At 42.2% G+C, this 144,179-nt stretch overlaps 1 protein-coding gene across 3 annotated transcripts; it reads right to left on the bottom strand.

Moving 5' to 3' along the window:
- Nucleotides 1-43,508: 43,508 nt before the first annotated feature.
- akap13 (A-kinase anchoring protein 13) lies at nt 43,509-137,310 on the bottom strand. Of its 3 annotated transcripts, none has more exons than XM_084013450.1 (38): nt 137,187-137,310; nt 126,021-126,064; nt 116,945-117,098; nt 114,059-114,222; nt 113,376-113,547; nt 108,570-108,753; nt 106,928-107,117; nt 104,531-106,655; nt 102,831-102,916; nt 92,909-92,963; nt 85,944-86,089; nt 82,554-82,906; nt 78,240-78,414; nt 77,705-77,807; nt 74,213-74,255; nt 73,901-74,012; nt 71,045-71,204; nt 68,265-68,332; nt 68,102-68,168; nt 67,177-67,324; nt 66,820-66,932; nt 66,342-66,488; nt 64,927-65,183; nt 64,138-64,263; nt 63,696-63,813; nt 60,019-60,267; nt 59,823-59,899; nt 58,229-58,410; nt 57,249-57,331; nt 56,953-57,141; nt 55,053-55,199; nt 54,330-54,403; nt 53,409-53,453; nt 51,382-51,429; nt 50,919-51,190; nt 49,397-49,580; nt 48,074-48,365; nt 43,509-46,393 (listed from the first exon to the last, which is right to left on the bottom strand). In XM_084013450.1, exons 2-38 carry the CDS (start codon nt 126,051-126,053, stop codon nt 46,341-46,343), a joined length of 7,194 nt encoding a protein of 2,397 aa, XP_083869576.1. In that variant the 5' UTR covers nt 126,054-126,064; nt 137,187-137,310; the 3' UTR covers nt 43,509-46,340. The 3 variants fall into 3 exon arrangements, with proteins under 3 accessions (XP_083869576.1, XP_083869575.1, XP_083869574.1); XM_084013449.1 differs by having other exon boundaries at nt 49,397-49,576; nt 50,918-51,190; nt 51,382-51,432; nt 137,187-137,309; XM_084013448.1 differs by having other exon boundaries at nt 51,382-51,432; nt 137,187-137,309.
- Between the last annotated feature and the right edge of the window lie 6,869 nt (nt 137,311-144,179).

Below are 144,179 nucleotides of genomic sequence, written 5' to 3'. Positions count from 1 at the left end.
GGAAATCGGACACTGTTGACGCAGCCGCTGTGATGCATTGGGTCTTTAAATTCAGCCTCCGACGGATGCGTCCTGTGAATTTGGACACAGCTATATTTCCCCTCCGGAATGATTCAATATTCATCTTAACCACTGGTAGTGCGACGCCGACCAGAGCTCCCGCCCGCTCAGCTTTTATGTTATCAATCTGACTGCCAGCCATATAAATGGATGCATTAAAGCTTGAATATTGCTACAAACCTACTCAAGTACTGTGTGACAGTTGAGTTTAGGTTTAGGCTGCTTTAAGTGTCCAGTACAGTCTACACTACAGTACGAGTCCATACTACAAATCTGTAGTAGACTCAGTGTTAGCCAGTATGACAGCTTTTAGTGCCTGTTCATTTCATAAACATACACAACATATCGTTGGCTTTTACTGTACAAATCTACACGCATCTTTCACAATAAGTAACCTGTGTGTGTGTGTGTGTGTGTGTGTGTGTGTGTGTGTGTGTGTGGAATACAACCCTTGAACGTCCTGTCAAGAAGCTCAGATTAAGTGTGTTTGATTGCTGATTGGCTGTAATTGTGTGATTGAGCTGTTGGTCGCTGGCTTTAAAGGCCAGCAGTCTGCATGGTGCCGGCCCGGCAGTGCCAGTCCAGGCTGCGGATGAATCATAGATGTTAGTTGACAGCCAGGACCATTTGTCATTTAACTGTCTAAGCAAAACAGGCTGGAGGGTGTCACCATAAGTCAATGTCCGAAGCTAGGAAGGAATCCAAACATTTCAATGCTATTTAAGCCCTCTGCGCATTGCACCATTGTGTCAGTCCGGACGGCTGCATGTTTGCATTGTCACTGCAGATACATCGTTCTGACAGCGAGGATTTGGAGAGCCGTGGTGAGCGCAGCCTCGGTGGGCAGACCCGCTGGCATCGCCACACTCATTTTACCGGAGCTGAAGCCCCGACTGTTTTAGGTGAAGCCAAGCATATGATTTTAAATGTAAGCCTGAGAGAAACAGAGAGACACATGAACCGTATGTGAAAGAAAAACCCTTGTAATATTTCAATGAACTAAACTAACATACAGTGATGGAAAAAGAGCCTACATAAGTAGTGATACTAGAGTGTAAAATACTTTGTCGTAAAAGTCCTGCATTCAAAATGTTACTCAAGTAAAAGTATTATCATGTAAATTCACTTAAATAACCAAAAGTAATAGTGCTCATTGTGCAGAATAATATATATAATATTACTGTACTATAAGTATTGATGCAGTAATGTGTTCATCATGTTAATGTTGCAGATGGTAAAAATAAAAATACATCACCAGTAATTAGTTCATTGTTTCGTTTTAATAATCTGAATCTGCAAAGTGTGATTTCACGCAGAGATTTAGTGCAGTACAAATTAGTGTTGTCACGATACCAACATTTTGGTACCGGTACCAACATGTGTTTCGGTACTTTTCGGTACTTTTCGATACTTTTTCAAATAAAAAGTGAACGCAAAAAATGTCATTACTGACTTTATTTTAATAGAAAATCTTAGAACAATAACATATTAATCAGCAAATAAAATAAAATACCACAAAGACAAGCTTTTCTAATGCACACAATTTTAAAAATGTTAAAATATAAATACAATAATATAAAATATAATAATATAAATAAACCAGCTCTATTTTTTTTCTTCCAGAGCTACTTTTGTTAAGAGTGAAGGGCGGTGGCGCTTGCTTTTAGCACTGAATGTGGCTTTTTTTCCTGAGTAAATGACCTGTCGTTCCCTGAGCTCAGTGTGCAGGTCTGGGGGCTGGTCCTTTAAGTGTTTGGCTAAGTCGGAGGTGTTTCCGCCGTTAGCCATGCATGTTTTAAACATCGTTTACACAGTGGTGCATCGGCGTTAACTGCCTCGCTTTGCGCATTTGTTTTAAGATAAAGTACTGCCATATCGCACTTCGCGGCGCTGGTTTGTCCGCAAGTTGCGGCGTGGTGACGGTTACAGCAGCCATTCTCCTCTCCGTGCTTCTCTCTCTCGCGCTCTCTCGCTCTCTCCAAGCTTTCCTCCTGCTCCGTTTGTTGTTCCAGTCCACGCTGCTCGCTAACTTGCTAGCGGTTTCCTCCGGCTTGCTTGCTTTTTCCTTTTATCTCCCCAAGCTGCGGCTCGCTCCTCGTCCTCTCAGCTGTAGTTACAACGCAGCGACGTCACGTGGCGAGTTCGCCGCACTGTTGCAGGCGCTGCCGGCGGCGCTGCAAGTACCGGTCCCGTCCAAATGCAATATAGTACCGTTTTAAATGCCTCAGTTCCCCGGTACCAAATTAGTACCGGTATACCGTGCAACCCTAGTAGAAATATAAAGTAGCATAAAATGAAAATACTCACGTACAAGTACTTCAACAATGTAGGTACTTAGTTACATTCCACCACTGTTAATATAAATATAAATTTGATTTTCTTTCTGTGCTGAAGAAATGAGACACAAAGGATATCTGACTGCTAAATTGTGATATTTTCCTTCGCTGCTACGCTGTTCCCTGTTCTCACCATCATCGTTTGGAATAATATCACTGTCAGTCTGTTATTACTCCCTGTAATCATCAACTGACTGATTTTAACAGTGTTTCGACCCTGTTTTCGAGCAGTTGCTTTCACGACACATATTTGCGACGGCAGTTTGAGCAGCCGCACTGTAAACCGTGATATTTTACTGCCGTGAAATGCACATGCACTCAAACTAAACGCCATAATGTTCAGTTCTCACCAAACCCGTACCTCTAATGAACAGCTGCACTGCCCGGAGGTGGTTTAGAGCCACGGTGAACGACAAATTGACCGTTAACAGTCAACTACAATAAAAAGCTTGCTTGTCTTATGATGAACTGTATTCCATAGGCATTGTTTTAAGAAATGGGAAAAAAAACTAATACCAGAGCCGAGCTGCGAGACGTCTCTAGGTGCTTCATCTATCCAGGCTGGGTGGCAGCATTGTTTTTGATGTTCTCCAGAGAATGATAGCTTCTTTTATTACCAGACAACAGCACGACAACATTCCTCATGTTGACAGGACTCCATATTCACCTCAGCGCTCTGGGGGCTCGGCTCGGCCATTTCTTCCAGATCTCAGCTCAAGGTCACCGTCGCCGCTCGCTCAAAAGCTTTTTCTCTCCCAGTTGTTTGTTGCGACTGCAAGCCAGATGTGTTAACTACATTTGGATTTTCCTCTCTCCCTCCCTACTCTCAGCGTGATTGCATGTTATTTCGTGTCGCTGTCATAAGAATAACTGTGACAAAATCCCCACGGGGAATAAAAAGAAAAAGCAACAAGACATCACGCCAAAGGCAGCCATGATGCAAACAGCTGAATCCCTGCGAGACAATCGGCCCTGCGGCCACACGAACCGCCGCATCACTCAAAGGCCTCCAACAGCTTAATCTAAGCACAGAAACCTCTCCCTCCCTACAAATATGAACTATATTATGTCTTTTCACAGACAGCTGCCAAAAAAGGACAGTGTAATAATAATAGAATTCAATTACGGAAAAGATTGGCTACAGAGATCCTGTTGTGTGCCATTAATAGGAGGCAGGCTCCGTCCAGAGGGCCAGCCGCAATGCGCCGTTACGAGGAGGAATTTATAGAGAATGTGGGGAGAACGACATCCACGGTTGGAACGTTGATCTGACACATAATTATCCAGGGTGACATGACAACGGATGGCAGAAAGAATGAGAGGGAGAAAGATGGGATGACAGAGGAAACCACAGTTAAAAAGAACTTTAATGAGAGCTCGGCAGCACATTACGGCGGGGGATTGGTTGCTTCCTCAGGCTTTCAGGCTGGAGGAAACGCTGGTTTCCAAAACCCCCCCAATTTTCTACATCAAATAAGTTCATTTTCCCACAACAAAAATTAATGTTGGACATCGGAAAAGGAGCTGATTAGTGTTGCCAATCTTCTCATCTAAATGTCAAAGCAAATTAGCACGTTTCCCTTCCTGTTTGTGATGCACTTGTCCCAGGTGTAACCGTCGTATGGTCTTGTCATGTACACATCAAATAAATTGTACTATCAGATCAGATATAGCTTTAATCGTTGCAACGGGGGGATTCAGACCTGCTGACTGAAGAGACAATAACAAGATAGTAAGATTTTAATTCTTATATTTTAGGAAATACTCCTTTTGATTTCTTGGCTAGAGTTGGTGATATTTGATATGAGCGATAACGGAAGTGACCATATTTGGACTACGAGGAGCGACAGGTGGATCTGATGAACATGAGCAGCAGGGCAGCACCCTTATTGAATCTGGATCCATGTGGGTTCTGGTGTGAAGCTGTTAGTTCACAGTTACCAATCACAGGGTGGCAACGCCCTAAAGCATATCCTGTTTTATCAACTATTTGAGTAGGACCATATCTTCTTGTTGAAGATTGAAAGCAGCGATTGACCATAAACTCATGTTTACTGGCACAATAAATCAAATGAGAAGTAGACTCATTTTCTCATAGACATAAATAAATGATGAATAAATGAATGAATGAATAAATAATCTGAATTATGTCGCCCCCTGATGGCCAGTCGAGAGAATGCAAGTTTAAGGTATTTCAGCATGAGCTTCACTTTTCAGAACCAGGGGTTGCTGCCTGGGAACAACCAACATTACACTCCACAAACTGACACTATGGCGTCAAACATTACAATTCATTTAGCTAAAGAAACGGAACATTGCAACGTTCACAGAAGGTAACAGGTATTGCATTGGACTGCACTTCATTACAAAGACATTCTTGTAAGTGTTTCCACCTCTTGTATATCTATGTCGTTTAATTGGAGATTGTATGTGGTCACGCTGGACTGGGTTACTTTCCATTAGCACCGGGCCTCTTTTCTTAGAGAGCATTTTTCCAAGTGGCCACTTTCTTTTAATATAGTTGCTCTTGATTAAGCAGATTCAATGTATATGAATCCTCTGAGCCTAATTTGGCATGCCAAATTGCTTTCACTCTTCGATTGGTGAATGTAATATTTTTTCTTTGCCCTATATAGTGCTCCATTTAATTTAATCAGTGTCCGGGCTGTGCATTGGGTTAATTATTATGTGTTGTAGCATTGACCGGCTCCTTTACTCTGCTGCTCTTCCTCTGTTAGTCCAGGTCATGTGGCCTCCTCTGAAACAAATTTAACTTTTCTGCCTACAGAGAAGCCGGGCACAGCACAGCATCTTTTACTGCCGCAGTCACTCCGTTCACCTTGCTTTGCCCTCATTGACTTTGTTGTGGGAAACGTTGTGAAAGTCTGAGAGATGCAGAATCTAAGTTCCCCAGGTGACTCGACTGTGAGGAGACAAAGCTGAGGGAGCCATTAAGGCAGAGGTCAGGATGGGAAACTGAAGCCATACCTATTTTGAGCTTCGTGCAACATATTAACAACTTATTTGATAAGAGCTCAGAGGCAGACGGCTTGTTTTGTGGAATTAAAGTCCCTGAAATGAAAAACGCATTGTCCCAGTTTGAATCCTCAGTTGCTGCGTTGATTGATCATTTATCTTGTTGTGTGTCATGTTCATTTTTCTTTCTAAAAAGGGTTTCAAACGTTTGATGCAATATGACATTTTGAAAATGTGATTATTTTGTTTAGATATGTGATCGGTAGGAAAAATGGTAGTTTTCTACTAAGTAGGCCTAATCAAAATCCTCCCTCGACGTAAAGCTGCTAGAATCCCTTTTATTTACTATGAGGATGACAAGGGAACGTCATCCCATTTTTGGTTCAGAAAAAGGCGGAGACATGTAGGGAGAAACTCAGGGTTTGTTGAAGAAAGCCTGCCATCGAGCAGGTTAGGAGTCAGTTACCATGGTAACCTGACCTAAAGGTTACAGTCACTCTCTTTCTGGAACGGAAAAGTCAGAGGGTGCAGTCGAATAGTCTTTTTTGCTTAGGAAGGTTCCTAACTGAAGAAGTGACCCGGAAGTAAACAAGTGGCTGCCATGATAAGAGCCGTTCGAATTCTCTAAATGCATAGGAAAGGAGCTCCAATGCTTCCTTTCAGAGCTCCTTTAGCATAGGATGCAACGGACCTTCCTATGCGATAGGAAAGGAGATTACGCCGACCCACAATTCTTTGCGAGAGCAACATTTAAAGTGCCGCACACCTTGGCCGTTCATGAAAACAAACGATATGTGCATTTACATATTTAACAGTTACTTTCAAGCAGACATATAGTAATTGGAATAGTGATAATAAATGTGTGTGGACAGTGATAATAATAGAATGATTTTATTTATTTCAATCATGTTACAAATGTTTGACAAAAACGAAACTAAAACCACAAATGAAAAGTAAATAAAGCAACCGGTCAAACAGAAAGGAGGAGATGCTGGACCTGAAGCTGGTCAGTGAACCAGCTGTTTATAAAACCAACATGTGGAGAAGTGGACGATGCGTTTTTTGTAGTCCATTATTGTAGTTTATCCAGCGCAGACGCACGTCAATCGCCGGTGCCGATCATCAGCTGTCAATCATCAGCGGCCGCGTTATAATGACGTAGCTTAGTGAAAGTCCGGTCGGATTCTCTGAGCACCGCGGCCGACTTTTCCTAAATCCTTTTGAGTTCTCCTATCGCCTTTCCTTAACCCCGTGACGTTTTCCCCAGAGGTCAAGGAATAGGAGATAGGAATAGGAGTTAGGACCTTATTTTTTGACTATTCGACTGCACCCAGAGTGTCCCTCTTCCCAGGGTCAACATACTGGAACACACCCCTGGTGGAGAGCTTTTGCTCCTGTTTCCAGAAGGTAGGCTCCCTATGATACATGACAACACATCCACACACAGTCACGTGTAGTATCCTCACTCACACAGCCTTCTTTCACACATCCTAATTACACAGGCAATATGATTTAATTCATGCTTTTTCCACTATTTAAAATGCATCTGAGTAAATCATGTAATTAGGATTTAATCACCTGTGGATTATAGTGGGTAACAAAAGGTGCATCATGCTGATAAACCACAGCTCATTTTGGCAGCAAAGTCTTCAGAAGAAAATCCTTTGTTAGTTTTAATCAAATTTTAGTAACTTTTATGCTTCATTTATTTATTCTAGCGTTAGTCACGGAAAGTAATTTTATTTTAGTCAACTAAAGTCAAAATGTTTTCTCTCAATTTTTGTCAGCAGTTTTTTTATTTAGTCTTTTCGTTTTCATTGGATTATATTGTAGCCAAAACAATGTTGTCATTTTAATCAAACTTATTTCAAACACGATTTGATCTTATTATCTGATAAAACCCATAATGATTAAGAATGCAGCTTTGTAGAGATCGGCACTCTAAGCAAAAATACTACTGAATAATCCCTACTGAATAATGACTTGTATTTTGTTTCTGTGGAGTTTGAATTAAGTGTGTTTTACGACGCTCCGCCGCCCAACCAGCTGACCCTTCGTGTTCAATAACGCCATCTCATCAGTCGAAGTCATGGAAAACATTTTGTTGACAAACTTTTGTCATAGTTTTAGTGAATAAAATCAGGTGGTGTTATGGGCTCAGCAACTTTCGACGATCTACAGTTCAATGTTGTCGCTCAAAGAGGAGCAGGATAGTTTCTAACATGAGGCTTAAGGCTTCTACACTCCCACAAACATTCAGCGAAGAAGAGACCTGGGTCAGAGCCAATCAGAGATGAAGGCGTGCCCCTACTCGGCCTCTGATTGGCTCAGTGGGAAAAAAACATTACGCTACACACATAAACAGACCAGCTAGATGTTAAGGCCCCTACACACCGCCCAGACGTCCAACTGCCTTATCCGACCACTCTCCGCCCACTCTGTTGCCTCTCGTCTGACCCGTTCGGCAGAAAAGTTGCGTTGTACACACCGCTTCGACGTGCTTCCGACACCACAGCAGCCTGTACGTTCTGCGCTTGCGCGAGATGCAATAAGCCTCCTTAAACAGCGGGTGGCGCTAGTCTCGTGCCAGTACTCCAAAACAGGAAAACAGGAAATGACAGAACGGAGTGCAGATAAAAACAATGCACACACGTCTTGGTTCAGTATTCGTTCGACTCGAGAAGACCTTTGTGGACTAAATACTTGGCATTTCTGGAAAGATTACTCTGGCTAGGGTGACACTCGCGTTGTGTGCTCTCGGGCTCATTATTTTACGAAGACGTCGTCTCAGTAGGGAACGAGTAATACGGAGTTTACCATCGTCACTTCCGCCCCGCCCACACACCGCCATTGGATACTCTGATTCGCTAGCGCACCGCCAATCAGAGTATCCAATTGCTCAGACGTCCAACAGCCCACCTCCTCAGACTTCGCATGCTCAGTCTGATCAGACAACGTCCGCGCGGCTCCGAAAGCTTCCGACGCAGCTGTACACACCAAACATATGTGTTCCCGACCTCGTCCGAGCCTCTCCAAACGCTTCAGACGTCCAACAGTTGGGCCGGTGTGTTCCTGCCTTTAGGCGCACCGCTGCAACCAAGGAAAATGTTTCGCACGTGCACCCAAAATGGTCGCACCTTGGAGCCCTGCCTGTGTTTGTTTCCGTGTGTGTGTGTGTGTGTGTGTGTGTGTGTGTGTGTGTGTGTGTGTGGTAAGTGCACGGGGACAAACGATGGATTTTTCCTTCCGACTGGCAGGAAACTAATGAAATATATGATGTCTTACAGATGCTTCCATTATGTGAGGCATCACCTTTTTTCTCAATTTCCCAGGCGTCAGTAAGTGGTTTGCAGGCCTATGGGAGCCGTGCACTGGGCTCATTAGAAACCCAGTTGTGACCCTGTCTTAGACATGTCATCTGGAACCGTGAATTACTTAAAGGGCTCATTGATTGCCAGCAGAATCACTAGGCCTCTGACAGTCCGCCAGTCTGAATCCAGAGGGCCCTGGACATCCAGCGACTCCCGCCAGCCTTAAGCTGTTCAATTCCCTCCACATCGGCGCACCAGTCAATACGGCTTTCCATCGATAGGACACGGAGGAGACATGAACGGTCTTTCATCACCTCGGCTACCTGCTGGTATACTGACAGTTGTCAGCGTCTTCAAAAATTATATCAAAATTACAACAAAACAACAACAACAACGGGAGCCTGCGCTGAGAACACACCGCAGCGACGTCACACAGCTGCGCGTCCCATTAGCCGGCGGTGTAATTACTCGCGGGCGATTGCCTGATGGCGTTGATCGAATCAGCAATTGATCATCAGCGATCGTGAGCAGACTAACAGCAGAGGAGTGTCTCACTTAACAAGATGAGCAACAGTTTACGTGCATTGAACTGACTGAACCAATTAGGGCTGAGCTGTCTTCGCCTCCTGCCAACAATCATCAGCACAACTCCTTTTTGAGGAATTTAAGAAAACACCATATATATATATTGCTTTCCTCTGTTGAAGAGGAGTGGCGTGATTGCTGTGTTGTGCCTCCATTTAAATTCGTCTGGGTTCTGAAGTGCATCTATTGAATAAAAAAAAGGTAAAGCCTCGCTGTGAGTGCTCTGTCCTGGTGTACACATACAGTGCAACTGATTGAAGGAGAACTCCGCCGAAATGTGCCAACCTCTGAAGAAGGAAAGCAGTAGATAAAAAGGGAGAGATGAATATCCCATCAGCCCCGGGCATGGGATTTAATTTTCCTCTATGAGCATCTCTACTACAGCGTTGGAAATTGATCATGTATATTCCCACGCCAGGTGGAAAAGTGGAAAGGTGTGCACAGTGTGGTGTGTGACAGGCAGGGATCATAACTAACCACGCCGGGGCAGAGAACAATGATTCAAAACGGCAATACAGTTGTTACTCGGTTAAATGATTCAGCAGTAACGGGATAAACAGAAAACAAAACAAATACGGAACTGACAGTCGGGGGGAAAAACCAACGGAAAACCGACAGGTAGATTAACGCCATCCCACGGGCTGTTTAGCTCCCAAAGAAGAGCGTGATCATATTAATCATGGCCCTTGATTGATCGCCACTCTGCTCGCTGACACCTCCATCATGTTTCACAAGCCGCATGGTACAGACACACACGCCATCCATCCGGCCGCGGCGCTTCACACTTTCATCACAGTCCATCTCGCCTCGGCTTGCTCATCACCTACTCTGTCTTCCTGCAGGAAACATAATGCCGCCTTTATGCACAATACTGCAGATAAACACACCGTGTTCAATCATGTCCCTGTCAGCTTGTTGCTCATGAATAGACATCAGGTCACGGTGGGCTCTGTGTGCGCCGCAGTAGGAAACAATGTCTTCGGCGGCGCACGGTGACATTAAAATCACTTGACAACAACACACAAACACTCCCATGAGGCAGAATACCGAAACATATTTGCATTGACTCGACAACTCGGTTGTATTATCTTTGAAAGCTTTAGGGCCCTGTTGGGAGGCAGAAGTGTTCAGTGTCGGTTTGAGATAATGACCTTGTTTATGCTACAGTTTAAAACAATTTTCCCTGCAATGGTTGGGGAAAAAAAAAATTCCCGTTTTGACAAACAAGGTGCCGTTTTGCTTGTTACTGCTCTGGAAAAAAAGCGTGTCAGTGCAACTTAAGTCGAAGACGTGTTTTGTTCACTCACTCCGAGTCGTTGGTGGTAAGAATACACAGCGCAGGTATTTTAAATATGAACAAGAATAGAGCTAGAATGAAAGGAACGGGGATGTCACAACACCAGCAATGTAATGCTCAATACCAGTAGCTGGGAAATTCCACCAGTCTCGATTCCCAGTTGGATGGTGTGCAGATCTCCGTCTGCTGTGGTGTGCAACAAGATGAATGCGACCCATTATTGGCTAACACACTACACACTAATCGCCACATTCAGGTGATGCGATCATAAATGAAATTAATGAAGAGAATCAGACATTTCTAGTATGCATATATATATATATATATAAATAAATGTGGATCACAGTCTGGCCGCCCACGTCATCAGAAAGCCTACAATCATTGTTACTGTGGTGCTTATGACTCATATGGAAGCAGGAAGAAAGAGGAAACAGCTATGGGTCAGTGAGGAGGATCACCACTGATCTGGGGTTTGGAAGGAAAAAAGGATTAGAAAAACATCTCCTTTTTATAAGCAGCATAATTGGTCTCTGCATCTTCTGATTCCGATTCAACTGATGCCCTCGGCGGTGGCTCCCATGAGAGAGGCTCCCGGGGAGCCGGGCTAATCAGATCGCTTCGTTCTAAATTAGACCTCCGGGGAATAAAATGCCCAAACAAACTGAAACATTAAGCGTGTTTCTCCCAACAAGCAGCGACGAGGAAGACTCCCCCTAAAGTGCCGCTGCGATTGCACTACCACTTCTCGAGCGCCGTTCCCTCTCATCTTGTCTTGGAAATGTTTTTTGGTACATTTCTGTCCTCCTGTAACCTGCTTCTTTATTTTTTACCACTTTAAAAACACACCCTTGCCTTGTCAGGCACAAACCGAGCAGCTCCAGATGTCCATGAACAGAGCAAGACTCTCCGATCAGGTGTCTGCTGATCGGTGGTCGATACTACCTGAGAAGCTACTCGCCACTGAGCGCTGAACCCCGCTCGGACAAAACGCGTGCGATTAAACACGAGATCCTGTTTCTAATTCTGCACGAGTAAACGTTTGCCCAACCCCAAAAAAGGCCTTCCATATTAAAGAGGGAACTTGCCGTTGCAATGCATATATTAATGATGTCCAAAAGTTACTTGTTAGAATTTAAGCAGAACTTTGCTCCGTTAATCACAGGGGGGTTTTGGACGACATGCAATTTGAATGAGCTGTACTAATGAGAGGGAGGTGGGCTTCTGTACTGCCATGGACCATCAAACACAGAGTAAATAACAAGACGAGCTCACGAGCGGCATCATCGAATGTCCATTCATTGTACATAACCAATGGAATTAAACTTCAGCCGTTGATCATTTATGGTTTTTACAAAACTGCAGTCATTCATTTGATGCATGCACAACTGCAATATTGTTCCCAAGTGAGAGATACACTTCAGTCCTCATTAGCAAATTAATTGATATTTTGGAGAATTTGTGTTATCGCCATTCATTTGCAGTACAAGCATGTAATCAAGCATATAATTGCAGCAGGGGACGCGGGGGTCACAAGGAAATGTTCCCTTTCAAATAATTATAATGACCAGTCATTTAATGCTTCCAATAGCTAAATGAAAGCTACTTTTCTCCCCCCCGATATTCAGTGTTAATCAGACTCAAAAAGACACTGGAGGGTCACTGGAACAAGTTAATGGCCAGTGGGTCCACCACACAGGTGAGACACACTGGTGTGTCGGTGGTGAACAGATCTGTGTCAAAGGCAGGAGGACGATCCCAGCTTCACTTGTCTTGTTAAAACCGGGTCGTGGTCATTATCTGTATCGACCAGGTGATCATTGTGTTGTTGGTCAAAAGGGACGCAAGCTTGTTGTGTGGCCATTCTGTCCACCACTGTTTGTGGGACATGGCTATTACTACTGTGTGTGTGTGTGTGTGTGTGTGTGTTTTGGGGATGCACAGATAAGGCTCTTCCAGTCCCATAGCGATACCTTTGCTTTGGGTGTCGGCCGATCTGATATCCATGTTTAATCAATAAGCCTGTGTACTGAGAGGCAGAGACGATTACATGTCACGATTATCCTGCCAAAATTATTTCAATTCACGATATTATCCCGAATAATACACTTTGACATAAACTTATATCACTTTACAAATATTTTTATTGTGGCACAGATAATCAAATCATCTTAAGTAAGATGATCATAAATCATAAAGTCTCCTTGCATAAATAAATCACACATGAACATAAATTCAGCCTTTTCAATTCATGACGATATTTAATGGAAATTCATGTTTGCTGTGCGTTTTACTGAAAATCCAACATGCAGCTGCTGTTTAAAGAGATCATACAGATCTGAGAAATACTTTTATAATGTGCTTATGATGGTTCATTTCCTTTAACTTACAGGCAGTATGAAATGTAAAATTAAATATAAAATGGCACGCCTATCCTGAACACAGAAAATCTCCTTATAGGTGAATGATAATCATAAATGTGAAATGGTACAGAGCTGATTTGGAACCAGCCTGATCGTTCATTGTATGTTAACTATGCCAAGAATGTATTGTAGAGAACTAATGATCCAATGAAATCTCTGCTGAGGGAGAGAGCTACTGAGCCTGTACTTCACAAACGTGATATTGGATTTAACGTGAATGCTTAGATCATCTTCAGTGACGAACGGACTCGTTTAAAATCATTTAGAGTGAGGTCTCCACATGTGAGGTCTCCACATGAACCACAAGATAACGGCGTCCGAGTGAATGACGTCCATCTCTTCACGCTGATAGAATGTGTTCTATCACTGTGTGCAATTTTCATCGAACACATTTCTCACTGCAACAAAGTGGATGGTCAGCGTCGAGGGAACGCTCGCCTTTGTTTTTGAGCACCTCTTGCGTTTCGACTTGTCTGTGTTATTTGGATGCAGAATGGGTGCCGTGCATCTACTGCAACATTGGCTTTTTAAGAAAAAATGAAAATATGTACACAAAAAAGCTGATTATATAAAGTGTTATTGCAATAAAATACACGTTATACATACACAATCATTCATTTTGCATCATAATCATATGTAACAATCTTTGTGTGAATCAATCCTGGTGAAGGAACAAAATGCGCAGACAAAACCGAGTTGCACCACAGGGGAGGGGGTGAAGAAGAAGATAGCTGCTACAAGGATTAAAAGGGGTGACCCCCCCTTTGTGCTGGCCTCTCCAACCGCTATGTATCCTTGCTGCCGCGTTGGCACACTTCCTGCAAACCTCCCAGCCCTGCAGATCTACAGACGCCAACCGCTGAGTTCCTGTGGAACAGAGGTCAGGACAATGCCTCGGAGGTTACGGGCCTAAACATTTGGGAAATTGGCCTTGCTGCTCCTTGCATAATTCATATCACGACCAGTGTGATGACAGACATAGGGAGATGAAAAGTTCTGGCTGCACTCAAAAAGACCCATAATCTCAAAGCAAACAGTGGTGGTCAGAGACTGCTCGAGCACCTTGATCTTCATAATACTGCCTTTTTTCCCCCCACAAGAATCAGTGGCTACGGTGCTCGCTCCCCCGAGTGTTCCAGGGAAACCAGGTTTGATATGATAATTCTGCAGCTCAGCTCTCCACTCTTCCATATGCCCGACCTCTCTGAGGGAAGAGGAATGCAGCTGGCTCTTCTCACTATTAATCAGCCTGATGGGGGAGGTGGAGGGAGTGTGGTGCAGTTGGGATGGGGAGGTGCTAGCTGCAGCCCGACGCTGGCCAACATTGCATTACACACACACACACACACACACACACACACACAAACACACACACACACCAACTTGTAGATGTGTGAAAACAGCTGGCTCAGCATTCTCCTCTTCTCCTTCCTCACATTCTTCCCTCCTTTGCCCCCTTTCCCTCATCTCCTCCACTGCTGCCCTTGCCGGGTCTGTCCTCATCCTCCTTCCTGCATCCATTTAAAAAAACAACCTCTCAGATCCATCACCCCTCAGCCCAAACACACTCAGCACGGAGAGAAGCGGTGACGGCCCAGCAGGGCGAGTCTACCAAGTGGACAAAATATGAGGATATCAGGAGTAGCTCGTGTCTCCATCCATCAGCCTGCTCAGGTGAATCCAGGTGAAAGCTCTGATCCCTGATTGATTTAACCGTTGGATCCACTTCAGGCATGAAGATGGAGATGGAGGAAAATAGAGGATCGAAATAGAGCGGCATAAACCTTGAGGAAGATGTGGATTGTGCAGAGATGACTTGCACATAATCTCAGGAAATAAGAACGGAAATATAGAGGAAAGGCACACATGAAACCAGCAGTGTTTTTCTCACTGCTCTCAGTGAGGGAAAAAAGGCAACACCACATAAGGTAATTGTTGCTTAAATCCCCGCTGATTTAAATATTGATGTATTCATATAGGGGTGGTATAAAAGGAGAAGCAGCCAATCAAGGGTTCACTGGTACCAATATCGGCAATCTATCTGCAAGCTAATAAGGTCCGACTGAGCTCCAGACTAGGACATAGAGTAATGAGTGCAGAGGAGCAGCGTGGAAGGCAGAGTCATGTTGAAATCCCAACCAGATCCTCAAGGAGCCGGTCTCCCCTTGTTGTTGCTCCAGCTAATAGGAGATTGCACTCTGAGAGCACAGTAATCATGGTAACGATTGCTTCCCTCTGCACCGATAGCCTTACAAACCCCCTCCTGTCCATACACAGCGCTGGCTCTGTAAATGGGCAACGTGGATGGGAGCGAGCCACTAGAGCCGTCACCAATGCTACAGTTTTAACATTAAAAGCTCCTGTTGAGTTTTATGAATGTCTGTTAAAACAAGCGTGAGCCTCCCTTTGTGTGTGAGGCTGCAAGTGGTAGAGCAAACCGTGTGTGGGCATAGTGAAAATTGTGTTGTGAAAAAAATGTTTAACGCCTGCAAATATGGATTGAAGCAGAAGATTTCATGAAATGTTGTTAAAGTTGTGTGTTTTTAAACAGTAAATAAAGCCTACAGAACATGCTTATATGATGCACGTTGGATAAAAAAAAGAAGAGACCCATTTGAATTCTCTTCAAATGATGTGCTGCCTCGCCGTAGACTGGACTCTGGACGTGGGATTTCCTGATCCTGCAAGCACCGCCTCCCCATGGTCACAGAGGTGGTCCCAGACACACTCCAAGGTCTCCAGTCCGTCAAAATGATGGACAGTCTTCAGATTTTATTTTGCTCTATGAAGGAAAATATTCGGTTAACGCGACCTCTGCTACACAGTGCATCAAAAATCAATAAGTTGGCTTCTCCAGAGCATTTTGTACCAACCAAACATTATTCCCCAAAAAGCTTTAGCCCACTGCCATCCTTGTAGCCACATCATTTAAATAGCCTGAAAAAGCTACTTCTGCAGGTAAAAGCAGTTTGTATAGTGAAACATGAGAACGCAGCCCCCTTTCAAATGAGTTTATATTAAGATGATTGTTGTTATCATTATTATTACGTTAAAGGAAGAGGTAGGACTATAAACGTGTTCATTTCTGCTTAATCCTTTTCAGGAATATAATATGAATTTAATTAGAATTATCTGTATTTACTGTTTATTTAAATGGTTATTATTGTATTTTCTTATTGTTTGTGAAAAATATGCAGAATATTGTCACTGATGACCCATATATGAATTTAAAGGCGGATCATGGTCTGAGTAATATGTGGTAATTATGGAATATTAAGTGAAAACTTCCCTGTTTCCCTGCTCCATTCAACCAACATAATGTGAATGCTTGTGTTGCTTTAACCTCTTTTTGGTACCAGGATTGTCTGGCTGTATGCTGGTGTATTAGCAGGTGCCTGTCTGTCATGTTCTCATCTTGTTACCTGTCCAGGTTGGTCCCAGTCAGACCATAAAAAGCTGGTTTAACATTGCAAAAGCACGATAGTGCGTTATGGACACGTTAAAGCTACTCTTGCATTATCGCCGTCGTCATTTGTCACAAGTCAGTCGCCTCATTTTGTCTGAATATCTGTACGCAGGCAATACTCCAGCGGCAAAAATGATTGAAATTTAAAAGAAATCGACATGTTTTTCCGTTTTGTTTCATCAAGATTCCCTGCAGCCACATGAAGCTTATGGCTTGTAGCTGAAAGCATCACAATGGAGCTTGTATTGTTCAGACAGACTAACAGACAGGACGGACAGAGATACAGTGCCTTTAGATGTGTTTCACAGGCTTTTAGAAGAGAGAAACTCCCCTATTACCATTGGAAATATTTGCTTTGGGGAGGTCTCTTTTTTTAACGGGAGGACGCAGCACCAGCCTCGGGGCAAAGTATGATGACAAGCAGATGGTCTGCTGTGATTTGTATCTGGGTTGTTGGTGTAGAGATACCATAGCTTTTGTTCTAGATAGCAGCACACAGTGGGGATGGTGGTATGCTGTGTTATTTATTTTCTTACAAATCTGTTTCTCATATATTTCTTTAAGTTGTTTTCCGTGACCTTTTTTCATTAATTTAACCAGTTTTTATTTAAAACATATTCAGCTCTCGTGAAAAACGACATCCTAGATCAATACCACGACTTGCCAACAGTTTATTATATTTCACACCTCATCTCGCAGGTCTGACCACCTTGGCACTGTTTCCATGGCAGGATTGGGTTTTTTTTTTTGCCATTTGATGCAAAACTTGCGTTACCATGGTTCCGTTTGCATCAGATTTTAAGAAACCTTCAGAAGCAAGCACTCTGTGTATTTGAAGCCAAATCACCTCCGCAAATGTCAAATCATAAAAAATTATAAAGAAAAAAAAAAAAAAAAAGAAGTGTGGCGGCCACTAAGGAATCCAAGAGAAGCGCACTTCCGAGTGTCCGGACATGGTTAGCATTCCTCTCAGGGAATGAGATATAAAATATTAACCTTGTTTTCCGGCCTAATTGGCTGAAGCTTCTGAGAAGGTGAGAGGTGAGGTAGAGAAAGCACTTTGAACACAGCGAGAGAGAGAATAGCAGGCGACATTGCTCATTAGCTCAGAGGGTGCGCTTACGCTAGGACGCTTCGTCTGTGAACGCGAGAGGTCACATTTAATGAAATTTTGTTTTCTTTCTAGCATCCCCTGCTCTTTATTCATTAGGCGGTTGCAGATGTGGCAGCGTCACTAGCCTCCTGTGTATGAGCATAAGCCTACTAACCTACGGTAATGTACTCCAAGTACACAATAACAAGGATGTAAAGCTGCTGAACTGGATGATGAGATGGTGCGACCGTCTATTTACTCCGCTGACGTTTAACAAAACTGTATATTCAACATTCAAGAACACGACCCAACCTGTCAACTCCATCTTTACTTCCTTTCAGTGAACACAAACCCACGCGCACACACTTCCAGAGTGAACACAAGGCCCACTCTCCTTATTTTTTGATACGTCATCTTCATTTTTATTTCATGTAGGGGGTTTCTATCTAACCGAGGGGTTTGAACATGGGAAAAATAAGAAGTATATTACAGTAGAGAAGGAACTTCTCGACTTTAAGAGACAATATAATTGACGTAGATGTAAGAACTTCAGGTAAATATAGGCTCAAAGCCTCACCTTTAATTGAATCCTTCCTCCTTCTCCAGACAAAAAAACCTCCGCCTCGGCAGCACCATTTATTTATTGTCCTTCATCGTGAATTATTACAGGGGGGAGAGAAGGGAGCCATTAATTAGACAGGGATGTAAGATGTCTCAATGCCAGCCATTTGTCTTGCAAGTGATTACTTAGAGAAAAGCTTTTTTCTTTGATATGTGGCTGAAAGCCATGGTATTCTCGGGGAGATGTACAGGGATGAAGATAAAGGGAGGGCATCATTCAAAAACACACAAACCCAAGGCCAAGATCAGTATAGCTGCCATGAGCACGGAACGGTTCATGAGGAAACCTGAGTTACAGTGACCACAGCGCTACGTTGGCACCGTGTATTGATTCAGGTAGTTAAAATAAATGAAGAGTTGCACTTCATGTCACAGCAATATCACTGATCGCGCCCAATTCTGAACAGAACGATTGTCTTTTACTAGACTCATAATCAAAATTGCCCACATTTTCGCTGAAGATCCACTAAGATGCCTCTCAATAGCCACGTGTCTCAGACTCTTCACATAAAAGACGCCCACGGACTGTATGTATGTTTGAGCTTTATAATGTGGAAATGCAACATAGGATTCCACAAATTTGTTAGCGTCATATTAAAATTAGTAAGATGAATTAGTGGCTTTTAACTTTGAGTCAGTACAACACTCGTTTTACATCATTAAGAAGAACAAATGGATTTTAACATAAGAACGATCAGCTAAAGTTTGAAAACTTTCGGACTTTGAGCAGTTTGGCATCCACTTGTTTTTCTGGGAACTCTGCCAGAGTGTACTATGATTACGCTACAAAGACAAAAAGAAAAAAAAACTTTTTTTAAAATAACCATTTTCTTTGAATTTGAATGAAGTTGCTAGGGATGCACAGGGTACCGATATCGGGCCGATACCGAATCCAATAGCTGGATTGGGGATGTTGCCAGTAACTTCCACACCGCCTGGCCTGCAGCTTATTAATCAAACACTGGGATAATCAAAGCCCAGGTATCAAGTGTGAAAAATTGGATCAATGCATCCGGAGAAGATGCAACTTCTGTCAGAGTGAATGTAAAGTTAAAAAACAGTCCTGAGCCTCCTGATTTCAGTGATTTAATTTGCAGTCTATACACAGAAAAAAAACTAAGTGTGTGGTAGAGTAAAATATATTAAAACTTTCATAATTTTTACATTGGAATATTATTATTCAGAGAATCCCAAATATTCTTTGTAATATATAATATAATAGATACACATATATGATAAATGAACTGTGTGGGAAGAGTATGTTTTATTATAGATTACTCATCGTATTTAAATGTTTTATAGTCGCTGCACATAAACTGGAAAATGCTAAATAACTTGGAATTGTAGCGTGTTTAAATCGATGCATGCGCCTTTGAACAAGAGAGGATCCTGTGAATTTAACCACTGAAGGAAGAAGACAGTTTGTGTCAGGCTGTTTGATACGGAGCTGCTGCGTGGCCGGCTAGCTCCGGTGAAACCGAACTGTCTTTCTGCTTTACATGTGTGATGATATGAGTCTGTGTGATAGTTTGACTCTCGTTATTCCAGTAGATAAGTTAGGTTATTTACCAAAATGAATATAAATCCTGATGGCTATGCTGACTAGGTTAACGTGTGTAAAAAGGAAGTTACTCTGCACTAACAGCAGTTCTAATGTAAACCACGACAGCCAGGGCTTGGTTTGTCTGCAGCTATAGAAACATGCAGGTGCAACATGGTGGCCTCCGTTTCTAAGGTCATGGAAATGCAATGGCTATTTCCAGGTGAAAATATACTGGAAAAAGGCAATGGTTTTGATGTGGTGGCCACAGACAGTTGCTCTCTCATTGCTCTGGATGAATGGGAGGCTGAAGCATGTAAGGAGAGAGGATGGACCCACCGGTCTCAGTGGGTTCGTGAAATTTTGTATCGAGGAAAAATCTTGGCTATTATTTCGTTCAAGAGCTGAAAACGTGACACGCTCAGTGTAGAATAGACGCTCAGCATCTCCGGCACTCCCATTGTAAGAATTGTTTCAGTTCAAAAGTGCTAAAAATATATATTTTTATAATTAATCACTGATTCATTAATAAATGACATTATTACTGCACCCTTTGTCCTGTCTGTCTTTACCGTGGTCCTGTCGTCCTGTTCCCAGTCACACTCTCTCTGCATGTCTCTCCCTCCGGCTGCTATATTGCTATCAGCACCAAGTCAAAAATGTTCCTGTTATTGATGCACACCAATGCACAGCCTCTGACAGGAGCAGACAGCATGAAAAGAGAAGCTGCTGAAATAAATACATATGTAATGAGGGGAAAAGGGGCCGCCAAATGGCTTGCCAATTTGTGTTTGTCAAAGGCTGAGCTGGGGTTGCATTGACTTATAGATCTATAATGAAGCCACTTCTTACGTCATTTAGAGGGGTCTACACAAGGCTTCACGCATTCCCACCAACGCTGTCTCTTTGGAGAGGTACTAGATTAAAGAGGTGACCAGCTTTCTTCATTATAGAAAATTGTTTGATCCAAAGTCACTCTGGCTGTCTTCATGGGGGAAATTGCATGTCATTTCTGCCAACGGCTTTCTGCAAAGATAAAAAAAAAAATACAAGCCGGAGCTGCCAAGCATGAGCATTTCAAGAGCAATTTCTGTCGCGCGGAAAAGTAAAGTAACTGCACTCACACAGCCATATGGTTATATCTTTATCTCATTAGGTCGTGTTTACAGTGTGTTAGCACCACGACGGGGGAAAGCACCATGGTATATGTGCTCCTGCCTCGTTTCATTCATCTTTCACGCCCTCAAATTAGTGAAAATACAGTCTCCACAGCGCTCCGTCACTACACTTTGGACACGTTATAATCTAGTTCAAAGCACCGTTTGAGACTTAAAGAATTAATCTCACCTTTGTGTCATTCGTCAAAGTTGCTTTAAGGAGTGGAACGGGCTCATCGTTGCCCCTTGTGGGGAAACCCACCCAGTGCAGCTGTGGTTATGACCCACCAGCAGCAGTGGGTGTTTTCTGCTCTTGCAGCTACACGGGGCTGAAATGAGCCCGCTGTAGTCTTGGAAAACAACACAAAGTTGAGCATTATGCTTCATGGGAAGCATTTTCAAACAGGTTTCACAAGCATGAAGACAAATTGGTTTGTCTGGCGTGTCTTCTCAACTCCCCCATGTCCAATAAAGACCAGCATATGGTCTCTTCCCTGCACTTTTCTATGAGACTCAAACAGGGCTAGTTCACTACCAGCATGTCGAACCTTCAAACAGTTCCTGAGCAGATGCTCATGCTCTGATGTCAAATTGTTGCACATTCAAGAGAGCTACAGTATACTGACTAAAAAAAGGTGCAATGTTGTTTCATCAGATGTATACAGGCGTGTAAAAGTGTGGTCTTGTTGAGAGTATAGTAGAGGACCGCTCTAGTAGACCGGCACTACATAACACCTGTGTATGTGACGACAATGTTTGACTTCAATACAATGTCTGAATATCTTGATACTGAAAGGATACCATGGCAAAAAGCTAAAATATCAAGACAATAAATGGAGTAACAGATGACAGTATGTGGTACGTAAACTCATTTTTTTTTTAATTAAAAATGTATTAATTAAAACAAATGTAAATTATAAGCAATAATCTGGCACCCCCTATATTCAGTCAATTTCATATCTGCAACCAAATAAGACATTAAACATTTAATAAGGCTTTTTTTGTCAAACAGAGCCGGGCTGACGCATCAGCAACAGTTCTAATTGGAGCCGTGTTATTTGCCTTGTTTTTTGAAGGGAGTCCTGCTGATAAAGACACCAGCTCAGAGAGGGATCGGCAACTGGCAAGCAGTTCCAACAAACTCCATTTGTAGACTCCATCCTTGTGATTGACACTAGCTAAATCCAGTTTACTTTGAATGCTGCATAGTTAAATCCGCCTGCTCCTGCAGGATCCCTATCCAGTCCTCTAAATTAGAGTGTTGCACATCAACACGATCGATAGGAAATAACCGTAGCCTCTTATTAAAACACTGTCATTCATAATCTAACAGTGCTAATACAATGGATTATTCCATTTTTAATGGGAAGGTATTATGATACCTTTCTTGTATTATGATACCATGAAAACTCCAGAGAAAGACATCATCTGCAGAAAACCATTCAACAGCTTTTCCATACTTGCATCGTTGGGATGAAACCACACACAGCAGTCTCTATGTTGTAGAAAGGAACAAAAGCAACAACAGTGGGCTTGTTACCACAGCTACATTAATGGATGTGTCAACACCGTTGGTCAGCTCAGACAGCGTACCTTTAAAGCCCATTGTACTGTATGTCTCACCTACGTTAACACACCAGGGTACTTCCTGGCTCAAAATGAGGTGGATGTGTACTGCTGCGGTGTGCCTTCAACTGGCTCAAGCTAAATAGTTAGATGACTGGATAAAATTACCATTACAGGGATAGTTAGCAGGGCCTATATTTATTTTCCCCTATTAAAGTTTGTTACGACTAATCCAACGTGAGCATCCAGGGACACAGGATGCCATATGTTGCACTGATCGTAAAGCCCTCTGAGGCACACTTATCCTATTAGGATATATTTTATTAAAATTGAATTGAATGTGAATTCCTGGATATAAAATTTCCATTTTTATGTTCCCCGTAACTCGATAAACAAAGTTACCATTATGCTATGTTGAGACTCATATAGATATACTAAACAGATTATAAAACAAACAGATTATTTATCCTGTTAGTGAACATTTAACTACTTTTTTAACTAAGTTAAATAATAAAATTATAGACACACAAGACACATTTATAAGACTATAATTTTTAATATAATTTTATCATTTTACTTCCTAATTAATTTGATTTGCTTTGACCATTAATATATGTGGCAGTCATGTTCTCATTAGTAGGCTACTGTAATGAACTACTATCACGTTTTACATACATGTTTGAACTTTCCTGCCATTCCATCGGTGTAAACAGACATGTTGTAGTTCAGGCTCACAGTTAGAGGCTCATGGAGGAGCGTTCACAAACGCAGACTGATGTTTGCAACAGCATGAAGCAAGCATGGAACTACAGTAAAACATCGAACGGCAGGAAAAACAGAGTTGGTTTGAAAAGACCAACGTTTTTTTTCGGCGTTACCATTGGAAACGGTGCGGCGTCCGCTCTGATGCGGTCCAGCTGTTCCAGGCAAAAACAGACAACTCTCCTCTTCCTCTTTGGCAGTTTCAGCAGCAACTATCCCGCTGCACTGGGCTGTTTATGATGCTGCGCCACCACATCAGAGTGATGCTGCCGTTTTTTAGAAATGATAGAAATTCACACAGTGTAACACTTCCATGAAGACACCCGTCAGAGTTTTTGGGACGACATTTCGCCGGAGGTGGCCGCCTCGTAATTCTCAATGCAGGAAAAAACCCTGCATGGTCTGACATGCAGGATATTGTGTTGTAACCCTGTCAGTACAAAGCAAAGATAGCAATAAACGACACCACATTGGGTTTTTTTCACAATACCTTCCATTAGTTTATCCATAGAAATAGACCTGTACATAGATCTTTTATACTGATCTGCTTGCATTCTACCCTGTTGGAGCGCTGAAGGCATTAGAGGCTTTACATTTGAAATTCCCACAGAACACGATTTACATCTGAGTGAAAAGACATGTTGCTGCACATGGGAGAACGCTGCTGCATGTTTACTGCCGAGCTGGATTCAGCTGTGGAAATTGTTGCGTGAATGTTACCTTCACACTGATTCCTCAGAGATTAATTTTGTGTTATCATGGAGCAGTAGAATGGCTACTGCTGTCTTTTGAGCCTTTATGTTCCAGGCAATTCCATACAATTATGTCTTGAATGTAACACAGTTCAATCTGAGTATTCAAAAACAACTAGTTGAGCTAGAAATATTGTTTTTTTGTTTTGTTTGTTTGTTCGTTTTCAACCCATTTCTATTGAGAATGAAGCTAAACAATACAGCTTTACAAAATGGCCTTCTAATTTTGACAATTGCTATATCTGTACGTCATCAAACACTCCAAATCACATACTTTTGTTGATGCATGCGTTTGTTGGAGTGGACAGTGATACACACACTGAGCCTCGAAACTGAAGATTTCCCATTAGTTTCCTCTACCACAATAATCACCAACATATTTCACAGTTAGTTTTTTTTCCCCTGAACGCATTCAGCAGCGGTGAGCCAAGACGAGTAAGCAAATTATCAACAGTGCCAGAGGAAAGAGGAAATTAACATAAAACTATAAGTCTGCCTAATTTCCCTCTAAAACTAAAATAACAGTTACTGAAATGCAGAAATATGTTGCTTTTATTATGATAAATTCTGCAAAGAAAAATTGGTTTGAGGATTTGTGCTACTGTGGTAATATGATCAAAACGAAGATGGAAGTAGAGTTAAATGACTTTTCCATAACCAAAATTAAAAGAGGTAAAGTGGACTGAAAAGAGTTAGCTGCTAACATTAACACACCAGCTAACAAGCTTACAGTGACGACAGTGATGAGCATTACAGGTGGCGTTTTTATTTTATAACACATTTTATTTCAGACAACTAACAATCAACTTCAAGGTCGAAATTGCAAAAATGCTGACTCATGCCCAGCTTGACTCCCCACCTCTCCTTTGAATTATTTTGCAACAGGAACCTAAATATTCTCTCTCAAAGCCTATTTTTGCTCAAGCTGTCAATATCCACAGCTGATGGAAAGTGCCTCTCAGAAACGCCTCTCACAGACTCGGTACAAATGAGCTGACGGTGGAGTTGCCAGGGAAACAAGCACCATGATCCCTGATTGACGAACCACAATCGCAAACCCATCAGGAAGTAAACGGTGCTGCATGAAGAATACGCACCGGCGAAGAAACCACGCTCCTCCACTTATCTGCCTACAGCTGCTGCTCATCCCAAGCATCCGACCTGCGTGTTGCTTTTTTCTGGAGCAAATGGAACAATTTCATACTAAATACAGTGAGGAACAGTGGGTATTTTTAGCTTGCAGATAATCAGTCAGTCAATGATACATTATACGGTTTTACACTGCAGCACAGTCTGTCTGGAGATTTGACTGTGCATGGTCTCCCCCGAAAAAAAAAAAAACAGCCTACACTTTGCTTCAGTGGAGAGCGAATCGGATCCCTGTGGACAGTGCAAAAGAAAAATCACAAGCTCATATTTTAGGCTGTGAAAGAGTACCTTACGTGAGTCCCCCCCCCCCCCCCCCCCCCCCCTCTCTTTGCGCTAGCTGGAAGGCAAGAAAAACCCCCAGCAACATTTCCTGCTGACGGCATCGCTACTTCTCTCTCTCCCTCTTCCTCTCTCCTCTCCCCCGTCTCCTCTGACATCAGAGAAGCGTTGCTGCTTCACCAGAAAAGCCAAGTGAAAATGTACACAGAGTGGATCTCACGCCAGCGCCCTCCTCCAATTGAAGACCTTGTCAACGTAACCACACTGTGATTGCATGCTTTGCACCTCTTCACTTTTACCCCATGCTATCCGTGCAGTAGAGAGGGGGAATGACAGGAGATCCGGGACCAAACTGTCTTCATTCATTCCCTCAGTCTGGCTGTAAAGCCCTGGACGCTGTTAGAGTCCCTGTCTTTCTCTCTGCATGTCTTTCTCCTCCTCCTCCTCCATCTATTTCCATCTCCTCTAGCTCCCATCCTGGCAAGCCGGTGCATTGCGTGAGCGACCTCGTAACGCCGCCGCAACACTAATGGCAGCAGAGGCCCTTATCTGGCAGGGGAGCGGGATCTCATCTCCCGAGCTGCCCCCGGCTGCTAGCCTACACACGGAGACATACATTTAGCATCGCCAATGCACTCAAAGAGGAAGAGAGATAGAATTCAATTTCAAAAGGGCTCGCACAGAGACAACAGGGAGGGTTTGTTTGTGCCTTTGTTTGCTTCTCCTCCTGCCTTGTTATGCAGCACCTTGAATATCAAAAATTAATAAGGAAACATGATTTGCATTAAGCTGGTCAGTCACTGAGAGAGAATAAAAAAAAAAGCCCAAAACAAACAAAATAAGTTTGTTGATGATGAGCAGAGACACAGCCCAGCGTCAGCATGTACAACACACTGCAACGTGACACAAGTTCCATTCAAATTTAGACATGCCGGGCTAAAATGATTGGCTCTTTAATTAATTGCATTATCATCAGCAAACACAGTGATTTTCTCCCAGCCGTGAAAGCTCCTGAGAGAAGACAGATATAATGTAGCTGAGGCCACTCCACTCAGCCACTGCAGGAGGAAATCAACAGGCGGCGCGGGGCAGCCACATAGTCACAGTGCCCCCTACTGGCCGACGCAGCATCCACACCCTCAAAGAGCATTCCCTTTGGCACTACATCCGGCAGCGAAAAAAGCCAAGGGCCGGGCATTTGTGCACACAGCCGTGGGACACTCATAGCATCCCTTCAGAAAAGGATTTTCTGCCAAGTGTTTGGCAGGCCGTGCAGCGCTCATACATACTCAATTTCAGGGTTGCATTTGATATAAACAGCTTTACATGATAGTGCAATGTGAATGTGTACCATTGAGATGGAAAATATGCAGCCTTCCCGAGTAAAGCATTTACAGGCTGCCAGGGGAGGGCTCAGAAATAGTGACTACGCAAAAAGGTTCAGAGGTTTAGTGCATAGACGTATTGTACAAGTGTCCAGCATCACAAGACTGAATCTACAGATTTATGTTTTCCTCTACTTGTCAAAAATGTGAAATTTCAACTTGAAAAGAGCCAAATTGTTGCGTTTTAGTGACGAAATCCACCCTTTAACAGGATTTAGGTGTTATTTTCAGTCCTTATGCTAGGAGGCAGAGAGACAGACTCTGCTGGCAGGCCTACTTGAGACAAATGGTGAGGCTGATCTGAAGACACTGAATAATGGAACAACTGCAAGGACACGTTGTGTTACCAGCTGTGAGATTTTAGGTGGATATCGGGACATTCTGTGACTCGTGGCTGTGGTCTACCATCTTAAAACTTAGCTGGAGTGGATGTTTCAGACTAAAACTGGGTGAGGCTGCAATTCTGAAAAAGTCCAGCTGAAATGGCATTTCAAGAGAGTGTTCATCGTCCATAAAGGGGGTGTATTTTAGAGTAAAAACAGGATAGACAGACAGGAATCTCCAGGGATTAAACCTCTATACTCGGAGCTCATGATTCGTTTGAAATCATTCGAAAAGAACAACGTCCATTTAGATTTAAAGTGATTTTCTTTATCCTCCTTTAACCTCACAGGCTCCGTTTCAAACACGGCCACTGTCCACATTAATACTCCTCCAAACGGTCATGCCAGACAGACTTGTTGTGCTAAAGCGGTGCAGTTTGTTGGGAAACAGCAGCGGCAGAATGAGCATATGGTTGAACTGGGCAGAGCGTATGTCCCCAGTATTCATGCTCGAGTCTATGTCCACAAACATGACAGACCCAGGCCAACACCCCCGGGCACAGAGTCTGCTCTTTGCTTCTTTCAAACAACACCCTAGTGTTAAGAGCCTGCGTGGCAATAACAGCCCTCGGAGTGACAACGCTGTACAGTAGAGATGCAAAGCTTTACTGTGAGTTACATGAACTAAAAATGAAATATTAACATACATTTGATCTCAGGTAAAGAGCTTTCTCTGGAAAGTGTCCACTATTGAAGGATTGGCTCATACCAACCATCTGTTAGAGCATAGAAGCATGTGTAACCCTATAAATATGCATTACAAGGGTGAGTTACACTATATTAGCTATAACACATACAGTAGAAACTTGTCTTGTGTTTATTAATGCCCTCATTACTGAGGCTGAAGGGAAAGCTGGGCCCATGATGGACTTTTCCTTTCTGCATTGACAACTTTTATTCACACGCAAGACGTCTTTTATCAATTATAATGGAACAAAAAAATGAAAGGAGGAAGATTTAAGCAGCTCGGTAATTTTAAATTTAAGAAAAAGGAACTGAAGAGCGATGCGATGTGATGAAAGTTGATTTAATGAGCTGCCAGAGGTCATTAGGGTGTTGTAGCAGCATTCGTCATAGGATACAGAGAAAGCCAAGTCATAATGTAAGAACATTACATCCTTCAGTGAGAGGTGCATACTCGCATGCATTATGAGGAAAGACAATTAAAAAATACATAAGAATGCCAACACTGGCGTGACAGAAACCTGCGTTTCGTACTAAATTAAACATGTAACCTGCAGCCCGTATTTACTCTGCTTTGTTGATGTCTGTTTTTTCCATGCTTGAAGACAGTAATCTCTCCAGAGGTGAGCGGTCCTTTTATGACGACCGTTGATTTATAAGTGTAATTATAAATCACAGAAAATAATACACATATTTAAAATGTAGCCCAAGAGGAGCAGCAGTGGCACTCCAGAGAGAACCAGGCGTCCACTCATCCTTTTGGTTGCATTGCTTTATTAGGATGAGTACAGTGCATATATCAACTGTATATTGCAGTGGTTGTATAATTTTCCAATTTGGTATTCATCAGTTTATTTTTTGATTATGCTCATGTTCATGATGCAATTACATGCTTCCTTTAATACTTTAAGTTGCAGATGAACATCTAATATATATTTATTTGTAAATGAATGGAAATATGACAGTATAGTAGTACCTTTTCTCCATTGTTGTGATTTTTCTTTTAAGAAAAGCAAACATCTTACACATCGTAACTACATAGAATTTACTTTATATGGGCTATTATATTATTATGGGCTAATATTGTACCTAGGAATGAACAGATCGTGATGAAATCATATTTCAGGATATAGCAATATATATATATATATATATATATATATATATATATATATATATATATATATATATATGTATGTATGTTTGACCAATTTTTAAGTCCTTAATGAACAGATAGAGAAGATTGCTTTGCTTTAAACTGGTTGTTTCCTGACACCGGTGCAGTTTCTGTGAAACCAACATAGCTGCCATGAACCAACACCTCCTCCTCCTCCTCCTCCTCCCCGACGGAAAGAGGAGCGCAGCTTCTCCTCTGTATGTTTGTTCCAGTCAGCAGGTTCACATGGATGCCATCCAACTTCCCTGCAGTCTGCAAAGGGAACAGAAGGTCTCTGTAGTGATCCGTTAGCGTTTCCTTTACAATCCAGCAATTAGCCTCACCCGGTGACAAAACAAAGATTTTTCTCAATGTGATCTAATTAGGAAGCGATTTTCGTAAAAAAAAACACACAAAAAAACACCCACACTGGCCCCCATGGAGATTCAAATGATATGTAATTGAAGTTTAATGGGTCTCGGTGACAATAACAAGCAGCAATGAATATTAATATTTTTTAACAGTAGCAGTCTGTATGGGTTTAAAACAAAGAGCTGCTACAGTGCAATGTACCAACGGCTGAAAGGAAGCATCTGCAAGCAGCAGTGTGACCTACTGAGTGGGAGCAGAAGCACACGAGTTTATTCAGGCTCAGTGTTACAGTTCAGCCAGACTCAATGCAAAAACAGATGGTGCACCGAGGAGGAGCGGCGACACGGGGAGACACAGATAAGACACTGCAGCAGCCTCGCGCTCACATTCTCTTGTAGAGCGGACTGCAATTATTCGGGGAGAGTCAGCTGAGCTCCGTGCTGTTCGTCAGCATCGCCTTGCTTCACGCTCACACACTTCTGCACATTCATGCTGGTAGACACCCATCGCAACCCCGGGCTGCTGCTGTCAGCCAAAATCGATAAAAAAAAGAGTGTTTTGAAGGTAACAGGTGGTGTTCATGAAGGGGGGGCTGTGGAGGTGCATCTGACAAACCTCTGCTCTAGGTTGCCATGTTCTGCCCAGAATGCACTCTGCGTTATGCCAGGATCACCTGAATACTTAACTGTGGCGGACAGAGTGTTAGGAAGTTTCAAAAGGGCCTTTTTTTTTTTAAAAAGTATTCTATTCGACATCCCCACCACCTCCTGCCAGGCAGCACCACCTTCCCATGCACTGAACTCAATTAAACTCTGCCACTGACCCACTTTATGAGCAATAAGCCCGGGGAAGTATCCGACAAATGCATGTCGGCGTGTGCCCAGAGGATCGCGGCTTCAAGGAACACTCGGAGGGAAGCGTAACGACATGCAAATGTCTTACTCCTCTCAAAGACACAGTGAGAAAGGAAAGAGAGTCACTGACCCTTTGTTTTTCTATAATAGATTACAGCAGCTTCTGTCAAAAACCACGAGCTAATCACTATTTAAATCAATCAGTTTAATCAGACGCTCCGCATGCATACTGATCACCAAGACAATAACTTGCACCAACAGAAAGTCTCCTCGTGGAGAGAGGAGCAAGGCTTCAAAGAGAATCTATTAGCGGATGAAGTGATAACGATTTTAGGACACAGGTCCATTAAAAGCCATTTTCCTTTAAAAAGCCGCGGAGAAAGCTTGTGGGCCTACGGAGTCCAGTGCGGCTCCCATCAGCTCCAGTGTGGAAAAAACAAGAGCACTGGGCCACTGGGACCCTCCTGCGAGCATCATCGGCCTCCTTAACTATTCTAAACTGACATCAATTGCTGTGCCGGCTTCGTCCCAGCGGACCTTGTTAGCTCTATTTAATGGCAAAACGAGCCAACTTCTAAGTCCTGCTCTGGCATCGCGCGCGGCGAGCGCTGCTGCACGGTTGTATGAGGTGGTGAATATAAAAAGATATCACACTAATTACTGAAGGGACACAGGTTTGGGAAGGCTAAACATTTGTACATTTGTTAGCGTGTGGAGCCACTTTGTCTTGGCAATCATGGAAGGGCATTTTCATAAACACGCCATAACTATTGCATTAAAAAATATGAGCGGCTTGTGATAATGTTTGAGCATGTATTATTTCTCTGATTATTTCTATGGCGTTTGTTTGCTGATGAAATTTCATAACCTCTGAGCTCTTCATTAACAGCTTGTATTGAGTGCTTTATGGAATTGGAGAATATTGTCCTGGTAGAAGTGAGCAGTATTTTAATTCAATGGCCCAATGAGATTATGATTCTGTAGCAAAATGTCTCACATGCAACAACTAGCAAGCTACAAAAGTATTATTGCAGGTGGTAAAAACACTAGAGAGAGAGAGAGAGAGAGAGAGAGAGAGAGAGAGAGAGAGAGAGAGAGAGAGAGAGTCTTCAGTAACTAAGCAGTTAATTTGCAAGCAAAAAAACAATAATTTGCACTTTCCTCACTCCATTTCCTAAATGAGCTTTGGTGCCACATTCCGAAGCGCTGTATCAACCCAGTTTAATGATTTGTGCTCTGAATGTTATTTTCTGTTGGCTTTGCTGATGTTTATTGCCACATTTTGTTCAGGTTGCAGGTGTCACGCACATCAGCGGATTGGTGGCCAATCAGCTGGCCTGAGCAGAGTGGCGGGTCAGCGTTTATTTTTTTCATTTTGTGCCTAAGCTTAATTATTACTTATCTAGAAAGCTGTAACCTGTTGGTAATTCAAAAGATATATTGGTAATGTTTTTGGAACGCCCTCTAGTGGACAGGAAGTAAAACAACCACATTGCCGATGAAGGTATTGCCGATGTAAAAGCGTCGTAGTGTAAGTATATATATAAAAATTGAGCTTTTACAATTTGAATATAATTTGAATATTGAAAAAAATATGGAATGAAATTCAAATAGCTTTATAAACAGAAAATTAACAGCTCTAATCCCTGGTGTGAATGAATCGCACCGTGTTACACACTTTCGGATGTGATAACAAAGCAATTATGTTGCTTTGGTGGACTAAACTGCAACTATATGCAAACCTGTTCCTCCCAACGGGGCTTTGCTGGCCCAACTGTAACAATGACGCTAGATTCGTGATATGAACACGCACAATAAACACATCACAAAAGACTGAAATGCGATGAATAATAACAAATATTTTCATTTAGGGCCAGGGAATGAAACGTGGAATGGGAGCTGTGGAGGAGCTATTTATCAATATGCTTGTTCAAAGAGCTGTGTACTCTCCACTCTTTTATTAGGACGGAGACGGAGATGGTTGAGAATATTATGAAGATAAGGAAGGGAACCCATCGCTTCCCTTTGAGAGGCTGGCTGACATTTCCTCCATCTTGCCAATCGGATTAGCACAAATGTTCTGGGGGTGGAGGCTTCTGCACTTTTGCCCGTTTTAGTTTGGGAGGATGCAACCCCCCCCCCACCAGATCAGGCAGTTTGTCTTCTCGGGGTAAAGGAGCTATTCATCCTGAAACTCTTATGGACTAGAATTCAGATCACACTCCCTTAATTCTCCTCATTTGGCAACTGTTGTTGTTGTGCCCTTGAGCAATAATCACCAGCTGCACCAGTGCAGCTTCGAGCAGCTTGTTATAACAGTGACTGTGCTGGACATCTCTTAGTTATGTAGGAGAAAAAATGTATTCTGCCATCTAATTTAAGAGATATAAAAGCACCTTGTGAAAGCATAGGGCCGGTTTGATTTCCTGCATCCATCCCTGGTTCTCTGCTGAAACCTGTGGGGAGTCGAGGTGGCGTTGATCACAGCTCAATAAGCAGCGCCGAGGTCATCAAGGCCACCTCTATATAGAGCTCAACGGTGAGAATGCTATTAATAGTCATATCCAGTGAAGACTTTCCACGAGAAATTAGATAGTGAAACGATATTTGCTCCCGAGGAAGCCACAAGTCTGTACGATATCAACCTGAAACACGTTTTATTCATGATGGAGTTTATCAGCGCCGTCTCCGATTGGTCGAACTAGCGGTTGCCATGGAAACGTTTACAGCAGCTGTGAACGGACGTGCTTGGACGTGCTGCTCCACGGTCTGTTCACCGGACTTAAAAAAAGGTACCAAAATGGAGGCTCAAATAGACGGTTATCATAATTTGCAATGATTTCGGGATGAGCAGTTCCTTCACTCTTAAAGTAATCATGTACACAGTCTTGTACCTTTGCATTTTTTTTTTCCTTTCTTTGCTGCAAAACAAATATGTTATGGTCACATTTTGTAGGTTGGTTTGGTTCCATGCTTGAATCTCTTTATATAAAGGATTGCATACAATTTAAGTAATATAAACTCTATATAAAGATTTGCTGTAACGTAAATGGAGTGAATTAATAGGAATTTCACTTCCAGCACCGGAGCCGCTCAACAGGCTGACCGTTTCCCTAGGCAACAGGCTACACGCGACAAGCAAACAGTAGATCCCCAGACGATCTGAATGTGTATACATCTGTCTGCACATCGTATGTGCATGTGTGCATCTGAGACGTTGTGTTTATTTTAGTTTACCCTGCTAAATGTCTGGAGGTGGAGGTGGTCCCCATGAGTCCCTCGCCGTGCTCTAGTTTACCATGTCAAACTCACAACGGCTGGATTTAATTTCCCCGTCCTTATTCCACAGTAGAAAGTGACAGCAGACATGGTGACAGAAAGAGGGAGATTAGTTTAGGTTCTTAGCTGGATATGAAAAACGACATGTAATCCACACTAAACCACACGGAGACACCAGGGAACACCAATTGCACATTAATTGAAAAGGCTCATCTGTATTAAACTGCACATTATCCAATGAAAAGTGACCAAATCAAAGTACCCGCTATTACTGACAATGGAGGTTTTTCCCATGTGATTTGCTGATGCCAGATGTCATATAAGTCAGAGGAGTTAGTAAATGTGCAGTTACAGACGCTGGTGGAGAGAGACTGGGGGCATATTTGACTAACGCTACATGGACACATAAAACACAGTTGTAATAACTGTGGAGATTATGTTTCCATCGTTTCTGGCTTGTCCGTGAAAACAACAGCAGGCAGATATTACCCAACGCACTTTGCAGTCCAGCCTGGATGACATTATTTCCATGTAAATTGGGCACGTACTAATTTCCGTTCTCATCTCTTTCCACTTAGTCTCTTTTTCAAGTGGCTCGCATTCTGTGAACATGCTGCTCCACCGATAACTGAAGAGACACTTTACAATAGAACCATAGATTTGAGCATCTTTTTTGCTGTAAATAATTAAATATCAAAACGTGGCTGATTTATAATTTAATGTTTTATCCATTCATTATATTGTACCAAACACACGGATGGGATCAGCAATTGGGGGTTCACTGTCTTGCCCAAGGATACTTCGGCATACTGGAGGAGCTGGGATTCGATCTTCCGATGGGAGGACTCGCTCTACCTCTGAGCCACAGCCGCCCCTGAATAGTTGAAACAAGTTGTATTGAAGAAGACTTGGAACTAGAGATTGAGACCATAAACTCATGTTTACAATGTTTACTGAGATGAGAAATCAAGAGTGACAAGTTGGGTCTTTTTCTCATCGACTGCCATGCAATTAGAGCAGTCGTCCCCTGATGGCCAGTAGAGAGAAATCCTAAAATGATGATAACATGGATTCGTCACTGTAATAGTATGCTGTTAAGATAATCAAACGTATGCTACGGGACAAGGGAAATTATTTACAATGCCAACCTTGTGGTGGCGAGGGCAGAAAAGTCATCTGATCAGTCTTCAAAATCCTCATGGTTATCCATCCGGCTATGTTTGAGATATTTCAGCATAATACAAAGTATCCATTACTGTAGCAATTTAACATCGGTTCAGGCACTTTATGACCACTAATTGTGGTTCTGTGTGGATAGTATTCAAGCCTCTTGTATTGAGTCCTTGAGTCTGGTTTGTGCAGGTACCTTGCCAGCTGTTCTTTGACGAGTGTGGTCTTTAAGTGTGGTGGTGGCTTCCTGAGCACTGCGTGAGCCCTCTAGGCACGGAGGTGTGTGTGTGTGTGTGTGTGTGTGTGTGTGTGTGTGGGTGTGGGTGTGTGTGTTTTAAGGCAGGGTCACAGAGGAGTAATAGGATTGCTCAGCCCCGCTACCTCTCTCGACACCGAGGCAAAGACAGGCCTCCTAAATCATCCTCACATCTCTGAGCAAGATGGAGGACCTGGCATCGTCTCCCCCTCCGCCCTCCATCCCCGCTGCAGCCGTAACCGCTCTCCCCTCCATGGTACAGATATGGCTCGCAGCCGTGATTTCCCTCAAAGCTCCAAGAGGATTGGAATAATATCTACTCAGCATTCTGTAAATATCCAGCGGGAGTCTGTACTCTAGTTCATCGCGGCCGTGCCACAGTTACTTCACACGGACTCGGTTGCTAATCCTCAACTTCGGCTCTTTGCTCTTGAACTTCTCGTCTCACCACTCCTAAAAAAAGGCAGCAATGTGCGAGGTGAGGGAGTCAGCTGATATTATTCATGATTCATGTCTTGTACACTCGTATTCAGGGTCATAAAGACACTGAAGCCTCTTACACCAGTGTACACATGGCCAGGGAAATGTTGAAACTTGAAGAAAATGACAAATTGAAAGTTACTCTTTCATCCGGGATATGAAGCTAGTCAAGAATAGTTCTGATACTTTGATTTAGGAAAAATGTCTGTATTTTTTATAGCCACTAATAGTAAAATACACTCTTCCGCCATTGTTCAAACACTTTTTGCTGCCACCAATAACGACAACAACAGAAATAGATTTCTCTTTTCTTTATATTTCTTTTTATGACACCTGCACAGTGTGTTAAAGTTTTTATATCTGTGTGTCCCAAACCGGAGCAGAGGAAGAACAGTGGAGTCACAGCCCAGAGCCCCCATCCCAGACGATAAAAATAATGGTCATTTTTATATGTGCTTTTGTCCTCGGATGAAAAGAAAGAAAGAAAAAAAAAGGTCCCTGGACACCAAAGTTTACCAGGAACAAGACAGTAACTTACAATAGGATATACTGTTTATTGTAACAGAACAAAAAAGATAAAATCAAGCACAGTGTGAGCAGGTGTACAAACAGAGAGGCCTCTGAACTGTCCCGAAACACAACCTAAGCATTCCTGAAATAACGCGGACCCTCCAGAACTTAAAATGGCCATTTTTCTACATTAACATTATTAAAATCATTGACCTTTAATCAATAAATCTTCAAAATAATGTTTGTTCATCAATATAAAATGTATTCCAAACATTTTTACACAACGCAATTTTTATCTGTTTGATATTTATAATTTGCATGTTTGCTATAATTTTAAAGTTTTATTTCACCTTTTTTATTATTTTTTCATTTAGCCTCTGCTCAGCTGGTGCATCTTAAAGTTGGAGGAGCTGCTGGACAAGATGCACTTTTCAGACGCAGCATGTTGCCATGGACAACATGCAGTGGACCGACCTCATTTCAGCTTTATTACCCATAGTGTGTTAATATGAGTAAGTCTACAAATAAGTGGCTAAGATTAGTAACACGATTGGAGATGGTGCAGAGTTTTGACTCATATATATATATTACATTTTACATTCTTTGACATCTTTGAAACTAAGAGCAGCTGGCATTCTAATTTTCTTCCAGGGCCCCCAAGAATGTCTGCCTATCTTATTATAAATTACCCACAGATTTGCACTTGGGTGGCTTCTGCCCACCCCATTTATAAGCAGGTGGGCGGAGGTGGCAGACCAACTTTTCTGAAAGACATTTCAAGGTGAGAAGGTTCTGTAAAAATATTACAATAAAAGGTAAATTTGATAACCATTGCCTTCCTCGGCTCTTGTCTCAAAATGTATACTGTCTGACATTGGAGCTTGACATCTGTTCAATATTTCTCAGCAAGTTGATGTTTAATTTATAACAATAATCAAAAAAGTTTGTCCAGGCAATAAAAAAATCCTTACCAACTTCATGTTTTATATATATTTATAGTTTATTTATACAGGGAGACCTTAGACCCCATCGTCATCCTTTTTAAGATTATTTGATTATTTCTTTTTCACTAACAAAAGGATGTTTACAAAAAAAACCCAAAGGGATTCAAGTATGTGCCAATGATAATATGATAATAATAATATCATTTTCAACCCAGCGTTTTGACGTCTTGGTTGTCTTTTGAGGAGACAAGAACCGTCTCCTCTTGAGGAACTTCCTGATGACTTTTTAATAGAGTATCTCACAGACAACATGATTTATGAAGAGCAGGCCTGCACTGTCCATAATGAAGCATTGATCTGTGACACACCAGCAAGGGCTTATCCGGAGCACATTCAGACTCATAATGCCCAGAAGAGTTGTGAAAGCTGCATCACCGAAGGTGCTTACGTCACATGAGGAATGGTATTCAATGAAGGGATGCCCCTTTGCGAACTGATAAGGCATTAGAACCATCAAACCGGTGCCAGCCTTCTTCAGTGCTGCAGGGATTTCTTCTGTCAAGCTCATTTCTCTTGCACTTTATGCACACAGCCAAATTGGGAGTGGTTCACCGGAAATAGGGAAATATGCCCAATGAAACTGCTCGACATTCTGCAGTTGTTGTTGTATAGACGACCAGTTGTACTAAAGAATGAGCTTCCTCCAGAAATACACAAGCATTCCCTTCTTTGTCCGTAGCTAATGTTGGTATGCTGGAGGCAGACGACAGCGCCCACGATATATGCATACCTGGAATGTGCCCATGACCTCAAGTCGCACACCGAGTGACCTTCATGAGGATATCGGCCATTTTAATCGATGGTTGAATTATATTTCTGGTTAACCTTTTGAACACAATCTCCAACAAGTCAAGGAAATATGTACGGAGTGGAAGAAAACAATACAGGACCAGCAACTGTCAGAGATGGAATAAGCAAACGCTAACCGATACAGACCGCACATCCTGCAATGTGCACATTGTGGTGCTGATGCTGAAGAAATATAACGTGCTGCTCTGATGTAAATGTTCCAAAGTAGTGCCCGTATTATCAGCTATTTTAAACAGCTGGTTCTGGTTTCCAACAGCCTCATGGTTGACAGCACAATTGATTGTCTATCAGCTGTCATCACGGCTTAAATAGATGGATCTCTCTGCACTGATTGAGCTTGACTGCTGAGCACAGCGGAGGCTGGAACTCCCCACTGGGGCTGCACGGAACTCATTAAATCACATTGGGCACGAAACTCGCTGCAAGAACTTTACCCAACGGTGAATGAAAGTACGTCTGTCATCTTATCAATCGTGATATTCTGCTGCCTGTAAATGAAAATAAGTATGTCTGTAATTGTGAAGTGCAAGTAGCTCTCTCACTCACTGTGTCTGCTGCACACTGTCCATAAGCAACACACAACGAGGGATTTGCTTGCTTTTATTTGTGGAAATAGTGACAGCCCTACCATCCACTCATGTCTGCATCACAACACGCTTTGGTTGGAGTAGAACAAGAGCATAATTTTCCCCTTATTGTCTCTATTAACTCCATAGAAAACAACTTCCCAAGACATGCCTCTCGCCTTAAACGCGTAATCCATCATTGTTAAGTATGCCAAAATGTTAATATTGAGTGTACTTCTAAAAAGTAACAGTGTATTCATCAAATTCCTTATTTTTAAGTATGGATTACAGCTCTGAAGTAAGAAGTATGTTTTTGCCAATTCGGTTAAGGAAGATAAACTGTTGTTAAATGCAGCAGATAAGAAATTTACAAAAGTTATTGATGCAAAAGTCTGTTTAGTTTTTATGTGATCTCATGCAGGCCATTCGCCAAAAGGGAAAATGATATCGGTGTCGCCCTTAAGTAATTACATCTAGTTAGACAGAATCTTACTTACTAAAAACATCAGCCATACAAGATTGTATTGCTGGCAGTACTGAAGAAATGCATCAAGGGAAATCAACTGTGATTGATCTGCGGTGGCACCAGAGCAGACATCCATAAAGAGAAGCTAAAATCAAGGTTGTGTCGCTGCCCTAGTGGTGGATTTCTTTCTCACTGCGGTACAGTCTGCCCCACCCAGAACTGTGATGTCAGAGCCAAGCACCCCTTTTTCTTTACATCTACAGAAGCACTCTGACTCCACTGATTGTAGAGTCTCACATGCAATATTTGGTGATACTATGCTGTATCGATGTTTTTCTCCCACCTCTGTTGAATATCCTGCATATTTTTTGGAATAAGGTCCCATGGAACATCAGAAGGGGCGGGACTTTGCCCCTTTATAGACTGGCTGGCTGGAAAGAGAGGACGAATATATGAACATGAAGTAAATCGGATGAAGTGAGCCTCCCAGGAGTTCAAGAGAGAAGAGTGATGGCTCAACAAAAGCAAACTTTTAAATCAATGCTATGATTTGCAAGACACAAACTCTGGAAGCGATGTAAAAGCATGCACCGTTTTATCTGTCAATACTATTCTGAGGTATGTCAGTGAAACTTGCATAGCCCAGTGATTATTTTACCCCGTCATTTAAAGGTGTTGCAACACAGTGTGGGGAGTGACGGACCTCCGGGACCGTGTCCACAAAAATCCTGACAGTTATTTTCAACACCATCTCCGTAGAATTTGTCAAACAGGCAACATTAGATTTCTTGTCCCAGTTTGCCAAACAGACAGGATGTGACATTAACATCCCTTGTGCTGTACGCCTTATTGCCTGGCCATGTCTTAAATCAGACACAAGATACCTGCGGAATAACAGGAAGAGCTCCACCAGCTTTCATTTTAAAAAAGGAGTTGATCACATCGCAACAAACACTGGATAAGGAGATTCAAGAGATCTAAATGCAAACATGCAGAACATGCAGCTCCACACAGAGGGAACCCGGACCCGACACGGGAATCGGACCCGGGACCCTCTCGCTGTGAGGCGTCAGTGCTACCCATTACACCACCATGCAGCCATCCTGCATACCAACACTTTATATACAGCCATAACCAAAAATCACATCTTACTGTTGCTGTTTTGTGATCAAAAGTTGTGTTCAAGGGTATATCAACGCTGCTAAGTGCTACTCCAATGTCCCTGGATGGTTTTTGAGTTGATTCCAGACTGTATTCACTGGCTTGGAAGAGCATTTGCACCCCACGCCTTCCTCCAGCATGGACCAGCCTATGCTTAGCCCAGTGAAAACACGTCTCCGCCTAGTGGAAAACTCATGATACTGCACGTATCCTCAAGGAATTGGCCATCGATACAGGTCAGTGTTGGTCAAATAGACCAATGGATTATAGTTTTGGTAGAATAGGAACAAATTAATTACTAGTGACACATAAATTAAATAAAATGTGCTACCCATCAGGCCAATTCCAGGATAATTTACATGCCTATAACAAAACAATAAAGCCTAGTTAATAATACATAACTATTGCATTGCTAACTCCAACCTCAACAGAAAAAAAATCACGCACCGTCTCCTCTACGTGGCAACACAAACATGTCAAAACACGTCATGAGCCAGAGTTTCACCATCACTGCCAACTCTTTCACACAGCCATTACGGGAAACCCAGCAGCGGTAACACAGCTGAACTCACCTCCGGAGAAGCTGCGTCTCGATGCGGACTCGTCCCGCTCCGAGACTCCCACGCTGCGTGCCTGGCGCGTATGCGCCGACGTCACAGAAAACTGGACGTGAATCGTCTCTCGTCGAGTCACAGCTACTAGCGGAGGTGCTAATGTTAGCTTCCCCCTATCTTTCGACCTCCTCCCAAATCTCGCGTTTGTTCCGCTTCCAGTATGGACGTTTCTTTACTTTTGAATCCAATTTTACATTTTGCTGATGAAAATGTGTTATGCGCCACGCTTCACCCTTGACCTCGCAGGTCATAATCTCGCGTATTTAATCTCGCGAGATTTGGTGGTTGGTTGCTAAAACAAATTAAAGCATGCCCCAAACTGTGTCAGGGCCACGGGACAAGCTTACCTAGCACTGGACCCTATTTGTAGTATAATCTTAAATGTAAACAAATTCAAAAAAACACATTTATATTTTCTTTTCTTTGTATTTAGTCTTTCATTTGTATGCTACTCACAAACCTCTACATAACTCAGTTACACTTATTTGATTATATTTGAGGTTATTTGAGGTAAAACATGGTTTGTTTACAGTAATGTGAGATTCTGAACTTGTTTATGGAGCGTGGGAAGTGAATCATTATATTAACTTAAGTACTCTACTGAAGTAGCACTTGCACTCTATTTTGGATGTTTTTCACTTTATGGAAATATGTTGAGGTTTCTCAGATAAGAAATTAACATAAAAATATATCCACAAGCTGTAAAATATGATGCATTCTGTAACTACCGAACAGTAGTCCCAGATACAGTAGCTGAAATAAAATATGTGATTTAATTAGAGAAGCCATTCTGCATAAATCTGCTATTATCATCATCTTCATATTAGTAATGGATCAAATTATTATGTGTCGTGTATATGGGACTATTTAGTGGCTAAAAAGACAAATATTTCCCTCTGGAGTTGGTGGAGACCAAAAGCAGAGCTAAAAGGAGAGTGAATATTTCCCTTACATTTATCAGGTGGCCAGATGGACAACTCCAATTGTTGCTCCTTGTCTGTTGGATGTCTAAATAGGACACTCTTTGCTAACACAGTAGCCACATTGATTTAAATGTTGATACCATGGCAGCCTTATGTTAGTAGCTTGTTTCCTGCTGCCGCCACCCAAAAAATAAAGTAGGTTTAGAAAAACGAAAAGTACGCATTTTAGTGAAAATTGAGTGATACTTACTTTTACTACAGCGAGGGCCCTTAGTAGTTCAGTAGTAGATGTCCTTGACCTGCTAGAGCCCTCATGAGTGGAACAAGCTACAGAAAATAAAGATAATAATGGAGCTGTGATGAACCAGTGTGTTGGAAAGTGTGGAGGCCTTGATGAAACGTTTGAGGATTGTGTTTCTGACTCTTATTGCCGTCCCAGTTCAATTCAAAGCTCGTTTAGAACTATCAATTAGTCTGATGTAGTCAGTTATGATACGGCATTAATTAGTTCAACAATGTCAAACGTGTCTTATCTTTGCCAGATAATTAATCAATGTGAGACTGCATGAACTGCTAATCAGCAGCCGTTCAAGCTGCACAGACTTTTTTTGCAAGTGTTTTCTTCTTCTAGGATTTGATGGGATTTTAAATTTGGAAAAATTGTATGCTCGTGATTTTATTCCCCCTCTTTGTCTCTCGGTCTTTACTTTTCGGTTTTCCAACAGCCAGACTTCACCATCCCTGTCACCATGACAACCAGAAGTCAATGAGACCATGCAGCTTTCTGTCAGTGTGTCTCAACAACGAAGTTGCTGCTGCTGCTGCTGCTGCACAACTTTGATTTGGTGGGAATAATCTAAAAAGGGATGGGAAAACTTGTGTAGCATTAAGCTCCATTAAACACAATTTAACACATCAAGACTTTCGGTTTGGTCTTATCAGCTGATGTTTTGTCTCTGGGGTTTATGTTGAATGAGCGGAATGGAGAAATATTTAGAGGGATCCCGTGGTTCAGTGGATAAGTTAGAGCTGAGGAGAAGCGGAGGGGGTATGGGGTGGGGACGGCACTGGCGTGACTTACAAGATTGCAAAGTTAAGAATAACATTTTTACAAAGTAGAGAAATCCTCACAGTCAAGGTTTCCAGAGGCTAAATGTCTGTGTGCAGCATGGAGAGATTAAAGCAGCTGGTTCTTTATTTATCAGGAGGGAGGGACACTGCTGAGCGCCTGCACCGCTGTCAATCCATCAGGACGGTTGTCAGCTTTCCCCCTCTGGCGCCGGTGCTCAAACAGCACTAACACAACCGCTGGAAACTGGAAATCAAACCATTAATGGCAATTAAAAACAATAATTGATGGCAATTTTAATTGCCTCTAAAACTAAAAAGTGGACTAACAAGAATAATTGTTATTGTTGTAATGAAAGTGCAAAACAAAACAAAGTATATTTAAGAAGAGAGGAGAAACAAAACTCTAATGTAATCTGAATTGCCAACGGGGCAAAAACTGCCTTGGGGCCCTCCACCCTCTCGGGGCCAATCTAAACCTGACTGAGCTGCATGTTGGTTGGTGGTAATCGTCATATTGAGGGACATCTCATGGATGCTGCTTTAGTTTTTTAACTATGCACTTATTTTATCGGATTTCTCCTGCACATATCTCCTTCTTTATCGTGTTTTTGTTATTTATAAATTGCACAACACATCTTGTTGTTCAATGACAATAAAGACATTCTATTATATTCTTTAAAACCTAATATTGAATAGAAGTTGTGTCTCTATTCAAGTTGGAATACCTTGTCGGAATGAGACATATTCCCTGCAAAAACATTATTTTCCTGTAGTGAAGTCTTCTGATTTCCTTTTAGAAGATATAATAACAAAAATGTAACAATTTTGTAAAAAAAACCTTAAATATAATATAATAATAATAATATAAATAAATATTAAACTACAAACAAATGTAAATAAAAGGATGAGGATCAAGCATGTTGCACTTTATATTTATGCGTTTTGTTAAGGAATGTGTTCGAGACAAACTGTAACAAACCAGCAACACTCAGAATGAGAATTATGATTTTTTTTTATTATGAGAGAAATGTGACTTTACATCACCCCCAAGGGCGAGAATAAAACATAAATAAAACATTCTTACAAAATGTTGCAATAGATCACAAATGGAACACTTTTTTTTACATTTGATTTGTTTTATACATAAATCATATTTACATATTTGTCTTGCCCTTTTTTTTTTTTTACATTGTTGGGAATGAAACGACTCTGCACCACATTTACAGTACAAACATTTCCTTCGTTTCAAAGCAGAGGTATTAAAAGCTCCCCTCTGTCTCTTGAGGAGATGCTCGGTTCTACTCTAGTGCATTTTATTATCGTTACGATTTAAGGCTACGCAGGGTTCACCTGATGGACGCGCTCGTCTCATGGACAGCCCTATCATCATCATCATCATCATCATCATCATCATGGCGGAGGGAGTTCATTCTCCTGACTGCTGATTGTCTTTTACAGGGAAAAGGTTGTGGTTCTGCCCAGTCGCTCCCTCCAACCGCTGCACCTTCCTCTCTCCCACATTAAAGCTGCTGCTGGCTGCTTTCACTGAATAACCAATTATGATCTCTGACAACTTATTTGTTTCTGCAGTCAATTACAAATGCCGTGGGGAAAATGTCACAGAGTGTGAGAGCCCACGCTCATCACATTATCTCTGCAACGGCAATGACCCGCTGAGAAAAATATGTCAATTTCTCACAGCAGGGAGAATATGTAAAAAAAGAAAAAAGAAATTAAAAAAAATAGTTTCGTACTTTCTAGTTGTTGTTGTTGTGTGAGAGAGGGATGGAACTAATTTAGTCATAGGTGCAGTGCTCCCTAGTGGTCAAAACACACCTAGAGCAACAGAGAAAAGAAAGAAGCCCATTCCTCTCTGTTTCTTTGACTGGATTACACCAAACCCATAAAACAAAAGACATGAAGCAACTAATTGGCTGGCCATGTAAGCCTCTTAGGAGACACACTATAATAAACCAGCCCGGACGTGAAGTCCAATCCTCAACACAGACGGCAAGTTAACAAACAAGCACTTAAAACACGAGACGAAAGAGGCAGCAGGAAAGCAGTTCTGGGGCGCTGCTCTGTCGTTCACTGGAAACGTCTTCTGTTTGCTTTTTTTTTTTTCTTCCTACCTGTCCAGCAGGTAGTGTGTGGCCCAAAATCAGGGCTTAGATGGGATAAAACACAGGCTTAAAAACCAACAGGTCACCTTGGAGAAGACTACATAAAAGCTATCGGCCCTGATTTTAATTACAATTGACGAAAGAGCTTCTTCTACGTACTTAAACACGCTTTGCATGATCATCGTTGCTTTTCATGAGCATCAGTGCCCTCGATTAAAAAAAAATAAAAAATCCACGGAATACAAAGATCTCCTTGATTGATATCTCACACTGATAACAAAGAAATGCATCAACATATTAGGACCAAAGTGCTCAAAAACACTGATGAGTGTTGATTAATTTGAAATGATCAGAGACTCAAGTTTAGTCATTAAATGTCCAAGCGGGGACACATCGCATCGATGTGGTGGTTTGAGTTAACCGTCCGCTCTCGTTCTCTCTAACCAGCCGCGAGATTAACAGCCTCCACTTCCTCAAACCGCCAGCCGCGTGCATCCACACAGTCTATTATCAGAACTGGGAGAGGTAGGTTGACAGAGGAAGTGGAACTTTATAACAGACAGAAGCCATTAGTATGCTACCTGCAGAGTTACATGCAATTAAAAAATGAAGGAAAGCGCCGCTCATCAGCGCTGGGATGAAAGATGAGGCCTGCATAAAAGCCCATTGACAGGGAAATAAAGCAAGGATCAAGCTAATAACCAGCCACGGCTCTAAAACACACTAAAGGATATGAATTGATCCATTAGACGCTGGGAGATATGTCTCAGTCCTTTCATCACGGTTGAATCTGGTAGAGGAGTCGCACACATCTAAAGAGTTTCACTCCAAAAAGAAGGAGATAGCCATTATTCAAATAAATTAAAAGCAAGCCGAGGAACAAGATGATTGATGGCATAAAGTCTTTATAGAAGATTACTGAAGGTATTTCAATTCCATCTCACTTACTAACTGGAGGCAAAATTAGTGGACGCGACCAAATCTGCTTTTCAAGACGCGAATAAAGGAATGCTCCGATATTCTTTCATCTTGGATCCGTACAGAAGCATCGCTGAATGACACACTGGAGCAACCACTGAAAACTTTCTGATTGATACATGTTGCCAGGGCACTTAGTTTAGGGAGATATTCCTCAGTGGCTGCAGTCTCCTATTAATTGTCAGGCAAGATGATTAGGAGTGATGAGCTTCCAGTGCCACATGGAGCTCTCCGGCATTCGTCTGTTTCCAAGGGGCATTTGGGTATTTCTGCGTCTGTTGGTGTGGAACATTACATAGCAGGACGGACTGCTGGAAACGTTAGCGAGCACAGAAAGGCAGTGGAGCCTGTGACATATTTGGCAGAGCTTGTGACGCAGCCTTCTGTGAAATGCCTTCAATCTCATACCCACGAACTTAGAATTCTTCAAAATGAAATAACACAATCACGTAACTACGGCTTCTTTGAATAAGGGAAACTGAATACCCTAAAATGTGCTGCTATTCCATTTTCCCCATATTAATGCATACGTATGCATGTCTACTTGCATACTATTATTTGTCTTTTTCCTACATGCGAGTCCTTTCGAGGTGATTTTAAAGGTGCCTGGTATTTGCAGATGAATGTATTACTTCTTGGGAGTAACACATTCCCCTGGAATGGCTGCGATGGGATGATGAGGAGGAGGAGGAGGAGGAGGAGGAGGAGGAGGAGAGCCACTTCACTCAGCAGAAGAAAATCTCTCCATCCAAGGGAGGCTCTGGTAGGTGCGGCGGGTCTAGAAGGGAGGAGAAGAGATGAGTCAGATCACAAGAGAGGACGCTTGATTCGCTGTAACCATTATCCTCCATCCAGTGAGCAGCGTCAGCCAGACTAACCCGAGCACGGTGCACCGTGCCGTCACTGACATCCATTCAGGAGGTGACAAAAGCTGCCTCAGTGAGCGGCCTAATGCGCTGGATGGAACCACAGCCCGCTGCTCCTATCACAACCGTCATTTCATATGGAGAAATGGAATTTTCACTCTCGAGCGTATCAAGGCGTTTCATACGAAATGTGTTTTGTATGCATCCTGCACTGTGCATGTGTTGCAGCTAGCTATTGTTTACAATATTACAATACTACTTCCAATATCAGTACCATAAAAGTGATACCAATCACATTTTAGAACTCTTGCAGTGATTGGATGTGAGTCTTCTAGATCTGGGTACAAGGACTACGGTTTGAAGTAGTTTGGACACTGCCTGGTTATTTTGGTGTGAGGACAGCTGAATAATTCACTTTTCTCACTGATTCGATGAAGCAAAGTCAAAATCTATGCTGTGTCCCGGAGCAAGTTTTGAGTATATAGTAGCAACAAAGGTGCAATACCTGATATGCTAATTATGCATATGATCATTTTATTGCAGCCAAATGTGTTTGTGAGTCAAGCAGATGGACTGGCTAATGTTTCTTTGTTGTTTTCTAGGACTCCAATGACAGGAAATGTGCTAGGACCCTGCGGAGGCTGCTGCTGCTGTGGGAACAGTGAAAGTACAGCACAGTGGACTGTGTCTGCATTCACTACAAGATAAAGGAGACAAAGTAGATGAAGAGGAAGTGTGATGCAAGCCGACACCTGGAAGCTACATTTCTTTAAAATGCCTCACCAGACGGTACGACCATGACAGGCTGACCAGGCACTTTTTATGGACTTGTTAAAGATGAGAGTCAGTGTCATTCAGTAACAAATGTCTGTACGTTTCACACACTACCACTGTGTCTCATGTGAATTCAATACACACAGTTTATTGACAATGTAATAGCAATTTTATAGGTTTTGTCACTGGCAGTTTATCAGATATAACATCCATAAAAGCATTAGTCAGCATGTATGCTACGTTTAGAATTATTGAACATATACATTATTATCTACTATTCTTTGCAAGAAAATGGGATACAAATAACATCGACAAACGTATCCATCTATCCATTATTGTAAATGCTTATCCTATTAAAGGACAGGACAGGTTGCCAGTCTATCACAGGGCTGACAGTCCGCCAATCACACTCACATCTACGGGCAATTAAGAGTTATCAATTAACTCATCCTGCATGTCTTTGACTTTGGGTGGAAGCCGGAGAACCCATGCTCACACGGGGAGAACATGCAAACTCCACACAGAACACAAACCGGGATTCGAACCCTCTTGCTGAGGCGACAGTGCTATCCACTATAGTGGATTATCCTACCCAGCATGCACTGCAGCATGGAACAGAAACAGAAACCTATTCATTTTGCAATCAAATGTGTTCAATTTCTCATTCTGAAAAAAAAAAAAAAGGTGACGCAGACTTTCTTCTAATCTGAGGTTTCCATGACAACAATGCCCCTCAACTCCGGCTGATTCACTGTGAGACACTGAATAATTTAACACAATGTAAATCCAGCCACTCGCTCATATTCACCATTCTCTACCTGCTGTGGCTGGGCTCCCTCCTTTGCCCTTCTTCTTCTTCTTCTCCTTCCCCTCTTTGCTCTTGTTCTTGGCCAGCTGCAGCAGGCCTTTAGAGATCTGGTGGTTGGCGTCGCTGCCTTTGAGGTTACTGGAGGATGAGGTGAAGGGATTCAGGCCTTTCCCTTTGGGCTTAGACCGCTGGGGCTGCAGCCTCAGCAGGGAGGAGGAGGAGGAGAGCTCCGTCTGGTCCAGCTCCAGAGACTGGGAGCTGGCTGGGAACTGGGATTCATCCGACGTTGTCGAGGGAGTCCTCTGGAAGCAGAGGTTAGAAAGATGTACAGCTGTTATCTCCGTCTGTCAGTGAGTGTGTGAAAGGGGCACCTTTCAATGGTTTCCCAGGCTCATCGTGAATAAAAGACGGGCATAAATGTTTCCAGAAAGATCAGAGTTTAATGGTAGCAATATAAATATGCACATGAAGCTTTAAAATATATGTATAAATATCCATGCTTTTAAACACTAATCATAACACATTTTTCAGTATTTTATCATGACTTATGGAGTCAAGTAATAATGCTTCATAATTGCTGGTCGCTCACTCATTTCTTTTGTTAGGATATGTATAGTATAATTACAGCAGTTGTAATACATTATACTATTTTTATGATGCATATTAATCACTGGTATGAAACATTATAGTGTGCTTTTTCCATCGCCGCCCCCTCCCTCTGGAACTCTCTCAGCAAACACATCCGTGACCGCAAAAACCTCACAACATTCAAATCACTTACAAAAGCCCACCTCTTCAGAACTGCTATTAATGCATGATTTTAACCTGTGTTGTGTATGTATTATTATTAATATTGTTATAAGTTACTCTGCATGGTCATTGTTTAAAAAAATATATATATTTTGTTATGATACGTGACCTAATACGTCATGATGAAATGCTTTATAATGTGTTTTGTATACTGTTATAAAGCATTATGAATATGTTTGAGTGCTATATAATTATCATTATAACTATACTATACAGTGCCATGAGCAGATTATAAGGTTTATGTTTGGATGTTTAGACATGGGCGCCATAGAAAGTGTTATCTACATGCAGGTTTGGGCTTGTAAATATGACGCTGCTGTTTGCAGCACTGTTTGCTACTTCAGAGCTTTTCAAGAGGACCCAGGTTCAAGCCTCTGATGCAAGCACCCGTAAACACCAACGCTGCTGAAGAGTCATTGAACTGCACTGAATCCCTCCCAGCTCACTGAGTGTTGCCCTGTGGCCGAGGGGCGACGGAGAGCCTCTCCTCCTGCACGTCATCATGGTGGTGAGCACCGCTCACCTCAGACAGGCGGAGCTCCTCCATCTTGTCGAGCTGCCGCTGCACAGCCTCTCTGTCCCTCTCCAGCTTCCTCTGGGCGTCTCTCAGCCTCTCCAGGTCTCTCTGGTACTCCTCCTTCTTACCCTGCAGCCCCTGCTTCTCCTCCTCCAGCTCCTTTTGCTGCTTCATGACCTCCTCCTCCTGCAGTGGTTGGGAGGTGCATCGATGGATTTATTGAAACGGTACGATACAAACATTCAGTATGTTTTCAGAAAATGAAAAAAAAAGGAAGTGACAAGTTAATCATTGTGTACATTGACGTTACGAGTCTGAGCTCAGCCTCGTTATCTGAGAGTGAATGAATGGAAACGGTATTTAGTGATAGATTATTTTTCTACTGGTCAGTTTAATTCTAATGGATGAATAAACATCAGATGATTAATTATTGATGCACACTCAAACTCACATTAAATCACACTCCTGTGAAAAGTTAAAGACTATGAAATTATTTTACAATTGCTTTGGCTTAATCGTAACAACAGAGCTTCAATTTGCTAAACTCACAACCTTCATCTTGAATGAATTTCAATCAGTGGTGCAGTTGAATCTTTCTCATTTAACCCTGTCAGCCAGTAACCAATCCTCTCCAAGTAGAGTCTGCACAGGTTATTACCTCAAGATGATACAAATAGTGATGAGTCACTATCTGAAAGGATGTAGAGAAATGATATTGACAACTTAATTGAATGTGATACATTATATTGATCTAATCTAAAAAGTCTCAAATCTGGCTTTTGACAAATTCCTACACAGTAAAAGATGATTGTGATTATTCTTCACTGCATCGGTTCACTTTGTCTGTTCTGTAAAAACCACAAAGTTAGTTTTTATTTTAGGCGCTTAAACTTATTTCAGTTAGTTAATAATAAAAAATAAAAAAAAACAGATATTCTACTAAATAATTGACACTACTGTGACTCTGACAACACTCACGGTTTTGACAGTAAAAAGAGAGAAATAGCTTTTCTTTTTGTAGCAAGTATGTTTTGCTCTTGGCATTAAATTGCAGCCATGGCAACTGTAAGTTACTGCTTATGCTATGAGAGCAAACACAATTTGCAGTTATTTGTTGGAAAACAGTAAACTAAAACTCCATACGGCCTCTACTGCTTGTTGTTTAGTCATTTGCAAGTCATCATCACAATCTAAAGCAACACATCAGTTAGTTAGCTGGCATAGTATGATAGCTTGAAGCTAATCTTCAGCCATTAAGATGAACCTTTCAGTGAACAGTTCTTATTTGACCCGGAAGCTTTTATCTCAGTGGCAGCACCGTTTAAAAAAAGACAGTGGAATGTTTTCCAGTCAAACATGTTTTTGATCATCACTGCAGGACCCTGCATGTCCTGAGCAACACTGCATTGTGATGTATCGGATGAAATACTGTACAAGGTGAGTTACCACGGTATAAAAACCATGCCGCTATCACTTAGCTGAAGAATAGCAGCTGCCCAGAGACACAGTAATAAAAACAGAAGTCACCTGCACGTGCACCAGACCCTCCCTTTCAGTCAGACGCTGCTCCCTCGTCTCCCACTCCCTCTCCCTTCTCCTCTTCTCCTCAGCATGAGCTGCCTGCTGTCTCTGCAGGGATGCCAGCTCCTGCCGCTGCTTCTCCAGGCTGCGCTGCTTCTCCTGTTCAATCAGCGAGCTGGGCCGCGAGGACGGCCGCGATAGAGACGTGCACGACGAGGAGCGCTCAGTCAGGGCCTGTCGCTGGTCCTCTATGAAGCTGTCCTGCTGGACCACGACGGCCTGGGAGAGCCGGATGGATCAGGTCAGACACGTCACACCTGGCATCGTCTGTTACACTTTCTTTTCATCTGTCACTATCTTCACATTATACTCAAAGTCTCTCAGATATCACAAGTTGATTTTTAAAAAGCTCCAGAGCATCATTTTTTATTCTGATCACACACACACACGCAGTGGGGTCGCCATCTTACCTGTAGAGTGCTGAGCAGGAGATGCAGATTGGAGACACTGTGGAGGACCTGCTGTTGGAGAAGAGAAAATCATGGAAAATCAAAAACACCCAGGCCATAGAGAAAAAATCTGTTTGATGTGCTCTTGCTTATTGGAGCAGTTTTGACTTTGCTTATTAAAGTACACCACACACTTCATTTAAAAACGTTGACTTCCTCTTTTAACAAGCTCCAGCGGTGGATTTCATGTAATCATGTTCACTCACGAAGTCATGTGACCTTTTCTCCACTCAAAACAAAGAGGAAGAGAGACATGGACACGAGCATTCAGCTGCCACCGCTGTTCACTCTCATTAACGCTGACAGGGAACTGCAGAAAGCAGCATTTGTAACACAGAATGTGCTGTTGCATTAAATATTAATACAGTATTGCACTCATAACTGTCTGTCGGATAAATAATCTGAATGCACAGGAGCAGCATCCTTGAAAACAAAATGCACTCTCCGTCGAATAGCTTATTTGAACCTTCCTTTCCCTAGGTTGAAAATCTATGAATGCTGAATATTAATCTGTGAATCTGCAATCGTTCAGAGCTGCTGCATAGTTGATTTATAGAAATGACCAAACATGTACTTTATGAAGGTTAAATGTTGAGAATCTGGAGACCACATTCACGTGATCTGCTTTTCAACTACTGGAACAGAATGCTGATTGAACACAGACCTGCAGTGAAATATCTTTGCAGCGATTGATGGATTTCCATGAAATTTCAAACTCACGTTACATTTGATAAATCCTCCTGACTTTGGTGTTTTCTGACGTTTCCTCCAGCAGGTCAATGTTTTCACTGAGTGAAATATCTCTACTGGATGGTGTGGCACTAACTTCAGTACATGCCTTCATGGTCATCAGAGGCTGAATTATAACTACATGAACATCCAACGCCAACATCAGGGCACATTTTAGTTTTTCCAATGCTTTGGTTCATGGCTTGCAAAACTGATGTAAATTCGAATAAGCAAATCACATTAAACTAAGATGGTTAATAAGGCAAACTTTATATCTGCTAAAGATGAAAATGTTGGCATGCTAAGGTTAGCATTTAGCTTGAACCATTGCTGTGCCACAGTACACCTTCACAGAGCTGCATGGATGAACACCTTTAGTCTTATTTTAACTTTTCACTAAGGGGTGTGGATGGCCTTCAGAATACTTCTGTGGCATTAATGTGAATTTTAAACTTTATTTTTCAGGTAGTGTACTTGTACTACTTAGGCTGCTTGTTCTATTCTTGTACACAATTCATTTTTCACAACTTATATTTTCAAAAAATCCTCTAAAAGTCGAGCTGAAATCCCTTTAAACCCTTTTCCATCACATCCCCGGTCATATTGTGCACCTATTTAACAATATATGCAGAAATTTACAAACAAAATAAAAATCTATTGCTTCATATTTTAAAATCAAAATCCAATGTGTTATCCTTCTTGGAAAACAAAGTCAGCTGGGATCGGCTCCAGCCCCCCCCCCCCCCCCCCCCCCGCGACCCTGAATACAGGATAAGCGGTAGACGATGGATGGATGGATGGATGGATATCATGGCATCATCAATCAATCAGAGCTCGAGGAGGCCATGAGCTAATCTTTTCAACCATCAAATCAAATTCCTCGTTAAAAACGTTATGTCTTGCCTTCCTGTCCTGTTTCACTCGCTTACCGCAACGGGAGCTAGATACTCTAAAAATGCTGGACTGTTATACCTGCTATTATAATCATGCTTTTACTTATTAACTTATTCCTCTCATCTACAGTACACTGACACAACTACATAATGTATTATTATAATAAGGCTATAGTGCCTGTTTCATTTTACGGTAACTATCGTGCACACCAAACAATTTCCTGCAACTGCTGTTGCTGTTACCACCGTGTCAGCTGATACATACATGTATGTTGATGCTGATAATGATGAGGGTGACACAGAGTTTGGACAGTTCCCATATAAACATCAGCTCTAATTGAGTCAGAGAGAGGAAGTCAGTGTTACCTCACTGTTCCTCTTCAGCAGCAGCAGCAGGTTGGCGTTTCCTCCCTGCACACAAACACACACACACACACTCAGTAATGTACAGCTTGAACACAGTAATGAACTAACATGCACACACATACACATCTTCTCGTGTGTCACGTTGTGTGTGTCCAGTGCATACTGTACAGTGCCTATGCCTTAATGTGATTATAGTTGCACATGTGGGTGTGCTGTAAAAATGTAATTGTATCTGGGTATGATTACGTACGACTGGTACAGTGATACCGCACTCTTGCACGTACTGTGTTTAACACAATGATGGTTTAAACATCTCAAGAATGTATTTTCCATTTACAAAGAAAACCATAAACCAATGTGAGTCTAATAGAAAGCGGAAATGCTTGGATTAACTCTGCATTGTGTATTTAATGATCATTCTGACTTCTTTTACTGCTGAACCCCCTCTGAACTCTGGCTCTACGCCCAGGATGAAATGTAAATAAAAACCAAGCACTGCTCTATTGTTCGGATAGTAGAATTAACAAGAAAAGGCACTATACACTTACTAGAGTAGCCCGGCTCCACTAAAACATTTAAGAAACAATTACATGCAGTCCAGCTGCTGGATATCTGCAGGATAAATGACTACAAAGGCAAGCATCCATTGCAGAACTACAATAGCAACACCTAAAGGCCGCCCATTAATTCACATCCACTATTGAATTCTTATACAACTGATGGTCGCCATTAGCAACGGGTCCTTTGCAGGAAGAGTCAAGAGGCTAATTCACTGGAGGTAGAGAAGTGGCTAAATTCATCTTAATGGCGTTGTTAATGTTGGAGGACAAATACACCCCCACACATGGCCTCAGGTTCTCATCGGGGCGTGGGGGTGCAGCGGCTTCAGAGTGACGCATAATTGGCTGTTGAGATGCAGACCTTCTTTAAAACGCTGTCAGACTCCGTCCTGCGCAGATCTCCCGCTGTTTCCTCGCTCTCGTCGCCGTCTCCACCTGACACAAAGGGAAGACACAGAGAAAATCAACCAGGCAGCAAATAATCCACGTTCAAGTCTACTGCGAGACAGTATTGTGGAAAATGTGTGAACTTGTAATTGTATTTTTTCATGATAAATATTTCCTTTGCTCAAAAAATCATGTGGATCAGTTGATGCCACTCATTAAATATTAGCTTATATTATGTCTTGATTGTTTGACATGATGTCCCCGATGTTGATGTGTCTCTAAGTCTGTTTTTTGTAATAAATAAAACATCACACTGATAAAAAAGCGCTTCAGGTACGACTACTGATCCGGACCTCTTATGGCTCCAGTTGTGCCAGTAAAGTCCCACTCTCACTTTGCAAGCTGCCATTTCAGAGGGATCGCCCCAGGCCATGTCTCCCTCAGGAAGTCCCCGTCTAAAGAACTTTATCAAAGTGCACTGAACAGGGGCACCGTGGGAAAGAGGTGGGTGTGGTGTCCCACTAAAAAAAGCAGTGTCACTGCACATTTGTAGTTCAGTCATTAAGTTGATCGGTCATCGGCAACCAGCAGGTCAGTGTCTTCGACTGTTACTGTGCTTCAGACCACTTGGTCCGTCAGCACAATCTCTCCATAAAAAAATAAAATAAAAAAAAACAGCCAGCAGCAGCAGACTTACTCTTACTGCTGAGCATCTGGTGGCTGTCAAAGCCTCCGAAGGTCTCGGCCCGGCGGGGCAAACACACCGGCCCCGCGCCCCCTCCCTCCTGGACGCTGGCCATCGCCCCGCCCAGGCTACCATTCACCAGCCCCTGTAACGTCTCCACTGTCACACACACACACACACACACACACACACACACACACAGAGAGAAGGGAAAACATCAATGTTAGTAAGTGAATTATCTCGGCTAACTATGTTACAGTTCAACTCTGCACTCATGAATCCTACAAGGCACTTCTGCTTTCAACCTGGTATTGGCTCCTGTTGCTAAGCAACTATTGACAACCTGTTTGAACCACAGTACTGAAAGTTTAGATATCTTAACCATGTGAAATTCTATAAACTCTGGCAAGACATACACAGTATTGGTATCCACATACATACAAAGACCATGCAGCACTGCGACCTTTCCAGTGGAAAATAATGAGAAACTAATGCTGCTGGTGGATGTGAACTTGCAGTAAAACACGATAACCCTCAGCAGAAGAAATGACATTACTGCTGCCAATTCACATATCAAATAAGGACAACTATTGCCCCGGGCTTTTGAAGGAGGTGGAAAATATATTCTGTAATACTGTAGCTAAACCTTTCCAGATAGTTTCAAGTGGAAACCCTTGTAGAAGTTCCCTCCTTCATACAGCCTTCGTGCAGTAGAGCTGCAAACATTTCTTAGTTGAATGGCCGTTACACCACCAGTTGATCAATTTTCATTAATCCTTTCTAAAAGAATTGTTTATTCTTTAAATTATCAGAAAATGAGGAAACTAGTGTACACCACTTCTGGGAACACTGCAGCAGTGCTTGGAACTCCTTAAGGGCTAGCTGCATCAGTGCATAGTTCCTCAGTCATTTAGATCGCTAGATAGCAGCAAATTTTTTGGTAAGCAAATAGGGTATGGTGCATCTAATATAACAAGAAATAGTGCTTTGTGATAGCAATACCACACAGCAAAACAATTAATTGAATTACAATGTTTTCTGCATCTTGTTCAGTCAATAATACGGCATTCTTTTCTAAAAGACCAGGAAAATTATGAAAATGCAAAAGTCGCCGTCCCGACTAAAAATCATATTTTTGTCTTCTCTTGAGAGTCTAGTTAATCTTTCATCATCGGAGAAAAAAAAAAAGAATCCTTTGCAGCAGTTTTATTTTTCAGTCTACCAAAAATCTCCAGACCCGATACTTGAAGTTTAAAGTCAGCTTTTCCCCACATTTCATTCTTTCTTTGTCACAATACACCGTATCTCTCACAGTCAACTTCATGCTGCATTCTTCTCATACACATTTGATGAACAGAGCTGCCAAAGCACCGAGCAGAGCTCATATAAAATCCTAAAACACACTCTGACTGCTTTAATGTCGCCCATACACAGTGGAAAGGTGTTGGCGCCCAGCTGGCGAGCACCAGGGGTGATTCCAGGTCTTGTGCAGTGTCACTGGGCTATGTCACGTGGTCGTACACCCATCAGGGCACTGTACAAGACCTTGAAAATCGTGAGCAATGTTTTCCAAGCCAGTTTCAAGGCTGTATTTATTTCTGTGAGAATTTGTGATTTTGTCTTGTGGGAACGGGACAATGACATACTGATGGGTATATTCCATGTGGGAATGAAAACAAACTCCCATGTAGGAATCATTTCCACAACCACAACGGCCCATGTGAAATCTGTTGTAGTCGACAGAAATAGCATTGTGTTCTTGTTAAACCTCATTCATTCATGCGACATATGACAATAACAACGGTTCAGTTTTCAGCTCTAATCATTTTTCATTAATACATGGATGGAAACTGAGATGTGATCAACTCAATCATTCTGCTTTAATGTGCAATACCGTCTTTCTCTGTCTTACCTTCCTCCAAGGCGTCCTTCATGATAGACGCCCCCCTGGGGGGCTCCAAGCTGGAGGCTGACCTGAAGAAAGGCTGGACCTGTCGGCCGGCCTCCTCGCCTGGGCTCGAGGCCTCCCACATCCCCCTGAAGAGCTGCACCTTCTCCTCCAGCAGAGACATGATCTCTGTGTCCTTCTGTCTCAACATATCTAACCAGAAGAGACAGACAGGAAGAGAAACAGACAAGACGTTGAGGAAAACCGTTTTTTTTTGTGGTATTTGGAACAAATGTATCTCCGTCTTCTTTTGCACTCACCTCGCATCTCCTTGGCTTTAGTCTCCAGTTGTCTCTTGTCATCTTCCGTCTCACTGGGAATCCCTTCGTCCTCATCCTTCTCCCTGGCAAACCAAGGACAAGACAAACAAATCAGACCTGATGTAGTAAAATTAGTAGTAAATTATACAGGATTCTACAAATCATCATCTACAGTGTTTCTACATCACTTACTATATATATATATATATATGCTGTGTGTGTGTGTATAAATCTACAAGTAGGGATTGAAATGAATTGCCAAAGACTGATGACTGAATAACAATATCCCACTTGTTTCCTCATTTTCTGATAATTTAAAGAATAAACAATTCTTTTAGAAAGGATTAATGAAAATCATAGTCACTGAAAGAGCCAGATATTTGATGTTTTTCTTGTGGAAACGACAGACGGAGCATCAATAGAAAACTGGTTTTGTTTTTAGCTCCTCCATTCCTGCCAATAGCCTGATCTCAAGTTTGTACGTTGACAGAAGTCAGGCAGGGAGGGAGGGAGAAACAGTGGAGTGGTAAAACTCTCTTCTTCCCGCTGGCTGCAGTCTAATAATCCTCTGCTTATAGTGAGCTGCCCTTGAAGCCAATCCAGCATTAGACTGTCCCTGAGTACATCCCATCCCCAGGTAGAGTAGTGCTAATCCTCCTGACAGCAAAGTGCTCTGTCGCAGCTTACCATTTATTACTATCTAGAGAACTGGTCTAACTCGTGGGATACACCACAGATATATATCCCATAAATTAACCATAAGAGGCCTATACTGAATGTAAAGCATGCTGAGTGCAGCTGAGGTTATGGGTTGAAGTAAATGGGGGCGGTAAGGTCAAGTTAAGTTTACCTCAGCATTTACACTCAATCAGCCCGAGTTGAAAAATGTCTAAAATATTCCTCTGGCAAAAATATTAATCACAGAAGTATTAGCATAATAATTTATTTTAAGTAAAAACACATAAATAAACGCCACTTACATGGACTGCATGGCTTCCTGGATGAGCTGCATCCAGGTGTTGCGTTCGTCCTTGGAGATGGCCAGGACCTCCATCATCTCCGGCTTCTCGATGCCCGCCGTGATGAGGAAGAGGCCGCGCTCTTCGTTAGCCACCTCCCTCACAATCAGCTTCTGGAGGGAGATGACCGTGGAGCGCTGGTCCTACAGGGAGAGGAGGAGGGGAGGGATTGATGGAGGCAACAAGGGAGGAGAATGAAAAGAAAAAGATGACAGTGGGAGGGTCAAGGAGGGAGGGGGGGGAGGAGGAGGGGAGACAAATGTTGAGGATGGTGAGAGGATGGGAAAGGCAGGAAGAAGCAGGAGGGAGTGAGAAGGAGGGGGAGAGGAAGAGGATAATGATCATTATGAGAGGAGGGAGGATGGGAAAAGGAAATCAGGGGAACAAAAGCATGCAAATACAAATGCAGTGAAGAAGGAAGAATAGAAGAAAGCTCAGTTAGAAGAAAAGGAAGGTTGCAGGAGGAGTGAGCAGTTGGGTGATAGAAAGCGAAGATTAAAAAAAAAGATTTTGGTGGAAAGAGGAAAAAAAAGACAAAATGAGATCCTGGTTAATGTTATCATCCTCAGCTGAGCCTCAGCAGTCTCTGCATCCTCAAGGCAGCAAAAACTGTAAAGCAGAGTTTAGTAGGCTAACACCACAAACCGCCGTTTCATTTCTGCTCTATCCAGTAAAACTCTGAAATTATAACCACATCCCAACATTTTTCCAGCAATCTCCTCTGAGGTTTAGGGATAGGTTCAGACTTTGTCTTTATATTGTGACTATGCTGTGAAAGAATAGGAATAAAATCCACACAGTGCAGAAAATCAATCGGGTTTTTTTCTTCGTCCAGAAATCCCATCTTTGTTTTACCTTCTGCCCCTCGGCGAAAGAAACACTAAAAGTTGGAATTCATACTCAACAGGCTAACTGTGGGTGATAACCGCTGCATACGGCTCCAGGAGCCTCATATTAGCCATACTTAGTTTCACATGAGTATTCTGTCCTGGTGACCTTTGACCTTGTTGCTACAGGCTGCTGGGACTGTAAGTGATTCTCCAAACTGAAGCTCGTGTTGCCCAAAATGCATGTGGCTGTCATCCATTTAGAGCCACTTTATTCCTCTTTTCAATGTCAACAGCCTCAACTCAAACATGCCAGGACTTTTTTTAATGATGGATGTGATTATTTTACCACAGGCCCGCCTCTGTTTTTATTCGCACAACTGTGTGTGTGTGTGTGTGTGTGTGTGTGTGTGCTGTGAGTTCTGTAAACATGGAAAAAACGACTCACACCTATATGATTTATCACAGTTGGGTCGATGCTGAACACCAGAGCAGCTTTATTAGGTGTAGCTAGCTGGCCAGCCAGAGACAGGCATTATCACACAATGGGTTAGCTGAGCGGGCCAGCTAATGCTAACTGCAACAACAGTGGGATAGGAAAATATGACACCAGCATCTCTGGCAGCACTCATAATAAGACCGTTATTACGAGTGGGATGGAGGGGAAATGGAGGGAGCAGCAGAGGTAAAGAGAAAGGGAGGAGAGAGGTGTGGCAGCAGGATCCTACCAGCATGGCGAAGACATATTTCTGGTCTTTCTCTTGGAGGAAGACGAAGACGTCTGATAGCAGCAGAGCGTGGACGTCTGGAGAACAGCCAGGAGAAAATGGAGGAAAATTGATTATACTATTTATTTTACGCATTTACAGAGAGAATTTGCAGTCATTCAATGAGTAGTAAAGCAGACGGTAAGTGTCCCCTCACCCTTTAGTCTCCCCTGGCTGTTCTTCAGCTGCAGAACCCCGTCGTGGATCAGCCTCCTCCTCAGCAGATCCTCCCTGGCAAAAATCTGACCGCTCTTCATCATCATGATGGACTTGCTGTCCATGCGGCCGTGGAAGTCCTTCAGGCGGCGTCTTTTCTCGTGCTCGTTCACCTTGTTGTCGACCGCTGCGATCACCTCCTTCACCATCCGAACGGCGTCCGTCAGGTCGTCGTGGTCTTCCTCGCTTTCTGCGTTCGACACGTGATGAGAGGTTAAGACAGGCAACGGTGTAGCAGTCTGGCATTAACCAACGCCTCGGGTTCGATTTCAAGGTTTAACTCCACACCTGATGACCCGATGATCAAATGCAGTTGTTTGAAGCACAGATATTTTTAAGTGTTTTATTTTTATTAAAACCACCAGAAGCACATATGCAGGCAAAAGTCCATTTTGTAATTTGAATGGCTCCAAACTAGCACACTTGGACCAGACGGGTAGGGTGGCTAAAGCTGAGGAGGTGTTTATACAGTTGATGCAGAGACCACGGTGCAGAGAAATGTTGGTATTTAACCACGCCGGCATTATGACTCACTGAGAGAGCTTGCAGAGAGGACGTTTTTATGGTTTTAGTTGGTTTGGTTGAGCAGATAAACCTCTATTAAGTCAACGTAACTTCTTTTATGCGTGTTGCATCTTTCACTTTGACATAATTATAATAACTTTCCTGTTCCCTGCATCATTTGAAATCCACACCAAAATACTGTTCAATGCGACTGATAATGAGTTTCAAGATCACATTGGCTCTTGTGGTGCCCGAAATAGTAGGCTATCCACTGTTCTGCCCATTTCTATGACATTTTTATTTCCAAGTCATTAGTATGCAACATTGCATGCTTCATCGTCTCACTGGACATTTTCTGCTTGTTAGGTCAGTTTCAGTAGCCATTCTGAATATGTCTTCCCACGAATGATCAAAAATGACTTTCTCCTTTTTTGTGAAAAGGTCTATTCACCACACCTTAATGGGATTTTAGGATGTAGAGTGTGAATGTGATTAAAACTGCACACTCACGATTATGCATGATTTCAGTTTCTGGCATTTTCCCTCTGTTGCTTGTTACATTGTGAATGTATGATGGTAGTCAGAGAGCGGGATGTTAGAAGAGATGAAAAGAAAATGGACACTTTCTTATTCAAACTCCTGGACCTGACCTACTGCTTCTGTTGCTGATCAGCGTATCAGGGCCGGGGTGCTCTTTTACTTATCAATCAAACTGTGCAGCCGGGACTGCATTGACTTCTTCCCTGGAAGTTTCAATTGTTGCACATTTCTCTATATTATAGATTTATGACTGAATAAAAAAAAGTCCACTGACAGGCTCGGCTTGATATCATAAGTGTCTAACAACATTATGGAAAGGGTCACACAAGGAGAAGTCTCATTCTGAAGGAAGACGAAGATGGAAACGCGGACCTGTGTCCATATAGCGGGTTTCACCAGCATTTCTTTTTGTTTATTCTCCCCAATGAGGAGAAAGCGTATGCAGCAGCATGCCGCCACCAAGAGAACAAGTGATGTTTCCTGCTCTTTTTAGCCCCGCCTTTTTTGTGCGGCTGCTCTGAGTGCTTCAAGTGGATTTTTCAGAAAAGCACTGTTGACATCACTGTAGAAAATGGAGGAGAAGCTTGAAGATACTATCATAACAAAGGCCGAAAAGCCCATTTGTGGGAGTAGATTGGCCGGACCAATTTCAAAAAATGTTGTCCCCATGGGAGAATAATGTCCAAGTTGAAAAGACTAAAACTAAAAATATAATTTGAAAAAAAAACAAAACACGAGTTATGTAATAACAAGGAGGTAAAAGGACGGAGTCAGCAGCATGTGAGTAACCTTGGAGTCTCCACAGAGGGACTACTTTTTACATGAATTCATTTAGAGGATTAAAATCACCACTGGCCTGCAGGTCTGCACTCCCCAGAGTTGATGTGTCTCTGATAAGTGTCGTGTATATTATTGGTTTGCGGTTTTGGACTCACTGTAATATTTTCCCCCAAAGTGGAATATTTGGCTCCTTTGGTTGTCGTACCTCGGTGCTCCTGAGCAGTATAATACTATCCCCAACTGTGAGCGCGCCGTGTTATTTCCACTCAGTATCTATCAAGTGTTGGCAGGAGAGAGTCCTCTTAAAGCACCTTGGGGATTAAGTCAGAGCTCCCTCGTCCCACATAGAACTATAAACAGGCTTTGGGGAAGGATTAGAGTGAATGTACATAGTGGGAGGCCAGCCGACGAGAGCTGCTTTAAATCAGATATACATTTGGTGTGAAACATTTCAGTTCTTTTAAGTACGCTTGATTTATTATTCTCAAAACAACCATTTAACATATGCCTAATTTTTTTTTCAAAATATGTGAAACTCCTTTTCCCGGAGCTTTCCTCAAACAAATTACACTTTAGAGTGTTGTTTTGCAGTGTGACTGGAGCAGACTGTACTGTATGGGAGGAGGGGGAATCTAATCATACAGAGAAAATAAAAGAAACTGTGATCTTGGAATTATATGCTGTCATCCTGAACTGCATACTGTTTGAATGTGAAAACTGTAATTTTGCTTTGCTATTTAGCTGTATTGTTTTAGATAAACAATTAACCCTAGGTGTTTCAAGCCTGGACAAATTATTGCATTTAGTTTGGCCTTTACACTTTTTACAGATTTGACAAACACACATTTCTGGGGAAAGTCAAAGTATCAACAGGTCCTAAAACGTCAATGCTAGAAAACAACATCCTGCTAAAAAGGTGATGTGAACCACAAATCAACATGGTTCTCTAATGATCTACAAGCAACGACCGGCTTATTCTCTTTTGTTTTCGGTAATTTGTTTATGGGTAAATCCTTTAGATCCAAATATAAACTAACACAGCGCACTAGCACAGAGATTCTAGTTAAAGTACGGATAAAGCATGAATATGTGGTCTCAGTTTGTCACAACACAGAAAAAAATGTGTTATTAAGCATCCAGACAAATTTGCATGATTAAAAAAAAGAGCAAGTCCACATAATTAGATTTCAAAATGGTGAAAATAAGCTGTAGAATGGGAACTCTGATGCTCGACGGGCAGAGCATGCACACCATAGACGTATGGCTGCTCATGGATTTTTCCCCAAATCCCCCAGGATCTGTCCTGCTACACCACTGTTAGCTAGTAAACTATAGACTGTGGTAAGCAAGTGTTGTAACTGGCGACAGAGAAGCAGATACACTGCTGCTCAGTGCTCTAGTTTTCATACTGTCAGTGGAGGGCTGATCCTCAACAGGGCTCCAGTGCAGCATTGAGCCCATAATATATTTCACGTTTTCTGCAATTACTTTCTAACAGGTATAATTTTGCTCAAGTTTGAGGGTCAAAAATAGTGAGAATTTGTTTTGTATAGTATGTTTTTGCACAGATACACATTCATTAAAGATGTTTTTGAGACAACGAAGTAGAACCATTTACCAAATTGGAGCAATTGGAGCGTGAGATCTCCCTACATTCCATCTGAGTTTTGTAAATTGCTATACGGCCTGACCTAACCACTTGCTGCTTTGTCAGGTGCTCATAATAGTTGGTATTTGCACAGTCATTCCAATTAAAACAAACTGTGTGAACGGAAAGGCAGACAGAAAGCTAACCTTTAGTGTGCTGCAGCAATCTCTGAATTAGCACTGGGTACTTCGTTATCCTCTGAGTCACCAGCAAGATGCATTCTGGGATGCCGAGCCTCCGCACAATGCTGCTACTCATCTTTTTCTGGAAAAAAACAAACAACAAGTGCTTTAGTAAGACATGCCTACACAACAGGTGGCCTGAAACAACACAAGGTTTTGAAATGATCAACCTCAAAACTCATTTGCTGTAGAACGATACATCAAAATAACTGAAGAATGTGTTTGCTGTGATTACGGATGCAGCTCGACAAACCGGGAACAAGCCGCCCGGTAAACACAGCAAGCAGCACAGGACACAACAGAATGGTTCTGAGACATCTCCCCCACAAAACACAAAAGTAACTTCTCCAAAAAGTAACACTATAGTCGGATACAGTTGAGATACACTAGGTTGAAAGATTCGTACCTTGATAAAGGCCTTGAAGCGTTTGTCTTTGGTCAGGAGGTCCTTGTAGAAGGTCACGGCTTCGTTGTGGCGGCTGCAGAATCTTCCGTAAACCCTCTTCATGCTTTCACCGTTGTATCCTGAGAACTGGAGCAGAATTTAACAGACATGAACACACAAAACTAATATTGGTCCAGCAAAAGAAGAGCTGGGAGAAAGTTGAGGCACTATATTAGGCACTATAACGGTATTGAAAGAACGTGGACATTTACATAAGAGGTGTATGTGTGCATGAGGCATACTAAAACATTGGCATTAGCTAAGGATTCAAACAATGGACATTATTTTCCACAGATCTAAGGACTGCTTGGGCAGGATAACGGTCCTTCGTTGGTCCTTGCTGTGTGAGGCTGGACGCATGCTGATGTTGAGCAGCTGCAATGTTTACCATAGTTTAGCATTAGCATACTAACATTTTCTAACCCATCCATCAATCCATTATCTATCACCGCTTAGCCCGTTCAGGGTCAGGGGTGCTGGAGCCGATCACAGCTGACATGTTCTAATTAATGCTAAACACAAAGCACAGCTGAGGCTGATGGGAATGTTATTAGTTCAGCATCTGGTCATAAACCAAAATATTCATCCACCTCCACCACCAAGTGTTTGTATAAAATGTCATTTTCAATGTCAATCTAATAGTTGTTGAGATATTTCAGCTTGGACCAAGGTAGTGAATCAACCGGCCAATACATTGACATGGAATAGTTAATGTAAAATGCTACTTTTGCAGCCCCTCCCTCCTCTAACCTGGCTGATCAGGATGTCTCCTATCCTGTTGATGGTGAAGCCTCCCTCTGAGCTCCCCCCTTCCAGCTGACACTCCCTCTTCCGCTCCAGCAGGCGGAGGAGGTGCTGCGTGTGGAGCTCCAGCAGTTCATCCAACGCGGGGAACAGCTTCTCCACCGTCTGCAGCTCGAGCTGCAGCTCCTTCTGCAGGCCTTTGCTGTAGACTTCTGACATGATGCGCAACGTCCGGATGTGATGCATCTCCGTCTGCATCAGCTCTGGAGGCCGTACAATGGAGCAAAATTGAGTCCAAGAATGACATAAGAAGCAAATCTATGCATTTAAATAATTCTACCTCAGAGGTCTACATAGAATGCCATGCTAAGTTATGGCATTTGTATGTCACTGCTTAACTTAGAAGTAGATTCTTATAAAAACAATCTCTCACTCGAGACTTTAGATGCAACTGAACATTTTAAGGCATGCTATTGCCAATTTTAATTTATACAGTAGACATCTGGCCAAAAAGTATTAACCCAGTCCTCAAGTTGTTCCTCTTCTTTAAGTTATCTTTAACCATAAATAGTCTACTCTGACCAGTTATTTCAAGACATTTCCATTACTTTTGCTAAATGAGAATACACTGGACAAACACTGAAGAGCTGCACTTTTTAACTTCCAGAACGTTTTCCTTAACACTCCATTTCTTTCTTAAAGGAGTCATCACCAGGAAATCGCAATTTCTCTTGTTAAAACATGCATATCTGTGTTTGACCTCAGTTGAAACTTGCCTGAAAGGCTGGAGTTTGAAAGTGGCGCCGTTTTTTCGCTTCTGCTCTTTTTCCGAACAGGAATAGCACACAAGGGTGTGCATTCCTAAAGCACGAGATTTTGATTCTGCGCCTACGGTGACGTCACCGTGGAGGCTACTTGCATAAGCCCACCCCTCTTTCACCACCCAACCCCCCCCCGTCCGCTACCTGACGTCCTGCTGTAAACGTGTCTCTTCAACCGTCTCTGGCTCTTCACTCTCCGGTTCGGGTTCCGACTCTGGTTCGTACATAAAGGCCTGAATTCCGTAAGGTTCGTCATTTAGTGTGTGCGCCATGACAGGGGGCTGTTTATGTTTTGGAGTCTGCATGCAGGCAAGCCCCCCCGGCTCTGTCCTTCCTGCGGCGAATCAACGCGCGCCTCATTACATATTATACAATGCACATCCGGACCAGTCAAAACCTCGCGCGTAATCTCGCGTGATAAAATCGCGGTACGAAAAAGGGTCAGAACAAGCTCAATGTTTGATTAAAATTTTTTTTTTTTTTCTAATAAGTTTTACGAATTGATCCAAAGCGATCCAAGGGGGGCTGGATACGTATAAAACCAGGTTATGACTCCTTTAAGATACAATTTAAAAGCATATTTCGGCTAATCCAACATACCGTAGATGATGTCCTGTCTCTTCGCCAGCTCTTTGTCGAGCTGCTGCAGGTACTGCTGCTCGGCACATAAACTCCACGAATCAGCTTCCAGCTCCTTGGCCTCCGCCTCAAACTCCCCCATCAGCTGGCCGTCCATCATCTCCGTCCCTGCACCAACAACAACAGCTTGCATTTACAATTTGAAGCTTTTGTGTTGTATTTTCTATTACATTTGATGTGTACGACACAACTCGGGGGTTATTGTCTTAAACAGTTTTCAGGGAAGAGGCAATTTTATTTTACATTTGTTCACGTTTCTTTAGTTTCACTTTAGTTTCACTTCATTAAAACAGACGCAGATACAGATGAACACATTTTGTGAAAAAATTGTGAGCTATTCAAACAGTTTTCCAATTAGAGGCCCAAAAGGCTTCGATCCTAGCTGACAGACAGCTGTCTTGTGCAGTCAGATCAATGGTTTGAGCATTTGTGTATTGACCTTCATCAGTGAGCGATTCCATGGACTCTGTGACCTGGTGGGTTCTGTTGAGGGAGTCAGTAGACTGGGAGAGATACCGCAGGCCTTTAATCGGCATCTCATCAAACACCGGACTGAATGGAGAGATAACAAAAATATACAGCCAGTTACAATCACAAACATCCGCTAAGCTGTTGAAACACATGTGGCGCATTGTAGATGCAGCGAGCAATTTAAGTGGCAACAAATAATAAAAAAAAGAGAGAAAAACACAACATGGCTTCAATACAAAAGCAACAGAAGCGTTTCAATTCATTTGAATAGAAATGTTATTATCGGGAGTGTTCATTCACATACACTCACAAACACACAGCTCACCCAGCGATGTTGCTTATGGAGAGACTCTTGGAGAGGTTGTTGCCATGGAAAGCCATGATGCTCGTGTGTCTCCGTGATGGGATCATCAGGGAAGGATGGTCTTCAGGGGACAAGATGGCAGACCAGGGGCGCTCCCTTGTCCCACCAGCTGGACCAGAGACAGACACGTTGTAAGCAGCACCTTACATATAGTATACATATAGTGTACTATCCATATACTATGCAGGCAGCAACCACTGGTTTTGAAAAAGTGATGCCAACGCTGAAGGATAATAAACTGTCATTCTCTCTACTGGCCATCAGGGGTGACTCCTCTGGTTGCAAATAGGTGTCTGATTGCATAGAAGTCTATGAGAAAATGAACCTTCTTCCCCCTTGATTTATGTTCTTTATCCCAACTGGGTTTTTTTTCTTCTGCTCCCAAAATCTGCTGTAGCTGATTTAGATTCAATTCAATTCATGTTCATTTAATCAACATAAAAACATAAAAAAATCAACATAAAAACACTTGAGGTTAGTCTAAGAGGCTAGAAAATTGGTCCCTGGAGGTTCTGCTAATCCTTTAACTGATCTAATATATATAAAATATTCTAAAACTTGAGATAAGGGTGTTGTTGCCTAATAGAAGTGACCTTTCTCTTGGACACTCACTTTGAATCCTGGCACAAGAGCTAGTAACACCATACTATTTGTATTTCCTCTTCAAGTGAGGAGTTCAATAATTGACAGACTCCATTGATCTTTCAAAAGCCCCAAAACGTGTTGTGAGTGAACAAGTAGAAAGGAAGTACAGAAACTTGTTTTAGCTACCTCCGGTCCAAATTAATATTAAAACGACATGAAATGTTAAAACAGCTTCAATGAGCTTTGGGATCAAATCTGCAGACGGAAACTGGAAATGAAGTTTTGTAGGGGGTTCACTCACATTTGTTCCTCATCGTGACTGAGGGAAAAGAGCTGGAATCTGGTACTGCAAACTGCTGTTTGGGCAACTGGCCAGAGAAACATAGCAAACAACAAGGGGTTCAGATCAATAATGGATGCAGGACAGCAGAATAGTGGAGAATGAGCGGTGGAGTTACATTTACCTTCATCTTCACCTTGGCACAAACAGGCAGGCTGTCCCTGCAGCTCTTGTGGACGGAGGCATTACAGTCTGGAAAGAAAAACAACGGGACGCTCAGTGAATACTATGAGCGTGGTGGTGGTGGGGGTGTGTGGAAAAGGTGGGGGTTAGAAATTCTGACTGGGTTTCATAGCCCGCCAGGAAACTCCACCAGCCCACTAATGAAAGCCAGACCGGTGCTGAGCATGTGATGCAATCGAGGGGTAATACTGCTCGTGGACGAAGGAGAGAAAGAAAAGGGGGGTCAGACAGAGAGAGAGAGAGAGAGAGAGAGAGAGAGAGAGAGAGAGAGAGAGAGAGAGAGAGAGAGAGAGAGGCTGAGGAATGACACGCACATAAACAGTGACTTGCATGGGAAAATTTCAATTATATAAACATTCCCAAATCACTATTTTGAAACAAGGGTCATTATTTTTAAGATTGCTTAAATAAGATCTGCACTGTAAACTGATCCCACTGAGCCGATGACAGACTTGAGTTCCCCTGTACCATATTGTTGTGTCTAAATTCCATACTTTAAAACCATATCGTACGAGTTGACTTTGAAGTAGAGATCAATCAATAAGAGAGAGAAAGAGAGAGAGAGAGAGAGAGAGAGAGAGAGAGAGAGAGAGAGAGAGAGAAAGAGGAACAACCATCTATAGTCGCGTACCCGCAATAAATGAAGCACTAAAAAAAACCCACTAATTACAACAAAAACAGAAAATAATCACATCAAGTTACTTGGATTAAATCGATTGACAAAATCATGAAAAATTGGAATTACAAAATAAAGCACCTCTGGGGTCTGAGTTTGTAGGATGAGGTTTAAAAAGAAACGGTTGCACAAGTGAAACTAAATAACAGACCGCATCATCTATGCTAACATACATACAACATTTCCGCTGCTAGGATTACATCAACGCACTTCCGCTCTGAGTCAGGGTGAGTCAATCCTGTGTAAGACTCGGGCTTTCTGAGAGGCCAGGGTGAAAAAAATAAATAAAAGGGCACCACCACCACGTAGAGCTTTCTAGCATGTAAGCCAGTCTATATGGCACCGCATCGTGCCATCTGAAATTTAAGCCACTTTAAAGGGCACCTCGTCATGTTTTCTCCACTTCAAAGGCACCCTGGAGTGCACTTCATCATGTTTTCTCCATTGGAAAGGCACACGAGAGGGCACTTCATCCCATGATTTTTATAGAATTATGTATTACATCTAGTGAAGAGGCATGCCAAAAGGCATGTTTCAGGGTTAGGGATTCCATTTCCACTGCCACCTATCACCTGTAAAGTGGATAAGCTTGTGTTACTGTGAAATATATTTGGATTTAAGTATCCACCTAGAAGATTATGTGATATACCTAATTATGACTCTCTCAATAAAACCACCTTAAATTCCTGCAGTATTTTTCTCCTCTTAAAAGGGTTTTATTGGGTATTTAACTGCTTTTGGTGCATGTCGTAACTGATCCCAGCTAATCTCAGACAAAGGATCCCTATATTTGTCTGTTGAATGGACACCAGCCAGACATCTGCGTCTACAAACCTCCCGAAAACGCCCTCAGAACAGTCTACGTCTCCAACAATCCGAACCAGACCAACTGAACACAACAAGAGCTGTTTTCACCAGTCTGAAGTATCTGAGGCAGATTGTGACCATTGAGAGGATCGCTGTGAGCCATCGCAGAGCTGGTTTCTCCTTTTAAGGCTTTTTTTTTTAAGGTTACGCCAAAGGCTTGTGCAATAAACTACATCCTCTTTAGGGCTGCCGCTGCTGTTTCAGTGGAAAACAATGCAAAAAAAATATGTTTTTGTTGTCTGAAAGTCCGACTGTGTTACATTAGATGAAGCACTTTCAAACAAGTCATGAAGCTAGCTCAGCCAAGTACGAGTGATTCTGCTTTGCATCACAACACGCACGCTTTACATCATTGATTATATAAATGAATGTTTTCTGATGCTTTTTAAACTTTATTTGCATCAGCAAAAGAGTAAGCAAACCTATGTTTTCTATTACAATCAGATGACAAACAAACAAATGGAATAATAGGAGCGATCAGCACCTACTGCCAAAATACTCCACTGAAAGATTCAGGACGTCTTTTGTTCCTGGAGCAGTTAGGCTTTTTAATCAACATTATTAAATCAATGACATTTCCACTTCAGTTTTTCATCGCATGCAGCAATTACTAATGGTGCTATTGTCTGCAAACCATTTACAGCTTGTACATTTGCACGTTTTTGTTTCGGATCTAACTTTGCTTAACGTTTACTGACTCTCCTATTGATAAACCGGAACTGTGTACTTCCCTTCAATGCCCGGTGTTGTCTGCTGTGCAGATGACATATTGTGTACAGTATATTGTAACTGTCATAGTTTCTCCTGTGAGGATCATTGAAGCTCATCCTATATTATTCTAAAATAATCATGCCCAATTAATCTATTGCTTCTATATGCTTCATGCCTGGTGATGTATGTGCAGTCTTCACAACAGATGGAGCTTATCCTCACAGCTTCAGCTTATTTTTTCCTCCTAACAGTATACTCCATGTTGCGTGTTTCCAGCAGTGCAGAGAGCTTAGCATGTTTACAAATTGGAAATTAATTTTACAACAAGATGCATTCTTTTAATAATGCATCACAACTTAAAGGGCTTTAATTAGACTGAATGCAACAGGAATCCTGATCAGTCAGAGACAATGAAAGAACACAAACTGGGACAATGCAAGAAAAAGAAAAGCGACAAAGTGACTTACGTGTGCAATGGAACACCTCCTTGCTGTTGAAAGCCTTATTGCACTGGAAGCACTGGGCTGCCTGACCCATGGTGACTGGTGTGAATAGATGACCGTTAATCGCCTTCTTGTCCTTCTCCTTGCCCTCCTTGTCCTTCTCCCTTTTCTCTCGCTCCTTTTCCTGCACAGATGGAAGTATTATAGTTAAGAACACAAGCATACCAGAAGGGGACAGTAATTAATTCAACTTTTTTGAATTACTTCAACCGGTCGTGCAGAGAGAGACCTGTCGAGTGACAAACAACTCTGACAAAATGCCTCCTGCATTTGGCCAGTTGCTTATGTTTAATTCTACTCTGAATCCAGCAGAGCGACATTATTACTGTGATGTACCACACGGCAGGAGGCTTTGCATATTAAGTGATGCATTATTTAGGCTGACAAAAAAATGTCTCATTAAGAGACTATTTTCAAAGCAGTTCATCTTTGTTTTTTTTTTATTCTAAAACTCATAATTTGATCTATTTTTTTACAGGATTATGGGAAAGGGTTTTATATTACCCACATGGTGCTAAGCAGTACATAACAACTGCGATTAAACTCTTAGCAATTATAGTTATGGTCACAATATAATAACATTCCATATTCTTCTGTTTTCTCAGCTACTGCGAAGCTCCTCCTCAGACTTCTGCAGGATGCATGACTACTGACGAAGCCATGCTGTCTGGGAATCAAAACTATGACCTTTCCATAACAGGGCCGTCTTTCTGTTGCCTCCGCATTAGTGGACAAGGTCATCCTCAGCTGTTGGTCATCTTTGTACACTGAGCTGAATCCCAATCCCATAAAGCGATGGCGAGAAGAACAGAGCTCTTATTCTTTTGGACTTACATCACAGAGCCTCCACCCAAACCCAGAGGAAATGAGGAAAATGGAGTTTCCAGCTCCTTTTAATGGCCGGCCCTGGGCCTCTTGGTTTGAAGGGACCACAAAGCTCCAACATACTAGAGCTCATTTTGTTCAGCCGCTTCATGATTACCGTATGGCTGACTGGAACAAACAAGCCTGCATGTTTTATTTCAACACTTAGCACCCGTTCTCACTTCCTGCAACTGCTGCCTAACCAAAGGAGAAACACATCGACAAAACTTCTATGAACCTGAGGCCAAATGAAGCATTCTTCACCACTGTAACCTTTCTAAGAATCTAGATATTTAAAGGTATTACAAAGACAGCTCGACTTCTTGGAAAAACACAAGACAGCAAAGAAATTCTCAGCACTGTTCTTTTGGCTTCAAGTATTCACAACAGGAGAAGTAATTACTTGTGACATCTAAACCACAGATTTAAACAAAAAGACGTGCGAGTGAAACAAACTGTAACAGTCAATGACTTCACTGGAAAAAGACATTAGCCCAGAAGGGAACACCAGGCACTTTTAACATGATATTGTGACAATCTCTTTCATTCCAAAATTGTCTGGGACAAAAAAAAGAGCACTCTCCGAGCCTACCTCCAGCCAACCTTTCCATCTCATTGAGAAGCCATGGCTCCCTGTGAATCTCCTGAGTAACATCCCTGGCTGCAGCTGAAGCTACTAGCAGCACTGAGGCTCCATCAGGAAAGCTGCAATGAGGAAGCGACTGGCTCACAACAGGAGGTGCTATTACTGCAACGGCCCTTCGGTCTGGTACAGACGCTATGTCAAAACTGCCCAAACTACATCAGCGTGCAAACATTCAGACTTCCTATCTCGCAGAGAAACTGCATGAATGCAGCATGAGATTTTTAAAAAAATATATATTTTTAAAGGAGCTGTTCAATGTTTTTTTCTTAATTAAATTGAAAATGTAAATGCTGAAGTGGCTGTTTGGTTGTCACTTAATATAAACACACAGTATGTCATGGATGCAATCCATTAACTGAGGTGTCAATTTGAGTTACTAAGCTTTGTTGATCATCTTGGGGTCTGCAAAACCATAATCAATAGCGTTGACCTTTAACAGGCAGCAACCGGGTTCTGGTGACGGAATTCTGTCACTTTAAAAGCAAAGCGATGACTGAGGTTCGAGATGAGATTATAAAACCACAGCCAACTCTGTCTTCCTGTTTTACTTCCTGTTCACCCCTCAGTGTCTCTTTGCAAGGGCTGCACAATTACAGACTCTAAACACAAGTCGGCAGAACTATAAAAATCTATTCCCACATAGGATTATTTCAAACTCTTAATATTCACATCTATTCTATTTGCAAATCAGATTCATGGATGCCAAGATACAGAAAATGCAATGCTGAGTTTCATGATTTCTAATAAAGTATTATTGACTTGCAACCCCTAACCCATGATTAATTTTTCTTTCACTGCAATCTCTTACCGGTTTGTATCAGCTTATTACTGGTCGCAATGTAATAAGATAGGACTACATCATTCTGACTGGAAAAAGACCGCTGGCAACTTGACATGGCTCTTTGTATGAATAAAAAGATGACCACATCTCTTACAGCAGATATTCACGTCTGGGAGCAGAAAAATGTTGCAGGATACAAAAACAAAAACCTACAGGGGGAATCTGAAGTGAGGAAGTTACAAGAGACACTGACTTGCCCTGAAGCAATACACCAAACCCCCAACTGTTGGACTGGAATTGTTCAGAGGCCAACAGAAGAAGCAGTTCCCAGTGTGAATGTTTACAAAGATATGAACATGAAGCAGTGGGAGGCTGAACAGCAGCCTGGTGTTCAGTCATCCTTACCTGGAGGGATACATGTTTAAAGAGGAGGCTGAATAAGAAAACCCACTTGACACATGAGAATCAGTGTAGTAAACAGTATATAGTATGCCGCTTCATGACGGATAAAAGCTCCATGTTCCCTCACCCTGGTCTTTTTGTACATCTTGTTCTTGAGGTAGCTGAAAGTCCGGCTGACTTTCGTCGCGCTCTTTCCCTCGGTGTCGCTCCGCAGAGGGCCAGGCTCCTCCTCTGATATACTGTTACACACACATAAACACACCGTTTTATCCTCAAACAGCTGCACTCACAAGGCTTACCTGTTAACACATTCCAAACATGCTTCTTTACATCGCAATAAACCAATGTTGCTTCTTTACAGGAATATAAAGGCCTGTGCAGCAGTAAAAACCTTGAGCACTATGGTCTGGTAAAGTGTGTGTGTCAGAGCTGGACTGACCTGTATGCTAGTGACCCCGAGGTGCCGGAGAACGACCTCATACCTGGAAAGAAACAAGAGTGGAAGTCAGCGGTAGGACAAAGTGTTTTCCTTCCTCCATCTATTCAAGGTGGTGAAAAGCTCTGCTTAGGTGTTGTGACCACACTAACCACCACGCCATCCTGCTCTCCCTGAACACAATTAGTCATCTAAGAGAACAATGATGTCTGTATTTTCTCAGCACGCGTCAACCGCACACAAGTCTGAGCGTTCATGTATTGGATTCTGAGTGCTGACAAAGTGCGGGTGACCCACAACTCAGCACTGATCGCGTCCCACGTAGACTCATGCAGTGCACCGAGGCTGCTGCTGCTCCGCTAACATGCTGCTCACACCACGACACGTGTAGACAGAAGGTTGTTACTGTAGAGTTACTACTTGTCATGCCTGCAAGAATTGGTTCGAGAATTGAATAATCCATACCTTCCTGTCCTTCAACAGCTACCTTTAAGGTCCTTGAGCAAGGGATTTAACATTTAGCTACTGTGTTGGAAGCTGTGGCGAAGCCAATAACAAAATGACTCTGGCAATGATGAGGGCGGCCAGCGCTGAGGCCAAAAGCTGGAGCTGAAGTGCTGACTTTTGATTGAGTGCCATTAATGGCTGCTAAATATATAAGCTGCAAAGAAATCCCTGGTTGCATCCAAGTCTTGGCAACTCCAAAAAGTAATCACAAAGTCAATTTGTGTTTCCAGTACGAAATAATAGTCTCAATATCTGATCACATTTAATTTATTCTGTGTTTTCGTGAAAGTTGTAGCCACAGAGACTACTCTTTGAATCAAACTGTTGGTATTTTTCAATTAATCTCTGACCTACTTGTATTTTTTTTATCTGATTCTACAAAATATAAATAAAAAAAAGAATAATTAAAATATGAAATCAAAGCATACACAGCGGTCTCTGCTAAATAATCCCCACAGTCTGTCTACTTATTCGGTATGAGATCTTTTCCAGGGAGCAACTTCCTTCTAGAGAATACTTTCTCCCCAATATTCAGAAGTACATGCAAATATGCAAAGCAACGCTTGCCTGTTCTACATCAGAAAGTCAAACCCAAAACAGGATAATGAGGGCAAAGTTCTGGCCTGAAGGAGACAGAGAACACTAATGGAAATATCTCAGAGATAAGGAAAGGAAGGCTCAGTGGCTTTGACTAAAGGGGACAGGCTCACATTTATCTGGAGGGAACTCCAACTGCAGCATTTATGATTATTATGTTTCCTCTTTCTCTGGTGAATGTGTGTAATTTCTACAGAGGGACTAATCTAAGGTCAGCTAAATCCTGGATCAGCTAGGGGATAGGAAAAGCCAAGGTCTTATTTATTAATGGAGTCAACCGGATTTATTATTATTATGATAATTGCACATTCTTATTGCAAACAGCTTAATGTCAACAGTAAGTAGTAGTTTCCTTATAAAAAAAAATAAGTTTCTTGCAGCTGAACTTTTGGGCTTCATCACCTTTCAGCATTTAGTTGTGTTCAGGATTAAGTGCATTTCTTTGTTACTGCAAAAGCGTAAATACTACAGGGAGCACTCACCCGCTGCAAAACCGTGTGAGAAGTGAGAGGTCACAGCCAAGTTAAGGCTGAATGTTTTTTAGGATAGTCAAGTTAATCCATTACGTGCATTTTGTGATGAAATATTTTTATTTAGTTGTGTATCTTAGTGTACCCAGTTTTCCTAGAGCCGACCTCGTTTACATGTTTCAAGGTTTTCAGAAAGCCTTTTGACACCTCGAGAGGGGACAATAAGATCTCAGTGTACTGCGAGTCACAGTCACATGGGAACAAAGAGTGGAAAGTAATGGCGCCTTTGACTCTGGGTCACAGTCATTTGAGGAAGATGCAGGAGTCTAACGGGAACAACTACTACTCTGGTTGTGACATCACAGCTATTTTCTACTGCAGCACATTACTTACTCAAGTTATCCTCATCCTCGCTAGATGAGGTGTCCCCATACACGAACTGAGACTTAGATTTGGGGAGGATGGGGGAAAGATTGAAAGAGAAGGAAATTCTCCTCTTACGTCTCAGGTGTCCCACTGCTGGGAGGGGGATGGCAGGAAGGAGAGAAAGAACCACAGCAGGAACTTATAACTTATTAAAATTAAGAACCTTTATAGTTACAGTGAAGAATGGGGAGGGAAGGTAGAAATGTCAAGATAAAGAGAAACTTCGATGGAATTGAGTCCTAAAACCGCAAATTAGTTGGCATTATGGGTTAGTTCCCTCGTCTCAAAGTCAACAGATTTTATAAAAGTGTTTTGGTCAGATACATGAAATGAGATCTTTGGTTAAAACAAGCTTAAACTAGATTTTGACATTTTGTTACAAATACAGTTTATTTTCAAGCTTTTACGTAAAAAGTGTGGTGACTAAATGAGAAACTGAACACCTTGAGCTTCGTGGTGGAGACGAGAAGATAGTTTATAGCCTAATATTAACTTTTTAATGAATTAATTATGATTATGATTAATTAATTATGATTATATCTTCCTGAAGAACCAAACATGTAGGTATCATGAAGTTGTGTTTGCCACAGATCTTATTTCTGTAATAATCCACAATCAAGATGGGGAAAATCCCATCTGCTTTTTGTTGAGGGAACCAGAGCCATGCTAACTTCTGGGTTGGCCTACACAAATAAGTCATCCCTGCAGCCCTTTTTACTGGACATATTAACTGGTGAAGAAATGCAGTCTTTTAAAAGGTCCTGCTCACTCACATAGGCATCTCCACTCTGCTCAGGTTGAACCAATGAGAATGATCGAGGTTTAACCACTCCCACCCTCATAGGTGCACAAAAGCTGTGTAGGAGGGACTAGGGGTGTGTCGGGCCTTTGGATAATTGAGACAATGGCCGTGTCTATTGTATTTATCTAGCAAACTCATAAAAGTCCTCATCTACAAACCTGGCTTTCAAGAAAGACTGTTACGTCCCCTGAAAGCAGACTGGCCACCCATAGCGTAGAATCAGCCTGCTCTGACCAGGGTCTGACAAGTTCACCCCATAGGAAAACACATATAACGTGAATAAAAGGTTTTATTTAGACTGAAATTTACAGTTTTTGTCAATGGAATCTACTCTTCCTTATTGAACAACGTTACAACGACGTTACAACGACGTTACAACGATGCTAACTCTTTAACATAAAGGTTTGTATCTGTAGGGTCCTTAATAATGTTGGCAGACACACCAGTGGAACAAACACCTGTGGTGGTTGACTTTTACACTGCGATCTGTAATGTTAGGATTTAGCTTCTATCTAATTTTACCTGCCGAGTCAGTTTGACATCCTGGATATACTCTTCAATCACATATTTTAGACCCTCTTGTGTGCTTCTCGCTGATATTTTTAAGATAAAAGTTATCCCGTGGAAATTTGGGTGGTAGCTCTGAAAGCTTGAAGTAGCAGCAGATAAGCAGTATCACGACTTGTCACTCACCATCAATGTCTCTCTGGCTGATGGCGAGCATGGATACAGACTTGGTGAGGGGCAGGGTCAGGGTAGGACAGCTGTTTCTCAGAGGCCGATACCGCCGGGATTTCTGGGCCAAGAGAACACACGCTTGAGTCAAATACAGTGCATGACGATGTAAAACACACACAAAAAACCCCACTAAACCAGGCAATGTGGAAGAAAGCATTTCCAGTCACTGAACTGGAAACAGGAACGGTAGACTGAAAAGGGAAACTACACAAATGATTGTGTTCACAATTTGTTTTCAATCCAACAACGAGTGACGTGAAGCCCCCTGAGGAAAGTGATGTTTATTAATTCTTTACTAATCCCCAAACTGGCAAAGTTCCCCAGACTGTTTATGAGTTGGTCATGTCCAAGCTTTGCAAATTAATTTCTCCTCTCATTGGAAGGCTGAGAATGTGTTTTAGAATCCTTTGTGACCGACAGTATGAAGATATGACATCTAAAGGTCATCACAAATGTGTGTGTGGGTGTGTGTGTGTGTGTGTTAGCTGACCGGGTCACGTAGTCTGGCATGCTCCCCCAACTCCTGCTCCTCTGTCAGAGAAACCAGGGAGCCCCTGTCATCGCTGTCATGCCTGGGCATTCTCGAAGGCTCTAGGATTCGGGGCCCCTGAGCGGTGGGACCCCTTAGCTCTTCTTGGGCCCCACTGAGCCCCTCCAGGCTGTAGCTACATAGACAAACAGAAAGCAGAGGTGACTTCAAAGAAGGAGGGACAACTGTACTGTACAGATACACTCCACTCTCTCTGGACAATTCCAGGTACTGCTGCAACAAATACATCCTGGCATGCACACATCCACCTGTTCACACACACACACGCACGCACACACACACACACACACACACACACAGTGTTTAGCCAGCTGAGTTATCACTGGGCTCTGGAGAAAGATTTACAGCTGAAGCAGCGGCAAATGTCTTCCAACATCAGCATCGGCACAGAGAGCTCTGCAGCCGTGATTTACAAACCCAATTACATCGATCTATGACTGGAAATAAGAGGCCTTGAAAAATCCAATACAATGATTATGGAGAGGAAAACTATGGCTACAATTCAGGATGAGCAATGCTACTGTACACCGACGCAGCTCTATTCGCTTCAGGACAGATTCTGTGACGGTTAAAGCTCCAGCAGTAAATCTCTCTTATCTCCAGATCGTGGGGTTTGTGCGACACTCCACTATCCAGCACATCATCAGTCCGACGCATTCAAACATCAGTAAGCTAAACCGGACAAAAGGAATCACGAATTATCCATCATCAGTGACCAGCGTAGAGCAGCACTCACCTAATCATCAGGGCTGTGAATGTAGATGAGTTTATCTGTCATATTAAGGCCTGCTTCCTGCCAGTATGATATGAGTAACACCAGCAGCTGTTGCTGCTCTCTGCTGTAGGAAGCTACAGACTGACTGACTGATGGGGCAGGGCAATCACACACACTCCCAAAACGACATGCACGCAGGCATATACGCCCACAACAAAACGGCAAATGCAAATAGAGCAGCATGTAAATACATGCTATTCAAAGAAGATCCCTTGGGGGGGAACGCATCACACAATGACACAAACACACAGTACCTGAGGGAACTAACTACTTCCTCATCGCAGCTTTGGGGCCGAGGAGTTACAGTGAAGCAGCTAGAGGAGGATGTGAAAGTTACAGCGATGTTCGAAGAGGGCAGTAATGTTCTGGCACATTTAAGATTTCCCATTGGCAAGCATAAACACTGCGAATGGGTTCAAGTTAATTTCCTGCTGCAGTGTTATGGTAATAGCATTAGCAGACGGGAAAAAATCTTGAACCGAAGCAGTTTCCCACAGTTGCAATACTGTCAGAATAGCCTGGGTGACTAGTTTACCATTAAAGCTACCAGAGCCGAAGTCAGTGCTTTCTTCGGTGTGAAAGATGTGGCCGGACGGTTAGAGCAGCTGTCTCTGACCATAACAGCCATGTCTTAACTAGGGGATGACGGATAAAGAGGCCGAGGGCTGACATTATTCTGTGTTATTAGTTAATCAGAGTTAATCATAGCTGTAGCAGTAGATGTGTCACCACATATGTGTCACTGAAACTATGCCAGTCATTATTGGCATTGATTACAGTGAAAAGATGAATGCCGTTTATGTAATAATAGTAATTCCAGTCTCAATCTAGGATCCTTCAACTTCTCCAGGACTTAAAGTCTATTCATGCCAGAAGCCTGAAACCTATGGAGTTTTATTCCATAGCATGGTCTTTCAATTTGAGAGCTTTTTATTTAATTTCACTCTTCCATTGGTCAAACATACAACTGGCATTCAATTCTAATTTTGACAGGGTTATTGGAAAAAAGAAGAGCAGTGGAGAAATCTGAGAGCTGACGTTTCATGAGCACACAGAGGGATCCTGGGTGTGAAGGGCTGGAAATCTGTGCAAGCATCAATATATCTGAGTAGAGTTTGAGCAGAAGCAGAGCAAATCCGAGTGCAAGCAGGTGCTATTTGAGTGAGAGGGCAGGGTTTTAAGGAAAAACGTTATAAAATATATTTATGTGAAATCAATGAGTCATCCGCTCAAATTCAAAGATCACACTCCTGAATGCAAATAGGAAAAAAAGCTCCATCGAAACATGAAAGTAGCACTGCTTTGTGGCAGCTATCCTAACTGGGCGTGGACGCTTACGCCAATTATAGCTTCAAGACCGTCTTCATAATCTACAGCCTCCGTGAGAAGTCCAGGGTGAGGGTTTGGCTCAGCCTAGAACTGACAAAAAACTACACTCAGGGTCTCAAAATAGCACTTTATGGTGAACGATGAGTGGTACTACACTCGACTCCCCCTGCCTCAAAAAGCAACATAGCCATTCTTCTTGTACCTACAACAAGTCTACACAGCATCCATCCTGTTTTTACTACTGTGGCACACTGTCTCCCCCAAATCTCTTAAAGTTTTGAAAAAGATTCCTACAGGAACTTATTACATACAAACAAATTCCTCTGTTCTCAAGCTCTCGCCAAGTTCTCTGAGCCTCCAGACCTAAACTCCCCTCTTTCTCCGTGGCTGCCTGTTATTACCACTGCAATACAAAACACCAGCGTGTCTCAACCATCTATCTGCCACAGTATTTCTTGCACATTCCACAACGGGTGAAAAGAGAGCAACATATGTCAGCACAGTTGCCTGCAGGGATGGAGCACAATGCAGCGGTAGTTCGGCGACATACATTAAAAGGTGGGAGATCCACAAAGGGCTACACCTCCGTAAATTTGTCATTTTGTGTCACCTAGCAACAAGTCAATCTTAACATCACATGATGATGAATAAGATTTATTAGTACCTTCTCCTGTGAAAGGTCGGCTTCCTGTCACCAGGGCTACGGATGGAGCTGGAGGTGATGGATGAGAGAGAGACGGGGAGTGGTGCATGATGGGTGAGTTGATGGAATGGCAGGTCAATATAAGCATAATGAATGGATGAAATATCTCTTTTACTTGCTTGGAACCATAAGATTGGATATCTATGGGCACTAGTGTTTGTGTGAATGACGCTCTAAGGCACAGGCCACCATGTTGGAGGAGTGATAACAATGGCATTGCTTCACAATAATGATCTTAAAGGAACAGTTTAGCATTTTGGGCAATTTGATATTTGCTTTCTTGCCACGATAGATTAGAAGTCTGATACCACTGTCACATCTGTCCATTAACTATGAAGCTGGAACCAGGAGGGGTTAACTTAGCTTAGCACAAAGACTGTAAACAAGGGGAAACAGCTTGCCTGGCTTTGTTCAAAGGTTACAAAATCCAACTACCAGCTGATCTAAATGTCACTAATTTTGTCTCTCACAATGATGTCAAACCCCCAGGAAGAAAAAAAACTAATTGTCATTTTTAAACTTACAGAATTCACAAGATACAACGAGATGAGACCAGTCAATTAGTGAACTTTAGAGGTACTGTAGGTAGCTTATGTTAGCTATCTTTCTCATTGAACTCAGAGTGAGAAAGCAAAACTATTCCTTTCAAATCGGACTAAAACGGCGGAAGGGGGCAAAGTCACAAAGTGGTGATGGCATGAGTTTTTCACACTCGGTCCTCCTATTGCATTCATTTTCCTAGATCTTTACATGTAAGATACTTCTAGAGTCACTATGTCATATATGCACACTACAGTGTTCATGTACTGTGCATATTTAGCAGCAGGAGGAACTTTTCTATAAATGTTTTGTTTTAAACACTGGCTGTTTGTGCCCAATCTGGATATATAAAAAATAGCAGCTGCTAAAATTCGGAAGCAGACAGTTTTTTTGTTTTGTTTTGTTTTCACTCCAACATCTTGGCACAGGCCTTTTACAGCCTGGCGACTCCTCTACAGAAAGTCAGTGACAGGCTGCTGTTCTAGCACAGAGGGGAACATAGATGTCAAGGTCTTGTTGTCAATGTGGTCTGCATTAGTGTTCTCAGTGTGGAAGTGAGTCTCAAGTGGTTCATGTCAACTGATGGCTAATGTGTATGTTGTTGCGAGTGTGTGTCTCTAAGTGTTTGTGTGTATGCATCTGTGTGCGTACAATTTTGGTTACAGATGCCAGACAAAACAGGTAAAACAGCTGCTCACAGCAGGAGGAGCAAACGCTTAACATGACACAGAGGGCGTGACATCAACCAGCTCTAATAACACTGACATCTTCACACGTCAGGTCTACGGACATCTACTGACTAACACCAGCAACGTCGAGGAAAAAGCAACAACATCAGTTGTTTTATCATTTCCACTCCATCCACAATGTGATAAGAAATTCTGCATCTCGACCTTCACTGTCTCACCTCCTCTGGTTCATCTCTGCGTCTCCTCCGTTGTTCTTTCCAGGACCCCAGCTGTGGCGGCGAAGAGGCGACAGCGAGCGGATGCTGTTCCTGAGGATACAGGAGCGCCGCGGCACCTCCGTCACTCTGTCTTTGGCTTCTTCCTCAGCTTCTCCCGCCCCTGCTCCACCGCCACTACTGTCCAGTCCTGCAGCGATCCTTGCCCCGGCCTCTTCTGGGCTCCAGCCGCATTCCGGGCCCTGGCTACCCTCGGGACTGGAGCTTGACGGGCCGACGCTGGCGGTGTCGTCGGTGGAGGAACAGGAGATGGAAACCTCGCTGGCACTGTCCCCTGCTGTCACTGGTTCATCGTTCTGCAGACACCGGGGGAAATTTTTGTTATATTACATATTATTATTGTCTTTGACAGGAGAATCGTGCGATGGCTTGTGTGGGTGTGTGTGCGTGCATATGTCCATGAGTGAGTGAGTGAGTGAGTGAGTGAGGGAGTGTGCACCACTATGTCTGTCCACAGCTACTCTCACATTCTGCTGCAGTAAACTGCGTAATATTTTGGGTGGCCAGTTATGGCTGCATGCTCAAGGACCTCTGGTGGTTTGCGGTGACACTTTTAAAACACTTTTTATTGCCTGGTTTATACTGCCGTTGACTGCCTGCTAACTCCTCACTCAGTCCTCTTAACCACCCCCTGGCCGATAGGGATCACGAATGATAACACAGCTGAGTGCACCTCCGACCCACCATAACGCTAATCTGCGGCCATAGAATACATGGCTATGGATAAAACAGTCCACTTTTATTGTTTAGGTCTTAATCTTTGGTTAACAGTTAACGGAACTGCAGACACAGCTGACCGTTCAGTCACTCACTGCTCTGCGGTCAGTTACTGTCTGTCTTTTTAGTGGGAGTTGGGGTTCGTCAATGTGGGTTGTATTCAACACAATAAAGCAGGAGTCATTGCAGTCACACCTAGTGGAGACATGCACTCTACTGAGTGCACCTTTCTTATTATCGGAAAGACTTACCGCCCAGCATCATGTGCTAACGGGGAACTGTCAAAGTAAAAGAAGCTTAAAATTCATGTCCCAATTTCACTATTTTAGCAGCTGCATAAATAAAGAATATAATGAAATAGAACCAAACAGAACTGAATAATATATAATACAATGCAACAGAACAGAAATGATAGAAGAGAACACAACAAACAGGACAAAACATTTATGAAATAGAAAACAACAGAACAGAATCCACAGAATAGGATGCAGTATAAAAGAATAAAACACAACAAAAACAGACTAGAACTCAATATAATAGAAAAGAACAGAATATAATACAGCAGGATATAACTGAACATATGCCCTTCAAATTATTGTTAATTACCTCGCCCATCATGATGCATATCCAGCAGCATTTCTTCACTGAAGCATGTGATATGTTGAGAGAATGCTGCAGAGCTATTTAACCCACAGGAATGGGGTATAATGAGGACCAAATGGCAAGGCTTAGGGATAATGAGCCAGAGCCACTTTATAGCAACACTGACATTAAAACAAACACCAATAAATGACGGAAAACTTTTCCCAGGAAAATGTTATATGTGTTATGTACAGTCTTTTTAAGGTTTATCCATCATTACGACGAGCCTGTTGTTAGTTGAAGTATATTATATAAGTCTGCGTGTGTGTTTGTCAATGCATTGTTGTGCAAATGAGGAGATGCTAAATTTAGGGTTGAAAAAGCATTGTAATTAGTAATGTATTGTCATACCTATCTGACTGTAACATAACACCAAGGACAAATCTGTTGTTAAGTACAATTTGGCCTGATGATGATGATGGGAAAGAGCACACACGCACACGCACACACACACACACACACACACACACACACACACACACACACACACACACACACACACACACACACACACACACACACACACACACACACACACACACACACACACACACACACACACACACAGGTATGGGATAGTCCATTTCAAGCTCATTTGTAGGTGTGAGCTTTAACTGAGCCTATTGTGCTGCCAGCTGCAGTGAGAGAGCCGAGCATAGAGCTGCTTCTGTTGGAGAGCTGGGAATGAAAGATCAGCTTTATGCTGTGGACACGACTTCCTGTGGGAGTGAGAGAATGTGTGTGTGTGTGCATGTGTGTGTGTATACGTTCAGGGGCACGTGACTGACAGCAGTGTATGTTTGTGAGTCACCTGCCTTCAGCTTTATAGCTGGAAGAACGTTTCAGCAGAGTTTAGATGATGCTTGTATTCACACACACTACAATTAGTGAGCATTTAAGATGCATGCTCGAATGACATGTTTCTGGGATCAATAGAGTTCCTCAGGGTTATGAAATGGTTTCTCTGGCCTGTATGGTATTGTATCTTACAAAAGAAAGATATATCCCTCTTGAGTGCAGTGAACACACTAATCCTCTCGTATTGAAGCTGAATTAAGCTGCTGTGGTCTTTGAGTGGAACCAAAGCCGCTGGACTTCATGGCAAATTCGGTCCATCCGTATCCATCCACAGTCTCCTTCGCCTCATCCTCACACTGTCTACGCTCAGGCAGCTGAATTTTTCCAAAAAGGACATTGGGTTCACATTACCATGAGCATGTTTGAGTGCTCGACTCCGAGAATCTCTCTGAGAAACTGAGACATACAAGTATTTCAGCGTTAACCAAAGGGCGCCTGGCTTCAAACAGACTTTCAACAGCAGCAGAGCGACAGCAGGGACCACTGCTTGCACTTCCCCAGCAGCGGTGTAGAGCTGCCGGCTTAAAAAGATGCTTAGTAGATGTTTGGCATCTCAGCCGCAGGGTGCTGATAAATAAAAAGCCAAGCACAGCCTGACAAAACAGCTACACATAATCCCTATAGGGCTAGTTGCAGGCACAAACACAAACTATATTCTTGCTGTTCAGTGTGAGTGAACATTTGGACCGCAGCCAGTAGCGGATCTGGTGAAATGTGTTGAGCCCTAAAATTACAGGCTGTCTCAAACAAAGTTAACATATCTTCTTTTATTTTTATTTATTGATTGTTTTGCAGTTTGGTTCGGTAACAAGCCAGGTATGACTCATACAGAAACACATTATCACTAATAACAACGATGTTGTTGTTTCTCTTAATACATTCAATATTAGATGTTGTTTTGTTCTCATTTCTGCCCCTCTGCTCTCTTTTCTCTGCTCCCCTCATAGTCAGAGTCATATCTTCAGTCCATTGCTCCTAACAATCTCAACATTGATTTTTTTGAATTAGTGGATTCTGGGATCTCCTCAGCCGATAAAGGCAATAGAACTATAAAACCTCCAAGTTATCAGAGCAGTGTGTTTGTCTTGGAGATGAAGAGAAAACAGGGGGACTGACCTTTCTGAAGACGCTGTCATATCCTGGCTCCGCGTTCGGGAAGCCTTCTATGTCGCTGCCAGAGTCTCTGTGAGCTGTGGAGGGACAGCTGGTGGCACTGCTGGTTCTACTGGGCAAACTGGGAAACGCTGAAGACGTTGAGGATCCTGAAAGACATAATAACAATGTGTTAACACTGAAATGGAGTAAAAGATAAAATCTCAATCTTGAAAGTGTTTAACTGGAGCACTCAGAAATACGAATGTACCAAGAGAAATCTTGACATATTAATCAGGGAACTATTATAGTACAATGTGATTAAAGTTAGATTGCCTTGAACTTCCAATTTTCTCAGCGAGAGCATTCAGCTGGTAAACTGAAAAAACACCATGGTTCTGAAATAATGTGTTTTCATTCCCTCCTCTAAAACACAAGCAGGTCTGTTAGACATCAGTGAAAAGACTTCTGGGAATCTGAGAAGGTGTGAAAAGCCTGGCGGATCAATGGCCGACTGTCCTGACTGGAGCTGTCTGTGCTGAACTGCAAAAGGCAAACAACTGCTGTTTGTGTTCGAAAGGTCTGAGAGCGGAGACGAAGTTTAAATCTCACTCAAAAAGAAAATGACAACTGAAAATGCTTTTGATGTAGCTGCAAGCTGCACAACAGCTTTCGTGTTTAAGTCCCGCAACTGGACACTGATGTTTACGGGGAAGACTCTCTGCAGCGATCTGCCTTCGCTTCACCTCAGTTAACGGCCTTTTGATCAGGAGCAATTACAGGTAGCACGCAGACAGTTTCAAGCCCAGTGTGTGCAAATATGAGCCACACTGATGTGTGTGGTCACCACTCCCCCTCCTGAATCATACACATTAAATATCTTCCACAAAAACAACTTTAAACCATTGCTCTCACTGTAAACCCCTCGCCTAAGGTCCCAGTACTTCTCTTTAACCATAGAGTTATTCAACAGCAACCCACCATGAGCCATTTTGGGGTTAAAACACACAGATGTTTCCCCCCCCCCCAAAGTCCCCTTGTGGAATAACATGTAATCCACCATAAAGTCTGCACACAGTACAATATTTCTTATGCAACAGCACTGTGGCGCTGCAGTTTCTCTGTACATGTAAGGACATGTGCAGATAATATCCCAGGCCAAAAGAGGAAGATTGCACCCAACAACAGATGCAGAATAGTAGGCTTACTGTAGCCGGACGCCAAGAACAACTGGATGAGATCACTCCCTCAGTTTGGTTATTTTGCATCACTTCTATTTTTTGCCAGAGAAAGCGGAAGTTATTCATTATCCCTCGGGAACATTTTCCCTGCGCTCATATGAGCAAGAGGAAGTTCGTAGAGTGCCTGGAATCTGTATGAAAAAGTATAAAATAACTAATTAACGGAGCTACATAATAAAGGTTTGCAACAATGGCTACAGTGGGCACTCTAGGAATCCTGAGGCTCAACATTCAGCTGCAGTCAGCTGCTCAGAGGACGGCGCCGTCAGGCGGTCGGGAGATGGGACAAAGGACTGTATTGGGAGAGATCAGTGACAGAGCCCTTCATTTTAGCAAGAATCTGTTACACTACAATAACAAACGAGCAACTGGGGGGGAGGGGCAACTGACTAACTGCTGACCATGAAACACATGCATGCAATTGCATTAAAACGTAGGGGGTCCTTCCCATATCAGGCCTACTCACTGACTGACTCACTGACTGACTGACTGACTGACTGACTGACTGACTGACTGACTGAAGTACTGCTGAACCCAAGAAGTCAGGAAGGATTAGGGTCTTCAGGAGCACCGTCAGGTTCCCCCTCAGATCGCCATCGAAAAAAAATGCTCCTCGCATGCACCTTTTACTTCAGCAATCATTTGACTGAAACGTGCTTTTCCAAATGTTTACACAGATCTGTGCACTGGTGCTATAACACATCCGTCATTACTAATTACAGGGCTGGGCAGAGAAACTAACTAATATTCAATTCTGAATCTGAATGTAGTTATTAGCAGCTTTAATCTTATTGAGAAAAACGAATGTCTCCATATCTGCATCCAACACTGTCGAGCTGTATGAATCCGCAGGAAGGCTGCCACAATTGGAGTTTCCCAATGTGTTAGTAATACATTTCGACAGAATAAAGGTCTTGATTGCTGGAATCTCACTGAGCAAACCTCTGAACAGTGGAGATACACAGGGCCCATACAGGGAGACGTCATAGGAATGGCCACCTCATGACATCATCAAAAGCACGTTTCCCTTTACAAAACAGTGGACGTGATAAACCTCCAAACAGGAAAACTACACTGACCTTTGACCCCAAGTTCAGAGCTCAGCCTTGACCAAAGCGGTTCTGTAAGTTGAGGCATAACTCACACGTTGTGCATATTTGCTCACGTCGAAAGCCCCACGGTGAATGGAGAATCCCAAAATGTAAATGCAAAATGTGTGTGAGCGTGTGTGTTGGGGGAGTGGTAAGTGCTGGTGACAGAGGTGGATGCTGGGAGCTTTTTCCCGGACCCCACCCCCTCACACCTGTCCACCAAATCTAGCAGGCGACTGTGAGCTATGACAGCTGTCCTCCTTCCCTCTGTTTCCAACAGGCACACACACACACACACACAAAGTAAAAGCATAGACAACAGGTGTAAAGCCCTCTGATGAGTCAGTGGGTGGCTGAGGTTGTTGGTTGAATGTAAATCAGGTAACACACCTGGAGATATGACTTACTTTGATGATCATACACCACTCCTGTCTTCAACTTCTACTGAGCTGTGAGAAGAGCTGATGTTTTTTCACATGACAGCATAGTTATATAAATAAATATGCTGTCATGCCAAAAATAATTTGCTCTTCCGGTAGAAGTAGAAGTTTCGGTGCTCATGCTGTAACTACTCAGGTCAATCGAAAGCCAAACTGTTTTCCAATACAGTAAAAATCTATGACAAAGACAAAGAAGGCTGAACTGAGAAATGTGTGTCGTTAGATGAATGCGTAGAAGAAAAAGTGCAAAGGAGATATGATCCAAACAAATCATCTAGTCCGAAGTAATGAATGGGGTGAGAAACTGGCGACAAGATAAAGTATCCATCAGGCCTCCCTGTCTCAAAACACCATTCTCTGCACATTTTCCTACTGTTAGTCAAGATAAGTCACCACTGAGGTTACCGTAAGTCTATCCCCTAAGTGCAGAAGATTTTATCTGCACTTGCAGATAAGGCCTTTTTTAAATGTTTTCCTTAAATCCTCATACGTTCTTGTTCTCTATTTTCTATGTGCTGTTATTATTAAATTTGTGTAACTGGGCTGACATTCTGATGTTTTGTGTCAATGCAGCTATTCAGTATTTTTGTTTTTTTGTCAAAGCCCAAAATAGAAGTAGTTGTTCTGCAAACGCTCACAAAAACAACTCCCATTTATCAATGATATTAAAAACCTGACTTCTGCTGCCATCCTTGCAGACATTGTAGAGACGACACGACTTAACCGAACTGTAATTAAACCTTCACTGCGATTCATTCAAACCCACCATTTACTCCGATACCTTTGTTTTCCCTTTTCGCCGTATCATTTAAGGCACACCCAGCATGTCTCCTCCTGTGTAAATAAGGCTTACTGGATGGAGCTGAGCTGAACAGGACACGGCTTCGCCCATGATGAGTGTAATATCATGCAGCATTACAAACAACACTTTTAAGCAGCAGCGGGACTCGCAACGGAGGCTAGCAAAACCACAGGCGGCCAGGCACACTACCAAACTGTGGCCTTCCAAAAACACATTAACCAGCTATATTATGGGATGCAGCTCCAGGTCCATCATACGCCACAGACGATACGCAGCATGTTCTGAAGCTCTACACAAACTTGTAAATCAAATGCTCTTGGCTTCCCTCTACGTTGTCTTTGCTGCTGTGTCGAAGCTTTTTTGTTTAAAGCCAAACTACATCACTTTATATTTTATATAGATGATATTTACACATAGAGGACACATGCAAAAAAGGAATCGCCCCACATAATGGTCAAACACTGATTTATGCTTCTAATCCTCAAGCAGAGCATCACTGAAGTCTCAACGCTGACTTTGACCTGGGTAGTTCTGCAGGTCAATTTTCTTCAGTCAACCCAATTACACTGGCCTCTGACACTGACAAAAGAAGGTCAATCCACCCAGCTTCCTACCTCACTAATCCGGTTTACTAATTACACATATCATGTGGAGCTTATTTTTATTCTATTCTATGAACAAACAAGTCTTGTAAAGTTCATTGTACTGTTTTATTTTCTTCTGCTGGTGGATTAGACATTCTGTTGTGACCTGATGAGATATTTCCACCAAAAAGGAAGTGATGTCCTCTTCTTCCAGCTGCTGCAGAGGAAATCCCACCCTCACCCACCCTTGTATTTGATTTCCGTTTGGCACTCCCGTTTCTCTCTCTTTGTCATTCTCTTTCTATCTTTGTATTTCCTTTCCGTATTACTTCACCTCATCCATTAAAACCTATTTTTCTCCCTTTCTCCATCCGACAGACTGATGTTTCATCTGCTTTCCACCATTGATAAAAGGCAGTTTGTTCTCATCGATCTGTTGGTGATGTTTTATTGAGACCGGCCTCTCAGCAGACAGACTCATTTAACAGAGGTCATGATACGATCCTGTTGTCTTTTCTTGACTGTTGCCCATACATATGGAGATGTCAACAACATCAAGCATTTTTTGAGATGAACCTTTCCTTTACAGGCTACTTGTGGTGTGCAGTTTCATGTAGGAACTATTTTCTTTCAACCATAGTTCCTGCACATGTATTTTGGGGTGAATACATACACATCAAATGCATCACAACGATTACATTGATCTATTTACAATATATTATGATCATAACATTTTACTCTGCTTCATCATAAATATCATATTTGATCACTCAGTGATTGGGGTTTCTCTTGTCTTTCCAATACAACATTATATTTGCTACTTACTCTTGCCCCTACCGTATTAAATACGTGATGGGCAGCACAAGATCGGAGCACACGGCTGGCGGGCCGCACCATAAGAAAACAATAGTTTTCTGATGCATTTCTAGCGGTGTGTCTCAGTGTGATCGGCCCCATAATAGACTTGTTTTATTGAAGAATAGCTGCTAACACAGCTCCACAGATACAGTGAAAAACACCTTTTCCTTCATACCTTCTTCGTATTAAAAATCAACTTTTTTTTTATTTGTTTTTACAAAGTTTTGATTTTGAAGCCCAGAATCAGGAAATGTTGGGTTTTCATCAGCAGTAACTTAACAGGACTCACTTGTGGTTTTACTCCTCTCGTCCCTGTGTGTTCGCTCAGGAGAGGGGATGGGGGGGGGGAGATCTGCATTTGAGTAATTATCCAGATTGTCCATACTTCACTGAGATCAAAACTCAAGGCCACTAAACTCAAGGATGCAGTCTGACTGAATGGATCCCAAAGTGCGCAGGATCCGATCTTGGAGCATACAGACTTAATGCATCCTGGTATGACCAGATGACAAAAGTCGCATTGAAAAGACAAGTGTAACCATTAGCTTTGGTAGATGGACTGAGTGACTTCCAAAAAGGCTATGAGCTCACATGGACGACAAAAAGTGTCAGCTGTACCAACTGCAGTGTTGGTAGAAATATATAACACATCATCTCCATGACTGTGTAGATCCTCTTTGAGTACGAGACAGCAACTGGGTCCTGCTCATCAAAATGCTGCTCTACAGCTCCTCCAATGGTCAAAAACCCTACACGTGACCTTAAAACCATTTACTCATATACCCCAAAGTTGTTTAGTATATTTACATTTACATTTAGGTCATTTAGCAGACGCTTTTGTCCAAAGCGACCTACAATAAGTACATTTGTCAAAAGAAGGAAACAAAGAAACCACAACATATCATTGCCGATAAAGTAAGAGCTAAAAATAGAACAAGTGTTAGGTCCTCATCTGAGTAAAGTAGTGCTTCAAGAGCAACAGTGCTATGATCAGAGTGCTATAGTTACGTTTTTTTTTTTGGGGGGGGGGGGGGGGGGGGGGTATATGGCTTAGTATAGTATATTCAAGCCAGAAGTCTTCTGAGGTATTCAAAGCATTTCTGCTCTGGTCCTCTGGATGTTCTTCTCAAAGTATTCTTGAGTCCCCGAGCCTCTCCAAGGTTTGGATCATTAACAGCACTCATGCAATCCAGTCGCGTGTTGCAGGTGACAAGTTTATCAGCAGATTTCCACATCCAACCCACAACTCTAGACCCCACGTTGGTTCATATGAAGGACTCAAAAAGTTGTCTAGTTGTATTCACTTTTCACATTAGCTACCACTCACATCATGTCCTTGTCTGTGTTTTAGAGCAAGATGCTTTATGATCTCCTTCAGAAATTCTCCTTAGGGACAACACCACATATTTACTCCAGGCTAAAAATAATGAATACTTGAAAAATATTCTTTTGGAACGAAACTGACAAAACAATCAAAAATATTAAATATCGACACTAAAATAATGTCAGAAACTCACTCAAACAATTACAGCATCTGGATCATATTCTCAAGCCTTGATTTAGCGTTTCAGACAAGTTAAATGATGTCTGATGGCCTCAATTTCCTTTTTTGAGTAAAAAAAAAAAAGATAGAGAGGGGCTGTTAAGCTTTAATTTAATTCAAAAAAGAGAAATGCTGTTGCCAAATGCTCAGGATCAAATGAAGCAAGTGCCTTTGCTTCGTGTCTGTGGCACTTCAAGCACACTGTTTTTCACTTTAAAAAAACAGGCTTCACGGGACAACACAGCATTGGTACATAAATGACCCACTTCCACACATTTGTCAGCAATGGGAAGCAACCTTGCAGTGTGGCTTATAGCAATATACCCAAATCCTCTTAAATCCCCACAAAAAGCACAGAAACATGCATGAAGAAGCCATTTGAATCCTAACAAGAGAGGTTGGATCATAGGCAGCTAAGGGTGACTCTTACCTGAGTGTTGAGTGTTGCAGGGCTGATGGAACGACGCCTCTCTGTCTCGGTGGATCTACAGAGAAACAGGAAGACACTGAATCAGCCTCAGCAACATGTGACCGTCACCCAGAAAGAAATAATGATGCAGACCAGCGTGGCGGATAGGAAGTGTTGCTCGCTACACAGGATGGGAGGCAACGATAAGACACTCTTTATAACGGCAAACTTGAGAGCAGTCATCGGATTGAGTAGCTACACTCCGGCTCCATCGCCTACAGGAACTGTTTGGAAAGATCTAAATTTGGTCTGTTTTCAGCCGTCAGAACTCACAGATACACTGACACCAACTTAAACACACTGACACACACACACATACACTGCCTGCTTGAGATCTGCGGTTGGCTGTAAACACACAACACTGGGGCTCTGCTTCCTCTGTGGTCTGAGTGTCTATACAACAGCTGTGTGTGCGAGTGTGTGTGAGTGTGTGTGTGTGTGTGTGTGAGCTGGTTTTAGCTACAAAGAGCCACAGGCACCCCCCTCCCTCTTCGCAGGCAACACAAAAGCTTCGACAGTTTGGCCGGAGCTATGCAGATTTGACAGGCAGCTCTGAATGTGAAGCTAACAGAGACTTGGAGAAGGTCGTTGTGTTTTAATGAACTCCAGATGAAGTTGATGAGCTTTGATTTTGAATGATAAAAGAGATAAACTTGGTTATATATGTTGTATTACACTTGTAATGTCTACAAACAGATGAATAATCTATTAGCAAGACAGATCGCCAAGATTATACTTTCAAGCAGAGAATTTTTTTTTTTTTTATCATTTTAGGGATCTAGTGATTTCTGAACTGAAGCCACTGTAAGCAGCATAGATAGCACTTTCTTAAATATGTTGTTTATGAGCTGTCCTCCTTCAATGGTTTGTTCCTTCCTTTCTTCCTACTTCAGCTTGCTTCTGCTCCCCTCTTTAATTCTTCCCATTTAACTCTTAACCCCAGTAAACCCAGGTTAAGTCCGGCTCAGTCAGATCAACAGGCTTTAGCACGGCCCTTTAAACTTGCCTGTGTAAGACTTGTACAAAGGAACCTCCAAACGCAGTATAAACAGGTCCCCAATCTAGTCCACAACCTTTAATCTGACAGGAACAAAACAAAGACGCTGGTTCACTGTGACCCACCAAGTCAACACAATGCTGTTTTAGCTTAATTATTAGCTTAGCATCGACTGGAACCACTGGGAACCAGCTACTAAAGTTAGTCCCCTTATAAGCACATCTAAAGCCAACTCATCAATACTAATCAATTCATACTACAAAAAAACAAACTGAAATGATGACAAACTGTGGTTTTGAAAGGAGGTTATGTGCTGGACTACTTCTTGGCAGGACACAGTAGCTTCACAGCAGCAGTATTTTGTTTTTGGCTCACCAATTAATTGCAAAGTCTAAATGTGAAAAATGCCTAACACACTTTCTTCAGAGCTCAGGGTCTTCAAATGTGTTTTAACCAGACCAGCAGCACGGTTAGCTCTGTCAGCACGCTTGCCCTAGTTTGAACTATTAGCACCGCTGGCTCAGCCATCGCCATGTTGAGGCCATAAAAATGCTTTCATAAAGAGTTTCATGAAATCAAATGTGAATTTATGGTGCATTTTTTTCAAGCAATTTATTATTTCCCATACTGTATTTTTTTTTGTTGGAGGTGGTGTACGCCATTCCCACGGGGGGAATGAAAATTGCAGACCTACACACTATAAGACAATGACACAAAAACGCGACTGCTACAAATAAAAAAAGGGAAAAGAAGTCAGAACTAAACTGGAACACATACACTGCAGTTATTGAGTGAATTGGGGAACAGAGACAACAACAAAAAGGAAATAAGTCAGAAGGTTAAAAACAAATCAAGAGTCGAGACACAGGAGGATGAGTGAGGAGCAACCAACCAGCGAGGTCAACCCTCCCAGAAAGAGGGGGCCGAGCTCAATTTCTAAACAACTATCTAGAGCACACTATTGACAAGCCTGCTGAGACCCAGAGAAACACTGAGCTCTGTTGTCCAGGCCTGGGAGTGGCGAGTGTGTATGCGTGTGTCAAAGTACCCACTGTGACCACACACTTTTGCATTCCTACAACCACAGTGACAGGCACTTGCATACCAACTGGCACCGTCTACATGCACCTCCATCGGCCCGCAGCGCTGCATGCATGGACACTTATTACGAACACTATTGCTACTTTTGTTTCACTCGTCAAGTCTCGCACACACACGAAATCCCCCCTCCACCTCTCTCACACACACACACACACACACACACACACACACACACACACACACACACACACACACACACACACACACACACACACACACACACACACACACACACACACACACACACACACACACACACACAGATGCATGAACAGACAGCACACACAGGCTGTTTCTTTTCTCACAGCTGTGTTCAAATATCAAACAGAGCCCGCTGAGAGAGAACAAACACGCTGACGAGGAAAGATTAGCTGGTCACAGAGGGCGCCAGTACACACACACACACACACACACACATACACACACACACACACACACACACACACACACACACATACACACATACACACACACACACACACACACACACACACACACACACACACACACACACACACACACACACACACGTATGCACAGGTTCGGCTCTGAAGTGAAATGATTGCCCGTGATTGCCACAAATTACAAAAAGGCTACATGACTTGAACTTGGTGACGGCTGAACTTCAAACAGAAACAAAAGGATCCTGAATAAAATGCAGATTAAAGCCAAAGTAAAGGAAACGGCAGCTTTTTTAAGAGTTTTAATAGACTGTTTACACGCACGCAGGGAGCCACCAGAACCGCTTCAGTGTGTTCTGGCATTGATTAGAGAGCTAACTGAGCTATTAGGCAATGATGGGATATGAAGTGGATACTTCTCCGGGAGAAGACATGTGTGGACGTGCCTGCTCTAATAAGTACACAAGTTGTACATTTACTCAACACTTCCTTTATTTTGGCAGTGCGTTGCGGTTTATATTATTCGGTGAAATGATGATGTGACTGAAGAATGAAAGAATACAGCTCAGTCTTAAAAAAAAGAAGCTTGTTCAATTTCAATAATAGAATCAACCATACATTTATCAGACAAATGTTTGCCTGTTAGCAAGCCTGCAAACCAGTCAGTGAGCCAGCCAGCAAAGAACCGATCCCAGTCAAGTCAAGTCTGAACGGCCCAGTGCATATTTGTAGCATCGGGGGAATCTAAACTGTACCCAGTAAAAACACATCTGGTTTAAAAATAAAAAGGCGGACTGGTGTGTGTTTGCAGGGGCAGGCAGGACTTGGACCGCTGCCTTGTTTCTAAACAGGCAGGCAGGCGGCCAGAGAGGTTCCGCAGCATTGAAGGATGGCTGACTGAGTGACTGTTTCCAGCCAAGTATGTATGCACCGTTTGATCCCTCAGGGCGGCTCTCTATAAGGGCCGGGCGATAATTCAATGCATCATATTTTTCATCCTTCAATGGAATCACATCGTGATGAAAACATATCGAGATATTGTGATGCACAATTCTCCATTCACCTTGACACTGCACTGAATTCAGACAATAAACCCAACTGCTTCAACCCAATCATGAAGCGTCTCCTTTATTGAAATCCTGTTGTCAAACATCCCTTCACCGGAGGTTTAGGGGTCACGGTCAATGACGAAGTTGTGCACAAATGGGACAGAAAGGGTTTTGCTGAAAAACATTTCATAATAGAGGTTGCAGGGCCTCTCTTTTAAAGTAGAACACTTGGATTGCGTTATTCAGGATGATGTGTTTTGAGATCAATGGAGGATCACAGATATTTAAAAAATAAGCAAGACAGGAAGTTAGAAATGTGCTAAAGGAGGGAATAGTAGGAAAAGAAGATTGGTCGTTTCCCAGCTTGTTAGAAGTGCATGTTTGCCATCTACCTGCAGAACCACATGTGCTCGTATATATACTGTACGTTAGTATAAAGGCTTATTCACAGTTACTGTACTTGGTAAGTGGAGTTATGATGTGTTTTGTGACTCCAGGCCAGGAGAGATGCTGGGATGTGAAACGCTGCTTGGAATGAAGTCATTTGGCCGAATGCCTGTTTCCATCTGAGGCCAGAGGAAACCGTTAGCCTGCCGCTGCCTTTTTCCCACCATCATATCTCTCTCACTTTCCCTTTTCCTCTCTCTCTCACACACACACACACACACACACACACACACACACTCGTCCTTGCTATTCCACCCCTCCGGTGAAAAGAAGAGCTGACATCAGAAACAAGTTTAGCATGTGACAATAGACTAAAGAGAGGTGTTACATATACCAGAGCAATCCACTTCATAGATATTTTCCTCTCAGTACCTCCCTGTCTGCTCTGCTTCTGGATGTCACAACCAGCAGACAGCGTGGCGGTGACGCACTGTAGGACACGTCAAATGGTCATAGTTTAGTTTACTCATGATACTTAATAGTCCAGCTTTCAGTTGGTGGTTATTAGTTTAGACTAGATTTAATACTCATCAAGCAAGAGGCAATAGTTCAGTTTTGAGTCATTAGGCTGCCTTCACTAGGTAGCAGAATCATGGTAAATATGAGTTGCCGACTCAGAAATTGCACATGAATAGCCCATCAAGTCGTAATTACTAGTGGGATACTTGGAGAGTACTTTGATACCCGAGTCCCCGAGTTGGGGTGACCGGTACTGTTCAACATGGCGGAGAAGAGGACACATTCAGTAATGTAAGGTATGTAATTCTTTATTTTAACAGTGCAAGAAGTATCAGCTGTAATATATATAAATATATATATATATATATATATATATATATATATATATCACTCTAGTCATTACACGTGGACTATAGCCTGCTGGCGCGCTGCAAAGATATTATATTAGCTGATGTTACCTTGTCCACAGTTCCAGACAACAAAGCACTTGACCGTGACATTCCAACAGGGGAAGTAGGATCTTCCGACTAGCACATGAAGGCAGCATGAGCTCACTTTTAATCTAACGGAGATGGGAGGGATCTCTGTCCGTCTGTCTCTCTTCACATCTACAGAACATATTTATTTTTGGTGTGCCATGTGCACTTAAGCTGTACGGCCGCGAAGGCCGCTTCCTCCGAGGGATGCAGTCGCTGAATTGGGACACAACTACTATGGATTGTGTTGCTTAGGAGTGTAGAGTGTGGGGTTGTTTGGATGAGCGCTTCTCGAGAAAATTAAAAAGTTAAAAAGTCAGAAAAGTCCATTTAGACAGCTCAATATCCCAAGTCACAAATTTGCTTCAAGGGGCATCGCAATCTGCACAGTATATGAAACCATCTGTCCTGGCTCCGTATATGGAAAACCTTTTTTTGAAATGTACAATAGTTTATTTACCTCATTGCTGTATGGTTTCATCATAGTCCAAGGACATTGACTCCTGTTTAGTTTCATGCAATGTCACTGTCACTGCTACAAAGAAAACACATCGGATGGCTCATGTCGTCATCGTTTATTATAAATCATCCCGAGGGGGTGTGAATGTCTGTCGCAACTTTTTATGGTAATCCATGAAATTGACATTGAGCTATTTCAGTCTGGACCAAAGTGGTGTAAAACTGACAAACCATTTCCATTTCCATCCTTGAAGTCACGACCCTAGCGTGTCTAAAATGGAAAGGCTGGTCATTTGATAAACAGAAGAATGTCAGAGCTGGGATTTTCTTTTAATCATATGTGTAATTCATTCACGATTCACACGGGATCAAAACACAAATTGTCTCTCGCTGTTGCCGACTTCCATACATTACCTTTTCTGAAATAAGGTCCCATGGGGGACGTTGGAAGTCTGGAAGAGAACTCCTTATGATTATAACCGCTACATGTTTCCAACAACCAACGGGACTAAGTGCTGTCCTGCAGCCAAAAGGAAAATCATAGTGGGAAAATGTCATAAAGGGTACTATATGTTTAGTGCCATCTGGGCTTTAAATAGCACCGTTGGGTGCTATGAAGATCCTATTTTGAAAGACTCCAAAAAAAAATCATGCAGTTCAAATAGTTTGACACATAACCTTTATGATACAGTAACAGGACCTTTGAGGGAGAGAGAGAGGTCTCCCAACTTTGCAGTGTGACAAGATATCAGAGGATTTTATATTCTGTTTTAGCTTCATGGATTTGTAGTGGTAGTCCTTAAAGTACCCACTATCCTGACCAAGTAATCCCAGAAAGACCTTAAATGCTCTGAGCCTCATTAACTTTCATACAGTTACTCCACAGAGATGGAGGAAGTGCAGGCATCTGTCTTAGTGTTACAAGCAGCATATAGCCATGCACCGTACATCCAGAAACCACACTCCACCCCGAAATAATCAGCACTCTGTGTCTGGAGGGCCACTATCAACAACCATGTAATCATCTCCCAGGGTGCAACACAGCAAAGCCCCGTCACAACATCCCTGGCAGATGACTACAGGTTTGCAAAAACATGTTGACGCACTCATGTTTTACTTCAGGAATAACTTTTTTTTTCTTTTTTCTGGCCAGCTTTTAAGAATAAGTGTGACCAGGCCTTAAAACACAATCTGAGGAGCTTAAGCTGCTAAATCACTCCATGAATCTCTCTTTAATGGACTTAATTTCATGTAACACTGTCATTAATTATCCTTGACCTCTCTTTTTACGGTTACCTTTTACGATTGCAGCCCTGCTTTTATTGGTTCGCCATTATTTTTTAATCTGCTTAAGGCACTTAACAACTGTGTTTTCAAAGTCTCTGTTCAAATGACTGTTATTACTGTAGCAGTTAGCAGTATTATCATACCGAGAAACTTTTTTTAAAGTGCAAATAGTTAGCCTACCTTTATCAAAACCACGTCTACAGCTCTCTCTCCTTTGGCACAGAGACTGTACCTCCGCTTGTGTCGTTCGTACATTTCCCCTTAAATATCCAGAGCAGATTTACCAAACGGCAGAAAATCCGTAGTTGAGGAGACCTGAAGCTGTCTGCTATATGCTTCACATCTGGCCACAGAAGCAGCCTTCTACCAGACTCCTGCTCTGCTCCCTCCCTCCTTCTCCTCTTCCCTCCCTCCCATTTCTTTTCCTCTGTTGCCTCTCAACTTCTCTCCCGACTGTGGCCGACTCATGCCTTTGCTCGCCCTCTCTGTTCCTCAGCGAGGTTGTGAATCTCACTCATCCTGTAAATCAGCTAGCCAAAGTAGCACATTGTTACAGTGTGACAGATGACAGTGGGCCATTATTACTTCACTTAATGTGATTCAACCACCAGAATTGATGCTGTTGAGATTCAACACCCCCTGCTGGAGGAGGATGTACTTGAGGCCACCCGTGAGTTGCCCTCGGGGTGTGATTGCACCTTTCTCAGATGACAGATATGAAAGCACTGTAGGCAGCAAAAAAAAAAAAAAAAAAAAAAAGGTCTGACTAGCATATTCATCCACAAGGTTCAGTGCTTGAATTGGCCCAGTTTGCACTTCAGATTTTTCCCTACGTTATTTGGCAATCATCCATGTAGGGCGCGCTAATCCTGATACATTATTATATGCAGAAAGGTTTTTGTAAATACAACTGGGTGTCTGTGTACAAAGACGTGATTCATGCATGCAGACTGTAAAATGAATGCCGACCATCGACAGCTATCCAGACGTGAAAAGCTATTTGGGCTTTGGAAGGAATATCTTGCACATTCAACTCATCTGTGTCTTTAATCTCTGACAGTACGTTAGGCCATAACTTCCCTGCATGTATATGTTTTTCGAATTCCATGCAACCAATCTAATTCATCTCATGCTCACGTCTTGAGGACAGGACTCACAGCAGCCGATGTCAGCCATGCTATAAGAGTACTGAGAACATGAAGTGGCGCTGTGCAGGTTCGTTATCTACAAGCACCTATATATCATATACATATGAAATGGAGAAGATGTTGAATAAGCCAGCATTTAAACGGCCGTCTAAATAGCTCGTCAAAACATTGACCCCCATATTAACCTCCCATCTCCTGTTGTGATGCTAGTTGTTGCTGCTGTCATTTTCTGTTATCCAATCAGAATTTATTATCTTTCTCTGTTTGAATGAGTTTTAGAATCCTGCCTCTACTTAATATTGCCCACTTTACAATTTTCTTTATTTTCACATATTCTGATATATATTATATGTAATATAAACCATGATGGCTGTTCCAATGATGATTGTTATTCGTATAAATAGGTTTCAAACACTTTCATACATGATTCAAATAAACTAAGGTGAAGATGAGTTCTTAGGTTGCATCTACGGTGAGTGAACAGGTCATTCTTCTCATTAAATTCCCTCCTTGGTCAAGAGGAAAAAACTCCAATGATGCCGTTGAGGCTACATCGCCCTCTGCTGGCGACCCCAGCATCCTGCAAATTGTATGCACATCCTCCTACATTTTAACATCTGGCATTCAAACTAGCCAATGGCCTAGACCGCAACCCAGGAATAAGCAGAGCCACTCCAGTCTATGGCTGCTGAGGAATCTGTCAGTCAGCAACATTTGGGAGTAAAGCCTCGTCTACTGAACATCGCATCCATGTGCCGAGTGTCTGAGCTGAGATAGTAAATTGACTGCATAACATGGCTCCCACAGGACGAGGCAGGGAGATCCTGTTGGATTTCTCAGTGAAGTGAAAGTCGAGGTCATACTTAAGGACACTCTAACAGGTAATAATATTTCTTGCTGAAAGACTGCACAAACCGAAAAAAAATAAAGTTGCCGGTCTTAAATTTTCACTCAGGAGGGAGAAATGTTCCAGACAGCTTCATTACTGAACTGTCTTCCAATCTCTAGTTGGCACATCAATCGGCTCGTAAGCTAGTTCTGCCTTTCCGTCTCCCCCAAAGTCGTTGCCATCCTTTTGGAGATATTTTGCCATTTCTGGTTATTCTTGCCAACTATTTTCAAATAAGAGTTAATCCTTTAATAGAAAACCAAATGTCAATGCTCAGCAACCACAAAAACGTTGCATTTCTCCGGCAATATTGATCTGAGCATATTCCAGGCACATTCAACATAATAACCAATGTATGCTTCTTTTCATGCATATTTCTCATTCATTTCAGCCCTAAATCTACAGAGGTATGCCTGTTATAAACTGGCCTTGCTAACAGGATGCAATATTCATAAATTGTTAACAATGGAAATGAGTCACACCTCCATCATTTGGACACTGGACTGAACTCATCTCCAACATGACAAGTTATCTATTTGTCTTAATCAGACTCTCACTATGAACTTGTCATGCATGCATTTGTCATAAAACCCACTTTATGCACATTCATATTCTTATTTAAGGTAAAGTTGACACTAGATACCCCTTTTCAATGTATTTATCTTTTGCTGGTAAACTTGTTTGTACTATTTATTGAATCATGGACATATTTCAACTTTTTACAAACACAAAACTGCTATATTAACAGAAGAATAAATCTTGCTCATCCTCATAGCCGTGAAAGCATCAGGGTACTGCTGTTGCTTTGTGGTTCCAGAATGAATCAGATCCGCAGACCCTTTTCACAGCAGATATTAGCCTTGTCATAGCAGGAGAAGATAATACCATTACAATGCAGCCATTTGGGATGTTATTACTGACTCCTCTGTTTGACAAGTTCAATTATTTGCTGTGATAAAACTCAATCCAACTCTAGCTTCCTGTAACATTTTACCACTGTTCACGTAACAACTCAGGAAATGAGGAAATGATGTTCCTTAACTACACCTTTGTGCCAAAGGTTACTTAGGGTGTTTCAAAGAGGTTGACAAACAATGACTCATCTTGATCAAACCTACGTCTATCCACAAAGCAAAGCTTGATATCAGACAAACAACAGTAGAAACTCACCATGGAGATGTCTGTTTCCTCTGAGGGGCCATTTTCTTCCTCCACTGCACCAATTACAGTTGCTTCAGACATGATGACTTCCCCCTCTGGAGAAATGCACACAACACAATGCAATCAGTCCAAAAGCAAATCTTCCACATACAGGAATCAATAGCAAGTGCTTAGAATGGAAGGAGGTGAGACTTCCCCACTGCAGATACACTGAGGAGTTTGACTGTGTATAATGGTGATGTCTATAGTTTTCATGTTCTATTAAAAGTTTCCTGAAAAGTGCTTCTTCTTCTTCTTCTTCTTTTTCAGTGGCAAACAGATAAACCTCCTTCTTTTAAACATTGGATTAGAGAAGTGCTATTATGCTGCAATTGGAAAACTTGAGCTATAGTATACAGATATACAATAGGGCTTACTGACATGAAAAATGTAGTGCAACCTGGACACCATTCATTGAAAACGTTAAAAGTCTCTCATAAAAGATACCTCATGTTCCTTGATTAATGCATAATCACGTGAAGTGTAATGCTGCTGCTTTTTTTATTTATTTATTTTTATTAACAGTATTCTTATTTTAAGCATCCTGAAGGGAACATTTCCCACGGGGAACAAATAAATAAATGAGTCATTCTGTGATTATAAACACAGAAACCAAATTACCCATTGATGGTGGTGTGTAATTATCTGTGATGGATTGGATTGAAGGAATCTATTCTTGTGTAAGTGAACAGGACTTGATGAATGCTTGAGGGAATGGAACTGACTCTCTATTAAAAAAAGGACTATTTCTGCCTTTGTTTTTAAGCATCCACTTAGAATCCAAAATGAATATTCACGTCTTTATTTCCAAACCACAAAACAACAGAGAGCTTGTCTCTGATCGCCTATGATGTTACCTGATGCTAGGCCACTGTCTGGCTGTAAATACATCCCCTCATTCATAATGACACCCCAGTCTCTGTGTGACGCACACCAACAACCTTGCCCTTGACCCTTCTTTATTAGACTTGGGTCCGGTACAATTATTTCTGATGAGTGAAAATTGCCGACAGAGGAGTGCTGGAAGTTCACTTGGAGAAGAGAGATTCTGCTGGCCTCACTTCCTGCTCCGCGCTCAGCTGGCTTTTGTATGTTTGTTTTAGAGAACCCAGCCTTCTAGCTGTGCGTCTGAGCCTCGGTCACATGCCTTGGTAATGTGACTGTGTTTGCTGACATACAGTATGCCGTAGCCACAGTGTGCCTGTGTGCTAACAGAGAACATATGAACATAAAGGGAAAATGCTTATCAAAGATATAAAGCACCTCTTATTTCCTATGTCACAACGTAGCCCAACATGATTGTGCTAATGTCACATTTTAGGGATAACCCTTTCTTTAATCCAAAAATGAAATCCTAAAGAAAAGCTAAACCCTCATTAGAAAGGCAATTAGCGCCAAAACAGGAGAGATTCTGTCTTCATAACAGTAATATATCAAAACAGGATGTCACACAAAAACCTTTGTGAGCACTATTATGTTGAGCTATACTGCAGTTAGCTTTGTGGAGTTATTGCCATTAATCACCAGATGAGCACTGACTCTGATTTAGCATACTTGTTAAGAATAAGACGTTGACAAACATATTGCCCTGTGATGTATGCGAGTGGGTGGCACTAGAATAAACCTGTAAATAAACCAACGGAGAACGTAATAAATCAGCGTTTGCCCACCTTGGATTGCTCTGTTGTGGCCTTGTGATGCTCCATCCACTGCGTCAAGAGCCTCCGGATTCCCAGTCACTTCGTTCTCAGCGTGAGGTCCACTGCATGCGTCATTGTTTGGAGAAGGTGGCTCTACTTCAAAGGCATTGACATCTGAAAGCGGAGTGACACGTTGTGATGAAGATGCATTGATCTGATCCTCCGTGTGCCTCAATCCCTCATCAGGTGACCTCTGGTCCGCTGTCATCTCCGAATGATCCTGTTTGGGTTGTTGTGGCGGCAACAACTGCACATCTCCTGTCTTTTCAGCTGAGGCCGCTGCAGATTCATCACTGGTCTCTGTTGACTGATGGTCTCCTTCAGCCGGGTCAATCACTTCACTTTCTCCTGCAACAGACGGACTGGGTTTGAATAAACCACAACTCGTGTCTTCCGATGACAAACGCTCACTCCCTGCGTTCACTTCATAGTCGTTGGTCTCTCTGGTTTCAGATTCATCCTCGTCCATCACTGGAGGGTCCCCACTCTCTGACAACGCTGGATCCAGTGATAGATCCTCTTTGGAAAGTTCTGGGGTGAGTTTCTCTCCTGTCCCCTCAGGATTCAAAGCCTCCATTGTCTGGAGGCTGAGTGACAGTTGTGATTCAGGCACAGTGTCAGTCTGGCTGCAGTCAGTCACTTCAAGTGCACTGACAGTGCCTGTTTCCAAGGAGAGGCCTGCGTCCGGTGCATGTTCATCACTTTCACCCAGGTTTGAATCATTTGGTTCCTCCATCTTGGTTTGAAGCACGTCCTGATCCTCCATACTAGCACTGTCCTGAGTGGGGTGGTATATATCAGTTGTGGAGCTTCCGGCTGATCGGAAACTTCCATCATCGTCACTGGAGAGGCCGTGGGTCATCCCTGAATCAGCGTCTCTGTTGCTGGAGCTCGGCATCATGTCAGGCGATGGATCTGTTAGTAAATCTTCTGTGGAGTCAACAGCGGTCTGACAATCGGCTGGATTATCAGGTTCTTCAATGGGCAACCTGGTCTTTTCAATGCCGTGTTCAGTTTCAGGTTCAGCTGGGCCTTCACCATCTAGCTCTTTGACAAGCGCTGTTCCAGTACAATCCCCAGAATGACCACCAGTCTGTGGAGCCGAGCCCCGTGGCTGCTCTGTAGCATAATCCCTACCAGCTGTTTCCTGGTTTTGTTCCAGGCTGTTTATGTCTGGTGGAGGTTCCCCCTCCTGGAGGCCTTCTATCAAGAGACCAGCAGATTCAGGCTCCTTAATTACATCACCGCTGTCTATCAGCGATGGGCTGGGGAGGCCCCCTGGGTTTTCTGACCATGCACTCTCTGCTTTCTCCTCCTCAGAAGAGAGTCCGTCGCACAGCTCCTGGCTAAGTTTCCCACTCGTCCCTCCTTCCAGACCGCACTCCTTCATTTCAGAATCAGAGGTGTCAGATACCTCTGAGCCCTCTGATGACGGAGACTGGCCCATGACCAACGCCTTTGTGTTTCCACTGAGCGTTATTAGATCCGTCGCCTCTGAGTTGGTCTCCTCCTGCCTCCTCCTAGCTGTGCTGTCCTCTGCTTCCTGTTCTGATCTGTCCTTTCCCTCGGTGGCCTTCTGTCCTTCCCAGATCGCAGCTTCTCCTCTATCAGTTTCCCCTGCTTGCTTATCACAGCTTGCTGGTGGTAGGATTCCCACACTGAGGCTCTCCAATTCTTCCCCACGCTGCGCTCCTTCACTTCTGTCATGCAAACTCAAACTCTGGGTGGTAACAACAGGCTGCTCCCTTCTCTCCTGCTCCGTCTGGCAGTAATCTCTCCCAGTGTTTGAACTGAGACACACCCAGTCCGATGGGGGGCCGAGGCCATGCTCCTGGGGCCGTACTTCTGACGTTGGAGCACTCACAGACAAACTCCAGTCCCTCTCAGAATTCCCAGTCCCACCATGTCCACAATCTTCACTACCGCGGCCTTCCACCGAGCAGTTTTCCACCCAGCTCCCTCCTGTTGTTGTATCGAGGCACTCTGATGCAGCCAGCTGTAGTCTTTCCAGACAGGTTATCTCTGTTTCCACTCCATCACAGCATTCGGCAGCTGTGTGCAGAGACTCAAACTTCAGCTCCAGTACAGAAACTCCCTGCAGAATATAGAAAAGGAGGAGGATAAACGTTAGCTTTTTTCCCCCCTCAGAGGAACAGCAACAGGGCTGCTCTCTAGTTCTTATCAATCGCCAACTGTGTGATTGCATAAGGTGTTCCACCGGTTATACAAACGAAGCTTGAAGGTTAAAAAAAATTGAGGGCGGTGAAAAGACAAACAATCCAACAATGTTCAACAGCAGCAGAGCTTCTGGATGAAGCCAACGTGAAAAGAGATAGCGCCGCAAAAGGGCAGCATGCCGTGACTCACCTTGGCATGGAGATGGCATATCAAGTGCAGCAGCTGCTCCACGCTCCTCTGAAGGGTCGGCGGGTTGCGGCCGGGTTGGATGCTCAGCGTCAGAGTGTGTGTGTTCAGTCTGGGGAGGTGGCAAACTACCCGGGCCGTGGTGTCTGTGGACACCAGCTGGACAGTCTCAGTCCCTTTGTCCGTCTCAGCCCTGCCATGAAACAAACACTTAGATCATCCCGAGCGGCCTGTAGCGTGATTGGCTAACACAGCAAAAAACTGCTTTCAAGAGGAGGTTTTCACAGTGACGTCAGCCGATCCACACTCCCCGTTTCTTTCAATAATCCATGTACATTGCCGTTTTCTTTTTTCTTTTCTCAGACCGGGAAAGTCCATAGGTCAAATGTTGTGGTTGTTATGTTAGTTATGTTATTCTAGCAGGTAATCAATCAATCAATCAGACACTGATCATGTTAAAAAGTTCCAGATGCTGGGGCCAGTAAACCAAAAATGTGACTTTCCTTCCATGTATTAAAAAACAACCGACTTGAAGACCACCCCTACTCGATCAACTTTCCCTTCACTCCCTGCGCTGCATTTGCTCTTTTTAGTGTTGAAGCTCAAAGTATGTGCAGTGTTTTTGTGCATAAAGATAGCGCTGTAAAGGGGAGACACCTCCCAGTCAGGCAGATCCGTTTGCGTAATCCTGGGTGGGTTGCTTTAGCTGCGAGGCCCGCCGACTGAGGTCACCAGTCAGGCTGCGAGTGACTTCACTTTTCATGAGGGAAATGTTATTACCAACACATAAAGAGGGAGCTCTACGTTGTAAAGCAACTCTAGTGCATGCGTGGCAATGAACAAGCTCACTAAGTGGTAGTCGTCTTTTAGCTTGTGGCATCTTCACTTAGAGTTAAGTGAAAACTATTTTGCAGCAGATAAGTAGAGTGCTTAAAAGACATAAAAAAGGCTCCATTTCCACTTTAAACCGTGTCTCAGTCCATTTACCAAGAAGTTGTTTTTTTCCCGCCACAGTCTAATATGTCACTAAAAAGGGATGAGATGTATCTGACCTCACAAGTCACTCAGAAAAACAGGCGTTACTAGTGATAATCCCTGACAACTGCAAACACAACTCATACACCCCCTTGCCATTACACTCTGTAGAGACAACACCGCAGTGTGTATGGATTAAGGTAAATTTACACATAGTGAGATGCTGACAACAGGTCAGCAGACACAGTATTAAATGTTTTCGCGTAGCAGAATAGTTTCCAATCTCTCTGTATTCTCGTGGAACAATACTGGCAGCTCACCGCTTTCCAATTTGCCCTCAACTATCTGGCAGCAGCTCGAAGAGCTGAGCCAGGCGGCATTGGGTTCTGTGGTGATGCTCTTTGGACGCTTCCATTTTTCCGTGAAGACAACAGACAAACAAGGTTCCCCTAAAGGGCCTGAGGAACCTCGCCATCTGCCCTGTGATGCCTTAACATGACACTGTTGTTTCAGAGGGGAAAACAATGTTCACTACAGCTCAGAGTCATATTAGTCTTTTATAAACTTTTCCTTTCTCTTGTGTTTTTTGACTTCTACTGACACTGAAAAGCACCTTATTACTTTAACTGTACAGTAGGCATAGGATGATATCATCACAAAGCGTGCTTACTGCGTGAGGAGCTCTTGGAGGCGTTCGTGACCTCGCTGGGAGGCGACGTCGGAGGGGGTGTGGCCTTCTCTGTTGGCCAATCGCAGGGCTTCCCTCGCTCCGGACTGCTGCAGCAAGAAGTGCGTAACCCGAAGAAGACCTCGACGTGCTGAGAAATGCAGCAGAGTCTCCTGAGGATTCAGGTCTGAGGGAGAGACAGAGGAATGCAGAAAATAAATAGAAAAAGTACGGAAAGAATCAAACAAGAGAGAGCGAAACTGAGAGAGACTAAAGAGGGCAGCAATCCAACCAGCCAATTTGCGGAGCAGTAGCTGACATACCATCCCTTGCTGCAGCTTGGCAACACCACGGCGTCGCCTAATTAAACCGGAACAGGGTCCAACAGAGACGCAGTAAACAACAGTCCTTTACACATTTACAGACTGATAAAACCACAGCCTGTCTCGGCCTGTCCTCAACAGGCGATCAACGCACATATTGGGAGGCTGTCATTTTTGGAGTCAAGCCAACATGCCAAATGACCTTTGATCTTTTGTGCATCCGCAGAAAAGCGCTTGTATCGCCGTCAGCGTGGAAAAAGCCTCCGAAGCATCTAATATGCCATAATAAAACTATCATAGCGGCAACAACAATAATTTTGCATGTGACTAAATCAAACGACGCATTTCATTTCAGCAGGTTAGCAAGTGCATCACACTCACACTATTTTTAATGTAAGTCCATTATTTGCCCCATATATCAAGTGAACTCCTAATAACACCATTAAACACTGAGACCCTCACCATTACATATCCACAGTGACAATAATGGAGATTCATGGAGACACACACACACACACACACACACACACACACACACACACTGTCCTCCATCTTTCCGCCAAAGCAACAGGAACTCAGACAGGCTCCCTTTAGCATGACAGCCAGGATGAGTGGCTGTTGGTTATAGAAGAGAACCATCTCAAATTGAATCTGTGTAATTAAATCTATCTCTGCATTTACTGGGACGGATTATTAAAACATTTCCGAGTCTACAGGAGTTGCCCAATCATTTCTGTTAATATCTTTTAGTGCCTGACCCACTTTTCATTGTCAGTTTTAAAGGGCAAACTGAGATAAGGTAAAGCTTGTTTAAAAGTGCGGGGGAAATGAGTTCTTGTGTTTAATAAATGAGAATTCCACAATAAAAAGGTGGAACACACAGATCATTGAAATAGAAAATATAGAAATAAAAACTGGAAAGTTAGGAGACTAGGCAACGGTTTGTGTGAGGAGGTTCAAAAGGGTTCTGTGGTGTGAAAAATCTCCACTTCAATGCCCAGATGTCTTGTATTGCAGAGTCAGTACACTGCAAACAGAATGCAGCTGGTCTTTGGTTATTTATAACAGCAGAAAGTGCAGGAATGAGAAAGATAAAACATCTACAGTCACCGTTGCCGCGTCCAGATTTCTCTGGATGGAGTGTTGTTTCACTGTTATGAGAAAGATGTGTTACTGCCTGAGGATTTTCTTCCTCTAGTGTCTATACACGAAACCAGATATCTATTTGAGCCACAGGATCCACTCTTCTTTTTTCTTTTCAATTATAAAAACAGATCTATATTGCAACTCCTCAAGATTTTTCTTGAACTTTTTAATTGTGCTTTATGGGACACTGCAAGAGAACAGTGGTAGAATGTGTTTTTCTTTCTGTTATCAGCACCATTAAGCAATGTTTACAATGCTGGTTGTGTCTGCTGATGAGGGGTTTCACTCCATTTAACACAGACCAGTCTGAACCAGCCGGCCCTGATGAATCTCAAGCTAATGGGTCAAATGTGATGCTCCACTTGGCCGAGCTGGGCCGGACCTAAATGAGGTGCCAAATGGCAGCAGGAATGGGATTTGACGATGGTTCCTCCAAACGGGCGACTGCCATGGCATCCATGATATTTTTTTTAGCACCGTGGCGTTTTTAGCACCGTGGCGTGTCAGTTGGGATCTACATTTAGTTACAGCTATTTGCTGCAGTACAGAGATCCCCAACAAGCTGCATGTTGGGTTGCTGCTTCGCTGCTGCTTGGCAGAGATCCTGTCCAAATAGCAGCTTGATTAGAAATACCAGGGTCAAAGGTTTTGCTCACTTTTCCAGCAAAATCAGTCAACCGAAACTAACTATTGATTCACTCTAACAAACCTGGGGCTGCAACAATTATTCTGGTTATTTATTAATCAGTCAAGTGTTTTTCGATTCATAAATGATTGATTTGGTCTAAAATGTAAAAACAGAGAAATATATCTCAAGTTTCCAAGTCTAGCCTAAAGATTTTCAATTTAATTAAACTGGAAAGCAGCAAATCCTGAAATCTGGGAAGCTTTGACCAGTGAAGCAGCGTGGCTCGAGGAAGGGCAATGTCAGACGGTCAGTCGACCCACCACTTTGGTCATGAAATATCTCAAAGAATATTGGACGGATCGCCGTGATCCCTTCAGGATGAGCTGTTATCGTTTTGGTGATCACCTCAGTTGTCTTCTAGCGCCATCATCGGGTCAAAGTTTTAATGCGACCAATAATTCTGTTTATTCCATTTATCAGCCTTAGCTGCACTTTTTGTTTAGCGATAATTAGCGAATGTTAGCGAGCACATGGTTAACATTATACATTATTATTTTAGGGCACTTTGAGTACCAAAACAAAGTTATATGACATATAGTCCCATTACAATGGAGAGAAGGCACGCTGATATCAACAAAACTAGACAACTCACACCAAAACAAGATAAAAATGTGTCAGCAGCAACATGTATTTTTGTATTTTTGATTTCGGATAAAAGTGCATCACTATGTAATTTATTGTAATTTATTTAACAGTGTTAATTGACAAACCATAGGCTACAGATTCTCATTGACATGCAGTCCTCCCAGGTGGAGTGATTTTCCCCAGAGGACAATAAATGGCTGGCTATGGCGAGATCAGTGACTGCTGCGTGTCCACAGCATGAAGGATGACTGAGATAAACCAGCGTCACCTCCACCTATAGTCTGCTGCTATCCATCATCTGACAGATCTGATAAATGGAGAGCGGAGTCGCACTCCTCGTCCCCTACACAGCAGCTGAGCGGTTTGTATTGAAGCGGTGACATATTGTGAAGCAGAGCCTATTAGAGCAGCCATCACTCACGGCAGCAGGCAGCCGTCTTCCGCGTCAACAACATGACAACTGACTTCGATGCAAAGGAGGTACCATGTGTCTGTCTGTGTGTGTGTGTCTGTGTGTCTGTGTGTCTAAAACAGCCTTTTCACAACAGTACCAAGCACATCTTACCTAATCGACCGGGAGGGCATAACTGAAAATTGGATTTGATGACTTTTCAGGCCCCAAATAAAAGACAAAAACATTTGAAGTAGTGTTTCGGCTTTTACTCCCACTTCATTTCGTCAGAAATCCTGTCGGTTCGATCTTATATCCAAGTCCAAGTTAAACCATAAGCTATCATCTAAACAATAGCCAGAGGTAGAGGACGCACTCTAACTACTCCCAAAAGTCTTGTTTACGCTGCTTCATCGCAATTACCTCGCAGAGTTTATCATCCACATCTGCTCGTTTGGCTTCCTTTAACTGATTGAAGTCATCAGAGTCAATAGCTGGAGAAAATTGCCACTTTCATTTTAATAAAAATGTATGTTTGTTTGCACTGACAAAAGCTGTTTCTCACAACCTGAACTGCTGTCTGGCCGGGCTGCAACACAGAGATACGCGGCTCTGTTTGATCATTCCAACAGCAGAGTCGGATGACGCGTCCAGAAAGAGACGTGCTTTCATGTTCATGTCTGTCTGTTAATAAAAGCTGCCAACTAACGCCACACTGACACCAGTCTTCTATTTGCGATAGCGCAGAGATTTTCATGTCAAGCAGCGCTTACAAGAGAATCTATCATTCAGTCATTTATCAGGTTAAAAAACATCACGACATGCTGGTTACAGCTTTATAAACACTATGATTTTGTTACCTGAAAATTTAGTTTTTTTGGCTATAACTCCCCCTTGAGGTAGGTTAGATTCATATATGATTCATACTATGTGACATTAAGTGAGTACATGTACTTTTAAAACATCCAGGTAACTTCTATTTCACATTGTCTCATTACTGATAAGGTGACTACTGCAGCGCAAACACCTCAGTCAATTAAGGATCAGTCATGAAAATATTGTTGAAAAAACATAGCTGTAGACTTTATGTCATGAATTGTTGTCAGTTGTCTGACACACAGTAGACATAACATTTAATGATGTCTATAGATGAGTCAAGGTTGTTGGGAAAGTAGACAAGCCGTCATTAATAATGGCATCTCACTTGTTAACCTGCTTATAACACTATAATCTGTGTAAAATATTTCATTTTTAAGCACCTTTGACGCAAAATATGTCCAAGAAGCTCCTATAGAACAGGTTACGTATTGAGAATATAGTCATCAAATAAAATAAAGGTTCTAATCCAGAAAGTGTAAAAGCTTCAATTCAATTATTACACTCTTTTCTGTGCTGCGCTCTAATCAGCTGCTCCAACAGCAAACTGAGACTTTAAGGAAAACAACTTAAGAAGAAGCCACAAGCCTCTGCTCCATGAAATCAATTCTACTTTTATAAATCTCCATTAAATCCTCATGTTTACATTGCATTCCAAGCAACTTGCTGACAAAGGACCAACGAGAAACTGCTGAGAATCGAGCAACCTGCCAGTATAGTGACATAGAGACACAGTGTCTGACACTTGGACTTGGATTGTATTGTGATGGAATGTGACAGACAGTCTACTTCAGTCTCACCAGTGCTGTTGGTTAGTTTGTTCCCCAGTAAGCTCCATCCTGGCGGCAGCACGAGGTGGTGGAGGGCCAGCGCCAGGCTCTCATCCAGGCGTTCACACTCCTGCAGGGGAATCTGACACTCATCCAGCAGCAGCGCCCCATCCAGGCCGTCGGCCCGGCCCGCCGTGCTCACCTGTGCGGAGGGTGATTGCAAAGAAGTCAAGTTTTACAGAGGACGAGCTGAGGCTTAGTCAACTGGAAGCACTCGCTTTAAGACGCTCAGCCTAAGAGCATTAACCTCATGCCTCAAGTGTAAGATGTAAATGCAGGAAGACATCCACGTGCATCTAGCTGCACTAAGCTCAATTTGGGGCTGTGCTGTGTTGACAAAAACAAATCATTCTTAGATTAAAAAAAAGGGAAGTTTGAGTGCCCGAGACTGTTATATTATCTTGTCCTCCAAATTCGATATAGATTAGAATATTTAATTATCTTCAATGGGGTGATAAATTGTGCTGAACATAGTAATTAATAATTGAATACCAAGGACTGAGAGACATCAAGCTCTGTCAGGGAAGATGGAATAACATGGCAATATTTTGTCTTACTGTCACTTTATCCACATTGCTGTATCACTTGTCAACTCGGCCTGTGTGGCCTGTTATTTTACTGTTCACTTGGAAATGACTCGTCTTGTTGCTCACCAGGAACTGTGCCATGTCAAAAGCCAAATCCTGGACAAAGCTGAATCGATGCTCAGCCAATGGAGCCACGCGGTCCAGACGGGGCTTTAGTTCCTCGGGGGACTCCGGGGCGCCTCGGTTGACTGAACACAAGGTGACCAACACCACCTCACAACAGTCATGAGCTACAAGACAACACAGGGAGGGACACAGAGAGGCAGAGTGAGAATAGAGGAGAAAAAGGAGGATGAGGTGACAGAGGACAGAGAGACTGTAGTTTTCACTTTGCACATTACACAAATAAATTGGTTATATTCAATACTATGACTCCGTCTGTGTATATTTCCCCATTTGCTTAAAATGTGCCTTGTTTTTGAGTATCTTTTGGGCACAATGCACATTACCAATTATTATACTGCATTCCATTTGAAGTGGGAAACCAGAAATTCATTAATAGCTAGCTAGTTGCATAGCTACCATACTAGCAGTGCTAAATCTCATGGGATTCATCTCAAAAACAAACCCAATTCATGTTCCTACTGAAACAGATGCACAAACACAGTCATGGAACACCTTTTGACATGTGACAATAGGAAATACACAAGTGTAAATCATTTTTTAATCTAACGGCTGACTGCTTCAGCTTCAGGGTCCCGGTGTTGTGCACATTGGCTCACTTTCACACAGTCATAGCTTACTAGGACATTTGAATACAACAGACCCATCATTACTGTTATAACTAACACACATTACTCAAAATGCTTGTGCAATTTGCCTAATGAAGGTGGGTTACTTCTAAAAGTACCATCATTTGGTACGTCCATTTAATTCAGGGTAATTGTACGACATGGAGGTCGACTCATTTTGAGACAAAATGTCCCTGCAGTGCACCCAGGAAAACTTTACCACTCTAAATTAACCACCTGACCAAGAAAAAGTAGATTTGCTGCTAAAAATCATGAATGAACAACGAGTCTGAGGTGTACTTTCAAAGCACAAACTTGTTTGCATAAAGTCTCTATTTCAGCATGGTTCATCAGGCAGAGGCGGAACTAAAGATAACTACGATTACAATATTTTAGTCATTTGACTTCCCAAAAATGGTATAATATGGACTTCTCATTAACAATAATCAGCTACAGCACAGTGCAAAATTAATATATTCTACCATACCCTAATTAATTCCAATACATCTGAATATTAATTACTTAACAAGATGCGCTTGAATGTATCTCACTAATACCTATTCAGCAGTCACACATCACATTCGACCTACCTCCAAATGAACAACAGATTTGATCAGTTAAATGAAAATGTATGCAAATGAGTTTTCAGTTGTCATAATAAAAAGAATGAACAAAGAGGACTGTAGTCCACATACAGGGTCAGAGTCACAACACAACAAACAGGGAATGAAGGCTCTGATTGATGCCTTGTAAATGCATGCAGTGCTGACATCGCTGCATCTAATTTACAGGGCACATATGGCCTTCTGCATCAATTTACTTCTTCCTGTACTTGAAGCTAGACATTGAGACCATAAACTCGTGTTTACAATTTTTACTGAGATAATAAATCAAGTGAGAAGTGGGGTCGTTTTTTTATTGACTTCTGTGCAGTCAGACTTCTTTTTGCAAACAGAGCAATCGCCCCCTGATGGCCAGAAGAGAGAATGCAAGTTGAAGGCACCTGATAAAATAAAAATGAATTGCATCTGTTGCATGAGAAGCACAAATTTAAAAGCATATCTGATATGCTTGGAGTCTAGATGTGGTGTGATTGCGATTTATACTCATTCAATCACACATTGGAGCACTGGTCGTGGCTAACACCTGATGGAGATCTGCACTCTACTGAGTGTGCCTATCTAGATTACTCTGTGTAACTGTTGTTTGTAGCTACAGTTACTTTGCAGCTCCACTTGAGCATTAAGGTCCAAATGCCTTGCTCGAGGACGCCTTGAACCAAGTCAAAGTGCATTTTCTCAGACCACTAGAGAATTCTATCCCACAACCTTCTGCTTGGTCACATGACAGGTCCTTCAGAGCCCTGTGTGTACTGATGGAGAGAGCAGTGAAGTGCAGCTAATCTGTTAGTAGAGAGTAACACCTCCCCCTGCCCCCCTCAGATGGCTCCAATTCATCCAAGCTCTTAACAAGATAATGTAGTTTAACATGTTCTGCCTTGTTTTTCTGTTTCTCACTGGAACAAAGACACTAGAGGAAACTCATGAGTTCAACTCTACCTTTCACATGTGTCCCTTTAGTGCATATGTGAAGCCTTCAACAATTTCATGCTTGTTGTTGCTCATTCACCTCACAAGAAGCATCTCTGACTTCAGTCCTGGCTAAAAACCTTCAGTTTTGCAAGCAGAATAAGTGGGATGTGCTGCAAGAGGAGGGATGCATGAGCCAGACTTCAGAAAAAGACAAATGAGATGGTTTCTCTCTCCGACAAACAACTTTTAAAAAACGAGTACAGTTGTGGTGGTTAATTAATCATTTATTACTTCAACTTTCCCTCAAAGCTATTATAACTCCTGACTGCCCTATGTGCAATGTGAGGGAAGAATAATACTATCCACTATCCCCTTTCTAAATATACATTTTGTTTTGAAACAGTCTGAGACTTTTTGGAATGCTTTAGCACCCCTTAATGTTCATTTGTGCTATAGCACATGATGGCTATATAGAATTAACCATTATAGGCAGTCTGACTGTTTTCACTTTGGGTGATTATTATAATATTATATATAGTATTTTTGCACAGGACTTGACTAACGTGTATGCTAGCGTCTTTAAACATAGAGGTCTGACATAGGTGACAACATAGGTGAGGCTGCCTTTCCCACAGGTCCATTAGAGGTAACATGGCAAGATGTAGGGCATTGTGGGTGGGGTGGTTTACCGGGACACAGCGCCTGCAAGGTGTCATGACTGCTCCTTAGGGTGCTGGTCAGGTGCCTCTGTGTGCTGCCAGCAAACAGCAGGAAGTAGTCGACGCCCTCCTCATCCACAGCCAGCTCTTCATCAGCGAGCTGCACTGTGATTACACACCGCCCCTGCAGAAAGAGAGACAGAAAGAGGGCAAAAGATTGAAAAACCAAAAAAAGAAAACAAAGAAGATATTTAGACAGAGGACTCAGTATTTTCAAATCAATAAAAAATGGAGGAAAAAACAGACTGCAGTGATGCTGTGTTGCGCCTTATTTCTAATATCCTCAGCTATTGATTTGCCAGTATGCAGTGCTTTTCACTTTCTTCTGATGAGAAGTTGACCCCTGATCTGAAAGAAACTTATTTTCCAAGTTAATGAAAACCTATTTTCCAGCACCATCAGACAACTCTCAACAAATGTGTTGAGTAGCTGCATTTCCATTACAATAACCACAATTCAGAACTAGTCGGGGATGCGTATGTCCCCTGTGCACAAGAATGCTCAAGAAAACAAATGCATCCCTTGCATAATTTAAAACTTGATAGTGTGCGTTTTGCAAAAACAAACCCCAGACAACTTGAACAATTAAGTCCACACATAAGGTGGAGAGGGCTAAATCTGATCCTCCTCTCTAACTGAGAGCAAATGAATCAGTCTCCCATAGATAAAATCAAAAGTGATCGGATGAATGTTGATGAATCACATCATTAACAAACAGGGAGGCGGCCGACAGTGCTGAAACATAGAGGAGAAGCTTGACTCTGCTGAGCGCTGTCAGTTTCAGACCACAGAGGAGGAAGTGGGGGAGTACGATGAGGAGGCAACATGATTAACAGCTTCTGAACTCACACTTTTTTCAACTAATACAGCTTGTTTTACCTCTTGTGCGTCCGTGGAAAATGAATCAGGTCAATGCTCTTTTCCAGAGACCTTCTTCACAATGGGAATTACAAGAATATTTCACTGGCAAATTACAGCGGTTACTGAGTGTACCAATTCACTTTCCACAGCTCTATGTTTCAGTTTGGTGCAAAGACCCAAATCAGAGACCTCCAGTGTGCATAAGACCTTCAGAAGGAGCGACTCAGCATTTATAGTGCTTGTGAAAGGAGTGTTTGTCTGCTCTAATGTCAGCAGCGACTGTTTGTTAGTTGTAACCAAGCCTCTCTTCTTACAGTAAGGAGCACGTCATGAACTAATCTCATTGGTTTTGACATTACAGGTTGCATCAATCAATGCATGATACAACACAATTGCATCATGCATTGTGTTGTATTGTTTGATGTGAGGGCAATATCTGCATGTTATCTCTAGATTAACTAAATCGGTCATAGTGCACACTACCTGGTAGCCTAAATTAACTATATAAATAAACGAAAAATCATTTCTAGCGTAATTATATTCCATGTAAACAATACACTCAACACTAACCAGGGTGCATCTGCCCATCGTCATATTTCTGGAAATAGAGCGAGCCATCAAAGTTGTCACAGAGTCTGCAGTTACATTTCAAACAACATGATTAGGGTATTTAGCAGATCAAACATACTGAAATAATTCTGATACAGTATGTTCACACTCAAAGCCTATCAAGTAGTGATGTGCAGGTTTGGGTTTTTTAACATCTGCACCCACAGTATCTATTATCCAGTGTGTGTGTGTGTGTGTGTGTGTGTGTACATTTTTTTTGTGCATTGACCAACCAATCAACCAACTGATGAATTGTTTCGGCATTGAAGTTGCGGTATCCACATCGCAGGATGTGCGACGTTGACAAATTGAGTCAAACTGGAAAACCCCAATGATTCCCATTTCCCATGACTAATCCAGTATTTTTGATTAATGGCAGGTTGGCCCATCACAGTTTCATGATGAACCGTTTTTACACTTTTTACACCAGCTGCTCAGTGTGGGAAGATTGTCTTCCATGCAGGGAGGAATGGGGCAGACTGTCCAGAGTGGGAGGGGCATGCGGCGACGTTGGCAACCCACCTGACCCGTCCTGAAACACAGAGCCCAACTTGTTCACCATGCTTTGTTGGTGTATACATCCAGTCAGTTTCTAAGTCATATTTATTTATTAGAGTACATTATAACTATATCGATCTAGACTCCTTTGCACTTCAAGTGCATCAGGTTGATGCATTTAACTTCATAATGTACAACATTTCGGGCAAAAATTACTGTTATTCTCTACTGAGGGGAGTCAAATTATTAGTGATTTTAGGAACAAAATACAATTCAAAATCAATACATTTTCTCAGATGTTTTGTGCTTACTAGATTATATTATGTGTCTTGCTAATGTGCAAATCATTTCAATGTCTCTATTGTGCATCCTGCTTTCTGTGACAATTGACTATGTTGTGTCTGGATAGCTGTGGGCTCATGTGATGTGATCAGAGGACAGACGGAGGAGGAGGAGGAAAGAGAACAAAAAAAGGGATATTGTTCAAAATTGCTGTTTTCCAGTGGGGGACTGCAGCTTGTTGACACCGAGGAGGGATAATGGGACAATTCATCCCACTCAATCTGACCAGTGTTGCAATCTTTTCACCAGCCCGGTCCAACCCGAACAGCCTGGCGTGGTGGGCAGTGACCACTGGCGTCGAGTTGAGCTTAACGGGGTTAAACATGCTTCCTCATTCTCTTATCAAGTGGTAGCCTCGGGGTCTTGTTCCATACAGGGGGGATCAGCAGGTTGACAGCAGCGAGGCTCGCCAGCAGCCTTGGGTCTGGCAAGTCTGTATCTGGCAAAACACTGCTGCTGCTGAGCAATGTGAGGGGAGAGGGGGGAGAAAATGTGTTCAAAATGCGACCAAGTAGCCTAGAGGCCACAGAGAAAGAGTTGAGACTAAATACACTGACTTGCAGCATTAGGGATGCAGGCTTTGCTATACACAGAGAGTCTCAGCTTTAACAAGCAGAGTCGGGGCACTGACACAAATGAGTTGTAGATGGGTGGAAGCCAGTAGGCATGACATTCTGTCCATTAACAAACCATCTCTTATCCCCAGCCCAGATTGGAAATTAGGGCACAGATTGGTACCTCAGCAGATTTGTGAGTTTGCACTCCACGAGTGAATGGAAACGTTTTAATGTGAATGTAAGTTCCACAATCTCACTATGGACAAAAGAAAAGCAAAGAGGCAAAATCCTTTTTTTCCTACTACCGAAGGCCGGTGGCAAATCACTTTGATCGCAATATCAACCTGCCGCATTTGGCGCATTAACAGGCGAATAGATTTTTGATGGCACCGCCACAATATCTCATTTTGTCAAAATTAGTATCCATCTATAAAAAACATGATAAGCTGCTGATTTTTTTTAAACTGGAGTCATAAAATCACATCTACATTATGAGTTTTCATTCATTTTGTTACTTTTTACCACCTTGCTTATGATTGTTGTGATCAATCTGCTATGAAATCAAACTGATTTGAATAAAAATAGTGGAGAGGAGAATAGATTATCAGCTGAATAAGATCATTGTCGGCCCTTTTTGCAGGCAAATGTGTTGGGTGAGGGGGTGGGGGGGATGGAGGTGGATAAACAGACACATCTGCTGGAGACCGCGGGGAACACAGCTGCACACAGCTGTTCAATGCGACCTTTGTAAAACATGCAAACAAGCACACACAAACGGAGAGAGAAGCCACTGACAATATGTCGAATAACAATAATAATAACTAAAATGCAAATTAGAACAATTCTCTCATGTGTCCGGCTTAATTGAGAAAAACAAACCGAGCAAATTTAAAGTGTGATGTGCATAAATGGAGGTCTTCCAGCCACACCATATGACTGTGCTCACCGCTGCTAATAAGTACTTAACAAAGTGACCTGCTGGGGTATTGACCTGCTAATTGGCGCTTGAGTGGGGAACAGGCGACTATTAAGCAACATCAAAAGAACAGCTGGGGGTTATGAACCCAGCCCCCTCTTCTTAAATATGCACGTGTGAGTGCAACTGCATGCTGCAAATCTACTGGCTTCAACTCTCCAGGTAAAGCAATGTTACATTTTTGGCCTTCACACATATTGTTAACAAATGTCACCAAAGCTGCTTTTCATGATTCATTAAGAACATATTATGCCGTCTAAATTAATGTTTACCCTCCTGGCTAGATTTCTGACGATAGACAGCACAATGTGTTGAAGTTTGCTCCACTCCGGTGCTCACACTAATTGTCACGACATCCCATGGCACCTCTAAGATTTTCCATTTACTGTAGATGCAATATCTTTGCAGCTTTTACGCAGTTCTGTTGCATGGAAACTGCTTTAATAACAATATGAAAATATGGACAACAAGTCACATCTCATCTTCGGTAAAGGTTCATGGCTACACTTGTCTGACAGTGTAATTCATCCCTGCTGGCATTCACAATGCAGAATATTGCAACCATTCTGCGCGGTTTACCTAGAGACATTGACGCTGGTTTTGGTCCCACTAGACAATTTAGAAGCTGACTTATGGAAATCTTACTAGCTAGTCACCTAGTTTCGGAAGAATGATTAAAGTGCAATTAATCAGCTCCTGTTTACACATGAAAAAACTGCTGTTTACCAATCAAACCAGCACACATCCTCCACTTTTCAAAAAGGCTGCTGACATCTGGAGCGCCCTCCAGCTGCAGGCCTTCACGTAATAAAGAGGACATGGGACAACTGCTTCTGAGTCCATAGTCAAGAGTCCTGTGTTAGACACAGAACTCCTACCTGCTCCTCTTATTGTAAGCCACTCCTGAAAACATCTGTCACCTAAATGCCAAGAAAGTAAATATAGTGTTTTTATTCAGTCAGAGCAGCAGCAAGGACTCTCTGTTCTTGAAAGAAAACTTAAACTTCCATACAAAGTTATTATTTGGGTCCAAGAAATGTTGCAAGAACACCAAAGTCTTCCTCACTGCGTGTTGTTACTACAGTTGGAGATCTAGAAATTTAAACTGGATGTTTCAATTTTAGTCACATTGAATGGCAGTGTGTTTTTAAGGGGTAAAAGATAAAATTACAGGCTGATTGCTTAACCCCCGTGAGCTATGTTACTGGGAACTGCAGTGATAAGTGTCTAAGACCTGGTGTCTAATGAGGCCTGACTGCCCGCCTGGTTCCACTGAAGAATCTGACTATAAATCACCGATAAGGTTGTCTGGGTGTTTAATGTGTGTACTCTAGCCTGTAGAGACACACAAACAAACACACACACACACACACACACACACTTCTGACTTATCTCTTTTCCTGTGTGCCTTCCTCACCTGCTACTGATATGGATGCTCAGAAATGTCTCCCACTCAAACAAATATACACACACACACAAGAAATGCTGGATGTTGGCACTGATGTCATACAAATCCACATGTAGGCATAAATCCTCCACTCAGCGATAGACCCATAGATTTTCCCTCCACCAGTCACTGTAGTCTACGCCGTTTTTTAAATCACATACTGATGTATGAGTGTTCTCTTTTACAATTTACTTAAATGTTTAGAGAGGCCATAGTTGTAAACATTTCCATGCATGTCACTGCTTTTGGATTTTACTGCGGAAAACGCTCACAATAAGTGAATTTCCAATATGGGATAATTATAAATATTGCCACAAACGACTAAATGCTAGCTTGCGATCATGGTAGAAAAGTGAAAAATAGAGTCTGATTTTCAAAATACAGGAAAAATATATATGTTTTGATTTTTCACTGAAAAGGATGTTTACAAAAACATGCGTCCCATCTGTGCAATATTTGTTGTTTGACAAAAGGAGAGTGATATCAGTATGTTTAAGTGCCATTTTAATAGTTTTAAACATATTTTGTGAATTGCAATTATTTTGGCAGGATAATTGTGACATGAAATTTTCATATCATCGCATACCAAGTCACTGCAGATAATATGTTCCAAACCTGACACAGGAAACAGTTAACTTTTAGTTTCTGAAATAATCAATGTAACACTGCTGCTGCTCTCCACTAAATGAACACAGCAGCTGTACAGCTCGGCTCTGCTCTCTGCTGTGATCACATTTTGGAGAATGTAATTAATATTTCTCTCATTAATGATGCATTATTTCACCCACCCACAACCCATCCGCTATTAATCAGAATGTTAATTTTTATGACACAACTCACCCGATTCGCTGATTTAACTGCGGTGTCCACAGTGATGACTGCACTCTCTGATACCCACACCTCATTAAATAAGTGTTAAACAATAGAGGTGTCAGGATTTTACACTGAAGGTATTTTAGTTTCTTTTAAACTCTACCTGGAAGTGTGTTGAAGACCATTTCCAAACCCAAAGAAATCTGATTACAATATGGCTGACACTGTAAACCAAACAAGCAAATTAATAATAAATAAAAGAGTTGTTATTACAAGAAAAGGGACTGTATCACACAATAATGTAAAAATATTCAATATAAGTTATACTAAATTGATTAAAAGTGATAAAACCCTTTAATCTAGTAATTTGTCAAATAATGTAATGAAATGGATGACTGATATTGGAATATATATAAATGTGATATATAATACCTTACCTAGATATGGAACATTGTTGGCAAAGATTATAACTGAACTAAATATTTCTATCATTGGAAAATTAATCCACCCACACCCATGCTGATTGGTTATTCTGCAAAGATTGTCCATTAGAGCAGAGTGTCTCTTACGTGTCTGAAGAAGAGTTTTTCTGATATTTTCTCTGATTTTAGATTAGACACCATCAGAAAATGACGACAGCTGCAGAACAGGCGTTACCCAATGAGCAATAAAGGCCAAATAGTTGATTCCGTCATATTAAAATACTCCTATGTTTTGTCAGATCTTATGGAATTTCTGCATTCAGACTGGTTTTAAATCGAATTTGAAATAAAAAAAGAAATTGATCTTATTAAATAAATAGGCTCCATTGAAATATCTTAAAGTTAAGTGCAAATTGCGTTACATTTTCAGGAAATTATTAACATTATTGGGTGCTAGAAGGAAAACAAGAAATTGCCTGAGGCCATTGTGCATTCCTGGAAACAAGGTGGTTTGTTCTATTCAAGAGAAAGGGGAAAGGCATCTTATTTACAAGTGAGGGTAAGAGGGATCATGAGACTGACAGCTTGTCAGGGGCAGGGTGCAGAGAGCTGCTCTGTATGATAACCTGTGATAACAACCAGGTAGGGGAGCCACAAAACAAAACATTCAGTGTATAAGTTGACTCTCACCTACAGAAACAAGACAGGAAATGTAAAGCTGCTGAGATATATCTGCAGGAACACTGCTACATTCTGACTTGAGAAGTCATCAGCAACAAGAAGCACCTCCTCCACCTGAACCACCTATTTCTCATGTTGCTCAATTAGTTAGGAAATAAAGAATGATGTTACTACATGGTGAAGACTTTTACTTCTTTGTCAGACATCCTATAAATGAGCAGAGCCTTTTTCTCTGGACAAAAGACACTTTGCAGTACAGCTTGTTCTTTTACACACAGACAGTCTGCATAATCAGCATTTAAATGAACAATTAACAAGAACATCCAGCAGCGGTATCCTCTTTGGCATCAAGCCCTTTGCTGTAATTACCTGCTCACCTATTGATTTGGACAAATGGTGTATGTTCAGGTAAATTAGGACTCGATTTGAGTTATTATTTGAGTTCCAAGGTCCTTCTGAGCCAAAATCAGAGCCATGCTAAAACTTTGACAATGTAGTTATTTGTTTTTTAGTTTGATACAGAAGAAAACCACATACATAGGTGGATCAACACATCAACACTTTGACGGTTTTATCCTAACGGGAACCGACAAACTAAGAAATAAAAAGATGGGAGATGTGTTAAATTGAACAGTTGTATGTTGTCAAATCAATAGTCTTGTTTTTATATTTCCTAATAAATTATCTGGGTCTATATTTTCCACATCAGTAGTCCATCAAATGCTTCCGTTTTCATTTAAATCATAATATGTAAAACATGACCACTACATTATTGATAGAGGACAATAAGATGAAGGCAAGCGGGTCTAAATGTTTGCCAGTTAGCAAACATTTAATAACCAGTTGGCCTGCATGGAGTCTGACACTGTGTTCTCCATGATCTGTCCTCACACACCCACACACACTTGTTTTCAGTTATTCCAGTTAATTAGACCTGTCCTCAGGTTGGTGTCAGGTGGAGCTAATTCAGGAATTACATGAGGTCATCTAACTCCACAATACATAATAAGGGTGATGGAGGTGTAATTTGTCCCGCCCTAACAGGTGCAACAAACAAACCACTAACGCTAACACACCTACAGCACACAGTGCTGGGACTGAGACTCTCCTCCGGCAAAGTGGGTACACCAGTGTGGGTGGAAACAGTGTGGAAGAGCATTAAGAGGCAGCTTGTGTGCACTGGCGAAATAGCTTATATGGCCGTCCTAGTAGGAATAGTAGAGATGACAATTATGGTGTCACTTATGTTCACACCAAACGTGAAGTGAATTGCAATGCAAAGACGCGAATGGACAATAATTTGCACCGTGCCAATGATGCAACGCGAATGAGGCTAATACACAAAATCCGCATGACACTATATCACATAGGAGGTTACCCTCCTGTTGTCACTGATGTTGCTGGATCAGAAATATAGGAAACAAATTGTGTATCCTGTGTCTTTGGTCACCCAGAGCTCTACGGTAGTAGTACAGAGACCAGACCAAACTTTATGTAGAAATGCATGTGTCTAAACCAGAGAAACAAACAACGAGGTCGATTTATAACAATTACTACTAATGTCAAGATAATGTTTTTACAAAATAAATGATTTAAATAAAATACATAATTAAGTTAATTTCCAAATAATTTCAATTGCAAAAAAAAAACATTGTCATTACAATGATTTGTGGATGATTGAAATTATTTTCTGGGATGGTTTGGATAATAATAGATAATAAAAAATGAATCTGGAGTCACAGTTATGTTTAGGAGTAAGAAAACTGTCATCTGCCGATTTTTAACACATCCTAACCGGCTGAGAAAGTTGAGTGAATCTCTCATGAATAATGATACTTACATAGAGTGGAGCTTGCTGTGGATTGAGTTTCATGTCCTTGGACACTGTGAAGACAAGAACAAATTAGAGGTTATAGCTTTGCAGCGTGGTAATATACAGTATACATAAATAAGGTCAGGAAGTGCAACAATCTGTCAACACAACATTAACATATTAGAAGTCAATAAAGTTGTGTTTAGCAGCAGACGCGGAGCAACATTAGCATATATTTGAAGTCATGTTTCTGGCTTCCTCATAAGTGCAAGTACAACATTCAACACTCTAGTAAATGTGGAAAAACGTGCATTAAGTCATTTCTGTGTTCGAATTGTTGCAAATGACACAACAATTCCCAAGTTGTGTGTTGTTTTTTCCAAAAATGCATGAGCTCCAACAGCATCAGAACATTGTTGCTGACAAGGTGACGGCTAAGCTTGACCCTGGCAGTAGTCCCATCACTCTGTGGGAAGTTAATAGTGCATGAGTTCTTAAGAGACACACACTGAATCACACGTGGGAACATGCACACGCACGCACACACACACACACACACACACACACACACACACACACACACACACACACACACACACACACACACACAACCAAAACTGCCAAGTCTCTATTTGTGCTCGTTTATTCACAGACAGCTGCAGCAATGATGACAAGCTGATTTTTGCGCTCCTGCCTCCTTCGATCGTCCGTTTGTTTTTCACCAGGCATAATAATAGACATAATAAAAAGGAGGTTCTGCACCAAAACACGCTACTTTGCCTCTTCTACATGGGTTTATCCCGGGAAGATCAGTTAGCAGGATTTACCGGCTCATGTTCACGTTTGATTCCCCACTCCCAGTCTGGGACGCAGGCCTCTTTTCGCAAGCCATTTTCTGGGCACAAGGTCAGAAGCAGTGAGTGTGTAATTACATCCAAAAAAAAAAAAAAACATTCACCGCTTTAGAGAACGAATGGATTAGAACCCCCTTTTTATTGAACTTTCTTCAAGAGATATTGGCCTACTTGCATTCATCAATGGGTCAAGGAACTGGTCGGCTTTGAGAGCCCGTATTCTCCTCAGTTATTTGGAGAGACAATTTTCTTTTTGTCCGACGTTCTCTGGCACTAAAACAAGTCCTTGCTGCCGGCCTCAGTGGTCAGCAGCAGCGCATTAATCACATGAACCCCACAGCAGGGGAGGCGGTGACAAAAGGCCAGGACCTAATGAGTTCAGCAGAAAAAACACCAAAAGAGTCTGTGTTGGACTCGAATGAGCACTGAAACGTGGTGAGGCAAATTCACTTTCTGCGACCCAATCCAAACATTTTTCTTCTTTTCTGCAAAATAAATAGGCTCGGGCCAGAATTAGGCGCATCAAGTCAGGGGATAATCAGTAGCTCTAATAATACTCTGGAGTCTAATCCTCTTGCCTTAAGTGCACTGGGCCAGGGACTAGCTTATTCACCACATGCATGACATTGACTGATAAGGCTCTCACATAATGTCCTCAACGGGTTCATTGGCTCATTTATATTTGCATATTTTGGACATCTGCTGGCGCTCTCTTCCTGACTATTTACCTGACATCTTATTGTCCACCAGGTGTCCTAAACCTGTTGCACAATGAGAAAATATTTGATAGGAAGTAGGCGTGTTGCTGCATTCACAGCTTTCAGTATTGAGAGTTGATAACACACGTATTCCTCTGGGAAAGGTTGCTGCGACCTCTTCCAGCTGAAACCTGCTTAACATTATCGACACATTCACACCTGGCAGCCGAACACAACAGTTGTTCTGACTTCTCTGCAGAGAATTCCCCTGTCTTCAACACATTTTGACACAATGAACACATGTTCCCTTGGCTGCATCCCATTGGTCAGAAGTTCTCTGGCTGGCTCTGATTGGACTTTGTAACCAGGAAGCGGTGAGATAAACAAGCTTTTACCCCTTAATGTTGGATCGGTTTATGTAGGCTGGATGGCCGATGTTGTCGATGGACAATGACATGTAATAACACTGGTATAGTCCGAACCAGTCAGGTTAAAGTTCGCACCTCCATCTGAAAATGTATAAACTTTATTTTTTGTGTTTAATTAAAAGATAAGCGTATGTTTTTTTATGTATGTTAGAAATGATTTAGTTTCAGCTTTATCCATCACACAGTTGGTGTTGGTGAGATTTAGTGTGGTTGGGTTTAAGTGTTTAAGGTGTGTCCTTACTCCTCAAAAACTGAGTGATTAAATTGGGTTTTGTGCAAAATATATATCATGTTCTCAGCTTGTCTGAGCTTGTTTATTGCTAATTGTCATATATACTGTTTTTTATGAGTTTGGCAAAGTAATCTTAGTAGCCGATATGTCAATCACAAGGTAGCCATGCCCTACACCATACCCTGCTTTATCATGTATTTGACTTTAAAATAGACCATAAGCTACTATATGAACCTCATGTTGTATTGAAGAAGATTGAGACTAGAGATTGAGACCATAAACTCATGTTTACAATGTTTACTGAGGTTATAAATTAAGTGAGAAGTATGGTAATTTTCTCATAGACTTCCATGCAATCAGACTTCTCTTTGCGACCAGAGGAGTCGTCCCCTAAAGGCCAGTAGAGAGAATGCAAGTTAAAGGAACATCAGCTTTGGCATCGCTTTTCAGAACAAGAGGTTGCCACCTGGATTCAAACACATCATAGTAAAAAAAAGGTAAAAGGCGAAAGAGACTAAAGCTAGAAGCTGTGTGCAGACTCAGTTTGGGTGATAATTCTCTGTCTTCATCACTACAAGAGTCTCTTTCACAAAATAAAGTTGCTTTAGTCCATCATCACAACAATTAATGCAAGTTTCATATCAGTTCACCAGGCTGCCTTGAATGTATTTTCTGTGATTGACCGGATGTTCCCACAGTACAGTGGGTGTGATGGTTCATCTGGTCAAACACTTCCTCTTGGGTAGCAGTAGTCATTCGGGGGATTTCTCATCTGTAGGTCATTTCTTACAACAGCTCCTCACATTACAGGGAATTTTCTACAACAAGATATGTTACCGTGGATAATACCTGATATCTACCGTCCAGTTACAGTGTAAATGTCAGATCATGTCATCTACAATGGTAAAACTGGAGAAGCTGGAAAGAAACTATTACAAACCAACAATTCTACCTGTATTTTTCTCAAATGATGGAAAAAGAATCAACTACACAGTTGTTCGTTCACACAGCCAAAGTTAAATGAAAACCAAAGAGAGGTTGGAAGTTAGAGTTAGATTATTTTGTTGTTTACTTAAGAGGGGAATGGGAGTGAAACTCACATTTTATTGAAAACCCATTATCCTCAGACCATAATTGACTCAAAGTCCACACCAAATCACAACACCAAACATATATTCTTCTTATCTGCTAGATGTTTTCTTCAAATGAGATGGGTAAATAAAAACCTGCACGTCGGCCATGTAATTCAGGAAAATACCTTGTATCTAAACTAAACTCTGCTTCCTTCTTAGTAACAGAAGAACCTTGAGAAATGACATCCCCTAAGCTCACCCTACGGCCACCCAACACCTGCTTATAGAGATTACACAACCCATTAACTCCACCTAAAACACTGGGGGCAGCCAGCCTTCAGCCGAGCTCCTTAAGAGTCTCCATTATGGCAGAAACTGCTTTTGAGCTGCTGTTAAAACCAAATTTTCTTCCCCTGCCACACACACAAAAAAAGCAGCCACGTTCAAGTGCACAGCCGTCACAAATGAACCAATAAATCAAGAGACAAAAGCCCCTCAATGCTGGGATAGCAGTGGTGATACGCTGAGTCAGGGTTGTGAATGGACCTGTTATGGCTTCCACAGGTCCCCTGGCTATCAAAATAAGCCATGATAGGCATGTGACTGCAGCGTGAATGAGAGGATGAACAGGATTAGCTTCACAACTCCCTAATCGGACTACACTCTTCCCAATCAACAGCTGATGATTCCCCAGCACAACCACATGCACAGGAGAGTCTAAGATCATGGTTTATGACCAAATATTCAACACTTTTCTTGCAGCTCTGTCTCTAAGTGTCTGTGACAAGGAGATCTCTCTTGAGAAACAAGATCCTTGTTCTCAGTGGGACTCACCAGCTTGCCATCACACATGATTCAATAATCCTCCCTGGATAGAAGTGCATCCAATGTTAATGTCACAGTCAAGCAAGCATCGCTTTGGGTCCAATATAAGCCTCAGGAGCAGCTTCATGAGTGTAGTTACTGGGATGAAGGGCTTTTGTGACAGACCTGATTCTGTTTGGACACAACCTAAAGGTGCCCTGTGGAGTTTTCTAGTAAATAAAATATTTTCTTTACATTCAGAGTTTCTCACCATGTGTTGCCTTCTACATGAAAGCTGATTTTGAGGTATTTTGATTCCAGCATTTTGTACATTAATGTCAACTAGCTTGCAGTAACCTTCTTGCCTGTCTTTGCTGGTACTTTGCTGCATATCTTTGTGCGTTACCACAACTAGGGCTGGGCGATAATTCAATATGATAATTTATCATACTTCAATGGGGTCATGATTTGTGATGAAAAATATTGTGAAAAACGCTAACTCTGTCTAAATTGATAATAACATGCATGCACATACTAACTCAAATTTCTGCGACATTCTGATAATTTTGCACAAAGGTTTTTCTTAATATTAGAAAATTCTCAGGATAGTAATAACCAAAATAAGCTTTACCATGTGGTTATTTCATATAGACTGAAAATTCATGAAATTAAAATTCCATGCCACAATATTCATGGCCAAAATTATTGATTATGATTCTTGATATATGCTTAAAACTCTTTAAATGGCACTATAACATGCTGGAATCACTTAACCCTCACATTTAGTTTAGTTTATTGCATCACAGATGGTGACGATAATCATGATTATCCCCATAATGGAAATTCACTGATATCAACGTGCGAGTGCTTTTTATCATGATCTGCCCATGATCCCATCCCCAATAGTGAAAACATGTAATTAATAAACGTTTCCATTGACCAAGTGAACCAAGACTTAACAAAACAAACACATATTGGTGAAAACAAATCCACATTTATGGCAGTCTTCAGCTATTGTTTTATTCATAATGACTTCTTGGGCATCATCCTCTAAAAAGGTGTGTAATCATCTTAAACAAGTTAACTTTATCAAAATCCTCCAGATCAAAGAGAATGTACTATCCTATTGGATCACATTATAACACACAATCTTAATTGATTGTCTTACAATAAACAGTGGGTAGATAAGGTGACTGGAGGCCGATGATGGCATCAACATAATCTTTTCTGTCAGCACTAGTCCATCAGAGACTTCCTGTAGTCTGAACATCCATGTCATCCCGTCTAAAGGCCACATCTCTTTAAAATACGAAAACAAACACACGTGCTATGTGCAGGTCAGGATTCTTCAGTTGCTAGGAGACAAGTATTTCAAAACCACTTCAAAAAGTAATAGTAGTATGCAAAGTTGCTTACCTTACACCACCCTGCAGCCTGCCCAATTACAGCATTGCCCTTCATGACTGCCTAATCTTATCAACAAAATGGCACCAATATTGGGGGGGGAAAAGTTCACAATGGCTATGTTCAACACTGCGTCTCTGTGAACAACCTGCACTTGCCTAGAAATGGACATTTTAATAATGTGCATTTTCAACGCTATTAATTTGCTGTTTTGCAAAACAGAGCCCGCACCTTGGAGCTTGATGAAGTGAAAACCACATATTCAAGATAGGGGAGAAAAAGACTTTTACATCAACAACTGCCATTGAGCAATGCATTTAATGTGATTGTCCTGACCAACTCCTAGGCTTAAATCTTAACATCAGTTGAAAGAGAGCACAGGGCTCATTAAACCTTTCCTGGATCAATGATGTCAACAACAAAAAAGAATCTTGTGCATAATCTGAAATCTTGAAATAAAACAGGTCACATCTTTTCAATACACATAGCAGGTAATATACAAATTTACATCAGTGTGTTCTCACCTCACAGCTTCATGTTGCCGTATTTCTGGGTCAAAATATTGGCCATTAATTATCTTGGAGAACGTCAAAACAGTAGGCTATGCTATTTTTTGTTTTTTTTCTGACCGATAGTTGATGTTGGTTTACCGATCAGTAATTGTTGCCTTGCAGGCAGCGATGCTGTGGTGGAAGTGCCTATCAAGTCACCTCACTGCAGCAATAATCAAACACGCAACTGAGTCCCCAGTTCAGTTAACAAAAAATACAGAAAATTGCACCCTATGTTGTACAAATTGAAGCTAAATACATCAATCTGGGACACTTTGAGAGCAAAATAAAGAGGATAGATCTACGAAGAACTCTGTGCTGTTTTAAACAATATAAATATATAAATAAATAAGCTTGTTGAGGAGAGAATCCTCCCACACCAAGTGGCCGTCCCTGAACCGCTGAGTTGAATCCCTCGCTCAAACACGTACCCCACCCATTGAAATCAGACAGGAAACTGGATTAGTCACTGAAAATGAGAACTGTGTGAGTTTTCCTTTTGTATCCAGCAGCAAAAAGTTCTAGCATGAGGTGTTTGATTTGAGCCGACAATCACATGTGCTGCAGTGTGACTATTGCACATGCACACATTGCAACGTCAATGCTGAAACCATGTATCCTGCAGCCACTGTCCCAGTAAGTCTCAACCGCATCAATTAGATGTGCAATGTACAAGGCCATGTGTCTGCATAGCAAACATCTTTCTTCAAGTGTATTGAAAACCTGGCATAACATTAGCGTGTGTCCGGTCGAGAAAGGGAGCGTGTGTGTGAGGGTCAGTATGAAGTCAGCAGTAATGTTACAGTTGTGAATGATGTAGCCATGCAGTGTGTGTACAGTTTATTTGTTGAAGAATAAATGCTACAACTGCTCAAGACCCAAGCCAAATTGAAAGTAGTTAGCCTCAAAGCTAACAACACCTCCGGCTCAGGTACATTTAAGGTGAGCCGACATTTAAGGTGAGCCAAGTGTTATATAACGTTGACACTAGTTAACTGGTAGCATTAATTGGTCAAAGTTCTCATTGTTAAAGGGTTCAGGTACCTGGGAATGCTTCTTCATGAAGCTATTTTTTTTATTGGGCTGCAATCAAGGACATGCAGACAAAAAGGGACAGAAGTAGGGCTGAACGATTACTCGAGTTACTCGAGTAACTCGATTACAAAAAAAGCTCCGGGCAAAATCTCCCTCATGGCTTCGTTAAATTCCTTTCTCGGCCATGATGTGAGCTCAGTGCAGGGATCATTGTTCCACACGGACCGTTTTTGAGGACGCCAGGGCTCCCGAGTGCGACCATTTTGGGTGCACATGCAACCAAAAATCAGTGAAGTGCAACTAAATATTTTCCTTGGTCGCACCTGTGCTCCGAACATTCAGCGGCTGTTTATGTGTGTAGCGTAATGTTTTTTTCCCCCCACAGCATACAGAGATGAATCACCACGGTCTGAGCAAATCAGAGGCCGAGTCGGGGCGGGCCTAGGTTTCTGACCCCGGTCTCTTCTTCGCTGAATGCTTATGAGGAAAAGTAATCAGGCGGAGTGACTTGAGCGTCAAAAATGAACTGAATGAACTGTTTTTTTCACAGAAAGTTGCTGTGCCTGTAACAACTGTCTCCCCTCGCACCTTAAGATACTGGTCCTGTGTCATGCGTCTCCGTCCGAGCTGGTGTCGGTCGGGCGTAGTTTTAAGAACCGGTCTTTTGATTCGGTCTCCAGTTCGCCGCGGGCGGGCCAACATTATGCTTTTACTGCAAAGAGTACGAGCAGAGCCAGGCTGGGAATGCTGCTTTTACTGTCGGAGCCTCGTCGTTTAGAATCTTTAAAAAAGCACCAGAAACACAAACGGTACCAGGGCAGGTGCGTGATGGGCCGAGCAGCTTGAGGAGTTCAATGCCCACTTGGTTATCTTGCTTTAGATGTAAGGTACAGTAGGGAGCTTTGGATATAACCTCCATCAAATGGCAGATGAAGAGTTCCAGGGAGAGCTTTCAGGCTCATTTAAATCTGGTGAAAGACAGAGTTCAAATGAACTGTCAGTTCATTCTTAACTCCTCTTAACTTCCCTTCAACTTCCCTGTTTTATCAACCTGTTTTCCATGCCATCCACTTTGTATAAGATTTGGAAGTGCTGCAGATTTAGATAAAATCCAATTTTACATTTTTGCTGAAAGACATTCTTTTATGGCCGAAAGGCTTGTTTGTCTTTCCGTCCAAATAGAAGTTTAATTCCGAACATGAACAACGTCTGACTCATAAAACAAGACTTCCTCTCTATTACTCAAATTTGTGACAAATTCACTTGTAGATAGTTTCCTAAAATGGATACACAACTTTCGCAGTTCAAATATGTCAAACTGAAGGAGGATTGCGGTTTGGCTCAGTTGGGTTTGATGTTTAACTCAGACGTTTGTTTAACCTCTCATGCTTTCTCCCCCGGTCAAGCCCTAGGTACTGGCCTGCCAATGTGACACTGACTGCACTCATAGCAAAAAAAACCCAGAGAGAGCAAAGTGCGTCTGCTCTGTGTTGAGCCCTTGTGTGATTATTTTTACGGTTCACTATCAGCCCTTCTCTTCTGGGACGCAGCTAAATTAGTCAGGTCTACGTCACCTCCTCAACAACGACACCACAGTAACTTGGACACACAATGTTGACTGCCGTTTAGATAATCACGGCTGTTTGATTTAATCAAAACTCGCTATTGTCTCTATGGACACATATGAGGCCGTCGTGGTGATGTGACCTCACCCTACCACACAAAAGCTGCCTCTGTGCAGAGACTGCACACAAACGCTGGCTGACAACACGAGGCTGGGGGATGAAAGGTCTCCTCAGTGTTTGGTGACAGTTATTACCCTCTCCACTGAAACCAAATACCTGTGGGCCCAGATAGCATTATCTTATTGTGAGGTGCACTGGGGGTCGGCCTGTAATCAGGGCCTGGGCCTTGATCAGTGCTCCTCCCCAGGTTTGATGGCACACCCTCCCCCTCTGTTTGCACACACCATGAAGCCATGAGGTGAACTGCAGAGACATTTTTAAATATATTCACTTTTTTGATACCGTTGTCACGTCTGAGCTGTAAAAATGAAGCTATCATCCAGCTAACTTCACACAAAGAAAACAGGGATGCAGCAAGGCTGGCTATGCCCAAAGAAACTCTAAAGCTCACTAGCATGGTGTGTGTAAAAAGGATATTTTTTTGTTTTATGGGGAATTACGTAGCAAATTATTTTGTGGCCAGGACCAGGCAAGTTAGATTCACCGGTAGAGTTGTTCGGTCAAAATGTCAAATGCCATCTTATTTTTTTTAATTCTTTACAATGGCTCTACGTATTAATCTCAAAAAGGTTGGTGCCCCCCGACCTACCATAGAACAGGGCAATGGTGTTTTAGGATACATGAGTAGTATCAATCTTCTTGTTCAACTCAAAGCAAGGAAGCAGATGAACAGATTTCCAAATATACCCATTTTCCTTTCAGTAAATAAGAGTGCTGCTGCTTTAGGCATGGTGACCCATTCAGAAAGAATACGCTTGGGCTAATGTTAAGAAGGACATTAGAATGGTGTCATGGCTTTCTGATAAAAAACTTGTGCTGGTAAACTCAAGGACCAGAAACCTGTAGAAGGTTAAATAATATTCTACCTTTGCCCATTGAGTAAATGTTCAACACATTACACAATCAACGGGGCTGTTACTTGAATTTAGCTGCACTTGGCAATCTGATTGCTCATGGGATCTGGATTTCATTTTTTATTTACAGACGCAGACTCTGGGAAAAAAAACTCAAAATGTGAAATTTTACTAATTTGAGCATCGGATGGGAAGTAACAAACTATGTTGAACAAATTGGGAACAGAGGAAGTTTGAGAAGTCCCAGTAGGCCTGATCAACATTAATGTTGATGACGCATCATTTCAATGAATAAAATAACATTAACAAAGCTTGGATATGGACCCCATAATGTCCTTCTGGTTAGTGCTATCATCTCCCAGCAAGAAAGCCCTTGGTTGGATTCTCAGCTCCAAATTTGGTCAATCAGAAACTCTAATTTGCCCACAAATATGTGTGTGTTTACCCTGGAGTAAACCAGTGAACTCTCCAGGGTCTTTCCATCATGTTACACTCCTACCAGTTGAGACATTTCACCCCACTCTATTTCTTTAGAAATTGTTTAAAAATAGCCAAAGAAGTGGGAAACTAAACCCACTGCTGGTTTTAGGAACTGAAATGCCAGCGAGGTACACAAGTTGCTTACTTCCCCCACTGATTCTCTGTTTACGCAACAATTGGCATCACAGCCCAAAAGAATGCTCCATTTCTCAAAAAGAAAATCAATAAAAGTGTGGATTTATAACTGAGATGAATACGTGTGCTCTAAATATGTGCTAAAGTACAACTAACAGCTGATTGTTTGTTGAGTGTTAGATTTTATTAGACATATTAGGGCTAAAAGTCAGCATATGTCAGCCTCAGCGTCTCCTAAACCTTACAGGCATGCTTTACATCAAGTGTCCCGGTCTACATTTAGTTCTTAAATTCAGGTCCATTTATCCTATCCGACACCTGTTACATGCGACTGATCACGGCCTTTGCATGCACCACGTGACCAGAAATGTATTTAACATGGAGAAGATAGCAGAAAAGCACAGACCACCTTAAGCTTTGATTATCAGAAAGAGGATCATCTGTTATGCTGATGAAAACGAACATTTACTTACAAGTTTTTTAAAGTTTAAATGAGTGAGGCCTCCATATTCCATCCTTCCAGAAATATATTCAGTATTTCTTTATAAACTAACAAATAGTTAACAAGTAGACATTGTAGTAATATAAGATGTAATTTTCCATAAACAGAGGCAGAAAATGCAACTTAATTGAACAGCAGCCACTTTGGTTGTACGTGTTATCTAAACCATTAAGCGTTCACAAGGCAGACGTATCTTGGCATTATGGGTGCCCAGTCAACCTTTGCTCTGGGTAATATACCAGTGCATCAGTTCCTACATAATAATACTTCTGTTTAGCTGATATCACCACCAACAATAACGTTAGAAGAGTTGTTGTTGAATTGTTCCTCTTACTGTCACTTCAAGCTACTGAGCAACTTTTAAAGCACCACATGAAGCCAAAAATGGAAAACCTTACCCTGAGTCTATGTGATGACGATGGCTACAAGCTGACTCCTCCAGGTGCACATTAAAGTCATTTTAAGTCCATCAGGGAGAGCAGGTGTGTTTATACTAGGCAGGTATCCTGAGTAGCGGACTTGCAGGCTCTCACCACACTGATTACACTGAGCTAAATATGGCTTTGTGCTAACACAGACAGTAGGCAGATCAAATCCCTGATGTCAGAGGAGAGAGGCGGAGCCTACAGGCCACAGGTCAGGTGTCTAATGCAACTGCAATGCTATACAACAATTTCAATTTCAGAATTGCGATAGTTCATGGTTGAACTAGAAATTGCTACTTTTCTTCTTATATGTAAATGCAATGTCGCCTCACAGCAAAGAGGGGCCAGGACCGGACTCCTACTGTGTGACGTTTGAATGTGCTCCCCTTGTCAGCGTGGGTTCTCTCTGTTCTACCAGAGTTCTTCCTTCCACAGTCCAAAGGGATGGGAATAGGTTCCTTGATGACTCATAGGTGTGAATGTGAGCGTGAATGGTTGTCTGTCTCTCTGTCAGCCCTGTGATAGACTGGCGACCTGTCCAGGGTGTACCCTGCCTTCGCCCAATGTCAGCTGGGATCGGCTCCAGCACCCCCCGCGACCCTGAACAGGATAAGCCATTGATAATGGATGGATGGAACTAGTAACTATACATGTCATGTTTAAATACAGAGTGATATCTTACACCATTTACCTCAGAAATCTTCCGGAGTAAAGAATAAAGTAACATAAAATTGATTTACTCAATTAAAGGTACAAGTGCCTCATAACTGTACCTGTTACTTGTAAGTGTACATCGTTATTTTTACACCATGACAACTGACTTCTCTTCTGGTGGAAGAAATGTTTCACACCTTTTGCAACAGGTTCTAAATATACTGTATTGAGGTTAACAGTGGGTGCCGACAACGAACCGCAATGACTCCAGCTCAAATTTGGCTGGGGGGGGCCTTTATCCATTTGTCATATGTCCACTGTCACTATCAATAAAAGCTGACGTGAAAAACGTCTTTTTAACTGTTTTTATCAACTTAATCAGTCATATTGTGCACCTATTTAACAATATGTCAATAAAAAAAGTGTCTGTATTTTTTATATCAAATATTTTTTTCTTCCTGGAAAACAAAATACATGCTTACATCAGCTGCTACCAACCAATATCATGACATTCATCCAGCCATTTATCAATCTGCAACCTCGACTCTGCACAGAGGCAGAGAAGATTATATAAATTGATAAATTGTTTGTGAGATAAATTGTTCAACGATCAAATCCTGTTTCAGTCAGAAATACGTGTTGTCAGGAAGCTAGATACTGTAGAAATGCTGTTTCAGCTCGAATTTAAAGATGTGCTGTGCACCACACAGAAAACTTTTTTCAGAGAGGAGTTTTCCAACAAGGAAAAAATTCAGCCATGTCTTTTTCAGACATCCTTGTGTCCATATTGCCTCTGGCTGAATTCCACTCACAGGTAAAACAGTATACAGGAGAATACTTCCTCCAGACAGTTTTGAACCCAACAGTAAATACCCCAGCTGGTTTGCACTCCATCCATCCTGACAATCCAGTTTTTGCAAGTATCTATTTGCATCCTTGTATTGGAGCCCCCCTCCCAGTTTGTTTTGTGTTTGCTTCCTGGTGGATCGGCACACAAGCGTTTATTTCTGTCCATATAGAGACTTCTAGCATTTACACATTGTTGTTAATGCAATGAAATGCACGTCTGACCACTTCTGCAGGATATTGTTTTGATTCAAGTAGGATTTCTGCATGTTTAAACAATAATGTGTCATGGTGAATGTAGAGAATAGTACTAATACTTTCATGAAAAACTTCTGGATTGTAATGTTGACTTTTTTTGTAGAAAGAGGTGGTAGCTCCACAGGCACAGTAACAATTAACAACAAAGTACGCCTGATAAGTCCCCGGAGGAAAGAGACACCACCTCGGGGCACAGAAAGTGTACAAGCTGCAGAGGTGGCTGCTGTTTTGGAACAGCGAGTGCGGCTGCTGTTCGGCGCGCTGAGAGGTTTCCAGTCTTAACAATAACTGAGTCAAGGCTTTATTTTGAATATCAGCGGGGAGTTCAGCAGTTGCCCTCACAGCCATACAAAACCTATCCCGCATTGTGAACTGGTACCTGTAAGACTTCCTCTAATGCTTGCATTCTATAGTAAATGCAGTGTAATTACACGGCTGACACTGTGCATACCCTCAATCATCATTAAATTAGGGGTTTGCGAAGATGAGAAATTGGATGTGTTCAGCTTGGAGCCAGCAGAATCCTCCTGGTAGTTCACAGTACTCTCAATGGGAGGCCAACTCCTTTTTTCATTTATCTGTTGTGCTGGAGCTTAATGCTTATTTCTGACTGGGACAGCCTCACAACTGGGCCTACAGTTTGCTGGAAGAGACACAAAGGAGACTAATAAGCTTATGGAATTTAAATTCTTCATTACAGACTTACATATTCTTAAATTAAAAAGATGACACCCAGTGTGACCCGACATGACTGCCCTGATAGTCAAGACTTATCGATTTCTTTAAAAGAGAGCAGAATTCCATTTAAATCACTGTACTGTGAAAAATGCATAACCTTAACATTTGGACACATTTATTAATTAAAAAGATGAGAAATGTACACTTTGAAAATATACTTAATAATTGCTGTGACACACACACCCAGATTACAACAACAGGGTGGTTCAAATCCAAGGGTGTACTGGACGCTTTTCCCTCTATGACCAGTGGCAACAGCCAGTTCCCAGTTTGGAACCGTGTGTTACTGTCAATCTCAGGCAAATCTCCTTTAAAAGTCATTAAAGTTAATAATTAGTTAAGTATTTCAAGCGATACGGTTATTCAGACACACCTTGAGAAGAGTATGGACACTGTCACCTCCTCTGCAGAATACCATATGAGGTCACGGGCCAATCCCACAGTGGAAAGCATCCACATGAAGACACAGAGAAGGCAGATGACGCTAGACTACGGAGTTAGATATAGTGAGTCAACACTGACTGTAAGAAGTCTCTGCAATGACAGCATAAGGAGCAGATGCTCAAAATTTTTGAGGAGTCATAACCAGTGACAACGAGGGCCATACCACCATATTAACTATATATATTGTGTTTACAGTGAACACTGGCTATGTTCAGTGGAGTAGTTTTCTAAACTGGAGCGGGATACGGTCCAAGTACTCCTGAAAGTGAGGAAGACGTGTTCTGAATGTGTCTTCTCAGCAAACCTATGGAGGTGTTATAAGGGCAAGCAGAGGGCGGCCATGTTTTGGTTCCTTCAGAACATTATTTAGTGGGTGAGGTCAAGCGAGTGTGAATAAATTAGTACACCACTGTTTTCCTTTACATGAGTGCAGACCCTCCCACTATAGCATATATCTAAATTATTATTAACAATGTATATGTTGTATATTCATCATTTGTCTGTAGTTTTATTATATGAAAGTATTTATTTAAAAAAGAATCATGTATAGGGATAGCTATACAATTCTTCTGCTCTTATAACACATTTATATATTGACACCTTTTTTCCCATCACGTTTAACGTCGAAAATAGGCTATTCCGACGTATTTGGTGCTAATGAGGGGCTTTGTAGTAAAGTTAGCATCATTTACCTTTAGCTCCTTGGCTAGTTTGAAAAAACCTAGCTTATATTGTACTTTGGTTGCTTTTGTAGAGTATCATTTTACATTTCTATGGGACCAATGAGTTCGTCACGGTCGCTGTCGCCGAGTTCAGAGAAACGTGAGAAGTCCCCACATCGGGCCGACGGGCTCTGAATGAGGATGTCATGGCTACCAAGCAACAAGTTAAAAGCCCCTCAGTCGTTAAACACACTTCTCTCAACGTGAAACACCGTCCGGACAGACACAGAGTTAGAGACTTGTTCATATCAGGCACCAGTAAACGAGGGATACGCTGTAACAGACTCCTCTTACCTCAAGCAGATGAAGCTCGGAGTGAAGAAGAAGCAGCAGCTTTTGGACGCATAATAATCCTCCTGATGGCCGGCCTCGCTTTGTTCGGAGCTGGGTTCAAAAGTGTGTTACTGTAGTCTGAAGTGGATGCGCGGAGGTGCGGGGCTCCCCGTCCAGAAACAAGAGGACTGAGTGGACTTTCTTACAGTTGTTAGTGTTTCCCAGGACAACTCAATGGGAGGAGTCTGCACGAGGGCTATTATCAGCCCTCTTTGCACCGGGTTCTTTGAGGATCAGTTTCACACTCAAGGAGGAAGTACATGTTCAGCTGCGTGGGAGGCAAAACTGACCTCAGTGCTGTTAAAAGCAATGCATTGACAACTCGAGGTTAAGTATTATTGTGTGTGTGTGTGTGTGTGACTGTTCCAAATAAGTCTCGTGGTCGCTCTTCTGTGGCACCGCGAAGCTAGCAAAGTTTTGGTATCTTCCTGTTGGAGTTTTTCACAATAAAAGGAGCAACGTCGCAGAAGTTTTACTTGCGTCATACTGATTTAAAAAATGATTATGAGAATGTGTTTTCACCTTCTTTGTTCTGACTTATTCTTGTTTGAATTATTGTTATTGTTCTTGGAGAATAGAGTAATAGTGTGTGTGTGTGTGTGTGTGTGTGTGTGTGTGTGTGTGTGTGTGTGTGTGTGTGTGTGTGTGTGCCTAAACAGACAGGCAAAGTAACCTAGCTGGCAAACTAGACCTCCCACCAGCTGTGCTTTTATTATTAAAATGTTGCTTTTATTTTGAAGGCAAGACTCAAAGCAAGCCACAGAAGATCTAGGTAGCAATGGCTAAATTAATAAAATAAATAATGTATGAATAATGTATAATTACACTATAAGTTCACTTTTAGTTCTAGTTTTATGGAACTACAATCACATTTATGTGCTGTTAACATCACCTTTATGTAGCCATGAAACAGTTTTCATCAGCTCTGTATTTTCTCCACCACTTTAACTGCCACTTACTATTCCGAAAGAGCAAATATATACAATATCCTGTAGAAGAGGCTATATTAATACTATATAAGGATTAAATGCATTAACTTGAAAGGTCGATTTCAGGCAAATTCAGTACTGTGAATATCATATGAAATGCCATATTCAAAGCACGCCTTACGATATGATAAGGTCACTGATCCCAAAAGATATAGGGTATGAATCTGAAGGAATCTTCTTCATTGTTTTTCTTTCTTTCTTGGATTGTCTACTGATGCAAGCATCAGTTGTTTGTCAGGTTTTATGTGGTGGTTTTGTTGCTGTCTCATTGTGACTGCATACAGGACCTTTTAGGCACAGGAGGAAAAAACTGTTGTGGTTTGAACTGCCCTCTGCTGGTTCAATTGGCCTTCTGCAATGATCTCTCACAGTTTGAACTAAAGACACCAAAGTGCTCTTGAGGCATTTGGAGCATACAGATGGTGCAAGCCATTAGGCAAAAACATTTTTGTTAAATAAAATAATTTTTTCCTTTTAATTTACGATACAGACCTGCAAAACAATGGAAAAGCAGACTCGAGCAGCAGAGAACAGCAGTGTATGTGCACTCAACTAAAAGGATTTTCTTCTATTCAGAAATTATTCCCTGCCTCTGATGAGCACTGTTTGGCATCCAAATGCCTCTATTCATAATTCAACCTTGTGTTTGTTGTATACACACCTGTACAGAAGGGATGCAGTTATTATGAATAACCTTACTTTCCAGCAGGCTTATGCATAATTGTATACATGAGTAGAAAGCAGGGTGGCGCTTAGAAGGACCATTCATCCCTTCACTTTAGGTGACTATTAAATAAAGCTATGTTATTTATACGTGATTTAGCTTCAGACAGTTCATTAGAGCTGGACAACTGATAATGCATATGACAAGATAGGATGTAAATATCTTCCTTTCCAAATACTCATCTGACTGGCATCTTTTGAGTGACATGAATTGAATATAGATTGTGTTATGAAAAAAAAGAAAGAAGAAAAAAGCATTCATTGGTTTGCAGCAGAGCCTTGGCAGCTGGGGCATGGAAAGAGAGAGGACATTTTCAACTACTGCATTTTGATCATTTTATGGGTCCACGTTGGTGAGAGTGGACTGACCTACCAGGTTGGAGTTTGTCTCACTCCACTCTCAGCATTGCAATGACTGTGAAAAAATAATTACTGATGAATCACATGCCTGTAACCAGAAAGAGAATGCCCTGTATTCTGCCAGTTACGATAGACAGAACACAGAATTACATCAAGCCTGATGCATAGAGAAAAATAGCATACATATTCAAAGGTTTTTATATTAAAATCAAAAGTATGCACATTTTAGGTTAATAACGCTGATGGTTTTGAAACAATTCAAGCTGTTACACCATTGGCTGACTACATTATTGGATTGTAAACATGTGAAATGCTAAACTTGAGTTGATCTTTGGATTTTGAATGTATTCACATCCTTCAAACTACAAAGACGTACTGTGCAGCGAACGGTATTTCTGTCTAAAGCTCAACTTCTCTGCACTTTCTGTATCTGGCACCTCATCAAACACGTGCACACGGTGTGAGAGACACATCAGGGACACAGTTTCCATCACTGTACGTGAAATTGAACCCGCAAAAAGGTTATTTCAGAGGCCCAGCGGGCGGCCCAACATTCCTCCCATCACAAGTATCTGAGCTCGGAGCTTTGTGTCTCTCCTCCACCTGCAACCAGCCGCAGGTTAGATAAATGGCAGGTAGCATTGAAAAGAGTCCCCATTCACCGCCACGCTGAGCCGCACTTAGACACATTATTGCAGTCTGGAGGAGGAGTGGAGGGACGTGGGGGGAATGTAGAAGCAGGGGCGGTCTGCAGACTGCCAAAACACAAGCGAGACGGGGGAACAAGCACGACACAAAGAAGTACATAGCTGGCTTTGTGCTGCGGTAAAAGGAGGTTTTGTAAGTTGGAGGACTTGGATGGAAGAGATAGCCCTGAAACCCCCCCTAGCCAGAGTAAA

The sequence above is a fragment of the Eutrigla gurnardus genome (genome assembly GCF_963514095.1).
Source record: "Eutrigla gurnardus genome assembly, chromosome: 1".
Classification (NCBI taxonomy): domain Eukaryota; kingdom Metazoa; phylum Chordata; class Actinopteri; order Perciformes; family Triglidae; genus Eutrigla; species Eutrigla gurnardus.
The sequence above is the reverse complement of the archived record's forward strand: the minus strand, read 5'-3'. Positions and strand labels throughout refer to the sequence as shown.

Coding starts and splice junctions, on each gene's coding strand:
- akap13 (XM_084013448.1), bottom strand. CDS start 126,053: ATGAAACTCAATCCACAGCAAGCTCCACTCTAT. Junction 102,917..104,530: donor CCACAACAGAGCAATCCAAG/GTGGGCAAACGC, acceptor GCATTTCTCCAG/AGGGGGAAGTCATCATGTCT. Junction 59,900..60,018: donor CAGCCAGGGGAGACTAAAGG/GTGAGGGGACAC, acceptor GCTGTTCTCCAG/ACGTCCACGCTCTGCTGCTA.